Here is a 127,640-nt window from a genome sequence, read left to right as displayed (position 1 = left end):
GCTGGGTGGGCACTCTACTTGCATGTGCTGTCACTGTTGGGAGCACGTATGTAGGCAAAGACTCCAGCTCAACTGTGTCTGTTGGATCTCCTGCCCCACTTGCCTCCTGGCGCGAGGCAAAAGCGGAGCCCCCACCACTGTCCTGTCTGTCAAAGTCCAGAGCTGGGGTGCCTTCTAAGTCCAACTCCATGCTCGGCCCCTCACCAGCTCCAACATCCCACTCTTAAGTCCTCTGCTTCATCCTCCTCGGTCCACCCCCCTTCATCAGGGCTCACGACAGCAATAATCAGGACATTAGAGCAATTATACGTTGTTCCCCAGATTTATGCATATATGGCAGTATTAAACTAATCTGTCCCATCAACACAAGGATTACCACTAACACAATGGGACTTCCCTCCTCCCCCTGTGTGCCCCATACTCTCCTCAAATCTGCTCCAGAGGGTTGGGGGGAACCCCTAGAACAGATTTACGGGGGAATGGGATCAGGAGGGAAGGAAGTTTCCAAGCAGAAATCCTTGTGCTGATGGAACTACATACATAGCGCTATGTTGAGAACAACCTATAATGGTGAAAATGTGTGTTTCATTCTTTAAACTGCAAATGAAATCAGAAACATCCAACAGTAACTCTGTCTTGCTAACAGCATTAACGTATTCAATTAATCTCTTGTTGTACTGCATTAATAATAATGATGCACCAAGTTTAAATGAATAAAGGTTTGGAGTGCTGAATCAGAGCCTATCACAGCATAAGACAATGAATTGTTATTCTGAACTATCTGAGAATAGTGTGCTAATTATGTACACCCTCCTTGAGGACAAATATTGATATTGACTTTCAGAAAGCTGATCTTAGTGAAATCCCTAGTTTAACAACAGTAAACTAGGGTCAATGTGAAGAAAAGCACCTAGGAGGACCACAGTGAGCCTAGCTTCTGTGCTGGTCTAGAATTCCGACAATCATTTGGTATGGCTGTCAAAAGGCCTAACCTAGAAGCTGCTGAATGTTTGCCATCGCTATTCCATGCACTACAAGACTAGGGAGGGGGCTTATGTAGTTTACACAACAGTACCTCAAATGTACATCTCTTTTCTCTGTATAGAAAACATGGGCCTCTTGGGACTTGATTCGGCTGGCTCACTGGTATACATTGGAAAAAGACACTGCATTTAAATGGAATTATCCCATTTCAAACTGGGCTACAAGTTTCATGTTCTGACCATTCTGGATAGAAGTGCCGGTGTCTTTTGCTGGAGTGGTTTTCAAATTGTGTGTTTAGGTAGCCCTGTGCTTCCTCATAAGCTTCCCAGGGAATTCCCTGGAAGATAGCTTATCTGACACTAGAGATCTTTTCCTACAATATACAGCTTTGGGAGTATGTTGGGTCTATTCCAGGCATGCTCTTGGTTCATGTAGACAAACACCTGTTCTTTTATTGTGGGGTTTTGATGTGCAACCTTTGCTTCATGCAAAAAACAAAAACAGAATCTTAGTTCTCATGGTTTAAATTTGGCACTTGTCCCTCAGACCATAACGTTTGAGCTCCAGTATCGACATGTTGGTGGAAAATATGTTGTTCATCACCTTTTAGTTCTATTCCACAATTGTGACTTTTAGAGGAAGGACTACTCCACTACTGGGCTGTTAATGTAACTTTGCATTCATTTTGGGAAGGGCGTCTGAGACCAAGACTGAAGATAATTCAATTGGGGATTAAACAGAGAACAAGAACGGCAAATGCTTTGTTGCTTTGATACACCCTCCTAGCTCCTGGTAAACAATACGATTAATGTAACAGAAATATGTCTTGGGAGATACTTGAATTAAAGCTTAAATGCTGTTTTTGCATTTTGAAGCAATCATGTTAGATGTCAACTCACCAAATTCTATATTCGTTACACCTTGTTCTTTCTAAAAACCATAACTCCAACAGGATCTATTTTGTGTTTTTCTCATTGGTTTTGCACAAATCTCTGTTCAATTCAAACTTGTTTTTAAAGATGATCTGTGATGATGAGAGACAAGGAATGCCCATGTCAGAGAGCCAGTGCAGCTGAGAGGGTGAACTGAAAAAGGCCCATTTCAAATCTTGCCTTAGGCAAGCTCAGCTGCTATTCTCTCAGCCTCAGCTGGCCAGCTACAATACTTGCCTTACAGGGTTGTTGTAAGGATTACTGAAATTATGTTCATGAAGCACTTTCTAGAACTCTAGCTTACACATAGATGCTGTGTATTATTATTATTATTATTATTATTATTATTATTTCTAGTGTGTTAGGAAGAAAAACGCACATGGAGCATGTGGCAAAATGTTTGGGTACACGATAAACCACTTTTGTGTTTGCAGGTCAAACAGTTAAATTGTCATGGGTGTTTCAAATACGGCAGGGCAGGGTGCAATGTAGTCAGATCCATAGATCTTCACCTCTCCAGCCTTACTTCTTTTTCTCTTTGACCGTTATATATCCATCTGCTCTGACTTTCAATCTGGATGGTAAGCTTCCCCCCCCCCTTTTTTTTCTTTTAATGTTAATTCTGTACCGTATAGTGCCAACTAGCTGCACAGCTTTTTTCATGCGACAGTTATAGTGATTTGAAGATGAGCCAAATGGAATGCTTTCTGAAATACTGCAATTGGATTTGTGTGTTTTTTCCAAGTTTTTAGAAAAGGAATTGCATGTAATGATCCAGCAATAATACTGTACACTATATCATCCACCCACAAATCTATTTTTATGTTTTGTGACAATTTGATAAACTTTTCAAAACGATAAAAAATAAAATGCTCACTAAGTGGACTACAGTACACACCCTTTTCCTTTCACATATCCTCTGAATTGCCCCCTTTTGCCATCTCATACTTCCTTCAGCTAGAAACAGTAAGAGTGTCTGAAATGAAGCTTGCTCCAGACTGCAGCTTTGATAACCTTCTCTTTGAAATAATGTTCAGATGTAATTCTTCAGAGCAAATCCTTCTGAGCTTAGTCAGGGCAAAATCCCTATTACTTTTAGAACGATATAGCAGCATGGAAACAGCATTTCAGCAAAATTTAGATTATAGAAACAACAATACTTTTGTTGCTATATGAGCAAGGAATCCTGTCTGTCCCCTGCAGACAACATGCTTTGCTCAGGCACTCCTTCTCAGACAGACATTCATGCTAGAGAACCTTGATGAGGGTGCCTCCAGACTGTCACTATTTTGCTTGAGGGATTCAAACACATACCAGAACTTTAGGTTTGTGCAATTAAAGTGGATTAAAATGGATTAAATTAAATTGATAAAAGTGGATTAAAGTGCTCTGTCACCTTAGCATAACAAATCCACCTTAAACAACAACTGACTTTTTCGCAGTTTGGAAAGTGAGAGGAAAATGCATTGGAAAGTGTGGGATAAATGAATGATTTATGGGGAGACATGGAAACACCCCACAAGCAAATCAGAATGAATGCAGGATGAATGCCATTGTCATATAACTGCCTTGTAAACAAATGGAACAGACATAGTCTAAACCCTGTGTAACCTTTGTGCAAGCAAATCAGGGCAAATACTGCATAAACAGGTGATCTGGAGGAGCCCTCAAACTGTTGAGTCTGCATGGGAGTCCTGAAGCAGGAGATGGACAAGATCCAAGTGCAAGAGAGGCAGCAGTTTCAGGGACAGCCAAGTTAGGAACCCCTTGAAGTGATCATCCAGGTGAGTGATGCATACAGTCCGGAGCTAAGAAGGAGAACTGGTTTGTGCAGTGGCCCTTTCGACAAGGAAACAGCCTTGTAAGACCTGTACAGTGAGTGGGACACAACTCCCACTCTTGTGACCAACATCTTATAAGCTTTCCTGATCTTGCAGGAATTGACTGTCCGAAAATAACAGAAATGATATTCAGATGATCCTGGTGAGTATGAATGGAGATAGTCACTATTCTAAATCCAGTGTACTTCTGACGTATGAACATCGCTTCTTGCCTGTTCTCCATCTAAGCTATGATCTGCATGGAGATAGTAACCCCAGTGACACTTGACAGTTTAGAGGCTCGCTCTCTTCTGTGCATGGATTGGGTTTAGGCAATAAAAGGATGAAGAATGAAAGTAAGCTCTTTCTTGTATTCATAGGACAGGATAAAAGTTCCCCCCTCCTCAGGACCCCATTATCTTTTGGATTGCCTCTCCTGATATAAACCTACCTGGAGCCTTAGATCTTCCTCTGAGGCCCTTCTCCAGGTCCCCCCTTTGAGGGAACCTTGGAGGGCCTTTTCAGTCGTGGCTCCCCATCTGTGGAATAGGCTCCCCAGTGAGGTCCACCTGGTGCTGTCACTGACATCTTTTCGGCGCCAGGTAAAGACGTAGCTTTTCTCCCAAGCATTTGCTAGATTGAGATGATGTTTTGTTTTTAATATGCTGCCAAACCTTCCTGTGGCTGTATGGGGGTGGTATTGCTATTGATTTGTTGTTGTTTGTGTTGTTATTACATAAAAATTACTCTGATGTTGAACAAGAGGTGTAGTGAATTCCTGTTGCCTCTCTGATAGCCAGTGTTTATACACCCATATAACAATTATGGTGATGTAGTGATGTTTCTGGACCTCTGATATAATGGAGTGGCATAGGCACCATACAGACTGAGGGCATAACATTAACCTGTCCCCAGGTTTCAGCCACTTACCTTCGCTGTAGAAGATGTTGGAAGCCTTTCTGCTCTTTCACAGAAAAACACACTCCTGGTTACGTCTCCCTTCCCACTTTCTTTATGTTAGCAAGACCTACATGGACCAATTCTCACAGCTCCTTTCCAAATCCAAGCACCCTCACAAAGTAGCACAGCTTCACCATCGCCTTCACAGATGTTGCAGGGAAATGGCATTTAATTGCATTAAAAGAGACTCTGAAAGTCCTGTCATAAATAATAAATCTTGTTTATTTGAACGAGTATTAAGCAATAAATCAATTAACAGCCTGATTAAAGTTTATAATGGCCCATTGCGATGTTGAGCAAATCTTACCCCAGCTTGATCCCTGTCACCTCACTAATTGGTCCACTTTATATCTCCTACTCCCAGGAGGTAACCAGGGTGCTTGATGAAGTTGCAGAGGTTTAAAGTGGCAGCCTAGCCTAAGAATGGAGGAGAAATTCAGTTCTGTTTGTATGTAAAAGAGAACCTACCTAATTTGCACTTCCCATAACAATATGCAAACCAAAATGCAGGCATCCTTTGAAATTTGCATTTCTTCAAATGTTGCAGTGCAGTTCTCGAGCCAAGTAATGCTGGAGTGAAGTATACTAGGGTAAAGTGTGCATAATATGCCTATATAAATAACATATAAAAATCCATTATATTTGGGGAAATTGCATACAAAAACGTGTATATTAGGAAACATTCACACTAAAATGTGGATTAACTTTCATGAGCAGTTTTTTAAAAACATAATTGGAAGTTAATGCAGAAATACAGAGAACCAAAAATTGGAAAAATGAGAAACAGAGAAATTTAAATTGACAGATTCTAGTAGTGTAATTACCACTGAAAGTCCATTATAAGACAACAGTTTCCTCAGATTCTGCCCCCCCCACCTCCGAATGAAGTTTTGTAAAGAACAACAGCATTCCAAAAAGGGGTGTGTATATGAGTTAAAAATCCTGGGGTCTCAGATTTTTCTCCCTGTTACTCCTATTATATTAATAGAATTGATCTCCTAAAGGCAGGTGTGCAGAACCTGTGGCTCTCCAGTTGTTGTTGTTGGACTATCATCCCTGACCATTGGCCATACTAGCTGGGGCTGATGGGAGCTAAAGTCCTGCAACATCTGGAGGGCCTGGGAACCTCTGGTTCCCCAACCCTGGCCTAGGATGTCTGGCACATGGTGAGAATTTAGCACTGTCTGATACATCAGCTACTGAACTCTTCAGCACGGTAATGCCAGAATTATTACAGTAAAGCTGTGCTTGTGATCATCTTGAAGTATGCAAACAAGTCAAATGACAAGCCCAAGACTCCCACGTCGTCTCTCACCACACCCCATTTTTGTCATCTCCATGAGCAGGCATGTTAAAGACATTTGTACCTGGCTTAGCATGTGGAATCACATGTATCATTCATGGCCAAGCAACAGCTTGTTGCAAAGTCTGATCATTGCACGTAAGAGGTACTGGAATGGACAACCTACAGCTCTGTTATTTCTAGCTTACGTTTTGCTTGTCACCTTGAATTATCTCTCAGAAAGTTGGCCAGCAAATCTACAGTAAAAGGTACCCAACTTTTCTTTTTAAAGTAATGATGCCTGATTAAGCCCTGCCATTTTTTGTTTAACTTGCTTCTTCAGGCATTCAGAAAATCACACTTTTAAGAGGATAAAGGATGAAAGCTAAAAGGCCAGTTGATACCCTATATGTCATTAGATGATTTCTGTATACATTTGATAGATTGCAATGTACAAAGGACCAAATTACAGTGCAGCATCAAACCTTGTGACCATGCAGCTTTGATTATCCCCATCTAGGCTCGTCAAACCAATAGGCCCCGTTAAATCAGTGCACTGAATCAAGGCCAGTTAGTTGCACTTCGGTCCCATTATAGCCATTGTGCCTAACTTTCCACAACTGATTTCAATGAGGCCTAAGTACAACCGAGTTGGCCTGGATCCAGCCAATTAAGAAACACAATACTCAAATTCAGTTGGAGTATGAGGAAATAATTATTTAAGGGTTGATGATGACAATGAAACAAATTCTTCTTCTTGGACAACAATATATTTGGTTTTATACATTGAGCGATGGTTTCTAAAGACAACTAAATGGGCCCATTTTTAGATATGCTTTGAAAAACAAAAGAGTGGCTGAGCTGTGTACAGGAAATGCTCCTAAAACACAGCTTGTGTGGTTTGGTGTTATATTTTCATCTGGAATATTTCCCAATAGCAAACAGTTGAGCCTTGATGAAAAACCTCTCTTGGTGAAGTATCTTTCCCCTACTTTAAAATGGTATCCCTGCATTCCTCATAAATAAGCATCTCAGAGGACAATTGACTAGAAGATATCAGATGTCTCCACTTTCGTTATCCTTTAATTTCAGCCTGAAATTAGTTTAGTTTAGTTATTTATTTACTTACATACATATTTGATACATTTCGTCACAGGAGCTCAAGGCATTGTTCATGGCTCTCCCCCTCCTTTAAAAAGAAAAAGAAAAAAAGATATATCATTTTTATTACATTTTTCAGTAAGTAACAAGAACACAATTTAAATCCAAAACCTAAAGCCATAATACAAAGGAAGAAAAACAGAAAAGAAAAAAATATTAATTCTTCAAAATTTTCATAAGGGATGGACGAATCAGCACAATTAAACAGAACTAAAACCAGGGCCAGGTCAAGATTTCCAAATATCCTGAGATACTTATTTATTTATTATTTTATTTATACCCCGCCCTTCCTCCCAGCAGGAGTCCAGGGCGGCAAAAAGAAACACTAAAAACACTTTAAAACATCATAAAAAGACCTTAAAATACATTAAAACAAAACAACTTTAAAAACATTAAAAAAATACTTTAAAAAGACCTTAACCTTAAAAAGGGTTAAAGATATTAAAAGATATTAAAAGCAATTCTAACGCAGACTGGGATAGGTCTCAACTTAAAAGGCTTGTTGGAAGAGGAAAGTCTTCAAAAGGTGCCGAAAAGATAGCAGAGATGGCGCCTGCCTAATATTTAAGGGGAGGGAATTCCACAGGGTAGGTGCCGTCACACTAAAGGCCCTATGTTGTGCGGAACGGACCTCCTGAGAAGATGGAATCTGCAGGAGGCCCTCATCTGCAGAGTGCAGTGATTGGCTGGGTACATAAGGGGTAAGACAGTCTTTCAGGTATCCTGGTCCTGAGCTGTATAGGGCTAGAACCTTAAACTTGGCCCGGTAGCAAATGGGCAGCCAGTGCAGTTCTTTCAGCAGAGGGGTGACATATTGGCGATACCCTGCCCCAGTGAGCAGTCTCGCCACTGTATTTTGCACTAGCTGCAGCTTCCAGACCAACCTCAAGGGCAGCCCCACATATAGTGCATTACAGTAATCCAGCCTAGAGGTTACCAGTGCGTGAACAAAAGTGGTCAGGCTATCCCGGTCCAGAAACAGCCACAGCTGTCTTATCAGCCGAAGCTGGTAAAAGGCACTCCTAGCCACAGAGGTCACCTGGGCCTCTAGCGACAAAGATGGATCCAGGAGCATCCCCAGACTACGGGCCTGCTCTTTCAGAGGGAGTATGACCCCATCCAAAGCAGGCAACTGACCAATTATCTGAACTCGGGAACCACCAACCCACAGTGCCTCTGTCTTGCTAGGATTCAGATTCAGTTTACTGGCCCTCATCCGGCCCACCACCGAGTCCAGGCAGTGGTCAAGGGCTTGCACGGCATCTCCTGATTCAGATGTTGCAGAGAAATAGAGCTGGATATCATGTCCTGAAGCAGGAGATGGACAAGATCCAGGTGCAAGAGAGGGAGCAGTTTCAGGGACAGCCAAGTTAGGAACCCCTTGAAATGATTTGGGACACAAACTTTGAGGTGAGGAAACTGGTCTGTGGATCAAGGTTCCCTATACAATTTAGAACCCTGGATAAGCATGCTCCCCCCCCCAGTTCAGATTCCCCAACATGCCAAGGGGGGTGGGCGGAGAAACTGCACAATTCTATGTGTATATGGGTACCCCTACAGCTCCTTCCACTGCATTTGCCCCCTTCACACAAGAAATTCCTGAAGAGGTCAATAGACAAAGATCAGAGGAGAGCAATGAAGAATATAAGGCATATCCCTCCTTAGATTTCCGATTTTAAAAAATGGTGAACAGAGCTGCTGTCAGGCCCAGAAGTGGAGTGGTTATGCCATTCTAAGGAGTGCTGGGCGCTAAAAAGGGTGATGTCAGAATGTAGGGAGGAACAAAGTCAGTTCTGATGGCTTAGTCAGCTGGAGGAGACAAACAACTTGTCACACACATTAGGTGTGTTTAGTTTCACCTGGACTACTCATCCAATTTCTAAAACAAGTTCACAGTAGAAATTCATCTACAGCTGAGTTTCCATTTATTGTCACGCCTAGGAGAAACATAAGAGAGTGGGCCAACTTGTGTCATTTTGCAGCAACATGTCACTATTATTAATGCGTACCATCACAATCCCTAATGTGTTTGTTATTCCTAATCAGTCAAAACAGTTATTTCCCCATAATAGTAAGGAAACAGGAGATTTATAGGGCAAAATGACTGACATGCTTAAATCTGTAGCACCTGATACATGTTGGGGCAAATTCTGCTGCATCGAGTACTTACCTATGTCTCCCCAGACGTTGCTGAGCTACAAGTCCATAATTCCTTGCCAATGGCCATGGTGGCCAGGATTGATGGGAGCTGAAATCCAAGCACATCTGAAGGGCCATTTAACATCTCTGTGTTAAATGAATGAGAATAAATGAGTAGGCTCACTTTACTGTCTGAGCAATGCCAGTCCCACCCTAAAAAATGACTGTGATCAGCAAAGGACATTAAGAATAAAATGTTACTCAGGCAAACACTTTCTCAAAGTCACCACAAGACTACAAAAACAACACCCAACTAGGTTTTTTTTCCATACCTAAGGCAAGCGAGAATGCATAAGTTATAAACAGACAGTCACTAATTATATTATTCCCCCAGAGGTTCATTTGGGTGAAATACTAAGCCTGTGAATGAACTAATGAGCAAGCTTCTGTAGAAGAAATCCCCCTTCTTGTGACAGAGGCATGCAGAGAGCACTTATTTTTATGGAAAAATCAAATGGGAATGGATCTGTCAGCCAATGCACGCAGCAGGTGCCCAATCCATATATCTAATCTACACCATGAAACATAAACTGAGAAACAAAATGATATAGAAAAGGATCTCCAGCCGGTTCAGTTCGAGGACGTGGACAAGGTGCTTGGACAGGTACGTGCAACCACTTTGGTACTAGATCCTTGCCCCTCTTGGCTAATAAAAACTGGCAAGGAGGGAACAGTTGGCTGGGCCAGGGAAGTGATAAATGCCTCCTTGCGAGAGGGAGTGGTCCCTGGCTGTCTGAAGGAGGCAGCAGTGAGACCACTCCTGAAAAAACCTTCCCTGGACCAGAGGATTTCAGCAGCTACAAACCAGTGGCAAATGTTCCATATCTCGGCAAGATCTTGGAACGAGTGGTTGCTGACCAGCTCCAGGCGCTATTGGATGAAACCGATTATCTAGATCCATTTCAATCGGGTTTCAGGCCCGGTTTTGGCACTGAGACGGCCTTGGTCGCCCTGTTTGATGATCTATGTCGGGAGAGAGACAGAGGGAGTGTAACTCTGTTGATTCTCCTTGATCTCTCAGCGGCTTTTGATACCATCGATCATGGTATCCTTCTGGAGAGGCTTGCGGAGTTGGGAGTTGGAGGCACTGCGTGGCAGTGGTTCTGCTCCTACTTGGCAGGCCGTCTCCAGAAGATAGTGCTTGGGGAACATTGCTCGACACCGTGGGTACTCCAATGTGGGGTCCCGCAGGGTTCGGTTTTGTCTCCCATGCTTTTTAACATCTATATGAAGCCGTTGGGTGCGGTCATCAGGAGTTTTGGAGTGCACTGCCATCAGTACGCTGATGACACGCAGCTCTACTTCTCCATCAGTAGATGGTCAGGTGAGGCGGTCAATGTGCTGAACCATTGCCTGGCCGCGACAATGGACTGGATGAGAACTAACAAACTGAGACTCAATCCTGATAAGACTGAGATGCTGCTGGTGGATGGTTTCTCTGATCGGATGGTGGATACATATCCTGTCCTGGATGGGGTTACACTCCCCCTAAAGGAACAGGTGCTTAGTCTGGGAGTCGTTCTAGACTCTTCCCTGTCACTTGAGGCTCATGTAGCCTCGGTGGCATGGAATGCGTGCTACCAACTTCGATTGGTAGCCCAGCTACGTCCCTACCTGAGTAAGGAGGATCTTACATCAGTAGTACATGCTCTGGTAACCTCACGTTTGGATTACTGTAATGCGCTCTATGTAGGGCTACCTCTGAAGACGGTTCGGAAGCTACAGCTGGTGCAAAATGCGGCGGCCAGACTGCTAACAAGAACGAAGCGGTCTGACCATATAACACCTGTTTTGGCCCACTTGCACTGGCTTCCAATACGCTTCCGGGCCAAATTCAAAGTGTTGGTATTAACCTATAAAGCCTTATACGGCGCGGGACCTCAATATCTGTTGGAACGCCTCTCCCACTATGAACCGGCTCGTACACTACGGTCTGCTACGAAGGCCCTCCTCCGGGTCCCGACTCATAGAGAGGCCCGGAGGGCAGTGACAAGATCAAGGGCCTTCTCAGTGGTGGCCCCCGAACTATGGAATAGTCTCCCCGAGGAGGTTCGCCTGGTGCCGACACTATCATCCTTTCGGCGCCAGGTTAAAACCTTTCTCTACTCCGAGGCATTTTAATTTTTTGCTAATGATGTAATGTTTGTAATTTGATTTTAGCCTTTGCTGTTTTTAGATTGTGAAATTTGATTTTAGACTGATGTTTTTGTATTATATTGTATTTTATTGTATCTATGTTCACCGCCCAGAGAGCTATTGCTAGTCGGGCGGTATATAAGTTTTAAAAATAAATAAAAATAAATAAATAAATGTTCATTTTGCTTAATTCTCATTTCACCAGCAAACTTCCCAGCTAACAGGATGAGGTGAGGTAAGCAAGCTTCTGTAACCCCTCACTTGATCAAAACTATTGTGGCTCAGAATTATGCTAGTTTACCCTCCGGCTTATTCCAGCCCATGCATCCCAAGGGAGACTTGCCAGAATCAACCCCATCCCTCCTCCACAAGACCAATTTGTCCTCAGTGGGCAGGACAAATCCCAGGGTGGTTCATGAACTCTGAAGCCAAACACCCCACAAAGACCAGTTTCTGAAGATCCCTTTGCCACACAGTTGTTTTAATTCTAATTTAATTCTACTCCTAGCATGACTATGTGCCCTACAGAGAGCAGTACTCTGTTTGAAGTCCTCCATTTAAAGAACTGCCTAATCCAAGTTGGGTTTAAAGATAACGAAGCATTAGAAGGGTCATTAGGGCCACTGAAAGCTTCCATCAACAGTCAGCAGACTGGGCAAGGATCTGGTCACAATCTTCCACACTACCATGAGATGTATTTATGTCTGTTTCAATTACAGTAATTATTTCTAGATTTACCTCTATACCTATAAATTAGCACATACAAATTTTATGCAAATCGGTATGCTTTTTGTGTGTTTATGTGTCAATGAAGAAGTGGCCTCTCTGTCTATCCTTTAGCCTGCACTGGCCTTGCCAGCTATGGCCTGGTTAAAATGTAAGCAACAATAATTTACAATAAAATTCAGCAAACTGAAGACCTGCATGCAGTATAAATAAGCAAAAGAAGCCGTCACAATCATTGCCACAGCCAATACGGTCAAAGTGTGTATCTGGAGGGGAAGCGACCAGTGACAGCTCATACTACGTGACAAGCAAAGCTTTGCACCTCAAGCACAGCAAACTTACCCCTCATCACTGGGCAATTCAAAACAGCCACAAGGGCACAGTCATCATCTCATCTCTCATTAGTGAGACTGCGTGCAACACGGGCCCCACAACCCTATCAACTGTGTTGTGGGGCAGAAGTACATCCTACAAGAGGCAGTCATGGCCACCAGCCTGGATGCCTTTAAAAGAAGATTAAACAAATTCATGGAGAAAAAGCTGTCAGTGGCTACTAGCCATGATAGCTATTCTCTGCCTCCATACTCAAAGGCAGCACGCTTCTGGATACCAGTTGCTGGAAACCACCGGAGGGGAGAGTGCTCTTGCACTCAGGTCCTGCTTGCAGGCTTCCCATGGGCATCTGGTTGGCCACTGTGAAAACAGGATGCAGGAATAGATGGGCCACTGGCCTGATCAAGAAGGCTCTAATGTTCAAGATTTATGTCGTGTTTTACACATTAAATAGGTGTTCTTTGTATCATTGAGCCCTAGTTCTTCTTCCAGACCTATGCTACCTTTTGGGTGCTTCTTACGCAGCAGCACTCAGCACTTCTGCAGAGGTGAATGAGCAAAGAATCTTGCGCAGGGTCATGTGTATGCAGTCTGATGCTGTGTGCAAGGGGCTGTGGACTGAGATAGTGATCCTGTGCTGGAACTGGAACAGAGTTGGATATCTCTGACCTACTTCTAAAGCCACACACAGAGAAACGTCATAAGAACAGAACATCAGTGCTTTCCAAACTTCACAAATCACATCAAGGTGACTAGGCAGTCAGCTGCACAAACAAACCCAATGTGAATCAGCAAGGATCCTATGAAAAGGGACTGCCTGTATCCCACCCAGGTCTTGGCCAGCTGAGGAGGAAGGTACCACCTACCTCAAGATCCTATCACTCCCTGGAACTTTGCACCCTTCCTTATTTGCCCCATGCCCACCACAAGAGGGCCTGCCACTCAGCGTAAGGACCATTACATTAAACATATAGTTTCCTACACTGAGATTATCTCTGTGTACGAAGGTTTTGGTGTGTGATTATGAAGTGGCTGCTTTCATTGAAGGAAGAGGAACTATGCTGGATAACTAAATACCATACACTCCATCTGTCTCTATTTTCAGTCCCAGCTTTTTTTTCCAAATCTCCTTCCGTTTGTGCTGATCTGTTCCCCAGAGGATCATTTTAACATGAATACATGACTTAACGTAATAATTCAACCAAGATGGCATGAGACTTTTGGAAAGCTTACTATATAAGGACATATATTAGCACATGCTTGAATGATAAACTAATAAAAAATAGAATGCAAGATCATTTCTGCGTGCCCTCTTACAAGAGCAGCATCAGATGTCAGTGACTGGGAAATTCAAACAGAAAACTCTTGTTTCAGCCACAGCAAGGCTGGAAGAACACATGCCATTTTGTCTTATCTCTAAGTGCAATGTAGTTTAGCTTTTAGGTTGCCTCTTTCTCCCTCTGATATATAAAAACAGTTTTTTCAACATAGACATTGATTTCCTCAAACCTTTGTGATATCTTATAGGTTCTTTGCCTCCTTTCCCCTGTCCCCCTCATCTAGAGAAACACCTGCCCCTCTCACCAATTCAAATCCCGTTCTCTGTGACACTGTAATTAAATACATTTGTCCTGACTTTTTTTAAAAAATGTATTTGCTATGTGCTCCTTACATCCCCAAATGGTGCAAAATTCCAGGGGCAGTGCCATCTGGACTTGCCTTCTTTTAGGAGGAGGGATCACTGGAGATTTAATGGCATTTCAAAATAGTTGAATGTTTTACAAATGTACAAGCACAGCACGAATGGGAAACCTTTGGACTGCATCTTCCTTCAGCCCCAGCCAGGATGGCCAATAGTCAGGAATAATGGCAGTTGTAGTCCAACAATATCTGGAGGGCCACAGGTTCCCCATCACTGAAGCACAGCATAGGTGGAGGAGAAAAGCAAAAGCACCCTTAGCACGCAGCTTTCCCCAAATCAGATCCCCCGAAAGAGGTACCTGCACCCAAAGGTGCCTTCAGAAGTCACAGGTAGGTCTTAGCTCATTGCATTTTACTGTTTTCCAAACTACAGTTGTCCCCTCCATAGCCCACAGACTTTAACCCCTTAGCTGGAGGTGGTGGTGAGGATGAGCCACCTCCTGGCCTTTAGATTTTCCTTCCTGTCGGATAATCAAGGGAAAACTTTCTTACTGGCTGCTATATAAAGGACTAACTAAAGCGTTTGGAAACTAATTGTGGGAAGCAATTGGAATTTGTTTTTACAGATTTTTCCGGGTTGATTTTTCTGTCCAGAACCCCTGAAAAGACCTCATACTGAGCTGCACATATTGGGAATATCAGAAATTAGGCCTGAGTTACAGCCTAGATGGCCAGCCAGCCAGGTAACTATAGTGTACATAGCAAAAGTCCCATTCCTCTAGGGCTGTTTTCATCCTTTGCCAGCAAGTACTCAAGAAAAAAAAGAAAAAATAGCTACTATGATTGTGAGTATAGTGAGTGCTTTAAAAAGTAAAGGGCAACTTAGGTAACCATTTTTTCAGATCACTTGAAGTTATATCTTTATTTCACCCTTTAGCAAAAATCACCCAATCCTGCTCTACTCATTATAATAACTGCAGAATAAAAGAATTCTTACTACTTACTGCAGGCAAACAAACATGCTCCTTTATTGCTGTCTGGGTAGAGAACACAAATGAAACTGAATAGCAGAGCAAAGGAAAGTCGAAGGCATGTAGGGCTTATCCACATGGGATAGAGGCTGTTTTTACCTCTTGTTTTCTGTTTGCACTGTCCATCGTAAGGGCTCAATGCCTGCTGCAAATATGTTTTTTTCTAGTCACAGGTGAGAGGAAGCATCAGTCATGCAGTTTCCTAAAGACCATGCCCTCTCATTTAACATTTCCACTCCCTCTGGTTACCTGGCAACCAAGCATGCTCAGTTTGTTCTACCAGTAAGTTTTATTTTAAAAAAACAACCCAGAAGTGCAATTATTTGTACAATACAGCTAAAATACAAATCTTTGTTTGAGCAGTGTTATGTGTTTGTGCACAGGTTAGGTGCGAAAATAAAATAAAGGCACCATTTGCAGCAACATAAAAAAGGCTTGCAGAACGGGAGAAAGCAGTGGAAGTTTCTCTTCAGCCCACAGGAAATGAAATGAAAGAAGGGAGGAAAAGGGAGTGGACATGGAGAAGGGGTGATTGACACACCCACCTAAAAGCATCAGAGCAAAGCATTTGCAAGCCATAGAGATACAGAATGAAGACATTTTTTCCTTCCCTTATCAGACAATTGGGTAAGTATGAATTTACAGAGGGAAAACTGTGTGATAGCTTCTGTTGCTGGTAACATGTGAACCATGCAAATTGAAAGGGGATGCAAATAGCACCAAACATACAGTAAAATACTCTGTAGATGAGCCCATAGTCTAACTCTAGCCCATAATACAAAGTTCTAATATTTAAGGGTCATGTTACTATACAAAACTATTCAGGATCACTTAAGTAATTATAAGGTGATTGTAATCATGAAAATTCCACCTTTAATCAGGGAAGGTCCTAAATGATCAGACTTTGGGGGGCTCTTCCAGATGAGGCTTTTGTTGTGCACTCACCCTGCCTTATTCACTGATATTATTCAATGGGTCCTATTCTTAAATTGCTCCAGTTCTTAAAACAAACTGTCATTCTTTAGATGGAGGTTTTTGATATGACTGTCATATCATAAATTAAAAAGAAGAAAATTTCCCCAAAACTCCTGTGGGGGAGCACAGCTCTGGGGGGTGCCCCTTTTGGTCATTCCCTGCCGCCAGCTACAGGGCTGCTTCAGAGACAGACAGCTGCATGTGTAGCATCATTTCAAGTGTGGCCCTATGACAGTCCAGAAGGAGGGCTACAAAGGGGTGCCACTGATGGAGGTCATGGGGCAACCTCCTTCCCTTCCCTTGCTTCAGACCATCTCAGGAGCACAAGCACCTAGACCTTCGTTTATTACGAAGTATAAAAAGGATCCAGGAAACATGTTCTTCCAATTTACTACTCTTTTCCACTGCAATTTAATCTTACACATATCCAAGACTATTTTTTTTTTACCCATAATGTGAATCTGCCCCCCTCCATCCCATTCAACTTGTACAGGATACAGCAGAAAATGTGTTGAAGAAGCACCAAAAATCTTGCATTTTCATCTATGAATTTTTGGATCTATGAGACTGCTCTAGAACTTAAACACAGCATAGAAGGAATGCATCATGCAAGAGAGCAACACCCAGTGATTAGCCATATCCTTTGGTAACAAGGATGGTGTGCATTTCTAACATTTCTTTATTATCAGATTAGCATGCAGCTCATCACATGTAGCTCACCAATTTAATACAAGGCCTTTGGATGATAAATGCACATTTCTTTCTGTAAATGATCATAGCAACATGTAATTTGTATGATAAAGACCAGCTTTTCCTTTGGGGTGTTTTCATGCATTTATGCCTGAGTATCCTGTGTGACCCATCAGCGTGACCCATCAGCTCCTATGGACCTGGGTACAATTGGATGGGATTTCTTGTTTGTCAGATCTGGGGCATCAACAACTCAGATGTTTCCCACTTAGAGAAGGAATAACTTTCACTTCACAGTTTTATGAGAAAATGTGAAAGTGTCTGTGGCCAAGACAAAGTGGCACAGTGACCCATGAGCACCATGGCAGCACCCTCAGGCTGCCTGCCAAGCCCCCATGGTCCTCTCATTTTTATTTTATTTTACTTGAATTGAGGGTTTGGAGTTGGGGGGCTTCTGTGTTCTTTGGGGGTGGGGTTGCCTGCTTTTTCATCTGTATTTTTTGTTGAGGGTGAAGATTTTTGCCTGTTGTTCAGAGCATCATCAGTTTTTCTTCTGTGAAATGGGTATTTTATGGTGCTCACAATAATTTCTTAGATTTATATCCCCAGGCCTAAAAAGGTTGGGGACCCTCAAAAGCAAATCTCCAACTGCTTTCTCTGAAGTACGGGCAAGAACTAGCAAGAAGTAGGACAGCAAATGATAAACATTTGATGGAGAAATAGAATTTAAAAAATAGTTTTTTGGATGATTGTGAGGATTTAGAGCCTACTTATTTAATGGATCCATACCAATAATTATGAAAGGCTTTTAAAATCCTATGAGATCAGTGTTATGATATTTTTATTTATTTATTTATTTATTTGTTAGATTTTTATACCGCCCCACTAGCATAGCTCTCTGGGCGGTGTACAACAAAGAATACAAATATATACAATAAAATTCCATAATATGATACAACAGAAACATTTAAAAGAATAAGAAATCTAAAATCAGTTACAGCAGACTTAAAACAAATTTAAAGTTAGATTAAAATGCCATAGAAAAGAGGAAGGTTTTAACTTGGCGCCGAAAAGATAGCAATGTCAGCGCCAAGCGCACCTCATCAGGAAGACTATTCCACAGTTTGGGGGCCACCACTGAGAAGGCCCTAGTTCTTGTTACCACCCTCCGAGCCTCTCTGTGAGTCAGAACTCGGAGGAGGGCCTTCGATGTAGAACGCAGTGTATGGGCAGATTTGTATCAGGAGAGGCAATCCAGCAGGTATTGTGGTCCCGTGCCGTATAAGGCTTTATAGGTTAAAACCAACACTTTGAATCTGGCCCAGAAGCGTATTGGTAGCCAGTGCAAGTGAGGCAGAACAGGTGTTATGTGTTCAGACCGCTTGGTCCTCGTTATCAATCTGGCCGCCGTGTTTTGCATTAGCTGTAGCTTCCGAACTGTCTTCAAAGGCAGCCCTACGTAGAGCGCATTGCAGTAATCCAAACACAAGGTTACCAGAGCATGTACAACTGTTGTGAGGTCCTCCCTGCTCAGATAGGGGCATAGCTGGGCTACCGACCGAAGTTGGTAGAATGCATTTCGTGCCACCGAGGCTACTTGAGCCTCGAGTGACAGGGAAGGATCTAAAAAAACTCCCAGACTACGAGCCCGCTCCTTTAGGGGGAGTGTAACCCCGTCCAGGACAGGGTGTATATCCACCATCTGATCAGAGAAACCACCCACCAACAGCATCTCAGTCTTGTCTGGATTGAGCCTCAGCTTGTTAGCTCTCATCCAGTCCATTATCGCGGCTAGGCAACGGTTCAGCACATTGACAGCCTCACCTGAAGAAGATGAAAAGGAGAAGTAGAGCTGCGTGTCATCAGCGTACTGATGACAACGCACCCCAAAACTCCTGATGACCGCACCCAACGGCTTCATGTAGATGTTGAAAAGCATGGGGGACAGAACTGACCCCTGTGGGACTCCACATTGAAGAACCCACAGTGTCGAGCAATGTTCCTCAAGCACTACCTTCTGGAGACAACCCGCCAAGTAGGAACGGAACCACTGCCAAGCAGTACCTCCAACTCCCAACTCCACGAGCCTCTCCAGAAGAATACCATGATCGATGGTATCAAAAGCCGCTGAGAGATCAAGGAGAATCAACAGAGTTACACTTCCTCCGTCACTCTCCCAACATAGGTCATCATACAGGGCGACCAAGGCTGTCTTGGTGCCGAAACCGGGCCTAAAACCTGATTGAAATGGATCTAGATAATCGGTTTCATCCAATAGCGCCTGGAGCTGGCCAGCAACCACTCGTTCCAAGATCTTGCCCAGGAATGGAATATTCGCTACTGGTCTGTAGCTGTTGAAATTTTCTGGGTCCAAGGAAGGTCTCACTCACTTTCAGAAGTGGTCTCACTGCCGCCTCTTTCAGACAGCCAGGGACCACTCCCTCCCGTAAAGAGGCAAATACATTTGGGAAAGTAGCATTGGTATGCCAGTCTCATGCGGGTTTTACAGTGGCAGACATCCAAGAGATCTGGGGCCTGTTTCCAGTGAAATGCCTAGTATTTTTGCCTGATCATAGTCTGACAAGGGACACAGCCTGAAGATTCTTAGAACAACATTCCCCAATGCTTTTTTTTAATGACACTAGGAAGTACAATCTAGATAATGTTAACACGATCGCTCCTGCACGCCCTCTCCTGTGTAGAGCTCATACAGCTCCATGGTATACTCCGGAGCTGAGAGCGATGAAGCAAGATAGGAGGAGGCTTGAGCGGAAATGGAGACGAACTCCCAACGGATACAATTATGCGCTGGTTAGTGCTTCGACTAAGCTCTATGTAGGAGCAGTGAAGGCAGCTAAAAAACATCATTTTGCTGCCACTATTAAATCATCTCTTTGCCGCCCAGCGGAGCTCTTTCGAGTTGTCCGGGGGCTTCTCCATTCAAATCCTCCGGACAGGGTGGAATCATCGGAGGCCCGCTGTAATCAGTTTGCCGATCACTTCCAGAATAAGATCTCATGTATCCGCCGGGACCTAGACTCTCAAGTTATAGCAGTAGATCCTAGTGAGGTGTCCGGAGCACAGTCTTGTCCTGTTTTGTTGGATGAGCTTCAGTTGGTTCAACTCGAGGACGTGGACAAGGTGCTTGGACAGGTACGTGCAACCACTTCGGTACTGGATCCTTGCCCCTCCTGGCTGATAAAAACTAGCAGGAATGGAACAGGTAGCTGGGCCAAGGAAGTGATAAATGCCTCTTTACGAGAGGGAGTGGTCCCGGGCTGTCTGAAAGAGGCAGTGGTGAGACCACTCCTGAAAAAGCCTTCCTTGGACCCAGACAATTTTAACAGCTACAGGCCAGTGGCGAATGTTCCATTCCTGGGCAAGGTCTTGGAACGGGTGGTTGCTGGCCAGCTCCAGGCGCTATTGGATGAAACTGATTATCTAGATCCATTTCAATCGGGTTTTAGGCCCGGTTTTGGCACTGAGACAGCCTTGGTCGCCCTGTACGATGACCTATGTCGGGAAAGAGACAGAGGGAGTGTAACTCTGTTGATTCTCCTTGATCTCTCAGCGGCTTTTGATACCATCGACCATGGTATCCTTCTGGAGAGGCTCGCGGAGTTGGGAGTTGGAGGTACTGCTTGGCAGTGGTTCCGCTCCTACTTGGCGGGTCGTCTCCAGAAGGTAGTGCTTGGGGAACATTGCTCGACACCGCGGGCTCTCCAATATGGGGTCCCGCAGGGGTCAGTTTTGTCCCCCCTGCTTTTTAATATCTACATGAAGCCGTTGGGAGAGGTCATCAGGAGTTTTGGAGTGCGTTGTCATCAGTATGCTGATGACACGCAGCTCTACTTCTCCTTTTCATCTTCTTCAGGTGAGGCTGTCGATTTGCTGAACCGTTGCCTGGCCTCGACAATGGACTGGATGAGAGTTAACAAACTGAAGCTCAATCCAGACAAGACTGAGATGCTGTTGGTGGACGGGTTCTCTGATCAGATGGTGGATATATACCCTGTCCTGGACGGGGTTACACTCCCCCTAAAGGACCGGGTTCGTAGTCTGGGAGTCTTTTTAGACTCTTCCCTCTCACTTGAGGCTCAAGTAGCCTCGGTGGTTAGGAATGCGTTTTACCAACTTCGGTTGGTAGCCCAGCTACGTCCCTATTTGAGTAAAGAGGACCTTACATCAGTGGTACATGCTCTGGTAACCTCACGTTTGGATTACTGTAATGCGCTTTACGTAGGGCTACCTTTGAAGACAGTTCGGAAGCTACAACTAGTGCAAAATGCGGCGGCCAGATTGCTGACAAGGACCAAGCGGTCCGAGCATATAACACCTGTTCTGGCCAGCTTGCACTGGTTGCCAATATGTTTCCGGGCTAGATTCAAAGTGTTGGTATTAACCTATAAAGCCTTATACGGTGCGGGACCACGATACCTTGCGGAACGCCTCTTCCGATATGAACCGGCCCGTGCACTACGTTCTGCTACGAAGGCCCTCCTCCGGGTTCCAACTCACAGGGAGGCCCGGAGGGTGATGACAAGATCTAGGGCCTTCTCAGTGGTGGCCCCTGAACTATGGAACAGTCTCCCTGAGGAAGTACGCCTGGCGCCGACTCTGCTTTCCTTCCGGCGCCAGGTCAAAACCTTCCTATTCTCTGAAGCATTTTAAGTTACATTGATCTAATTTTAATAATGTTTATTGTATTGTTGATTGTATTTTAATATTATTCTGTTATTCATTGTATTTTTATACTATTTTATGTTCACCGCCCAGAGAGCTATCGCTAGTCGGGCGGTATATAAATTTAATAAATAATAATAATAATTTGTTAGAGGAAGGAAAGGACTTGGGACAGCTCTGACCTCATCAATATTAATATACTCAAGTGCTGACATCAAAGTTAGAGTATCTAGGACTCAGGGGCAGACTGGGCACTGAAGATATGTTTTCACATCCTTCAAGCTCAGCAAACGAATGGCTAAAGCTCACAACAGTAGCATCACAATGTATTTCTGAAATCTGAACAAGCGTCAAGTCTGTTCATATACAGTAGGGCCCCGCTTTACAGCGCTTCACTTTACAGCGTTCCGCTAATGCAGCGGTTGTCAATTGCACAAAGGCCCCGCTCCTACGGCGCTTGTTCCGCTTTTATGGCATTTTTTGGCCGTCGGGTGCCATTTTGGTCAATGTTAGTCAATGCGTTCCGCTTTACAGCGGTTTTTGCTTTACAGCGGGGGTCCAGAATGTAACCCACTGTATGAGTGGGGCCCTACTGTATCTGGAGATCTCATTTGCCATGTCGGTAGTTTCAGGTCAGCTGTGTTTCCATGAGATTTTGTGTATTGATCACTGTGATGTTCCTGCTTGTAGGGTAAATATGGTAAGTGCTGTTTATATAGAAGACATATGGTAAGTGGAGTGAAAGAGGAGGGGGGAGTACATGAGCAGTAGAACGCTGGATGATTGGCTGAGCGTTTGAATGGCTGGGAGTATAAATGGAAGGATGACAGTTGAATCTGGGTGGATGTTGGGAGTGTGGAGAAAGAGGGAGTTGGAGTTCTGATTAACAATAAGTCAAGTACAAAACAGGAATAGATGAAACCATACGCTTGTGAAACATTCTAAAACTAATCTTGTTATTTCTGATATTTAATAAATACTTATTTGGTTTACCAAAGGCCTGATCCTTGGCTGGGGGATATACATACCAGAAGGGAGGGCAAGGCAATTACCAAGGCTGAACAGAAACAGTATCTAATGGTGGCAGCGGTGAAGGGAGGAATAATAACAATTCAAGTATCCAGAGCAACCCAGAGTTGTATGCGTTATCTATAAAGATACAAAGGGGTTGGGAACAGCATAAGCATGCAGTCACAAAAGTAACCAGCTAGAGAGAGACTCAGGCAAAGTCTCTGGGAGTATTGGTTATAGGACGTGACTGGTGGTGCTGCCTAGCAGGGGGATCTAGTGAGATCTGTGCTAGAGCGGAGTGAGAAACCATATAAAGGACGGTCCGGACTGGTGGTATCCCTGGTGGTGCCTAGTGAAAGGCAGTAGCCACAAACAGGTGGGAACCTGACAGGAAGAACCAGGGAAGGACGTCACAATCACTTCCTCAGCTAAGTCACTCACAAAGACATCTGCAAATCTGTTTACAGTGCCACACAAGAAACATCACTGTAAACTCCTTCCACAACATGGATTTCCATATTGCCATGAACCTTCAGAATGTCTGCCTTTTTGCCTGAGCAGTACCACACACCCTAGAATTCTCCATTGCCATTAAAAGAAAAAGCAAGATGTGTCAGCTAAATGCAACCATCAGTTATGGGTTAGGCCCTGGGGGAAGCTGAATGGTACTCCCTCCTTCCACGCATTCAGCAGATACTTGATCCCCTTTCATATGTACATCCAACACATGGAGTGGCAGTGAGATTGTGTCTCTTAGTCTCATTGTCACGCATCCTGCTGGACCTATCTGCAACATGCGCATGTCCAGCACATGGACACAGAGGAGTCTGGGTATGCATTGCACCTGTATGTACACAGTATCTCCATGTGACTGGGAATCCTATGTAACTGGGGTCCCTGATTGCACAAAGAGCTTATGGTTTCAGCCCAGTCTATCTGGAAGAGTGCCTCCAGCATCATCAACGTTGCCGCCCAACAAGATCAGCCTCAAAAGACCTCCTCTCCGTCCCACCAGTTAAAACAGCTAGACTGGTGAGAACAAGGGAGAGGGCTTTTTCAATCGTGGCACCCACTCTGTGGAACTCCCTCCCAAATGACATCCGCCATGCCCCCTCCATGATGAGCTTCCGACGGACCTTGAAAACCTGGCTCTTCAGGCAGGCTTTTGGGGCAGGTTAGGTTTTAGTGTTATTGTTGGAATTTTAAGGTTTTAATGTGAATTACATGTTTTTATGTTGTACGTCGCCCAGAGTGGCTGGTAAACCAGCCAGATGGGTGACTAATAAATTTAATAAATAAATAAATAAAATAAAATACGTGTGTATGGGTATAGGCTCCTGTTTGAAACAGCCCAAATGTGTGGACATTGGAAGTTGTGTCAGCGGGCCATGTGATTGGGGGCCCTGCTTTCTCTGCGTCTTGTGTAGAGGGGGACATGCCCACGATCCTGCATTTCCACCATGTACTATTTCTGAGAATTTAGTCTGAGAGTAGATATTTTAGTGAAGCAGTAAAGCCACACGTATAGGATCATTTCCCCTCTCTCCAAGAAGTTATAGACTCTTTAAAAAATATTTTATATAATAGTTAAAAGAAAACAATGAATTACATGCAAAATTAACACATAACGTAAATAACAAAGAGGAACTTGCCCACAAAAAAAATCACCCCCAAAACAAACAACACAGATCTAATTGTTAGGATTTAATGTCCAGCAAAGGTTTGATGCAGAAATGATAAGTCAGCACTACAAATGGAAGCCTGGCAAGAAAATGGTTATCAACCCTCTTCCAAAAGTGATCTCATATGGTGAGTGCCAACAGGAGTGGACCCAAAATGGAGAAAGAAGAGGTGCATAGCATGCTTAGGAGAACCCTGAGGTTCATATAAACACAGAATGTTGAGTGTCAGAAAGGAAAATTGGAAAACGGGTGAAATGTCTTGCTTGGAGGGAACAAACTCTGAACAGGAACACTCCTATTCGAAGGGAAGAGAGTGCAACATTTGTTGTGGGTCCCACTTCTTTATTCTGGATCTGAAAATCTACAAAAAGTGCAGCAATGCAGTAGACTAAAGGGAGCAACCCTAACTGAGGCCAATGGCATGGAGCATCACATTGATTCCTTGTCTTCTTCACAGCCCTGAGGGCTCCCACTGGCTGGAAGGTGAAGGGTGGCAATATATTTATTGCTCTGCAACCCCTCAGACTGGCGCAGCAGATATTGGGTTCCTCACCAGGAAATGGGATAGCTGTGGATCCAGAGGATCATTGCCAGTCTTGCTCCACCTTATGTCAGCTGCTACCACCAGAGCTAAGCAGAGTGGGACAAGACACCTCTGCCACAACTTAACACCCAGCAAGCAGCAGTGTGGATGGGAGTTAAGATTGCTCTGCCCATCTTCCTGTCCTGTCCAGAGCAGAAAGAATGAGGCTGGAGTGTGTGTGCAAGTAAATCTCGTTTTATTAGAGTAATGGATACATCAAAGGCATTGCGCTTCATGGAAACTATACACTAACTCACTAAGTCGCTAACTATACTCTAGACATGCTCTACGATGTGTAAAGGAAGTTGACTCAACGAACCCCCCCCTGGGAGCGGCAAGCTTATATAGGAAATATTTTTGAACGTAATCTCTGACTCCTTCGTAATTCCTGTCTTTGCCCTGTCCGTTTCTCACGGCGGCGGGAACGAGGAGATGGGGCGCGCGCCTCCAACTGCTCATCCGAAGACACCTGCTCCCGAGCAACAGGCTTGAGGTCAGGAGGCGGTGCCACACTGGAATCCTCCTGGGAACTGCTTGGAAAAGGAGGGACTGGCACTGACTCCGAAGCTTCCTCCCACAAGTTCTCTGCGTCAACTGGGGGCGGCGCGGGCAGCTCCTCAGAAAGGGCATTACTCATGGGAACTGGCTGGAGAGAAGGCTGCCCCCCTCCCGTACGCTCCTGCTCAGACACAACAATCCCCAACTCTGCTTCTTCTGACTGCAAAGGAGCCTGAAACTCATGCCTCCCCATTTCCTGTCCCTTCTGAGTTGGCTGCAGTGCAACACTTCCTATATCTTTGTTTTTCCCTGTTCTGAAGCAAAACACTGTACATATAACGTTAAGACTATCATAAATGGAAAGTTCAAAATTGGCTCGAAAATCAGAGTAGCTGATGAAACAGCTCCTTTCCTGGGTTGGCCCTCTTGTGGCCAGAATCTGAAGTTACAGCTCAGCAGATTTCACTGTGCCTTTGTTCCTGTGTACAAATACGCCATACATTTAAAGCACCCCCACCCGCAGCAAAGAAACCTTGGAACTGTCATTCATTAAAGATGCTGAGAACTGTAGCTCTGTGAGGAGTATGCAACAGTTCCCAGAATTCTTTGGGGTAAAAAATGTGCCTCAAATATATAGCATCTATGCAGTGTGGGTGGATAGAGTTTGCTATTTGGGAAGCAAAAGATTGTGAGTATATAAGCACTTTAGTATGTGTGTGTGTGACTTTGTGTATATATCTAAAATCAGTCATTGAAAAGCACTGAAATTGAGAAGTTAAGGCACCCATGTAAGCAACAGGCACATAATGGGCAGAGCCTCACATACTGTGCTGACTCACACCTGGGCTCCAGGCATCCCCACTTTCCCTTGGTCTTTCATCCTCTTCCACTTAAGGACGAGGACAACACTGAAGCTCAGGAGGACACAGTGGCTCTTACATTGGCCACCTCATGGCCCTCTGACCCTTGCTTTCTCTATATCATGGCTGGGCAAACCTTTTTCATGGCTGCAAAAAAGGCAAATGCTATTTTAGGCTGCATTAACAAAAGTAAAGTTTCCAAATCACATAGAGATTAGTTCCCCTGTATTTGCCACTGGTTAGGCCTCATCTTCAGTACTGCATCCAGTTTTGAACACCACACTTTAAGAAGGATGCAGACAAACTGGAACAGGTTCAGAGGAGGGCAACAAGAATGATCAGGGGACTGGAAACAAAGCCCTATGAGGAGAGACTGAAAGAACTGGGCATGTGTAGCCTGAAGAAGAGAAGACTGAGGGGAGATATGATAGCACTCTTCAAGTACTTGAAAGGTTGTCACACAGAGGAGGGCCGGGATCTCTTCTCGATCGTCCCAGAGTGCAGGACACAGAATAATGGGCTCAAGTTGCAGGAAGCCAGATTTCGACTGGACAGCAGGAAAAACTTCATAACTGTTGGAGCCATAAGACAACGGAACCAATTACCTAGAGAGGTAGTGGGTTCTCCAACACTGGAAACATTCAAGAGGCAGCTGGACAGCCATCTGTTGGGAATGCTTTGATTTGGATTCCTGCATTGAGCAGGGGGTTGGACTTGATGGCCTTATAGGCCCCTTCCAACAATATGATTCTATGATTCTGAATTTTGGATTGGGTAAGTGAAGTTGCCTATCATTGAACTGCAGTCCTGTGCATGCTTCACTGTCTGAGTAAGCCCCATTGAATCTATTGGGACTTGCTTCTGAATAAACATGCATAGGATTGCACTATAAATATCTTCACAGGATGTGTAAATAATAAATATCTTTGACATTCATGCTTATATAAATATTTCTTCATATTGTGTCTTGATATGTGTCTATTTCACACTATGATTGTAATTTACAAATTATGATTTCCTCTACATTTTAAGTGTGCTCTTCTTCCTTGGTGTGGCCATGGTCCCCCTCTGTTGTTTTCACCCTGAGGGGCAGATTAGGCTGAGAGCTGGTGCGTAGCCCATGGTCACCCAGTAAACTTTCCACAGCTTATTTCCATTTTAAAATTTAATTAAAATGATTTATACACAGGCAAAAGTTATGAAGTAATGCAGATCCACATAATACATTTAAAGCACATCCAACTCGCATTTAAAGCACATAACTTCCCCCAAAGAATCCTGGGAAGTGTTGTTTCCCCCTCGCAGTTATAGTTCCCAGCACCCTTAACAAACTACAGTTCCCATGATTCTGTGGTGGGATTCATGTTCTTCAAATGTATGTTGAATGGGCTTTAAATGCATAGTGTGGATCTGCCCTAGTATGCTGTACATTCATCAGTGAATTGAAAAGAATAATTTTAAAATATACTTTTTAAAACAGGGCTGCAGCTCAGTGGTAGGGCACTGCATCCAAAATTTAATATCTGGAAGAGACTATTGCCTGGAAGTCTGGAGAGCCAATGCTAGTCCGTGTCATCAGTACTGAGCTAGATGGTATCAAATGGTCCGATTCGGTATACGGCAGATTCCATTGTGCTTAAAAGAGGAAAGAGACCCAAGGGCCACAGTGACTCCAAAAATTATTTATGTATTTTATTTACAACATTTATATACTGCTTTATTTTAAAAAATCTCAGTTTACAGAAGGAATTAAAACAATAAAATTACTGGCAAAAACAGTTAAAGGCAGGAATTTTAAAACATTCAAAATAATAAAACCAACCATGAGTTAAAAAAGGATAAAAAAACACAATAGCTTCTACATGCCTGGATGGGCTTGTCAAAACAAACATGTTTTTAGCAGGTGCAAAATGACTACACTGAAGCGCCTGCCTAATGTAATGTTATGGGTTTGGGGTTGAGATGGATAATTTCTCTGAGTCCCCTTCCAGCCTCTGATTTGGATACTTGAGCCTTGGAGTGAGAAACCTGCTCTGCTGGTCAGATGAGTTTCTTTTGTTAATCTAATAGAGTGGCCAGGTTGGTTAATGGGTCTATCAGGTGCCCATCAGCTGGTGAATGGGCCAGGGAGATCCTTTTGTCATTGAAACTCTTCAGGAGAGCCTCCCCCCCCTTCCTGGGGCCTAGGAGAGGCTTGTGTAGTCAGTTGTGTCTGAGAAAGGCTGGGAACTAGAGGCATGCAGAGAGACTGGTTCTTTGCACCATGGCTTTGGGGTGCCTCCTGTAACCCTGATGGAAAAGCTGGATATTGAACTGCTGATGCCTTGAACCCCTCCATCCTAAACTCAGGTTGGAATATATGTAAATAAATAAACCATATTTCATGAAGACACCACAGTCTCCGCTGACCTTCTTCCCAAGGAAGCCAAACCCTGGATGAGCACAGGGACTCCTGGAAATCTCACCGCTTGGAGATTGGGGTGACACACAACAGTAAATAGGCAGGGAGTTCCAAAGCATAGGTACTGCCACACTAAAGGATTGATTTCTTACAAGAGCAGAACAAGTACTATGTGGAACCTGTAACATGGAAAGCACACCTTGAATTTGGCCTGGTAGCAAATCAGAAATCAGTGCAGATTTCAGAGCAAAGGTATTATGTGCTGATAGGGTCTCACTCTTGTCAGCAGCGTGCCACAGCATTCTGCACTAACTGCAGCCCCTGAGTCAGGTTGTGCTGCTTGGGGATTTCTGTGACCTTGGCTGACTGGCTGACTGAAATTTTTTAGTTTTGGCTTTTGGTTAGGAACCCTGACTGGTTGTGAGATACTGAGTTTTCTGTCTTACTCATAGGAACCTTGTTGTGGTTGGTATGGTATTGCATTTAGGAAATCATTGTCCTTTCTTTTTCTATTTGCATTTCATTTACCTTTAACCTCACTCCCTTATATCCATAGAAGCAACAACAGTGATTCCATGTGTTCAGCTCAACCCCGTTAAACCCACTGATGATATACCTTGTTATTTGCATGATGGTTTGTTTCTTGCCCAATAGTGGTAAAAGAGAATTTATATATTGGGAAGTGTGGCTTCAATTGGTCTTGTTCCCAATCTACTGCCTATAAAGGTAGACCAAACCATGTGTTTTTTCTCTCTGTCAATTATTACTCACTGGAATTGGGTTGGCTGTCAAAGTGAGTTTATGGCAGCCCACAGAGTAGACAGGAAAAAGTAGAGAATCTTCTTGACTCTTACTCATTTCTCAAACCTCCCTCTGCAGTGAAGGGTCAAGTCTGTAAAGAAGTTTGGAGCAGCCACATTAAGAGGCAGGCAGGGCATTCGAGGCAGGGGGTTGCCAACCCTGCTTTGATATGGATATCATTGCAGAGGATTCCTAGTAAAGCCTTATCAACAGCACAATCCTAACAATATCTACCCAGAAGTAAGTCCAGTTCTATGGGGTTTAGTCCCTTAGTAAGTACGTTTAGAATTGCAGTCTTCAGGGGCATCCATCTTTACTCGTGAGTGCTCCCATCTAACATCTCCACAACACTAGGCTTTCTTCCTACAATGGCCTTCTGGTGACTGGCCTGGTCTGAGAGTACTTAAACCCTTCTTGCCAGAAGCAAGTAGGCTAGATTAAATGTTCCTTACCCAGGTTCTCTATGGGCGTGAGAAGAAATGATCCCGTCACTTAGCTGGACCTGGAAACCCTTATTTAGCTAAGATTTCTATCTTCATTTCCAATCAGATAATTTTTTTTCTTTGAGTAATATGCTTCAAGCAACTTTGATTGATGCTTAATGTATCATGCTTAATGACATCCCTAGGGCATGCCCCTATGACATCATTAGGGCACACCCCATGACATCACTAAGGCACACCCCTGAAATCTCATGGTTTAGGATGCTTCTGACCTGGCATCCCTAATATTCAGAGGCCTCAAAGAGAAAAAAGTGTATTACATTATAATATAAAGGGTAATGAAAAAATGGCAAACCATTATATTTGCATATACAGAGGCAAACATGCAATGAAAAACAACTAAATAAAATATACCTTGCAAAAGCTTCATTTGCATTATCAAACACCTTATGATTTCTTTAGCATATGTGTTACAGAGAACAGAACTTAGTTAATGGACATACAATTAATACTGGTATTCTAAACAAAACACATGCAAACTTGCAGTAATCCTGTATGCATTATTGTATACCTTTAAATGAAAATATCTTCTGATTTCTTTCTTATCAATGCATACATGAAATTGAAGACTTCTAATGTAAAGGAACAAAAGAACGTTACAAAGATTACCACTTAATAAATAGAAGGAGCAAAGGAACCCTGAGTATGAAGTCCCTTCTCTATAGCTATAATGAAGTAACTGTCAAGTTTTTATATTTTTTAACTGCCCTTCATAGCATCATAGAGTTGGAACGGGCTTGTAAGGCCATCGAGTCCAACCCCCTGCTAAACGCAGGAATCCAAGTTAAAGCATACTCAGCAGGTGGCTGTCCAACTGCTTCTTGAATGCCTCTGTTATCATACTGCTGTAACAGTTAGGAAGCTTCCTGATGTTCAGCGGAAATCAGGCTTCCTGTAACTTGAGCCCATTATTCCGTGTCCTGCACGCTGGGATGATTGAGAAGAGATCCCGGCCGTCCTCTGTGTGACAACCTTTCATGTACTTGAAGAGTGCTATCATATCTCCCCTCAGTCTTCTCTTCTCCAGGTTAAATATGCCCAGTTCCTTCAGTCTCTCCTCATAGGGCTTGGTTTCCAGTCCCCTGATCATCCTTATTGCCCTCCTCTGAACCTGTTCCAGTTTGTCTGCATCCTTCTTAAAGTGTGGTGTTCAAAACTGGATGCAGTACTGAAGATGAGGCCTAACCAGTGGCAAATACAGGGGAACTAATCTCTATGTGATTTGGAAACTTTACTTTTGTTAATGCAGCCTAAAATAGCATTTGCCTTTTTTGCAGCCATATTCCATTGTTAGCTCATATTCAGCTTGTGATCAACAACAATCCCAAGATCCTTCTCACATGTAGTATTGCTGAGCCAAGTATCCCCCATCTTATAACTGTGTATTTGGTTTCTTTTTCCTAGGTGTAGAACTTTGCACTTATCCCTGTTAAATTTCATTCTGTTGTTTTCAGCCCAATGGTACCCCTGTTTCTTTCTCTTTTTAGTGAAGAAGCATTTCAAATCAGTAATTCTGTTTTTCATAGTTTTCCATAACCACCAGGGGACAAAGTTTAATAAGGATAGATAGAACAATTATTCTCATATTAACTCCTGTGGTAGTGATAGGAATGTAAAAACTCTTAACCGATTTAATGTAAGAATACTTTTGTACATTTCAAAATAGTGCAAGTGTGTGTGTTTTTTAGCAAAATGTTTAGCTCATCATAACTCAAGTGTGTTTGCTACTTTAAGCCAAGAACTAGACTTAAGGTTTATTAAGTACAAAAACACAATAGGAACTCCAGTTCAAAGTTCCTCAAATGCAGGTCTGGATTGCATGTTCTCTGCTGCACACAAGAATCTCCACCCCATTAGCACTGTTGGCTTTAATAGCACCCATCATCTTTGCTTGTTGCTGGGATGCCTTGAATCAGTCTCCACTTTCCCAAAGAGATGATTAGAGTTGTGACTCTGATAGCACCAGTCTTCAGTTTGGCTGGGCACATGGGTTACAGGTGTATTGTGAATGTCATGAGCTCATTTCCTCCCTGTGGTGTGCACTCTTTAATGCCTACATGAGTCACTGTGCGTATTTCTAATACACATTTTGTTTGTTCTCGGCTAATAATGACAACTGTAATTTATTTATTTAAGAAATTATTTATATACTGCCATCAAAAATATCAGGGTGATGTACAATAATAGCAAACAATAAACACAAAGACCCATGCATTCAAAACAGTACAAAATATGTAGAGGTTGGTAGTGAGCTTGGGTTGTTCAATAACAGCCCAATGCATAGCTGATTTAAGTAGAAATATTTTGGCTGGGGTCTAAAGTTATCCATGCCCAAGGTGTCCTCTGAATATATGCTTCTTGAACCGAAGGCTCCCAGACTTTATAGCAAATCATTTTTGAAATTCTAAGAATGGAAGCCAGCCTACCTACCATAGAAGCAAGAATTTGGAAACTCAAGCTAAAACTATGGTTAAAACTGAAGGGAACTGTAGGCCTGGCCCCTTTAGTACTTCTTGACACCTTTCAATCCTCTTGGCACAATTCTTTGATTAGGAAAGTAGCATCCCTACGTTTCTCACCTCCTATAATTTCTAAACTGGGGTATGCTAAAGCATGGTCAGCCATCTCCCAACGCATAATGGATACAGAACTGCAAACCCATTTAACTGTACCATCTGATAAGTTCAAACTCATTACTGCCTACACACGCTTCGTACCAGCCCAATATCTCAGTAACCTTTCCATTGTTAGATACAGGAAAGCCTTTACTATGGCGAGATTCAACGTAATGCCGTCAGTTCTCCTTGAGGGCAGATTTCGTGGAGTCCCACACGCAGCTAGGCTGTGCCCGTGTGGGATCGGAGAAGTCGAGACTATAACGCATGTGCTCTTATATGGTACTTTTTATCAAAACATTTGTTCTTTTAGCATCACTCCTATCGTCCAAATGTTTCCTGGTCGTGATCCTCTATTTTATACGAAATGTTTGCTGCAAGATCACTACCCACAAATCACAGATATTGTTGCTAGATTCTGTGCCATGGCTATCACAACTCGTAGAACAATGATAACTCAAATGTCTACATGAGAGACCTGGCATTGGGATGTCTATTTTAGTTTGTCTTAATAATGGTTTTAAACGTTGTGTGATGATTTCATATTGGCCTTTGGCTGTAATAAAATTCATTTCACTTCATTTTTGAAATTGCCAGGACTTTCAAAAGCAGTTTGTGGTATGTCACAGAGGTAGGAATGTATTTAAAAAACACATTCCCCTCCCTGGCCACTTTTTGCCCCAATGGTGCCATTTGCAGCAAACAGCATGGGGGGGGCAATAGCAGCTGGCAGAGGTGTTGTGACGTAGTGGCTGCTACCTTTTGTTCCTGGTTAGACATGGGGTTGCACTACACCGTTACACCAAAGTTATGGATTTCTCCATTGTCTGCTATGGGAAGTTCTGACTTCTGTCCTGGGGAAAAATGAAAAGGAACAAAAAGATCCAGGAAGTTCTTTCTCCATGCAATGGAATTGTTACAGCTCAGGACCCCAGTACCTCAAGGACCTCTGCTTCCCACATAAACCAGCCAGGACTCTGTGGTCTTCATCAGAGGCCCTTCTCCATGTGCTTCATCTGAGGGAGGTGTGGAAGGCAGTCACACAAGAACAGGTCTTTTCAGTGGTGGTCCCCCATCTGTGGAAAGCTCTGCTCAGGGAAAGGAAGTTGGCACCATCATAGTCAGTTGCTACGTGCCAAGCTAAGGCTTTTTTATTCGCTTAGCCCTTTGGAAGTTAGGTTAGCTTTCACTGTGGTGCTCATCTTTTACTGGGGTGGGATAGGATTCATCCTTCTTACTGTGTCGTTGCAGGAGCATTTTACAAATTTTATATTGTAGATTGTTTTTACATTTTCTGGCTTTTAATTTATTTTTTTCTGTTTGTATTTTATCTTGTTGAGTCTCTTTGAGACTTCCTTTTTGTATAATGCAACTAACAAATGTAATAAAATCAATACATACTACCTTAGTCTTTTCCTATTTCTGTTATTTCTCCAACTCTGGCTGTAGCTGGGCAGGACATTCCAAGAATAAGTCTTGCTATTGCACACACACACACCCCCCCGGGAATAATAGTGAAAAAAGATAGGGGGAATGGTTCATTCATTTCCATTGAGACTGCCTGGAGTTGTTTTTATGCCCACCTATTGAACCTAGTAATGATTTGTAACTTTAATCAGCATTCATTTCAAATCATTACTAGGTTCAATAGATGGGCATAAAAACAACTCCAGGCAGTCTCAATGGAAAGCACAAAAGCAGGACTTCAGCTGAATGTCAAGAAGACTAAAGTAATGACAACAGAAGATTTATCTAACTTTAAAGCTGACAACGAGGACATTGAACTTGTCAAGGATTATCAGTACCTTGGCACAGTCATTAACCAAAATGGAGACAATAGTCAAGAAATTAGAAGAAGGCTAGGACTGGGGAGGGCAGCTATGAGAGAACTAGAAAAGGTCCTCAAATGCAAAGATGTATCACTGAACACTAAAGTCAGGATCTTTAAGACCATGGTATTCCCGATCTCTATGTATGGATGTGAAAGTTGGACAGTGAAAAAAGCGGATAAGAGAAAAATCAACTCATTTGAAATGTGGTGTTGGAGGAGAGCTTTGCGCATACCACGGACTGCGAAAAAGTCAAATAATTGGGTGTTAGAACAAATTAAACCAGAACTATCACTAGAAGCTAAAATGATGAAACTGTGGTTATCATACTTTGGACACAATGAGAAGACATGATTCACTAGAAAAGACAATAATGCTGGGAAAAACAGAAGGAAGTAGAAAAAGAGGAAGGCCAAACAAGAGATGGATTATTGGAGGTTGCTGATTCATAGGGTTGCCATAAGTCATGATTAACTTGAAGGTACATAACAACAACAATTGAACCTATGATAGTACATGCTTCAAAAATAAGTTCTAGATTAGATAGTTGCCAAATTCTGACAATGCAGTGAAAGTCCCAAAATTGCCCAATAGCTTGCCATATTGCCGCACAAACAGGTCTTTCAAGGGATCAAGCCATAACTAGGTTTTTCAAGGGATCATACATTGCAGTTTTGTACCCCAGTACATATTTGGTATTTGTGGAGGACATCAAGGAGAATCACCTACAGTAGATTAAATTTGTTGGGTATACTTAATGGTTACAAGATAATGAGCATCCCCAACACTTTACTCATTGCTGAAAGAGAGTTTTCCATTTCATACATTATGAATGGTGGCAAAGGATATTAGAAATTTTGTGTGTTCCAGCATTGCTTGATGAACAGTAGCCTGGATCAGATGTCAAGACTATGATTTGGGGATTGTGAGTGCCTTCCTCCCTTGTTTGCCTAACTGTAGTATGGTGCGAGTTCTGAATTGGTCAAACAATGGTTACTGTTAACCAGGAAACCTTCCAAACAACAGTTTGTAAACTCATTTCAAACCATGGGCTAATTAGCAGTAACTGTAGTTTACTGGATTTGGATGTCACGGTATCTGCAAGTGAGTGGAGGAGGGAGTGCCTGAGCCTGAAGGGTGCTTATCATGGCCAAACCATAATTTTTCCAGTGGAAGCATTGGACGTTTATAGTAACACTGAAAAGGCTCCCGTGAAATATTCTCTCTTTTGGAATCAAATGAAATGCTTTTTAAGACAAGGTTTTACTCATCCCAGATGCATAGTATGATTTAAGAAAAGATTGTATGCAGTAATCGACTGGGTATACAAGGGGTAAGACGGTCTTTCAGGTATCCTGGTCCCAAGCTGTATAGGGCTTTGTACACCAAAACTAGAACCTTGAACTTGGCCCGGTAGCAAATGGGCAGCCAGTGCAATTCTTTCAGCAGCGCGGTGACATGTTGGCGATACCCTGCCCCAGTGAGCAGTCTTGCCACCACATTTTGCACCAGCTGCAACTTCCAGACCAACCTCAAAGGCGGCCCAACAAAAAGCACAGCCTGGAGGTTACCAGTGCATGGACAACAGCGGTCAGGCTATCCTGGTCCAGAAACGGCCGCAGCTGTCTTACCAGCCGAAGCTGGTAAAAGGCACTCCTAGCCACAGAGGTCACCTGGGCCTCTAGCGACAAAGATGGATCCAGGAGCACCCCCAGACTATGGACCTGCTCTTTCAGAGGGAGTACGACCCCATCCAAAGCAGGCAACTGACCAAATATCCAAATTCGGAAACCACCAACCCACAGCGCTTCATCTTGCTATGATTCAGATTCAGTTTACTGGCCCTCATCCAACCCACCACTGAGTCCAGGTAGCAGCCAAGGGCTTGCATGGCCTCTCCCCATTCAGATGTTACAGAGAAATAGAGCTGGGTATCATCAGCATACTGCTGACACCTTGCCCCAAAGCTCCTGATGACTGCTCCCAAGGGCTTCAGATAGATGTTAAACAGCATGGGGGACAAGATGGTACCTTGCGGCACCCCACAGCACAACTGCCAGGGTGCCAAAAGACGATCACCCAATGCTATTCTCTGAAAATGACCTTGGAGATAGGATCGGAACCACTGTGAAAGAGTGCCTCCAATACCAATCTCACCAAGTCGGCCCAGAAAGATACCATGGCCAATAGTATCAAAAGCCGCTGAGAGATCAAGTAAGAATAACAGGGTCACACTCCCCCTGTCCTTCCCCCCATAAAGGTCATCCACCAGGGCAACCAAGGCCGATTCAGTCCCATAACCAGGCCTGAACCCAGACTGGGATAGGTCAGATAATCTGTTTCATCCAAGAGTACTTGCAATTGCTGTGCCATAACCCTCTCAATCACCCTCTCAAGAAGGTGATATTTGTGACTGGTCGGTAATTGTCACAGACCAATGGGTCCAGGGTGGGCTTCTTCAGGAGCCTTTGGATCACTGCCTATTTCAAGGCAGCTGGAACCACTCCCTCCCGCAATGATGCGTTGACCACACCTTGGATCCACTTGGTCAAATCCCCTTGGCAAGCTTTAATAAGCCAAGAAGGGCAAGGGTCAAGAGGACACGTTGCTGGCCACATCATCACAAGCACCTTGTCTACATCATCAGACCGCATCAGCTGAAACCATTCCCAAGAGGTTACAGCAGATGTTGCACTGGACACCTCATTGGGGACTACAGTAGATGTGGAAGGGGGATCAAGACTGCTATGGAGGGGAGCAACTTTACCCTCAAAGCGCCTTGCAAACAATTCACAGTGGGCCTCCGAAGGATCTAAAACTCCATTTCCTGGAGTTGATGTCAACAGACCCCTGACAATATGGAAAAGCTCCACTGGATGGCTACTTGAGGATGTGATGGAGGCACAGAACTGGGCCTTCTTTGTCACCCTCACTGCCACACAGTAGGCACAGTTATGGATTTTTACTCGTGCCCAATCAGCCTCACAGCACATCTTTCACCACTTGCTCTCTAGCCATCGTCCAGCCTGTTTCATTGCCCTTAACACACTGGTGTACCAAGGTGGTGCAAACTGGGCTCCACAATGCCAGATAGGGTGCTCGGGGGCAACCGTGTCAAGAACCCAATGTGCCTCGCTGTTCCACAGCATGACAAGGGCTTCAACAAGGTCACCTGCTCTATCTACTGGGAACTCCGCCAGGGCATTCGGGAATCCAGTGGATTCCATTAGTCTCTGGGGGTGGAGCATCTTAATCTGCCCACCACCCCTGCAGGGAAGGATCAGAGCCATAAGTCTAAACCTCATCAGGAAGTGGTCTGACCATGACAATGGGGTGACATCCACCCCCATCTCCAGACCACCCCTTCCTCCATCTGGAGCTAAAACCAAGTCGAGGGTGTGCCATGCCCTATGTGTCAGGCTGGTGACAACTTGAGATTGCCCCATGGTCATCATAGAAACCATGAAGTCCCAAGCCAGAATACTAGAGGCAGCCTCAGCGTGGACATTGAAATCACATAGGACTATCATTCTGGGCTCCTCCAATACCACAGACAAGATGGCCTCTGCTAGCTCAGTCAGAGAAGCTGCTGGGCAGCAAGGTGGATGGTACACCAACAGCAACCCTAGCTTCCTGTCTCCTTGGCCTGACACCAGGTACAGGCCCTCACAGCCAGCTCGAAGACAGAATGGTTTCCTGGTAACAAAGATGGAAGTTCTGTAGACCACAGCAACTCCCCCTCCCATCCCTGCAGCCTGTGCTGATGTTGCACCGAGTATCCAGGTGGGCAAGGCTGGGTCAGATCAACTCCTCCCAGCTCACCCACCCAGGTCTCGGTAATGCACACCAAATCGGCACCATCCACAATCAAATCATGGATAAGTGTGGTCTTGTTGTGTACTTATCACTCCAAAGTATTCCAGTTTTCCCCCCTATCCCACCTGGTCATTAACTGAACTTTTAGAATTGGTGCCAGAGCTTGCTTTTGTCCCCCTCCATACTCCTGCCTTTTTCCTTGTTTGAAATGTCTTGTTAGAGGAGCTATCCTACTGCTGATCATTGTAAGCCACTCTGAGAGCCTTTTCAGCTAAAGTGTGGAGTAGCAGTGACTATCTCTGCCACAGTAGTTGAAGGAGAAAGACGGGCCTGATAGATTTAAAGGATTTGTTGCACTCCATTTGAAAAACTCTTCACTAATAGGCAGTAACATTTTAGTTTTAAAACGCATGTAGCATCAAACCAAATTTATTTCCCCTCTCCTCCTGATCAATAATAATTCTGAAACAAAGGAAAAATACACCTCAGATAGGGAGTAACAAGTGAATTGTTCAGCTAATGACAAATAGCTTATGAGTTTTAATCCTTTTCCCAGTATTTTGACCAGTTACAATAGCAGTCCAGCTGGCAGGAAGCTATAAAAACCTGGCACACAAAGTAGAATATTTGTTGTATGAAGCAACATGCTGAAATGTACACAGGAGCAGTGAAACAGGGTGATTTTTAGCAAAGCAGCTAGATAACATGGGCTGCAGGCTTACTTAGATCTATTTGCAGAAAAAATTAGGCATGCCTTTTTTAAGCCAAATAGCTTTTCTTCTCATGAAGAACTACTTGGCTGGGTTAGAATGTAGCACAGAAATGAAACAACAACAATCCTGCAAAGAAGAATGATCAACAACAGCCAAAGAAACACTGATGTTTTAGATGTACCATTTCTCTTCTGTATGCCTTTGGTGGCATGTGATGGTTGTGTAAGTGGAAGGCAGTTTGCATAACCAATCTTTCCCATCCATTTCTCCTTCCTGCAGAGGGTCCTCGTGAACAGCTTGGAATTGCAGTACAATGGGGAAATCATCTAAAATTGGGTGTGGGGTTCAAGGGACTGGAGGGAAAGGGAAATATTTATTTTTATTACATGTATATCCTGCCTTTCCTCCAAGGAACTTAAGGTGGTCTTCCCCTTCCTATTGCATCCTCACAACAACCCCCTGAGGCAGGATAGGCTAAGAGGCAGTGACTGTCCCAAGGTGACCCATGGCTGAGTAGGGATTTGAACCCTGGTCTCCCAGGTCCTAGTCCAACACTCTAACCACTATACTACACTGGCTTGGTTGCTTTCCACTTGGGCAGCCATTAGGTATCACCTGTTATAAGGACTGGACTTATGGGTGGGCTTGAGATATTTATTTTAGTAATATTTATGGAGACCCCTGCCATAGATATTCCCAGACTGCATAAGGAATAAGAATTTTCAGATTATCTGCCTATTTTACTGTGCTCCAGTTCATGTCTCAGTCTTCTTTACTTTTGATCCATTCCATCAGGCTCCTCTGTCAACTGTCATCAAGCAGCAGCCATTCCATCATGCTAGAGGGCGAAAAGGGACTGCAGGGCCATTCTATTAGCTAAGCTGAGACAAATCAGCATCTTTTGGCTCCTCCTGTCCTTGAACTGTTTCTATTCAAGATAACCATTTGTAGAACTATGTAACTAAGAACTAATGCCTAAGTTTGCTTTTCTCCTCCTCCCCCCCAATCCCTTTTCCTTTTGTATGATAGTCGTTTAGATTGTAAGACTGAGAGCAGAAGCCATCTTATTACTTATATTTATAAGCTGTTCTGGTAGTCGTTTTGGATTTCTGTCCACTGAAAAAAATGTGCAGTTGTGGAACCATTGACTCACAAATAATAAAAGAGCACATAACCTGAGGAACACATTGCCACTCCTAGTTAACAAGTATATATGCACACACTTAGAAAATGTTTTTATTGTTCTTCTTATTTCATTTACTGTTTTATCTCTAGACATTGCTTAAATTACTTTAAAAATCTAAATGGAAATTTAAGGATAAACAAATCTTATACAGTTTCAACAATTCTGAAATGCTTTTTTCAGATTGGGAAGAAATTGTATCATTTATCACCAGGTGTAAAACATGTGTCTGCTAATTATCTACACATCTTGGCACAATAAGGTCTTATAAGACTAGCACATACAGTAGAAGGTTCTGGAATCCTTTCTACAGAAATTTCATATTTGTCAACTATGACAGGAGTTAGTTTTAGTGTAACTTCAGCAGGTACCCATGTTGCAACAACTTTAAGACGTTTCCCACTGATTTGATTAGATGAAATTTGGAGGTAGTGTGGTATTAACCTTCAGAATTTTCATACCTCTCACAATAGATAAATTCCTTATTGTTCAAATTGTTCACTCTTCTATGGGTTGTAGAAAATACAATGTTCAAGAATCAATATCTGTTACATTAGTAGGTTTAATCTAGTCATACAGAATTTCCATAACAACGTAGCTTTTGTAAAGTTCACTTCAGTTTTATTTTGACATTTGCTACAGGCCAATACAGTACAAATATACAATACACAAAATGATAACCCATATTTTACAAATTTATACAATGGGCAAGTGTTGGATCAACAAAATTAGTCATCACTGAAATCAAATAGGAATGGTCAGATAGGCACTGTCATGAGGTTTCAGTAAAGCTGCACGAGATTTAGGCTAGTACATCTTAACAAAAAGTCATTCTTTTCAAGATCTGACCAATTTTCTTTACCCAACAGGAGCTGGGAGAGACTGCCTGACTTGTGCTGTGAGTGGGTCCTTTAAAAAGATCCAATAGCTTTTGTAAAGTGGTCATGCATCCCTTGATACTTTTCATATTGCTTAATGGAGGAGTTGGTGTGGAACTGGCTTCATGCATCATAATTTTTCAGCTTGTGTAGGCATCCCACGCCTCCCAATTTGGTGTGTCTGTGTGAAGGAGTTAGACAATCAAATTTCATATGTATCAGTTTTTCAAAGTGCCATTCTTACTTAGAGTAGACTCATTGAAATCCATTGTCTTAAGTTAGTTATGCTAATTGATGTCAATTACTCTACTCTAAATATGACTTACAGAGCAATCCAAATCATGGGAAGCCAGCAGAAAGCTCTAGGGCATCCACTCCCCATTTGGGAGCTGCCGGCCTGGCTGAATGCGGGCTTCATTGGGAGCTGCATGTGGGAGCCAGAAGGGCAGAGCCGGCCCCCACAATGAGAGGAATTTGTAAAGTTCGACTGTGTTTCATTCAGTTTCCCTTAATTCTCAAAGATGGAAGCAGTGTTAGAATTCTTTGTGGCTTCTCATAATTAAGTGTTCATTTATTCAGCCTCAGTCTTCAGTCCATTCATTTTGTGGGAGACATAATCGAAAAGCAAGCTTCAGAACTGTGCTTTAAGTGTGTCTCAAATAAGAATCGATGTGACAAACCAAATACAATAAGGAAGTTAAATCACTGATTTGAAGATTTAGGATCTGCACAAAATATATCACAGAGAAGGGATGTATCCTGTGTCCTTAGGGCAAGGGTGGGGACCTTTTGCTCTCCAGATGTTGCTGAACTACATCTTCCATCAGCCCCAGCAAGCATGACCTATGGCCAGGGATGATGGGCATCAGTGGCAGCTGGTGTCCACTAGACTTGGTGGGGCTTCTATGGGGCCGTGGCCAATGAGGTCATGGCCAGCTGCTGTTTACCTCCCATCTTCCTCCCTTGCAAACATACTGTGGACACTTCAGCACCTAACAAATGGCACCTAACTAAACTGTAAAGTGTCTTACTTTGGTTCCGAAGTGGGCCCTGATGTCACAGTAGCTTCTCAGATGGGAGAAAAGTTGTGTGGCTCCACCTGTTCTGGTTCTTTCCCTATCCTTTTGCAAAGAAAGACACTTCTTAAGTGGACACTTAAAAACTACAGTTTTAATAATACTTGCCACCTAACAGAGCATTAATCCTATCACTCCTTAATGTGCACACAGTGAACAGAAACCTAGATCTTTGCTCATTCAGTAATGCTCTCCCAATCCTGGTTAAAAAAACACACATACACACAGATGCCCACACACACAGTGAGTAAATTGCTAGAAACTCACATTTAGAAGGCACTACAAAAGGCTTTAGTTAGTCCTATGCTTTTTCTCATGAGTAAATCCCACAGAACACAGTGGAGGTTTGCTTACTTCTGAATAAGATGAAGAGGATTGTGTTAGTAACCAACAGTGCTTGGAAAGGTCATTTTTAAAAAGGAACAAAATAGTTCAAGTTCATCCAAATGCACTTTTATTTCATAATAATTTCTGCCTGCCACACGCAAGGGACAAGAGTGCTGCTGTCCCTCAGTGCCAACCCTAAACCATGCAAAAAAACTCAAGTGAACAGTAAAAAGAAGATTCACATTTGGGCAACTTGATAATATATTTTTAACTTAAAACTTATTTAAAATGAACATCTTAAAATGTATAAATGTAATAGTTAGAGTGTTGGACTAGGACCTAGAAGACCAGGGTTTAATTCTGCACCCACTTAAATGAACACAGTGCGGCTTACTTCCGATTAAAGTGAATAGGATTGTGTTAGTTACAGGTGAGAGCTAAATCATACCTCCTCCTAGGTAGAGTTAATCATTATATATGTGAGACTACGTACGCATAGAATGTGAGACTACATTATATTCAGGAATATTATGTTTTATTTAAGCTATGCCTGGCTTAATCCCTAGTATGCAGAAAGAGCCTCCCTGACCTGGACAGTATATTCAAGTATGATGGATAATAGTAATTGGCTAAAGATTTCCAGAGTTTTTTTTTAAAAAAACAAAACCAATCCTGTAAATTGTAAGCTCCTATTGCTCAGAGAAAAAGATATGGCAGGGGGGAAACACAAGACGCCAAAATGTTAGAAAAAGGAATGTTTCACACCATATGATCCGTTCTAAATACTGTCACAGGAACATCCACAAATTCCTTCAGGATTCCAGTGGTGCAGTGACTCAAACATACATACAAGGTATCTCTAAGTTTCTTGCTTTTATAAAAGCAGGGATTTGCTCAACTCAAAATTTCTTCTCCTTTTGATCAACCACATCTCCACAGGTTCCACCTCCTTACTCAAAGTGAAATTGGGGCTGGAAGTATGCAATAACCCTACACATGCCCTGCTAATTGGATTGCCAATGCCAAGATGTCTGTGTTTTCAACTACTGTCCCGCTCTCTTCCACACTGCCAAACACCCCATTATGAAAGACAGTCCTGGGCTCAGAAAGTAAATAAACATCTGATCCTCTTGAAAGTAGTGATTATACAGCCATGAGAGTGACTGTGTACTATAGTCAGCATGGATTTTTCGCATTCTGCAATGTTAAATTGAAAATACCACCCATGCCATTCTGATCCTTCCCATAAGCTCATTTCAAAACAAAGCTTTACAAAACTTACAGCCCTGAACTCAGAAACCCTTGCTTAACAACCTTGTAAATTTTCATGGTGATACACAAAACAGTCAGAGTGAATCAAGAGTTCAGAGTGTGAAAAGAGAGTGGGGAAAACCAGACCCCTTTTGGACTTTTTTCTGTCAGAGTTCTCATAATCTGTTGAAATTCATTAAAAATCAGCCATGTCCACAGAGTACCTGTAATCCTATCACTGACATTGTCCCATAGTATGACCTTCATGTTCTGCAGTTTAAAAGTTAAAAAAATGCCTTGCTGATTTTTAATTAATTTAAGAAATTTACATTGAACTCAATGATAATGTCAAGCATGCTCAGTAAGAACCAACTGTCAGTATTCTAAAAGCCAGACTCACAGCTGCTTAGCTTGCCTAATCAGGGGGCCACACCCACACCAGATCTTTATTCCACTTTAGACAGTCATGGCTTCCCCAAAGAATCATGGGAAGTGAAGTTTGTGAAGGGTGCTGAAAGGAGACTCCTATTCCCCTGACAGAGCTCCAGTGGCCTGAGTGGTTAAACAGTCAGCCACTCTGACTGAAGTTCTGTTAGGGGAATAGGGGCTCTTCTAGCAACTCTCAGCACCCTTCACTAACTACACTTCCCAGGATTCTTTGGGAGAAGCCATGACTGTCTGAAGTGAAATAAAGGTCTGGTGTGGATGTGGCCAGGAACAGCTTTGGTTTAAGTCTAGGTGGGAGGCTACATGTGCCTGCTGTAGAATAAAAAGGTGGGGGAAACCTTGAAAAAGAATGATACTGTTCACAATGTTTTCCTTTTGGAAAAGAAAGGGACTTCCCCGCTGCCCAGTACCCACCCATCCAATCTCATCCCCTCTCCCTCCCTCCCTCCCTCCCTCCCCTTCCCCTTCCTGCCCCCCTCCCCCCCTCCCTGCCCTTCCTCGCAGGTCAGTTTCACTTATCCTAAGCATGATTGCACAGGAGTAAATCCCACTGAACTCAAAAGCATGCAAATGATTAAACCTGCCCTCCCCTCCTCCTCCCTCCTATCCCCTCATTCTTGCCTCTTTCCTCCCCCTTCCTCCCCCCTTCCCCTCCCCATCTCCTTCCAATCCCCTCTACAGCTACTTCTGTGTAAGTGAGGGGGAATCACAATTTCCATTTTCTTACCATGGAGTGGTCAGGCCTCTGCAATGCTGATCTTAATTTCAGCTGGACAGATGTATTATTTATTTATTTTCTTACATTTACATAACTAGGGATGGGTGAATCTATCAATGTCGGGTGTTTTTTTTCAGTTTTCCATTTTGCCATTTTTTAATTATAATATTTTTATTAGATTTTTAACATTGTATAACTAACAATCAAAAGAACAAAACCTAACAGTACAAAAAGCCTTGGTATACAATAAAAATAGTTTAAATAATCAATACAGAATGTGAGTCAATTATTACAAGCCTTCAGTTTCAGTAGATTGGGGAGCATTGTTCTGAATATAACCCATCCACATCGTAATTTGCGTCAGTGAAGGGTGCACTATAGTTCCACCTCTATTCACAAGAGATAAGAAGGGTAACCAAATGGCATCAAACTTATCATGTTTTGCTGCACCTTTGAATACCCTGTGATGATAAGCCAATCTCTCTGAAAGGGCCATATCCCAAACCCTGTCCAACCATCCTATTAAAAAGGATCCTGTTTTCCAGTGCACTATCACTTCTAGGCAAGCTGCTGCAAACAAGTCTTGAACATAACTGCATTCCCACCACATATCGTACAGATCTCCCCTAATCCCGCACCTTTTCAACAGTTCACTGAAAGACCAGGATTTATTCTGTGTAGTCTTAAAGGAATCCAATGCCATCTGTGAATTGTTTTAAATGCATTTTCCTGTATTCAAGCAGACATTGTTTTGATCGGGGCTTTACACTACAACCATTTCTAATCATCGTCCCCCACTGAATTACCGATATCAGTTTCCCAAATTTGTTTAATAGCTAAAGAGTTCCCCAACAGTGATACAAGAAGAGCTCTCTATATAAAAGTAATCATCACCATACTGATCCATGTCTGATTTAATACACCAATTGTCAAACCAGGTAAGTGCTTTATCAAGTACCCCCTTTCTTAACTGCAAATCCACAAATGCTTTGATTTGATATAGTTGTGACTAAGAAGGTTGAACATTACCAAGCTTGTGAGTGAGTTCAATTTCTGATAATGGGCCCCATTCTTACACAAATCTAAAATCTTGTAAATGCCCTTGGACTCCCACTTACGGATTTGATTATATTTATCTCCATTCTTAAAATCAGGATGTTCCAGAACAGGGGTTAGTGAAGAGCCTAAGGTGCCACAACTTTCACCCAGTTACCCCAAGCTTTCATTGAGGCTCTTAAAAAGAGGTTCTGGATGGTACTGACAACAGATTTGTTCACCTTTGATACAGCATGGCTCTACTTCGCTTACCCTCATTAATAAACTGTCAATTTTATTTTGCCATTTTTGGAACCATGCTTCTGCAATTTCTCCCAGCAACACCTGAAACATAAATAGAAACCTAGGCAGGGTGGACATTTTAACTGCTGAACACCTCCCAAACCATGACAAAGACAAGCGTGTCCATGAATGTAGCTCTTTAGTGATCTCTGTAGCTATCCTGCCCAAGTTTCTCTTTCTCAGCTGGTTCGTTTTAAGTCAGAATAACACCTAAATATTTAAACCTTCCATGGCATAATTCCGGTTCCAATCAGTCAGACCAACATTTTTGTTCCTCCAAAGGGATATTGAGGCACATAATTTTTTATTTTTGCCAATTGATTTTGAGTCCTGAACCTTCTTAAAGTCCATACAAGTAGTTTGAGGCAGTGTTACATCATGACTTGGATAATTTAGTGAGAGTAAAATATCAGCAAACAAGCTGACTATATGTTTTTACCACCCATACTAACTCCCCTTCCCTCTGCTGTAGACCGAATTTTTTTTGCTGGCACTTCTATAATAACGGCTAAAAGCAAGGGCAACAGAGGGCACCCCTACTTCATGCCCCTCTGAATGTCAATAAAAAGTGAATCATAACCCTTGATCCTTATTTTTGCATGACAAGTAGGTAGATATGTTCTAATAAATCTTCAAAATTCTGTTCAAATCTCATTTGATGAGCAAGACCTTTGAGAAACCTCCATTCCACCCTATCAAAGGCTTTATAAGCATCTAATGAAAGTATTGTGAAGCGTAGTTTGCTTGTCTCTGCATGATATAGGGTTCAATACTCTCCTGATTGAATCAGTAATTTGCCTCTGAGCCACTTTGATCTGGGTCAGTTAACAAGCTTATGAACTTGTTTAACTTTTGCTAAATTATTGAAGTAAGGAGTTTAGCATCTACGTTCATAAGAGAAATAGGGGGATATGACCCCTTTGAGCAGGGTCTTTACCCAGCTTCAATAGAACCACTATTCGTGTCTCCTTCCAGAAGGTTGGAATATCCACCCCACAGAATATGGAATTAAATTATTTCAGGAGATGTGGCAGAAGCTGGTCTTTAAGAGATTTATAAAACTACCTTCCAAAGCCATGTAGCCCAGGAGATCTACTATTTTTCAGCTTTCTAATAGCACCCTCTCTTTCCTCAGCTGGTATGGGTTCATTTAAAACTGCTCTCTGTTCTGTGATAGGTACTGTATTCAAGTATGTTTCAATGGCCTCAGGGTCAGGATTATCTGAGGTATAGAGTTTTCAGAGAATGCAGCCAAAGCTTGTGATATATCTTTTGCTTTACACCACATTTTCCCAGATGCATCAAGCACATTTCGGATCAAATTTCTTGTCACCTCCTTTTTGACTGTATGGGTTAGTAACTTGGAACATTTGTTCCTGAATTCATAATATTTACTGTGAACGTAAGCCATAGCAGCATGAATTCTATCAACATCTAGCACGTATAATTCACATCTCTTACCAGAGAAGAATTTATAGGATTGCACACACTCCATTTGTTTATAGATCTGACTGAGGCATTCAATTTCTGACAATATAATTTCCCATTGTGCTCTATTTCGTCTATTAAGGATCCATTTTCCCAATCTTAAGTTCAGTTCACCACATTTTTGCAGCAATTTGCATTTTTTCATTAAAAAAAAAAGCCCTAATGAAAATTCATCAGCATTTTTATGCAATTTTTTCCTAATATATACATTTTATATGTGATTTCCCCTAGTGTATATATATATATATTTACAAAATAATTTCCCCTAATATAATGCATTTTTGTATATTTCTTTCACTAATATATGTATGTTAATGCACGCTTTATCCTACCATATGCCTTTTTGTACACATGACTTGGCTGAAGAACTGCATCACGACATCTGGAGAATGTGAATTTTAAGGATGGCTGTGTTTCACTTGGTGTATTGTTTTGGAAAGTGCAAATTTGATAGGTTTGAATGTGAATTGAATTGCATTTCTCTCCCATCCCAACACATAAGGAAGTGTACATGTTGTTCCCTACTGGTCACCCATCCAGGCACAAACCAGATCCAGATCTGTGGAAGCACAGTAATGGCCACATGAGCCTCCACGCCATGTGGAGGGACAGATAAACATTTACCATTTTTTTGCGTTTTATCATGGGATAGTTTCCTAAAATTCCCATGATCAGATGGAACTATCAGTTTATTAATCTAAACATTTAGTGGCAGAATTGGGGAAATAAATTAGACTGTCAGAACACTGTCTAATTTCTGTTTTTAAAGCTGTGACAATTTGAAAACCAATTATGAAATGATCCTGATTCATTTGGATATCTGCTAACAAAATCTAGAAGTATTTGTTATGCAACTGTTGGCACAAAACATCTAGTATTAGGAAACTGTGTATGTTACTGTATTTATTTATTTATTTTATTTATTTAATTTAATTTATATACCGCCCTAAGCCCGAAGGCTCTCTGGGCGGTGTACATAAAAGGTAAAAGCAGGCACAATATATAAATACAATAAATATAATAACTCAAAAAACAAAAACACACAAACAATACGAGAGCCAAACAACATCCAGAATAGAACATAGTAATAAAATACTGTAAAAATACACTTTAAAATGCCTGGGAGTATAAAAAGGTTTTCACCTGGCGCCAAAAAGATAGCAGCGTCGGCGCCAGGCGCACCTCATCAGAGAGACCATTCCACAGTTCGGGAGCCACAACCGAAAAGGCCCTATTTCTAGTCACCATCCTCCGAGCTTCTTGATGGGATGGTACTCGGAGGAGGGCCTTAGATGTTGAGCGCAGTGTCCGGGTAGTTTCATATTGGGAGAGGCGCTCCATCAGGTATTGCGGTCCCATGCCGTGTAAGGCTTTATAGGTCAAAACCAGCACTTTGAATTTAGCCCGGAAACAAACAGGAAGCCAGTGCAGACGGGCCAAAACAGGTGTTATATGAGCGGACCTTCCGGTCCGCGTCAACAATCTGGCCGCTGCATTCTGGACTAACTGTAGTTTCCGAACTATCTTCAAGGGCAGCCCAACGTAGAGCGCATTGCAGTAGTCCAATCTAGAAGTTACAGCAGCATCATTTAATTACAACACAATAGAAAGCTCTACAAACGTGATGATAAGATGTGGGAGTGATTCAGATAGTGACATAGGCAGCTGCCTTATGGCAGACAAACTATTTATCCACCGGACCCAGTATGGCCTTGCTTCCATCTGGCAGTGACTCTCCATGGTCTCAAGACAGAGGTCTTTCACGAAAGCTGCTACATGCGGTCCTTTTGAATGGGAGATGCTAGATCTGACACCTGGGACCTTCGGCATACACACTATGTCCTCTGCCACTGACCTATGGCTCTTCACAATGGTATGGCGAGGGAAGCATGCCTCAAAGAACCTCAGATGTGCACACACCATTTGTACATTCTCCATTTTCCTCCCTGACTTCCTAACTTGGGATGAATCATAGCTTGCCATTTTGGTTGACTAGGGAAATTGTGGTTTGTCCTTACTTTACACAGCAGTCTATGGTTTCTAATCCTGATGTATGCTGGTATGGTAGGGTGGCAATTATAGCACAGAACAGAAGGAGGGAGTGTACAGGGCCGGCACCAGGGGCTTGCCAGGTCGGGTCCTGGCCAAGGGCCCCTGCGGCCCTGAGGGGCCCCTCCTTAGGGTGGGAGGGTAGTGCTCCCATTCTGCAATCTGCGGCAGCGTCATCTCATGATGAATTGCAGAGAGGGAGCTCCCAGGCACCTCTCTGCCATACAGTAAATGCTAGTCATGCATGCCTCACCTACCTCTATCAGTCCTGTAAGGGACACAGCGCACACATGCCTGCCATCAACCCAAATGGAGGCAGAGGCTTCCCTAAGGGGCTGACACCCCCACCACCATCTTGGTTGATGGCAGCTAGGTGCTCACAATGCACACGTCATTTACAGGAGCAATAGAGGTAGGTGGGACATGCAAGGGGTTGTGCTCCAGCGCTGCCAACCCAGGGCAGGCTGGTGCCCAAGGGCCCAGTATGCCTGGCGCCTTCCTGGGGGTATATAAGGCTTGTATATGTAGCCCCAGTCATAGTTTGGGTTTTGCCTGCATCAGCCTCCTGATAAACTTCAACTCTGTGATGACTAGAAAACCAACCATTAACTGCCCTTAATTTCACAAATCTGCTTAAAAGTACATCAGTGAAAGCAATGGGAACAAAGTCCCCTACGATCCAATATTTATCCACTACACTCTGGGTAGGTAGCAGTTTCCCTAGTGATAGTAGAAGCCCTTTCTGCAGACTTGGGAGACAATATTAGCTTATAAAGTGCTACTCTGTATTTCTTGGAGATGAGGTTGTAAAGGATTGGGTTGATGCTAGCACCCAAGTAGAACAGCTGCAGTGCAAAAATATTAAAATATTGAGAGAAAAGCATCATCCAGGAATCATTTGAGTTGATGTATATGATCCTGCCGACGTGGAAGGGCAGCCAGCAAATTACAAAAGCCAGGACCAGCACAACTGCAAGAGGAAGGGGGGGGGGAAAGAGGAAAGAATTAATAATAATAATAATAATAATACAATTTTATTTGTTAGTTGCCTATCTGTCCGAATTAACGGACACTCTAGGCGACTTACAGCAAACATAATAATACAGTATACAATCACAAAAAGCACAATCATCAATTAATCTAAAATATCAGTTAATACATCATAAAACTAATCCACCCCGAGGATCCTGTAGGCCTGCCTGAATAGCCAGTTCTTTAAGGCTCGGCGAAAGCTCATCAGGGAGGAGGCATGTCGAAGATCAAAAGGGAGAGAATTCCAGAGAGTGGGGGCCACAACCGAGAATGCCCTCTCTCTGGTCCGCACCAGTCTAGCTGTTTTGACTGGTGGGACCGAGAGAAGGTCCTGTGTGGCTGATCTTGTCGGGCGGCATAATTGGTGATGCTGGAGGCGTTCCTTTAGATAAACTGGGCCGAAACCGTATAGAGTACAATTACTGGTTGTCTTGCTGCAGCTGACTCTAGTCATCATGGGGCTGTGCAGGAGTCCCGCTCTAGGTAGGTAAGCAGTCTTTTAAAATGCTTGGATTGCTCTTTGGCACACAGAATATAGCTGTGGAACAGGACTGGAATTGTCCAACAGGCAGGAAAGCACCATCTTCCTGATCAGAACAGGGCTAATTTGCTTGGGAGTTTACTTTTCAGTGGTGATAGTAAAGTGCCATCACCAGTGGTAAGTAACTTCCCAAGCAAATTACAAATTATGTATATAGTGTTGCAACCAGTGAAGTTGTCCCATTCATGCAAAGACTTCAACTTGTGCCATGGAACTTCACCTTCCTCTCCTCTCTCCGTATGCCCCCTTGAAATCAGCTCTGTAGGGTTGGGGGAAAATCCAGAATAGATTGTGGGTGTGGGTGTGAAGAGGGAGGAGAACTTCCCCTGAGGAAGTCCTTGCATGAATGTGATGACTAAATTGGATAAAACCCATAATCTGTAAATGGGCGGGCAGGAATCTTTGGAAGATGGGTGGTTTAGTCTCTTCACTATCATTTCTGGTTTTGGCTAGTGTCGTGAGATGAGATGGCTTTTTAGACAGGATGGCAATAGCTAAAGGGCTTGAAGATGATCCTGTAAACAACTAAGGACCATGTTTGACAGTCACAGTCACTGGGAGTTGTTGATTGTTTGCAGTTATCTGGCAAGTAGAAACTGTGGAGGGTGAGGGTCAAGTGCATGCTTTTGAGGAATGGATGCAGCTTGAGACTCTAGCAGTACCATCTGAGTGCTTGCCTGCTCCTGTTGTTCAACTTTTATACCTATAAACAGATACTGCAAAAACCACCAGTTTTCTCTTGTTTACAAGAGAATTGGCTCTGGAACTTGCTGCCACTGGAGACCAAGGGGAATTCTGGCAGCACCTTTCTGTGTTTCATGGGGTTTTAGTTGAATGCATAGTGTCGTGGGAATCTATCCATTGGTGCCTTGAGCAACAGGCTTCTCTTTAAGGCTGCAGGTGGGTGTTTATTTTCTAGCAACCAATGCAACACTTTAAGCCATGCAACATCTGTTTGCTCCCCACTCATTCACACACTCATCCAACATCTACACGATTGGCTAGCAAGATACCCTGAGAATGCCCTGGGTACAATTTTGCTCTGGGCATCCTTCTATATTTACTTTTGGTTCCATATAAAGAATCAGGATAGTTCTATTCTATGGTGATCTGTGGGGCTGGGGGAAATTCCTTGGAGATGACAAGGGATGGATTGGACATGAGGGATACTAAGGCAATGCCCCCCGATTATCTGATTTCCCCCCATGTACTCACCCAACGTACGCACAGTTTGCTGGTGGTTCCGGTATGATGCCCCACCAAGATGTGCCTTGTTGACTCTTAGAAGCTCCCTGACAATCAAACCATAGAGGATGTAGAGACACAGGAAGGGCAGCACAAAGTAGCTGGTGGTGACCCAGAGCATGGTACCCAGCAGCCCAGTCTGTTGGGCATGTACTGTGGGGCCACACTCGTGCCTGATGTCACCATCACTGGAGATGTTGCCAACCTGCCGAACTCCCACAAGGAATAAAAAGGGTGTAGCAGACAGCAGCGCCACGACCCAGAGTCCCACCAGTAGAGCTTTTACACGCCGTTGGGTCACCAGCACTTTAGCACGCAGTGGGAAACAAATGGCAATATAGCGCTCAGCTGTCAGCGCTGTCAGATGCAGGATGGAGCAGTAGGCACAGGCCTCACCTGACCAGTTCCACACATGGCACAACATTGTTCCGAGCACCCATGAGTGGGAGTGCCACAGACGGTACAGGTCAACTGGCAGCCCAAGTAAAAGCAGCAGCAGGTCAGAGACAGCCAAGCTGCCTAGGTATAGACTGGTGGTATTGCGTAGCTCTCGGGAACGGCCTGTCACAATCACAGTCAGAACATTGCCCGACACGCCAAGAACCAGTAGTGCCAAGCACACAACTGTCACGGGGATAAGAGTATGCATGGGCAGCAGAGGGCATAAGTACTTGTCGCAGGCCTCTGCATTCTGTTCTTGACGTCCAGCAGGACTGCTGATGTTGGTCGAACCCATCCTGCAGAAAGCACTCTGATCTGCCCCTGCACTGCTATTACAGAAGGTCCAGAGTAGATGTAAGCATGACAACATGTGTGCTTTCTCATAAGGCGTCAGTGCTAAGCCTCCAGTTTTTCTGTTGTTCTCTTGGTCTTGTTTCTTACTGATGCGTTTTCCAAGCTGTGCAAAATCTCTGGAGCTGCCTGTCTTTTCCTTGGGTAGGGAAATGAAGTGTCGACGCTCCAAAGCTAGACTGATAGATACGCATAGCCACTAAAACATAACTCCTCCCAGATAAGTAACAAATGTGAAATCATTGCTTTTACGCCTGTTCCTTATTCTTTCATATCTTAGCAACAGGTGGGGCTATTGTGAAGCAATTGGAAATCCCCCTCCCAAAGCTGCTGAGATGCAGAGGAGATAAAAACCATGTGCATTATAAGTACCTAAAACAAAAAAAATTGTAGCACTGTTAAGACTAACAGTTATTACAGCATAAGCCTTTATTAGCTAGAGTCCATTTCATCACATGTATGAGTTGTTACCCTTGGCTGGCTGGCTGATTGGTATCTATCTATCTATCTATCTATCTATCTATCTATCTATCTAGCTAGCTAGCTAGCTAGCTAGCTAGCTAGCTAGCTATCCAGCTATCTAACTATCTAGCTATCTATCTAAATCTCTCTCTCTCTCTCTATCTAATTGTAACATTTGAGGTTAGAGTAAACGGTGTTTGGGGATATCAGTCCTGTGATTTTATAGCTGTAAGATTTGAGTCTAGAGAAAAGAGGGATTGCTAAAATGATCAGACCAGTTTCTTTGTTAAATAAATGGCCCTAGCCAAGTTTGTTAACTAGCTGCATGTTATGTAAGTTTGGAAGGTCAGCTGAAGGGGGCATGTCTCTACCCCCACTTCCCTAGCTGCAGGTGATGTCATCAAGATGTGTATCCATGGAAGGGAACAGTCAGTGTTGGGATAGGGGCTGGAAAAACACAAATACCTGATTTGTGCCTTAGGAGAATTCAAAGCTATGGGAGTTGACGGAGTTCAACCCCTGGGTGGATAGGAACCTGATCAACAAGATTCCTGTTGTTGTTTTTTAATTAAATGACCTAGAAGAAGATTTGTCCCAAATAAGCCTTGAAAATTTGCTGCAGAACCCAGTTTTAGCAGAAGTATGAGACATGTGGAGCAGATTGTTGGAGCATCTTGGCCATAAGGGACACCGGTTAGATGCCAGATGGGGACATATCTCAAGATATCTTGCTGTCTATGGCTCCAGAAGATAATTGTTAGTTACACCTTTTCCCCATATGAGCCATGATCGCAGTGGCATCCTTAGAGTGATGAGAAAAACTGAAGGGAAGCTGATATTGATCCTATGTTAGTTGATTAAAAAGCTGGTGTGAGGAGCGGAGTGTTTTTGTGTATGACTGTTATTATTAAGTTACTTTTGTTTGTGTATTTCAGTATTGATTTCCCCCAGCAAAGAAAAAAGATAAGAATAGATCACTCCTGAAACTTGTCTGCAAATGGACTTCTCTCAGGAGCAGAGTGATCCCTCAAATTTCTGTGAGATTTCACAGACTGCCATTTCTTAACACTTAGGGGCAAAGGAAGCTTTTCATTGTGGTGGCCACTACGCTTATCACACATTTTAGACATGCTTGCCAAAAGGCTTAAAGGCAGTTGGAGGTCACCTCAGGCAGACAAGTTCTGACTGTCTGCTGAAGAGTAGGAATGGAGGAGAAATTAGATTCGGTTTTGCTTTAAGCTGCACTTTCCGCAACAATATGAGAACCAAAAATCAGTCATCCTTCAAAATTTGCACTTCACTGAATTTTGCAATGCATTTCTCCAATCAAGCAATAGTTACAAAAATACATATATTAGGGGATAGTGTGTATGGTGAAAATAAGATACAAAAACACATTATATTAAGAGAAATTGCTTGCATGAATGTGTACGTTACTCAAAAACGGATTCAAAAATGTGTTTATTAGGAGAAATTCACATTCACTAAAATGCTGGAGGATTTTCATGAGGATTTTAAAAAAAATCACAAATTAGTGCAGAAATGTGGAGAGCTGAATTTCAGATTGGAAAAATGAGGAACTGAGAGAACCAAAATTGGCAGATCCTTCCATGCCTGCTGAAGAGGGATGGGATGGCTCAAAGTGTTCTTACAAAACCTACTACTCTATGTAGAGCTGCTTAAATTACTGGTTGAGAAACTTGGCTATTTCCTGGAAGGCCGCTGGATTTAGAACCTATTATTGGTAGAACAAATTGGGATTGTTAGGAAAAGTTCTTTTCTCCACTTTTCAAAAATTTAAAGATCACTTAATCAATATAGGACCGTGTAGGTTTCTTGCTCAAGTGTTCTAACCAATCAAGAGCATCAGCTAACAATTGTTCTCTGAATTTCATAACTATTTAAGATCACGCAAACAGTTTAATAAGGTTGCACACACTTGCCTGGGAATAAGTCTAACTGAACTCAGTGGGACTTACTTCTGAGTAGACTAAACCTGAAAACTAACCTCTTGTACTACAAACCAGGATATAAGTTATTCCCAGGAACAAGAACAATAATAACAGATTATTTTATTACTTTATTTTAGAAAATAAAAACAGATTAAACAACATCTATAAACCAAAAGTATAGCTACCAATGAAAAACTTGGGCAAATAGGATGGAATTAGCTTCGTGTTTTAAAGAGAATGCAAAGAGCATCAGTCTGGGGAGGGACTGACACAGTACGGGCACCACCTTAGAAGAGGCCCTTTGGGGACCCACCTAGTTTCTGAAGGGGGGGACCCAGGAAAGAGACTCTGCAGAGTACCTTAACTGACAGGCTGGTTCACATGGAATAAGATGGTCCTTCAGATTCTCTGGTCCCAGATCATTTAGAGCTTTCTGGGTCAGAAACCACAATTTGAGGTTTTAGAGTTGGTTTAACCTTGCTTCTGGGAGATGTCAAAAGCAGGCTAAAGTAACAATAAGGGTAGCTTCTCATGGCTACAAGCATGGAAACTACTGGTTATGCACTTTCAGGTAGTCACTGGAGGTGCGTGATGCACCTGCAAGCTGGTATCACCTCACCCACACCCTATCATTGTGGTGGGAAATGAGGACGTTTACTCAAGAGGCTGCTGGGAGAATAAAGGAAAAATAACTATGAAACAAATGTGAACAATGACAGGAAAAAAATTAGGATCAAAGAATGTTTTGCCAGAACAATCGTGCAGCTTTGCCTGAGGTGTGGGAATGACTTTTCAGGTTAGAGGCTGATTCATCCATTAATTTCCGTGGCTTACTTGTGTAGTTAACCTCTCAGATGGCAGTCTTCCCCATTGGAGAGTGACACAATGAGAGGGCTACATGTTTCATACAACAGATCAATATTTTTCAAAGTTAATTTCAGAAGAGGCCCTCAAAAACAGAGCAACTAAGCAGGGCTTCCAGTACACAGGGAGAAGAGCTTTTGGGCCTTGCAGAATTCCCTGACCCTCACCATGATGATTCTCTGCCAGTCCACCTTTAATCTCAATTTTTCAAGCCGTTTCCTTTCAACACGTGTCACACAGAGAAGGTATTCTAGGACCACTAAAGCATTTGTCTTATTTGCAAGAAATATTTCCAAATATTTTAAAGTTACCGGATATGATCATCTCATGAACTTGGTTTCCTAGACAGATTTGTATTGATTAGCTGACGTGAAATATCTCAAATACTTGGCATAGTCATTGATGTAGTTTTAATGTGATTTGTGTCTTAATAATATTACAGTTCAATAATGGAAAAATAATATTCAAAGCAGCCTGTTGGAAGGAAACTATAATCAGATAATACATACAATGTGTTTCATTGTATACAGTGATACATTAGTTATTTTAATTTGATAAAGCCTGCTTGATTCTCCTTCACCAGAAAGGAGTTGGATGCATCTCACGAAGTCCTTTCCCAGAATTCCCTAATTGCTCCGAGCCTAAAGGGCAGAAGTGTCTTTGTATAATGGGCTAGAGTTAGATTCCACCTCTTGAACTTTCCTTTGCTCTGCTTTTCATTTTCATTTTCAGTTGTGCTATCTACCCAGCCAGCAGTATTTTCCAGTTGCTTAGTTTGTCCTTTACATCACAGCCAGTTAAAAGTTTTCCCTTGATTGTCCAACTGGAAGGAATATCTAAAGGCCAGGAACCAAGACTAGAAGGAGAAACTCTTAAGGAGGAGTTAACAAACACACCCTATAGTATTTTCCTTTCTGCCCTTCCCTAAACTTGTTGTATGGACAATTTTTTCCCCAGGTGGAATCCAAACTGAGATCCCTATGGCAAACAGCAACAAAAAGATTCTGAGCATGAGCATTTTCACATTTTTAATTTTTACTCATCATTGTTTTTGCTTATTTACTGCCTTGGGCCAGTCCCTAATTCTCAGCCTAACCTACCTCACATGGCTGTTGTAAAGATACAGAAGGCAAAATTAAAATGGCTACAAAAGGAAATTAAGGCTGCAATCCATACATGTCTACTCAGAAGTAGGCTCTATTGGGTTCAATGGGATCTACTCCCAGGTAAGTGTGTACTCCAATACATACTTGCCTGGCAGTAAGTCCCATTAAACCCTATGGAACTTACTTCTGAGTAGACATGTATTGGACTGCAGGTTAATCCTTGTATTTTTGTTGTTGTTATGTGACTTCAAGTCGATTACAATTTATGGTGACCCTATGAATCAGCGACCTCCAATAGCATCTGTCGTGAACCACTCTGTTCAGATCTTGTAAGTTTAGGTGTGTGGCTTCCTTTATGGAATCAATCCATCTCTTGTTTGGCCTTCCTCCCTTCTGTTTTTTCCATCATTATTGTCTTTTCTAGTGAATCATGTCTTCTCATTATGTGTACAAAGTATGATAACCTCAGTTTAATCATTTTAGCTTCTAGTGATAGTTCTGGTTTAATTTGTTCTAACACTCAATTATGTGTCTTTTTCGCAGTCCATGGTATGCGTAAAGTTCTCCTCCAACATCACATTTCAAATGAGTTGATTTTTCTCTTATCTGCTTGTTTCACTGTCCAACTTCCACATCCATACATAGAGATCGGAAATACCATGGTCTGAATGATCCTAACTTTAGTGTTCAGTGATACATCTTTGCATTTGAGGACCTTTTCTAGTTCTCTCATAGCTGCCCTCCCCAGTCCTAGCCTGCTTCTGATTTCTTGACTATTGTCCCATTTTGGTTAATGACTGTGCTGAGGTATTGATAAATTCAATGTCCTCGTTGTCAACTTTAAAGTTACATAAATCTTCTGTTGTCATTACTTTAGTCTTCTTGACGTTCAGCTGTAGTCCTGCCTTTGTGCTTTCCTCTTTAACTTTCATCAGCATTCGTTTCAAATCATTACTGGTTTCTGCCAAGAGTACGGTATCGTCTGCATATCTTAAATTATTGATGTTTCTCCCTCCAATCTTCAAACCTCCTTCATCTTGGTCCAATCCTGCTTTCCGTACGATATGTTCTGTGTACAGATTAAACAAATAGGGTGATAAAATACACACCTGTCCCACACCCTTTCCGATTGGGAACCAATCAGTTTCTCCATATTCTGTCCTTACTGTAGCCTCTTATCCAGAGCATAGGTTGCGCATCAGAACAATCAGACACTGTGGCACCCCCACTTCTTTTAAAGCATTCCATAGTTTTTCATGATCTACACAATCAAAGGCTTCATTGTAATCTATAAAGCACAGGGTGATTTCCTTCTGAAATTCCTTGCTCCACTCCATCGTCCAATGTATGTTTGTGATATGATCTCTGGTGCCTCTTCCCTTTCTGAATCCAGCTTGGACGCAGAATCTGGCATTTCTTGCTCTATAAACCCTGATGTGTAATAAGGAGTGATGAGAAAAACTGAAGGGAAGCTGATATTGATTCTATGTTAGTTGATTAAAAAGCTGGTGTGAGGAGCGGAGTGTTTTTGTGTATGACTGTTATTATTAAGTTACTTTTGTTTGTGCATTTCAGTATTGATTTCCCCCAGCAAAGAAAAAAGATAAGAATAGATCACTCCTGAAACTTGTCTGCAAATGGACTTCTCTCAGGAGCAGAGTGATCCCTCAAATTTCTGTGAGATTTCACAGACTGCCATTTCTTAACACTTAGGGGCAAAGGAAGCTTTTCATTGTGGTGGCCACTACGCTTATCACACATTTTAGACATGCTTGCCAAAAGGCTTAAAGGCAGTTGGAGGTCACCTCAGGCAGACAAGTTCTGACTGTCTGCTGAAGAGTAGGGATGGAGGAGAAATTAGATTCAGTTTTGCTTTAAGCTGCACTTTCCGCAACAATATGAGAACCAAAAATCAGTCATCCTTCAAAATTTGCACTTCACTGAATTTTGCAATGCATTTCTTGAACCAAGCAATAGTTACAAAAATACATATATTAGGGGATGGTGTGTATGGTGAAAATAAGATACAAAAACACATTATATTAAGATAAATTGCTTGCATGAATGTGTACGTTACTCAAAAACGGATTCAAAAATGTGTTTATTAGGAGAAATTCACATTCACTAAAATGCTGGAGGATTTTCATGAGGATTTTAAAAAAAATCACAAATTAGTGCAGAAATGTGGAGAGCTGAATTTCAGATTGGAAAAATGAGGAACTGAGAGAACCAAAATTGGCAGATCCTTCCATGCCTGCTGAAGAGGGATGGGATGGCTCAAAGTGTTCTTACAAAACCTACTACTCTATGTAGAGCTGCTTAAATTACTGGTTGAGAAACTTGGCTATTTCCTGGAAGGCCGCTGGATTTAGAACCTATTATTGGTAGAACAAATTGGGATTGTTAGGAAAAGTTCTTTTCTCCACTTTTCAAAAATTTAAAGATCACTTAATCAATATAGGACCGTGTAGGTTTCTTGCTCAAGTGTTCTAACCAATCAAGAGCATCAGCTAACAATTGTTCTCTGAATTTCATAACTATTTAAGATCACGCAAACAGTTTAATAAGGTTGCACACACTTGCCTGGGAATAAGTCTAACTGAACTCAGTGGGACTTACTTCTGAGTAGACTAAACCTGAAAACTAACCTCTTGTACTACAAACCAGGATATAAGTTATTCCCAGGAACAAGAACAATAATAACAGATTATTTTATTACTTTATTTTAGAAAATAAAAACAGATTAAACAACATCTATAAACCAAAAGTATAGCTACCAATGAAAAACTTGGGCAAATAGGATGGAATTAGCTTCGTGTTTTAAAGAGAATGCAAAGAGCATCAGTCTGGGGAGGGACTGACACAGTACGGGCACCACCTTAGAAGAGGCCCTTTGGGGACCCACCTAGTTTCTGAAGGGGGGGACCCAGGAAAGAGACTCTGCAGAGTACCTTAACTGACAGGCTGGTTCACATGGAATAAGATGGTCCTTCAGATTCTCTGGTCCCAGATCATTTAGAGCTTTCTGGGTCAGAAACCACAATTTGAGGTTTTAGAGTTGGTTTAACCTTGCTTCTGGGAGATGTCAAAAGCAGGCTAAAGTAACAATAAGGGTAGCTTCTCATGGCTACAAGCATGGAAACTACTGGTTATGCACTTTCAGGTAGTCACTGGAGGTGCGTGATGCACCTGCAAGCTGGTATCACCTCACCCACACCCTATCATTGTGGTGGGAAATGAGGACGTTTACTCAAGAGGCTGCTGGGAGAATAAAGGAAAAATAACTATGAAACAAATGTGAACAATGACAGGAAAAAAATTAGGATCAAAGAATGTTTTGCCAGAACAATCGTGCAGCTTTGCCTGAGGTGTGGGAATGACTTTTCAGGTTAGAGGCTGATTCATCCATTAATTTCCGTGGCTTACTTGTGTAGTTAACCTCTCAGATGGCAGTCTTCCCCATTGGAGAGTGACACAATGAGAGGGCTACATGTTTCATACAACAGATCAATATTTTTCAAAGTTAATTTCAGAAGAGGCCCTCAAAAACAGAGCAACTAAGCAGGGCTTCCAGTACACAGGGAGAAGAGCTTTTGGGCCTTGCAGAATTCCCTGACCCTCACCATGATGATTCTCTGCCAGAACTGAAATTCTCAATTTTCAAGCCATTTCCTTTCAACATGTGTCAGACACAAAAGGTATTCTACGACCACTAAAGCAAGAAATTTTTCTAAATATTTTAAAGTTACTGGATGATATGATCATCTCATGAACTTGGTTTCCTAGACAGATTTGTATTGATTAGCTGAAGTGAAATATCTCAAATACTTGGCATAGTTATTGATGAAGTTTTAATGTGATTTGCGTCTTAATAATATTCAGTTAAATAATGGGAAAATAATACTCAAAGCGGCCTGTTAGAAGGAAACTGTAAATCAGAGAATACATATTAACAAAATAATACATGTGATTCTTTGTATGCAGTGAGACCATATTAGTTATAATGTTGTTAAAGTTTGCTTGATTCTACTTCACCAGAAAGGAGTCAGATGCATCTGACAAAGTCCTTTCCCAGAATTCCCTATTTGCTCCGAGTTTAGAGCACAGAAGGGTCTTTTCCTGCTCCAGGGCTTTCTGAGGCCTCCTCCACCCATACATTTAAAGCACTATTATACCATTTTAGCAGACATGGCTTCCCAAAGAATCCTGAGAGCTTGATGTATTCCAAACACCCCTAATTGTTGTCGTCTTAATAACCTTCAGCACCTCCAAGCCTCCAATTTCAATCATAAGCCCTAGATAGAGAAATTCATTCACACCCACACATCCACTACATGTCATCTTGACACATACCACTCTGTCATCAGTGGACTTCAGCAACTAGCTTGTTCCATAGTGTATACAAGCAATGTAACAGACACTGTGCTTTGTTTTACAAACAAGATGGGGAAAGTTATAAACATTCCTGGTTTTACCTCAAACACTGCATATCTGTCAGTTTCAATACTAAGAGCATTGCTTATATATGTGTTAATGATACAATTATAAATGTGAGTACAGTGATCAAATATCAATCCATTCTCAGCAAACTTGCACAGGATCCTATTTCTTACCTCCCAGATTAAAAAGCAGAGATATTCACCAATAGGCAAAAAAACCCTTGCAGTTTAAGAACATACCTATAGCCAACAGATATTTCTATCAAACTTTAAAAAGCAGGGAAATTGGGCAGCTATATGCTAAGCTTGATTGTCATATGTTCACCATATGCTCAGAGGCACATTACCAAATTCTTCCAAGTTACACAGGAATTGGATTGGACTGTGAAAGACCAAATTATATTTGCATTCTGACAAATTTGTAGGGCAGTACAATAGCACAGTGAGGAGGACAGCCTGGCTAGGAGTCCAGAGTCTGTGAGTTCAAATCCCCGCTCATGTCTCCTGGGTGTAAAAGGCTAACTAAAGATCACCCCAAAGTGAGTGGCTCAGGGGTTACGTGCCCTGTCACCTGTGCAGCCGTGGGCAAGCTGCATAGTCCCAAGGAGCCCAGTTGCCCCCCAGCTGGCAGTTGCGGACAACAAAGGGGCTGGCTTCTGCAGCTGTGGCAAGCTGAGCAGGCCCTAGCCAGCTGGGGAGGACTAGCCTCAGAGGGAGGCAATAAACCCCCTCTGAATACCACTTCCCATGAAAACCCTATTCATAGGGTAGCCATAAGTCGGGTTTGACTTGAAGGCAGTCGATTTCCATTTTCACAATATCTCAGAGAGGTCAGGTTTCCTGCTCCCCTGGTGCATTCTATAGCTATATAGCTGCCCAATTTCTCTGCTTTTTAAAGTTTGATAGAAATATGTTGGCTAGGTACATTCTTAAACTGCAAGGGTGTTTTTTTTTTTACTATTTGTGAATAGTAGACAAGAGAAACTGCCACTGATACAGGGTGTAAGCAAGGAGCAAAGCATGCTATATGTTCATTTGGCTTTTGCTTTTTTTTTTTTTTTAGTGTGGGGTGTCCAATGGGGAATTTGTGCACTTGGAAAATCTGCTTTACAAAAATCCTGTGTCATTCATAGCATGAGAAGCAAGTAGCAGCAAATTCTGATTGCCATCTGTTACTTGTGGTGCCTTTTTCTTAAGCTGTAAGTGTGGGTGATTTTATTTTTTGTGGCTTTCTGCCCTGTTCTCACCTTTCTTAGCAATTTGTGTATTTCAGGCTGTGAGCTGGACTAGACTGGCCATTGGCCTGATCTGGCAGGCTCTTGCGTCCTTTTGTTCACTGCTCAGCTAATCCCAACCCCAAACTATCCATCTCTAGCAGAAGAACAACGTGGACATGTCTTCTTGGGGATGTGGATTCCAGTCCAACCCTTTCCCCAATGAAAAGAGAGAGAGAGCAAAGCTGCTTTCTACCCAGTTACACCAGTGGTCCATCTCGCTCATTACTGAATGTCAGGGGCTCTCCAAAGCATCAGTCAGAGATCTTTCCAAAGCACAGCTATGTGAGTGATCCTTTTAACTGGAGAATGTCAAGGATCAATTCTGAGACGCTCTGCATGTAAACCATGCAGTCTGCTCCTGAAGTATGCCCCTCAAAAAACTTTTCAGAGGTACCACTACCACCTCTCTGTACATTCACACTTTGGATGAGTGCGGAGTTAAATATATTGTATCCCTGTCTCAGCAGCAAATTGGACTCTCCTTTCTCACAAAAGAACTCCAGCCCTCAGCTGCCACTTAGTGGCTGTGCGCAGTAACAACTGCTAGATGATTAGGCTTATTTGTGCTCTTGTGGATTAACCTACTAAAATGTAATTTTTATGGGCTTTACCTGAGCCTCAAGTTGTCGTCTTGTGGCTTTCTGCAATAAAACTAGCCACATAAGGACATGTTTGAATCATCATCAACCCTTGTTTGTTGGACGCCTCATTTTTCTGCACATCAATGCCATTACCCTGTGTCTTTCAGCCAAAACAGAGATTATATTACATTATATCATATCATATCATATCATATCATATGTCATATCATATCCCTTCCTTAGAAATAGCCCAGGGTGATATACATCAAACATATGAAAAAGTAACATGACCCTCAAATTTTTACTTTTCTAACGATTATAGAAAAAGCTTTACCTGTTGACATTCTGTCATTTTTATTAGCATAAAAAGGTAAAGGTAAAGGTGTCCCCGCACTTTTAGTGCGAGTCGTTTCCGACTCTTAGGGTGACGTCTTGCGACGTTTACTGGCAGACCTTATATATGGGGTGGGATTGCCAGTTCCGTCCCCGGCCTTTCTTTACCCCCCCCAGCGTATGCACAAAAATCATTGACCGCAGTGTGTGTGTGTTCTTTGAGGCTGCAAAAACAAGGCGATTTCTTTTTGAAATCTTACAAACCAGTGAGGTGCATAGCGTGGTGATTTGATGGGCGAAATGCGTTGCATAATTTAAACAGGCATACCCGGGAAACTTTAAAGACGATTGAACTGTGTGCGCTCCAAAGTCAAGGAACAAGAGTATAAATAAAATAAAACCTAATACAATATTATTAAAAGAGGGAAACCCACATCGTGAATTTTACAACATTCTCCTTAAAACCCCGACACGGCGAAACCTTTGAGGTGTATTTATTATTTCGGATTTTCCAGGCTCCTGCGGCAGCCTCTTTTTGACCGGCAACCAAGTAGCGACTGAAGGGTCTTCTTAAGATTTAGCATTACAGCAGCAAGCGCAGGCGGTGGACGCGGAAGCTCCTTACGTAGAACGTAACTGAAGCTGACTCGTCATGAGTACTATTGAGTCTTCCCCACGGAGCCTAGGGCAAGTTTGCCCTTGTCCAACATGGCTGCCTCTGCGTCGCTTGAGCTTCCTTCCCCTACAGCACTGAGGCAAAGCTATAGACTTCTCTCCCTGATGCAAGATGGCAACTCTGCTCCATTATGAATCGAGTTTCCAAATGCCCACACGAAATATGGCCGGTAAGACCTCATTTACATTGAGCGTGCATATAGAGATAGAAAACTATAGGGGGTATGACACTCAGTCTGAATTCCAGAGCTTGGAAAAGTTACTTTTTGAACTACAACTCCCATCAGCCCAATCCAGTGGCCATGCTGGCTGGGGCTGATGGGAGTTGTAGTTTTAAAAAAGTAACTTTTCCAAGCTCTGCTGAATTCCTAATAAAAATTGAAAGCCACCATTGGCCATAGGGGGAGTGGTGTCCTCCTATCCCTTGACATCTGTACGGTGAAATCATTGGCTTGGAGGATATACCGGAGCAGCAAATTCGCGTTTAGACCGACAGCGTCAATAAAGACTGCGAACGCTCGGGACTATCTCTACGGGTTTGTACACATCGGCAAAGGCCTAAGCTCTGCCGGCAGTGACGTAAGATAGGATGTGGCGGTTCTTCCGCGGTGGCAGCAGCAGGCGACAGGCGAAGGCATAGGAACGTTTAGTTGCGTTGCATGCCGGGAGACAATGGTCTAAGTGGGCGGCCGGGGAGGGGAGTTGGGCTGGACCAAGGCGCTTCCTGCGGAGCAGAGGGGGGGGTGGAGTTCGAGATGGATTCGCCCTGATAGCGGTTGCCGTGGGAGGCCCCGAGTAACCCTCCCAACCCCGTCCGGTCTGTCCTGGCCATGCCCGGCCCAGCTGAAAGGTAAGAACCGCTGCTGTCGCTTCTTCCGCTGCTGTCGTTCTCGGGTCACGCTGGGGCGGAAGGTTCTCGGGTTTCGGAGCCGAAAGGTAAGGCTGACCCTCCCAGCAGGCTCCGGTCTCAGCCACCCCCGTTCTCGTAGGGATGGGCGAGGAGGGGAGGCTTCCTCTTCCTCCCATCGTTGATTCATCAGGCGGACCTCCGTGCATGGAAACGGGGACCCTCCATCCTCAGCACAGCCCCGTAAAATGCCTCTCTTCCCCCCCCCCGTATCCAATAAGGGGTCGGTCGCCATAGAAACCAGAGTTTTGGGGACGAAGGGGAACTTTTCTTTTCACACCATGAGGATGGGAAGAGGAGACCGTGTCATTTTGCCATATGCCCTTTTAACGCGCCTTTGGGAAATGTAGGAGAAGATATTTAGGCACTTCCTCTTTCCGTCGGTGATTTCATGAGAAGAGATACACTCTCCCCGCCCCCTTTGCAAAGTTAGGAGGAAACAACCAGGGAAAGGATGGAGGAAGAACGAGTGTCGTCACGAAGAGGTACCGTGGCCTGTCTGGGCAGCCAAAGGTGTTGGGTTTCCTTTGGGGTTACTGCCAAATTGTCTCTGTTCTTCCAAGCCAGTAGCTGATGGATCTGTGTGGCCTGTAAGTACTATGGCTTACTCACTTGTTTTCTTTCTCTGCCCGTTTTATTCTTGATTATTTAATAACGACAATGGATCAAGCAATGGGGAGCTTACTGTGGATGGCATTGTGCAGTATAGATTTCTCACTCTGGGCATCATGACACAAACTGGGTTGTTGGAAAACATTCAAGGGCCGTCAGTCTCACTTACACCATTGCTCATGTCTTTTATTTTATTTTTTACACTTGGGGGTGATGATCTTTAATTGAGAATCGCAGAAGATCCCAAGATGAGATCTATTACTATAAATATGATAGGAAGCAAACACTTGTTCTTTCCTTATTAACTCTGTAGAATGTGTGAGGGAATAGTTGCTGTACTTTGAGCAGCAAGAAAGATCAGTTAACATTCCTTGACAGCTATTTGAGTCAGTGTATCAGAATAATTATTTCTGAGAAGTAGGTACGTCTTCAGAGTCTAGTTCTGTAGTTACATATAGTGTTAAATAGTGGCTCTCTAACAAAAGCTCACATAAAAGAATCTTGATTTTTACATTCCACGAGGATATATAAATATCTAAGTCTTGAGATTCCTAGTTCAGGCATCTTTCATTGTTTATTAGTCCCATTGTGATTTGAAAAAGTGTGTTCAGTTTGGTGCTCCAAAAGTCTTCATACTGGCTTCTGTGATAATGAACCCCGACGGGCTTAATAGAATATAAAAATATAATTCACATGCTCTAGCTTTTAAGGTAGCATTGTTTTAGATTTAATGACTTTCATTTAAATCTTGCTGCAGTACGTTCCAGTGTTTCCTAATTTTTTATTTTAAGTTGCTTCTTAGCAGTAAAAGATGGCATTTTAATCCTTCTGGCTCCTGTAAACAAATGAAAATAACATAGCTGTCAGATTTGCTGTAAAGTCCACTAAGTTTTGTTGAAGACAGCAATGCATCATCAGATTTTTTAAAAGCTAGATCTAAGTTCTCCCTTTCTTCCCACCCTAAACTACAGTCTTTTTTATAGACATAACTATTTTTATGAATGACACACACACCACACATACACCACACACACACACAAACGACTTGGCTACTGTGGCAGGAACAATTCAGATGCAAACTTGCCCTAAGGGAGCAGACTTTATTTATTCTGCATTCTTTGTTCTCAAACTTCCTTTACTTTTAACCACAGATGGATTCTGAATAATATAATAAATACCAATATTGTGTCATTCTAGTTGCTAAATTATGACTCTCCTTCTTTTGTTTTTGCTTTTTTTGAATATGACAAAAATTAATCTCTAATTGAGAGGCAGGTAAAAGTGAAATGGATACCTCTAGTTCCTCAATAGAAGAGTCCCAGCATGAATAATGTGTAAGCATGTTTTAATATTTAAAATAGGTAAAGAGACTCCAGTACACTTGGTGTGGCATTGGGCCATGAGGCTGACAATGCTTTTGTGACTCTGTCCTAAGTGTCTTGTTTTCCTCAGGGTTGCCTATTACTGTTTATTTACATAAACAGGTACTTTATTGTATGTTTAAGTTGTACTGTTCATTATCTTAATACTGTAGGGTTTTTGTTTAAAAGAGGAAATAGAAGCTTTTGAACACCTGCAACTTCTCTTTTTAGGATTAATTTTACACAAATTTATTTAAAGATTTTTATGCTGCTTTTAAGGGCCAAGGTCCTTTGGGGTCAGTTTAGAATCCAAATACTAACAAAATATAGCAAAATAACCTTATCAACATAAGCATTGAAACCACATTATTAAAAACAAAATAGCATAAAAAATCAATGAGAATCAAGATAAATAATCCCCATAACTGTTATACATGATATGAGATTGCGCTGACAGTTTGTTCTTAAAATGACTTTTCCTGGTGAATTGACGTTTTAAATTTCTTGGGTTTAAGTAAATATTAAGCATTTGTAAAATGGACTGCCTTCAAGTTGATTCCGACTTATGGTGACCCTATGAATAGGGTTTTCATGGTAAGCGGTATTCATAGGAGGTTTACCATTGCCTTCCTCTGAGGCTGAGAGGCAGTGACTGGCCCAAGGTCACCCAGGGAGCTTTGTGGCTGTGTGGGGATTCGAACCCTGGTCTCCCAGGTCGTAGTCCAACACCTTAACCACTACACCACACTGGTTCTCTAAGCATTTGTAATTTAACTTATATTCAGCCTTTCCTCTTGTTGGGAAAATGAGTTGTTCAGAAAGTAAGTCAACAGGAGAAGGGACCATTTGGCCCTTTGTATTATGGCTTGGCCTTCCATCCACATAGTGGATGAATGACAGCTACACTGGACTATGTTGGTTCTTTATTCAAAAGCAGTGAACACTGTATTAGATGACTTGAGACTGCTGTCAGCTCCCAATGTCAAATGGCTGTTGGAATGGGAATGTTAAGAGAATGGAGAAAGCCTACCAAACTCCACATTGTAGGGCAGAGACAGGCTGGATTTTGTTCTTCCATTCCAGTATTCTGATATTTGAGGCCTGCCAGATAAAAGGCGCCCTCCTGAATCTGACCAAAGATCCATCTAGTCCAGCATCTTAGTTTCATAGTGCCCAGCCAGATGCCTATGGGAAGCCTGCAAGCAGGACCTAACAGTTCCCTTTCCACTTGTGATTCCCAGCAACTGGTATTCAATGGCATATTGCCTGTGACAGTGGAGGTACATCATAGCTGTCTGTCTAGTAACCATTGATGGCTTTATTCTCCATGAACTTGTCTGATCCTCTTTTAAAGCCATCCAAGTTGGTGACCGTCACTACACCTTGGTGGAGCAAGTTCCATAGTTTTGCTAGGTGTTGTGAAGAAGTAATTTCTTTTGTTTGTCGAGAGTGCGTGCGTGTGTGTGTGTGTGAGAGAGAGAGAGGGAGATGACGTGGGGAGATCTCTAACAGTAAGCTTTTATGACTGACCATTGTTAAAATAGTGGGAGATATCTAGCTACACAGTTTTTGCTTGTACACAGAACTTCCTCTCCTTTACCTGCGTACTCCATAAATAAGTTTTGGGGGTTCTCCCAACCTTTGGGAGCAGATTTCAGGCATGTGGGGAGAAGGGAGGAAGGGGAAGTTCCATTGCGCAGTCGAAAGTGTTTTGTTCGTTTATTTTTGTATAGGTAGTCTTACTAAACGTAAAGGTTACACTGATTTCTGTCTGTTGTAAATAAAATGTGTTTCACACAGAAAGATAGTTTTGTCTTTGGCTGTGCTTTTTTTCTCCTGTTTTGCAAAGACTACAGTTATAGCCTTTGATGTTTTTTATATCACAGGATACCTTTGCCTATTAGGATCATTTGCTCACATCCTTTGGTAGAGAGAAGTCTTCTACAACAGCTACTCAGGCCAAAGCCTGTTGTAGGAGCCAAGTTAGCTAATTGCCAGTTTGACATGGGCTCTGCATAGCTAGAGTTTGTGTGGCTGAAATCCAACTAGATGTTCCACTTTAAACTGGAACGTTAGTGAACTGAAGCAGGTAACTGCTAAAGAAACGTAATACCCTATGTTCATCTTTCCATTACAAGTGAATGGAAGACAGTGGTCATGATTTCAACACTTGCAACACTTTATACAGGGACAGTTTAGAACTTTAGATAGAATCCAGTGATACATTATGGATGTGGTCAGCTTATTTCTTTGTTTCTTTGTATGTGTATCCTTGTTGTAAATCTAAAATTTAATATATTGAGAAGTAAATGTTCAGTTGTGATGTCTATCAAAGGAAAACTTTGCTTTAGCCTATTAACATGAAGGATGTTTACATGAACTATTGATACGTTTTAAGTATTTAAGATATTTTGAGGTGGCTAGCTTTGTGCTGATTAAGCATAGATTTTTGTTTGTTTATGCCTTTAAGCCCCTCAGAGAAGGGATCTGGATCCAGTGGGGGTGTCTGCTAACACTGTTCTGAAGGGTCCCCAAATTCTCCATTATAGATTTTCAGGGAGCTGTAGGGAGAAAATTGTCTTCCCTCTTTCCATTTACAGTAGCTGAGTGTACCCCATTCTGTGAGTGAAATTCTACTCATGAATCTCGGGATCCAGCTTTTTATAATTAGACTTCCAAAAAGCTTTTGAAGTTCCTCACCAAAGATTCATAGTTATCCTTTACAGTCCTGGACTATAGGATAGGTCCTTTCATGAAGGAATATCTGTTTAAAGAACTGGAGAATAGGGGTAAAAGGACAGGTCTCACAGTATAAGCAGCAGTCTTCCACAAGAGTCTCTAACAGGACCAGTGTTATTTACCTGTTTTGATTACTTGGAATCAAGGTTATTCAGTGCCGTAGCCACATTTGCAAGTGGAACCAAATTATTCAGAATGGTGAAAAACAAAACAGACTGTAATGAGCACCAAAGCAATCTTTCAAGACTGGGTAAACAAGCAACAAAAAGGCAAATGACTTTCTGTGTAAGGAACTGTAGAGTTTCATTCGTAGCAAATAATAATATGCACATATTTACCAATAGGGTTTAATCTGGAAGTGACTACTCAGGAAAGAGGTTTTGGGGTTGGTGCTACAGCATCTGATTGTCCTGATGCGCAACCTATACTCTGGACAAGAGGCTACTGTAAGGACAGAATATGGAGAAATCGATTGGTTCCCAATTGGAAAGGGTGTGAGATGGGTATATTTTATCACCCTATTTGTTTAATTTATATGCAGAACATATCAAACAGAAAGCGGAATTGGACCAAGATGAAGATGTGAAAATTGGAGGGAGAAATATAAATAATTTAAGATATGCAGACGATACCATACTACTAGCAGACACCAGTAATGATTTGAAACGAATGCTGATGAAAGTTAAAGAGTAAACCACAAAAGCAGGACTACAGCTGAACGTCAAAAAGACTAAAGTAATGAGAACAGAAGAGTTATGCAACTTTAAAGTTGACAACGAGGACATTGAACTTGTCAAGGATTATTAATACCTCGGCACAGTCATTAACCAAAATGGAGACAATAGTCAAGAAATCAGAAGGCTAGGACTGGGGAGGGCAAACTAGAAAAGGTGCTCAAATGCAAAGTTGTGTTACTGAACACTAAAGTGAGGATCATTCAGACCATGGTATTCCCGATCTCTACGTATGGATGTGAAAGTAGGACAGTAAAAAAAGTGGATAAGAGAAAAATCAACTCATTTGAAATGTGATGTTGGAGGAGAGCTTTATGGATACCGTGGGCTGCAGAAAAGACAAATAATTGGGTGTTGGAACAAATTAAACCAGAACTATCACTAGAAGCTAAAATGATGAAACTGAGGTTATCATGCTTTGGACACATCATGAGGAGACATGATTCACTAGAAAAGACAATAATGCTGGGGAAAACAGAAGGGAGTAGAAAAAGAGGAAGGCCAAAGAAGAGATGGATTGATTCCATCAAGGAAGCCACAGACCTCAACATACAAGATCTGAGCAAGGTGGTTCATGACAGATGCTGTTAGAGGTCACTGATTCATAGGGTCGCCATAAGTCGTAATCGACTTCAAGGCACATAACAACAAAGGGTTTGGGGCTTTTTAGGTTAGAAAAAAGATGACTAAGGCTGCAGTCAACCCTACTTACCTGGAGAATTCAGTAGGATGTACTTCTGAATAAATGTGGTTAGGATTGTGCTGTAAGTGACAATACAGTAAAAGTCTGTAAAAGTGCATGGTGTGATAACTAGATATTAAGACATTTTTCTCCCTCTCCCATAATAGTAGCACTTGGGATTATCCAATGAAATTGATTGGCAATTGATTGTACCAAAGAAAATGCTATTTCACACAACCCACATTTTTTAGGATTGCAAGTTGTAGCAACTGTCTCTGTCTTAGACAGCTTTAAAAAGGGCTCAGACAAAATAGTGGTGTTTAGCTTTTTAATGCTAATTGTGAAATGGTGGTATACTTCTAAATATCTGTTGCGTGGGGGCAACAAAAGGTTCTTTTGTTATTATCAGGCCCTGTTTGTGGGTTTCCTGGAAGAATGCGTGAAACAGGCTATGAACCTTTTGTCTCCTCCAGCAGCGCTCTTCCTATTCTCATGACCAGTATGGTGATATGTTTCCATGTAATTTAAACCTTAGAAACTAGGTTACTGGGCTTGGAAGCCAAAATGATCTGGGTGCTCTGTTACTGATCTTAAGGTGGGGGGTCATCAGCTTGTTGTCTGCAGGTGCCATAGCATCCACACAGTGGTGCCCTTGGCAGCCCAGAATCTGAGCTTACTTTTTTTTAAAAAAGAAAGTCTCTAGCCCTCCTAGAAAGAGTTATGGAGCAAAAGATGCAGGCATCCTTTTAAGTGATTTCTGTGAAATGAGCCAGCCTGGCTGCTCCCACCTGTCAGTGTTTTTAGCCAATGAGTGAAGTAAGAGCTGTAATTGATAAGTGAGTTGTTTGGAGACCAGGCAATAGGAATCCCTGGGGTCCCAAAGAGCTGCTATTTTGCCCTCACTTTTAGTGCACTTTCCCTGCTTCTCCCTTTTTTCCCTAGTCCTTGGAATCTCCATAGTTTGCCCTTTTTCCCTAGCTACCAAGTAGCTTCTTTGCTGTACTGGGTTCACCTGAGATTGGGTAGTCCTAGAAATTATTTTTTGCAAATACTACTAGACAATAAATGTGAGTGAGTTTTAAAGAATTCCTCTCCCCGGTAAAAGTAAATGTGAGAAGAGGCTTAGGCATGTCTTCTCCTTTGCAGGAGCTAAAGGCTGTATAGTGGTATACATGTCTACTCAGAAGTAAGTTTCTCTGTGTTAAATGGGGCTTATTTCCAGGTAAGTGGGTGCAGGATGGCAGCCTAGGCTTTGGTTTAAGGTTGGCATTGAGGAAAAACAGCTGTATGGAATGCAGAAATTCAACAGGTTAAGCCTTTTCTAGTATGGAAACACAATTATGGGGAAAGCTTTCATCATGGCTACTCTTTAATTTTGTGTTATGCCACACACCCCATGACAGCCATTTTGTGGCTGGTGCCGCAAGCACTCTCTCAAAATTTGAAATGTGCCATCTGGTCCAAAAAGGTTGGCAATCCCTCCCTTAAGGTGTCCGTTCTTTAACAAAGGACCTTCAAAGGGGTACTCCAGCATGAAACCATTACATTGCATGTTATCAAGAAGTTCAGTTCTGTTCATTTGAGAGTAAATAGCATTTTCTGTCTCACTATAGGGATAAATTTACTCAATAACACAATCATCTTGGCATTGTTACTAATTACAGCTGTTATAAAGGGTCACTGTGTTGATTCTACAGACACATTTAAACTCTTAATTGAATTGCCAGAGACTGTATTTACTGGACTTCATGACCATTTAACTCTACTTTTTACATTTCTGCCCCCTACACCTATGTACAGCCTGCCAACTTAGGACAGCCCTTCATGCTTCTGAGGTGGATTCTACTGCTAATACCATATAATTTATTAGTATTGTAACACCTTACGTACTATATTGGATAATAATTGGGATCCAACACCAGCAAGGAATGTTCCTAATGAATTTTTAGAAAGCTCTCCTGCAGATTTATGTACCCCAAAATGCTGTTCCTGAAGTTCAGAGGACCCTCCCAAGTGGCATTCAGTGCCTTGAGGAGATGTAGCTTGAGGGGAAATCTCTCTCCTTTTCCATGTGTACACATGGAAGTACTTTATCCACATGCACAAGCTTCTCCTGGACAAAAAAAGGGGGGAAAGCTGCAAAGAATTTTAACTTGAGATTTCAGTGCTCAGTATCTGGGGCACCAATCATATCAATCTTTGTTGTACCAACAAATGAATGCTTTCAATGGGACATGCTGACTGCTATAGTAGGGAAAAAAAAGTCAAAAGCCATATTGTTGTTTTCTTAGATGTGTACGGTGCTGGAAATGCTGAGAAATGGCTCACGAAGGCTGTTCATGCCATCTGAAAGTACTTACTCATAGCAAAACATTGTTTGACTTCGAAAATTGCGGTGGCTTAAGCTCAACAGACATCTACCATGTAGTATAAAAAGCATGACTGACAAGCTAGATATTTGTCACTGATATCATGCAGCACTCTAAATTGTGTGTGCCTGTTTCCGCCCCTATTTTTTAAAAAATGAAGTGGCATTTTCATTTACTGGGTGGTGATAAATACTATTCAGTGCCCTGAAGTCAGAACTATCTAGGAAGTATTTGGATGGTGCAACTTGTATCCTGTTTGAAATGCCTGTTAAAGCTTAGTATGCTTGCTGACATAATTTGTACCCATCTCATCATAAACTTTGGCACAAGGAAGTTTAAACATAATTTATTTATTTATTTTATTTATTTTCATTTCTAGACCGCCCATAGCTAATAGCTCTCTGGGCGGTGTACAAAACGAGATTAAAATACAATATAGAATAAAATCAGTAACAAAGAGGAACACATTAAACTAAAACATTAAACATTAAACATTAAAATGCCTGGGAGTATAGCCAGGTCTTAACCTGGCGCCTAAAAGAAAGCACCGTAGGCGCCAGGCGTATTTCCTCCGGTAAGCTGTTCTACAATTCGGGGGCCACCACAGAAAAGGCCCTAGATCTAGTAAGAGTCCTCCGGGCATCCTGGTGAGTTGGTACCCAGAGGAGGGCCTTAGATACTGAACGAAGTGAACGGGTAGGTTCATAGCGGGAGAGGCGTTCCACAAGGTATTGCGGTCCCACACCATGTAAGGCTTTATAGGTCAAAACCAGCACCTTGAATATGGCTTGGAAACAAATAGGTAGCCAGTGCAAGCGAGCCAGGACAGGTGTTATATGCGCGGACCGATTGGTCCTCGTCAACAGCCTGGCTGCCGCATTTTGCACTAGCTGAAGTTTCCGAACAGTCTTCAAGGGCAGCCTTACGTAGAGCGCATTACAGTAATCCAATCTAGAAGTTACCAGAGCGTGGACAACAGAGGCGAGATCATCACTGTCCAGATAGGGGCGTAGTTGGGCTACTGAGCGAAGGTGGTAAAACGCATTCCGTGCCGCCGAGGCCACTTGAGCCTCGAGCGACAAGGAAGGGTCAAAAAGGACCCCCAAACTACGAACCTGTTCCTTCAAGGGGAGTGTAACCCCATCTAGAACAGGATAAACATCCACCATCTGGGCAGGGAAAGAGCTCACCAACAGTGTCTCAGTCTTGTCTGGATTGAGTTTCAGTTTATTAGCTCTCATCCAGTCCATTATCGCGGTCAGGCAACGGTTCAGCACATCAACAGCCTCACCTGAAGAAGGTGAAAAGGAGAAGTAGAGCTGCGTGTCATCAGCGTACTGATGGCAACGCACTCCAAAACTCCTGATGACCGCACCCAGTTTGTAGCTTCAAGTGTGTGTGTGTGTGTGTGCGTGTGAGTGTTTATTGGTCATGTCCACCACTGGGATGCAGCCCTTGGAATGGTGGCTGACTGTCAATGTGGCCCTTGAATAAAACATGATTAGCACTCCTAGCTTAGAACAATAAATACAGAAATATCAAAATGGCCCTTACATGCACCCCTTATGATGCGGCAACTAGGTTAACTCCCTTCTTCTCCCCCCCAATCAGCTTAAGCAGTCCCATCAGTGTGCAACAGAGAGCAGGTGCATTTTGGAAAGTTGTACACAGATCATATCATTGTAAATGACTCATGCAAGTGAATCAAGCCACATATTGAGAGGTACATAAAATTATGCAAAATGAAGGTAAATTAGAGATGAATAATCTTGTTTCCTCCCAAAAGTTCCCATCTCAAACTCTTCTCAGTCTTCCTCCTGCACATTTCATCTCACTTATTAAAAATGGGAGTAACATATTGCTGACATCAATTTTTTACCAAACTATCTTATTCCATTTCAGAGCTTGAATCCAAAGTAGTTTATCAGTAATCAGTTGTCAGGTTCACAAACAAAAGTATTTGAAACATGATTTCTAATGCTTGTCTGACTTCTCAATACTTGGCTTGGTTTGACTTGCCTGTGCAATAAAAAAGCTGGGTTTTATAACCTTACTCATTTATATATATATATTTTACCTGATTGTTTTCTGAAATTGATAGACTGCCTAACAAGTTATAACACTCAAGATTAAACCACAGTTTGAATTTTGAGATCATGTTTTTACTTTTTATTCTTTTGAAACTTTGAGAGTTAAAGAGAACTAAATATGAAGTCCATTATATTGTGGTTTCACTTCACTATAGCTTTGAAGCCACTGGGGCTTCAGTTCAGAGCAGCTACTGTGCAGGAAAGAGCTGCAAAAAGTCAAGTTATATTGTATTTTATTGTATCTATGTTCACCGCCCTGAGAGCTATTGCTAGTCGGGTGGTATATAAGTTTTAAAAATAAATAAATAAATAAAATAAGTGTATGCTTGTCTGTAATTGAGGTCTATTTGTGTGAATAAATTTGATAAGTAGTATTGAAATTTGATCTTGATTGATTACATTTCCACTAGTGAAGTAATGCAAGATAATATATGGTGTAAAGCCCGTCTTCAGACTAGTGAGTGAAACTTTGCAAATTATAACTTGCAAAATATAAAGAGTTTTTAAGTGGGTGTGTGTATAGTTGCTGATAATTTTAATATACCTATGCTGAAAGAATTAATGGGTAATATCCAATAGTGTCAGCCTGCTTGAGGATCAGACCTGCTCACAGTAAAGGACTTGGGTTCCTCAGTTTTCCCCTACAGCTCCCTACACCCCCTCAATTTCTCTGGAGGGTTGACTGTCAGGACTCCTTCTGTGGTCACCACCCTGTCATGGTCCCACCTCAGGGTCCTGGTCTCTTAACGGTTCTCCCACCGGCCTAGCACAGATCTCTTAAGATCCCACTGCTAGGCACCACCACCTGACACTCTCTGTAAGCAATATTGCTTTGCTTACAGGCCTCAACCGCCCTGTATCTTTGTGCCTATAAAGATTACAGCCCTGGATAGTTTTGGATACCTGCTGATGTTACACTATCGCTTCACCGCTGCCACCATTGATACTGTTTCCCAACCTTGGTATATGCCCTGCCCACCCTCCTGGTCTGTGAAACCCAGTCAAGGATCAGGCGTTTTGGTAAACCAAGAATTATTTCTTTATTTACACAGGGAATAACAAGATTACTTAAAGGTTCAGTCAACATACGTGTTACTCTTTACATTTCTTAGTCATAATTAACCTGCCTCACTATCCACCTAAATCCAATCCACCCCTCCAAAACCCCCTCTCAGCACAACTGTCATCCTCTCATTTATACCTTCAGGCACTCAAGCGCTCAGCCAATCATCATACATGGAAAGGGTGCGGGGTGCGGGGGGGGATTGAAAGGGGAAGGAGAAGAAGGGAAAACTTGTTGCATCTGTTTGTGTGACATTGGATATTGCCTATTATTTATATGCAAACATATTAGGAGATGAGTATAGCAAAATATCTTTTTTTCTAAAGTATTTATGAAATATAGCATGTGTGTGTCTGGTATAGGAAGGTAAAGCAAATTAATCTTTAAATCAAGAAGGACTATGTATTATTGCTTGTGGAAAGCAACTTAGTTCATATCAAGGACCACTGGGAATTTACAGTTAACCTGTTCTGGATGGGTTTTAACAGTGAAATTTCTTTGCACTAGTTCTTTTGTTATGTTGGGTGAGAAGAAATGGGAGTTGTCCGGACGCGAGAGAGAGCGAGAGCGAGAGCGAGAGAGTGTGAGAGAGTGTGTGAGAGTGTGTGAGAGTGTGTGAGAGAGTGTGAGAGAGTGTGAGAGAGTGTGAGAGAGAGAGTGAGAAGGGTTGTCCCTGGTATTTGTGCGCCAATGTTAATGTGAAATAGCTAAATAAATAAATATGCCCAAGCAAGCAATTTAGAGGTTGACCAGTCAAGGACAAATTCCATTACCTTTCATTAAGAAGTAAAATGTGGAGCTGCCAGAAACCTAGATTAGTTCAACCTTTAAACCATAGCAACACCTGCTTCTCCCATTTTAACTCCCTGCCCTTCTTAACAGTGGAACAATTTTATATTTTTTTCCAGGTATGGGGGCTGTATGATCATTGTCATACAGGCATGTTAATCGCTAGCTGCATACCTACATGCTAATACTGGAGCAGCCCCCATTGCTTGCAGCTGAGGATGTTTGGTCCTTTTCCCCAGTGGTAGTTGCTAAGTGGTTGCAGCCTTTTAGTTTTTAGCTTACCATTTGACAAGCTGCCGCTGCCTGTGGCAGACAACTTTTGCTACATAAAGTGGAACATGAAGCACATGTGTGTTATCTACTGAAACGTCATCTCACAATGTGAGCTTGCAGGGAGGAAGCTTACACTTGTACAATGAGGTGCTGAACATGCAGTTCCCAATCCTTTATAAGTAGAAATATATAAATATAGTAGGTAAATAAAAGTTTGCATCCTGCCCTATTGAGTCAAGTGAGCTGAATAAGCAGACTAAATAAATATTAGCAGTATATTCAAAATCAAGAAGTCTATTATAGTATTAGATGAGGGTAGGGAAGAGGGAGAATAATCTCACTGGTGATCATGTTTGTTTTATTTTATGTATTTATTTAAAATATTTCTATCCTGCCCTTCTACCCTATAATAGTGCACTCAGGGCAGCTTACAAAAATAAAATCAAACACGTACATAATAAAATTGTAAACAGTAAAATCACAAAAACATTAAAATAAATTGAAATACATAAAATACAATTAAAATACATAAAATACAATATACTGTATATATATACACACATATATACATATATATAGGGGTGGTACCAAAGGGACTACAAAGGTAAAATTTAACATAGAAGGCATAAAATCAGTGTCGGGCTGTACCTTCAGTCCTTCCCAAAGGCTCTCCGGAACAAGATCGTTGTCAGAAGTCTCCGGAAAACCAACAGGGAGGGAGCAGAGCGGACTTCTTAGGGTAGGGTATTCCAAAGCTTGGGGGCCACAGCTGAAAAAGCTCTCTCCCTCATGCCTGTCAGTCTAACATCTTTCACTCCAGGCACGCAGAGGAGACCAGAAGCAGATGATCTTAAATCCCGGGTAGGTACATATGGGTGTTACCGGTCCCTCAGGTACATTGGACCAAGGCCGTTTAGGGCTTTAAAGGTCAGAACCAGCACTTTGAATTGGGCCTGAAAACAAATTGGGAGCCAGTGGAGTCGATAAAGCACATGGGTGATATGCTCCCTGCGCCGTGCTCCAATTAACATTCTGGCTGCTGCATTTTGAACCAACTGCAATTTCCAAACCATTTTCAAAGGCAGCCCCACATAGAGTGAGTTACAGTAATCAACCCTCGATGTCACCAATGCATGTGTCACTGTGGCCAAGTCAACTACCTCCAGGAATGGACGCAGCTGGTAGACCAATTTGAGTTGGCCAAAAGCACTCCTGGCTACCGCAGCCACCTGGTATTCAAGCAGCAGGGCAGGATCCAGGAGGACTCCCAAACTGCAGACCTGCCCCTTCAAGGGGAGTGCAACCCCAACCAGAACGGGTTGCAACCCCGCCCTGCTGCAGTTTTTCCCTTGACCAGCAGTACTTCCGTCTTGTCTGGATTAAGTTTCAGTTTGTTAGCCCACTTCCAGCCTCCAGGCACCAGTTTACGATGAGCATTCCCTCCCTGCAATCAGGTGGTAGGGAGAGATGGAGCTGAGTGTCATCAGCATATTGATGACATTGTACTCCAAATCTCCTGATGACCTCTCCCAGCTGTTTCATATAAATGTTAAAGAGCATGGGAGACAGAATGGAACCTTGCAGTACCCCATAGGTCAATGGCCAGGTGGTCGAGTAGTAGGCGCACCACTTTCTGGGTCCTGTCCGTCAGGTAGGACCGGAGCAACCGTAAAACAGTGCCTCCCAATCCCATCCCTGCTAGACAGCCAGAAGGATACCATGGTCGATCATATTGAAGGCCGCCGAGAGGTCCAGCAGCACCAACAGGTCCCTCTGTCTGATGCCCGGCGTACGTCATCAAGCAGGCGACCAAGGCAGTCTCTGTCCCATGACCAGGCCTGAAGCCTGATTGAAAAGGGGCTAGATAGTCCGATTCATCCAGGAAAACTTGGAGCTGAGCAGCCACTACCCTGTCTATCACCTTGCCCAGAAAGGGAAGATTAGAGACTGGGCGGAAGTTGTTAAGATCTGCAGGGTCTAATGAAGGCTTTTTTAACAAAGGTCTTGTCACTGCCCCCTTCAACAAAGTTGGCATAGAACCTTCCCTTAGGGAGGTGTGAATTAAATATACCAACCAGTCAGCCAGTCCACCTCTGGCAGATATGATTCTTGGCTTTTGAAGGCCTGTGAGTAAACATAAGCAAGAAAACTTTTCCTTCAGAGTAAGACACTTTTGTTGAAAGAAACTAATGCTTATTACATAACATGTAAGCAAAACATTTTAACAAGTAGAAAAAGATGTGGGATTTACTTAAAGTTGTGTGTTTGCTTTACATCTGTTACAGACACATATTTTGCTGACTAAACTTAGTATGTGAAATATTGTGCTAGTCGGATTATTCTTCTTGGATGAGGATGTTAGTTATAAGCTTTGATTTCTTCAAGCTTTTATAATGTTAATACATTTGGGACTAGAGATCCAAGTTAATAATTTTTAATAGCATAACCCAGTGAATTTCAAGAGCGCTCTAGACTTGCAAAGCATTTGAGAACACTAAATTATAACTTACCTGAGCCTTGCATTGTGACCTGCAGAACTGGGTAGGGAAGTTTGAATTTTAAAGAGCTTTTCTTTGTCCTGTGTATGTATTTTATTTCTCAGGGAATTGGCTCTAGTAGTGAAAGTATATAAAATGCTTTGAAATGAAATGTAGCATGTACTCACTAGGAATCTTATGTGCAGACACGGTTTTCATGTTGGGTGTATTTTCATAATTGTTCTTGCCTGAAACATTTTCCTTGGTGCTTGAAATAAAAATTATATTCTATTGGGCTGAATCCAGAACAGTTCCTTCTATAAAGAGGCATCTTCTGTTCATGCAAGGTACTCTGATTCAGTGGAGGCTCCTACAGGAAGACGGAGGGAAATTTTCACTTACTTTTTTTCTCTCCTGTTGCCCAAGTATCGCCTCCCATTCTATGAAGGAAGGTCACCAACCCTGTGAAGGAACTTCTCAGGGGGAGGGGGGAAATAGTGAAAATCTCTACTTCCTGTGAGAGTGTTCAATGAGTGGGACTTTGCTCATGGTTTGTCACACCTAATATTTTAGCCCAATCCATCCTCATAAGAAAATCTGTAAACAAAACCAAAGTATAAAATGCCCTGTAAAAGATAAAATATTTCAGACTAATTGGCTCAGTCTTTTGGGTCTCTAGGCAAAGCAGCTGAATAATGTGAGAGAACCTACCCAGTGAGAAACTCCTGCCTTCTGTTGCTGTAACTGGAGGAAGGTGGGGAGAACTCTTGCCCTCTACATGTCCTCATAGTCTGAATGACATACAGCAATGATATATTGCTGTTAGACTAATCTTAATCAGTATGATGGGCGTGGGGAGTGAATTCATGTTGTCTATGTAGGGTCCAAACCTTCTTGATTTGATAGTCAAAGCTACCAGCCCAGATATTTTGGGGCTGTATGATGCCAGTGTACACTTTAGGTGGGGTATCCATTGTGGTGCCATCCAGAAATTTATTGTTAACTTGCAAATGGAGCCAGTGACAAGAAGTTGAGAAAGAATGTTGGGGGACAGGTATATGTATTATATAAAAAGTAAAATGACTTCTGTCTTTAACAGATTAGGGCAAAATGATATGGCAGTATTGTTTAGTTTCTTACAAAATTCTCCTTTTTGACACCATGTAGTCCAATTATTTCTGGACCTGCTGTGTCTGTTCCAGTAGTAGCAAAAATGAGCTGTGCCTCTCTTGCATGCATGTTGACTTTTTCCAAACTACAGGGGAACAGCGCCCACCATTATGTAGCCAAACAGCAGCAGGCAAAGCAGGCGCCAGCAGACTTGGAAGAACCTTAACGTTGACAGTAGTGCAAATAATCTTTAGGAAAAACCCCTAATGGTGAGAAAACCTCCCCCAAACAGCTCATACGAACTCAGTGGCAAGGCCAAATTGTCAGCATTAAGGAAGTTAGGAAGCAAAACATGCAGTCAGATGAGCCAACCTTGCTTTTCCCACCTTTTCAGTGTTTTAGTCAATGAGTGAAGTCAGAGCTATGATTGACAAGTCAATTGTTTCAACACCAGGACACAGAAATCTCAGGGTCTAGTTTGTGTTTCCTAGTCCAGTGGTTCCCAACCTGGGGTCACAAAGTCATTCCAGTGGGGTTGCAAAGAGCCAAAAGAAGAAATATTTATTAATTTTAAAAAATAATTAATGGCTGGTTCATGCAGCTGCTTCTGCCTCCCCTTCCTTCCTTCCAGCTGGCACAGTCAGTTCCTGCCACGCAGATTGCTGAGCAGCACAGCACTTCAGTGAGTGTATCAAGACAGGGCCAGCTGGGTTTATTTACCCCCCCCTTTTGTCAGCGGCAGTGAGGAAAGATCAATCAAGTTGATTGGCTCTGGCTGTAGCGATAGAGGGACCCCAGGAGGGGGTCACCTGACAAAAAAGTAACAGAACGGAGTCCCGGAACATCCCCCCATGAATACACACTTGGGCACTCATTAAAAATTCAGTGTATAGTTAACTTACGGTACCATGTATATATGTCTACTCAGGAGTAAGTCTCTTCATATGAATGGGGCTTACTCCCAGGTAAATCAAACTGCAGTAGTTAGACCAGACTAAGATTTTGTTGAAGCTTTGAAGCTGTACTACTTTTGGATGGGGAGCATGTGGCTTTATACAAAAAAGATGCATTATTCAGGTTAAAGGGAATAAAAAATTATATCTATAATACAAGGACTTAGGCTGCAATCCAGTACACACTTACCTGAGAGTAAGTCCCATTAAACCCAATGGAACTTACTTCTGAGTAGGCACGTATTGGAGTGCAGCCTTAAGCTGCAATCCTAACCAGGTCTACTCAGAAGTAAATCCTGGAGAATTCGGTGGAGCAACAGCCATATGAGGTAGGTTAGGCTGAGAATTAGTGGCTGACCCAAGGCAGCAAGTGAGCAAAAAAGGATGGGTGAACTAAGTTTTAAAAATGTGAAATTGCACATGCTTGGTGTATTTTTGTTTCTATTTATCAAAGCTTTGAGTGTGTTTTTATACAGTTGTATATGTTCATTTTAAATATATTTTTAAATATGTTAAAATACGTTAAGTTGCCCAAATTTTGTTTTTACTTTTAATTTCTATGCATAGTTTAGGGTTGGCATTGGGGGAGATCAGGTCTCTTGTGTCTTTTATAGCTGTTTGCCAGGTAGAAATTAAGCAGAAATTAAATTAAACCTATTCTAGTATGAAAATACAATTATAGGAAAAGCTTCACCTGTTGACATTCTGTCTGTTAGACTTACTGTTGTTGTTGTCGTCGTCATCATATGGAGCTTCCTGAACAGAGTGCTGAAGAGGAGGCATTGTTGTATGAAGGTAGAACACTTAAAACCAGTGTCCAAATGTCCTGGTATCAGCCAGGATCTGTTCACCACTCTAAGTAGTTTACCTTTATCTCCTTCCTTTCATTTCCTTCAAAATTTGGTAAAAGTTGTTTATATTGCTGTAACCTGTCCTGGGATCTCCTGGTGAAGCTCAGGTAATAAATATCATCATCTTTGGTTTTTGTGATGAATAAAAAGTGACATTGTTTAATGCTTCCTTATGTATTTTTTCAATTAACAGAGACTAAAATTGCAACAATTAGCATGTGGGGGTCATGAAAATTTTTGAGGATAGAAAGGGGGTCCTGTACTCATAAAGCTTGGGAACCACTGTCCTAGTTTATCTCTGTAGTTTGCCAAGACTCAGCAGCAGCCGTCAGTCAGGTCAGAGAATACTATGTACATTTGTAATTAATATAGTACAGCCTTATTTTTGGTTATCTCCCTCCCCCCCCCCCCAAAAAAATCAATCTAATAAATGAGGAGAACGTTTGGAGGTTTGGGGATAGGAAGCGATTTATAGTGTTCTCTGTGTACAAGTTAAGAGTTTGGCTAAATTTAATCTGAACAGGGTTAGACTTAGACTTTGCATAATGAGGTTTGTGTGTGACTTCTGTGGAAAAGTGACAAAAGTGTGTGGGAAAGAGATGGCTGATTTTTAAAATATTTCAGGTTTTATTATGACTTGTCTTATTACTGATCTTTTCAAGCCGCTCTGGAAACCTTTTTTGGCTGAAGTGTGGGGTAAAAAATGCTTTGCTTTTTTCTGTCAGTAATATAGTTTGCAAAATAAAAACAATGAGGTGTGTTCACAGGTTAGTAAAAAAATAGACTCAAACCAGAAACCCCATTGTGGGGAATTGCACCAGGGCCCACAACCATCTTAATCTGGTCTTGCTCAGCGGCATGGAATGTTGAGGGAGGAAGTGGCAAAAAAAACCCATCCTGCAACAGAATGGGGGGGGTGTTGACAGCTGGGTGGGAGAAGGAATGGAGTGGAATGAGAGGAAATGGAAGAAGAGAAGATTAAAAGGGTACAGAAATCACCGTCTCATTGTGTAGATGGGAGATGGAAGTGATAATTGCAGCTGCTACTTCAAATTCCAAAGCAAATGCAGTGTGCTGTCTGTATTGCAGGTTAGAAAGAGCTATGGCTATGAGAGAATGGCGCATGACAACCCTGCAGCTCTGTTTCATTACAACAATCCTGCATTTTTGTTCAGCTGCATCTTTGCATCTTGAACTGGATCTGATAATGAATAACACAGTTGAATTACTTTAGCTTTAATTTTATCCCCACATTGCAGGTTAGGATGAGAGAGTACTATGCAACAACCTGCCATATAAATGAGTGTTATACCCTATTACAGGTTAGAGGACTGTGCTGAGAGAGAATAGCTTACAGCAGCCTAGCAAGTGTAGTCCACTGTAATACTGCAGTTCAAATGTGAGACTGTCAAAAATACCTCATATCTCTCAGGTTGTCACAAAGGTCAATCTACTTAATTTGTCCCTTTAAACTTCCTCCAAGGTTAAATTAACCACTCAGTTGCGTGCAGAAGCCTCATGTACCATTGACTTGCATGCAGGCCGGTTGCACTTTTAAACATTTTTTTAAAAACTGCACGTGATATAAGACCCAAGTCTGTCTTTGATACTAACTTTTCCCCCCCAACCCCCTCAGTCACAGATTCAGGTAATATACAACAGGGATGTACTGTAACATTTTGACCTACTTGTAGCATCATAAGTCTTTGAATATCACAAATAAAGCAATTGAATGGAAGCAGTAGCAAGTGGCTTATTTGTGAATTATTAAACCATGTCCCATGTAGTTAGGGCAAATATGATTCCAAGGGAATTTGTGGTTTGTCAGCAGGAATCTTGGATATCAGACATTGGAGGGGGCACGTGTTTTTAACAGCATCTTCCAATTGACACTTAAGGTGTGCATTTACAGTTTCGTGTTTTACTGCATACAGTAAAATACAGTAAATTGTTTTAAGATTTCTGTTATGTTATAGTTTACAGCAGTGTAATGGGCAGCATTTTAAGCTTAGCATGTTGAAATATTTTTTCCTTTTTAATTCTAGGTGCAAATTAACCTTCATAAAGGACTGAACAATGGAATCAGATATCATCCGAATGTACTCTTCATCACCACCGCCACTAGATAATGGAGCTGAGGAGGAGGAAGAGGAAGATGAGTTTGGTGATTTTGGTGGGTTTTCTGGTGCTGGAAGTACTGTAGGCTTTGACTTTGCATCAGATTACTCCAGTTCAAAGGAAGAACGTAAATCTTCATATAACTCTGATTACTCAGGCAATGTGGATGGCATTATAGCTTTTACTACTGTTGCATATGCTAATAATGAAGAAAGTGTTAAAGAACTTCCTCCTGATAGTAGCAAAGAAAAATGTGAGTACAGAAATTCAAGTTTATCACTTGATGGTATTCATCCAGCAGAAGTAAAGAGAACTGCGAAATTAGAGTCGTCATACTCTGAAATTATTAGGACTGATATGAAAGTTCTAAGTCAGGACGAGCAAGTAGAAACCTGTAATGGTGAGAAACGGCCATGCCCAGACGTTCTGACAAATGGGTTTGCAGCACTGGACACGGCAAGTTCTCAAGGAGTGGAAGATGTGGACAGTACTGGTGACTCAAAGGGATTAAAAATGATAAGCACTCACAGTTCTGAATTAAGTTTAGATTCTTTTCCAACAGCAGCAGCAGAGGATTTTGCAGACTTTGCCACGTTCTCAAATAAACAAACAACCCTGGCAGAAGAAATAGGAAATAAAATATGCACAAATTCTGGTGAAAGAGAAGTGGTGCATGTACAGGAAAGCAATATTATAAATGGACAGGGGGGCTCCATGAAGGAAACAACTTTAGATAGCACCTGTGAATATGAAGGGGAAACTTGCACTGAAGGTGAACAGATTTATATTTCAAAAATTAATTTAATGATCAGTGAAGACTTCAAAGCTGAGGAGGGTTGTACAGCACTCGAACATAATGACTTTGTTTCTTCCATGCAAACAAATTTGAATTCAGTAGGCACAACTAAAAACATGGAAGGAAAAAGGGAGTGTGATGCTGGAAGCAGTAAAGAAAATACATTTTTACGGACCAATAATACTACAAATATATTAAATCTTAATGTAGGTGGAGTTCAAAGTCTTCAATGTCTTCCTACAGAAGAGAACATGTATGCTTCTGAAGTGATTAAGAATAGTGAAAGTGGCACTGGACATGCATCATGCAGTGGTTTAAATGAAGATGATTTCGGTGAATTTGGCAGTGTCAGCAATGGATCTCTTGATATTACTCAAGCTTCTGCAAGCCAAGAACACTTTCAAATCCCTTCTGAAAGCATCGGTAAACAAAGTAATGGATGTAGTGACCTCAGAGATAGAAGTGGTGTTCATCAGAGAGTTTTTTCTCAACCAGATGAGATTTCAAACACGGATGAATGTCGAAAAGCTGATACTGGTTCTAACATGACAGTACAGCGTCTTGCAGAATTGGAAAATGGAGATGACAGTGAGTTTGGAGACTTTGGTTCTGTGGCAAAAAAGTTTCCGGACTCTGATGAGTTTTCAGACTTCAGTTCTGCTGGTGGTAACCAAGCTACAGAGTGGAATGCTTTTGAGGCTGAGCAGAAAGAGAGCTGCTTGTGGGCTGCTTTTGGAGATGAACAAGTGGTGGAATGTCATCATGGAAAAGATGAATGGCCATCGCATAGGACAGGCACAACTTTTGGTGTTGAAGATTCAGTGACTCATACACCCGACAATGTTTCTGTAACATCTTTGCAGGACTTGCCAGCTTCAGCTCGGGTAACTACTATAATTTGCTTCTGATGTTTATGGTATGTTTTTATCGTTATGAGAAATCTACAAGCTTCACTGGTGTACCTAACAGTATTTATTTATTTTATTTTATTTATTAAATTTGTTAGTTGCTTTTCTTCACGAAAGTGAACGCAAACTGACTTGCAATCCATAAAAAAGTTAAAACCAGTGTAAAAGCTTAAACAAAACAAAAAAGTTAAACACATAAACTTAACAGCAGTGGAAGAACCCAGCCACTAAAGAAGCTATAACATCAAGAGCCCTCCAAAAGCATTCCAAAATTGGGACCTAGATGCCTGGGAGAAATGTTTTTGCCTGGTGCCTAAAAATAAATAATGAAGGCGCTAGGCTTGCCTCCCCGGGGAGAGCATTCCATAAGTATGAGGCCACCACTGACTAGGCCTGATCTCGTGTTGCCACCCTTCACACCTCCCTCAGTACTCTTGCAACCCAATACTGTGCATTTTTACTGGGGAGTTAGTCCTTCTGGCAAGATTCCACTTGCACTTCAGGCTGTTTGAAAGTGCCTCTGCATGCACATGTATAGGGGTGGGTTGGATATTGCCTGTTTTCCTTTCCAGCCGCAGTCCCTCACAGAGCAACAAATGCCCCTCTGGCTGAAGACCTTTGTGCTGCATTAAGTGTAACTTTGGTGAACCCTTCAACCTCAGAAGCAGCTTTTTAGGCCGGGGGGGGGCATTAAGGCCAGCAGTAGGAGAGGCACTGGGGAAAAACATAGTATGTTTACATTGCGCAGCATTTGGGATCATGCCCAGAGGTGTAGTCATCCAGGGTCTCAGGGGGTCTTAGACCCCTTACTTTTTTGGGAGCCAGGTCGCAGCAGGGTCCCTATATCTCCAGCATCCTACGGGCCAATCAGCATGAATGGGGAGTGTGGTAGCCCCGGAGATGAGCCTTCCAACTTGCTTCACTTGTTGTTTCCTGCTGTTTGGCACCAATCAGAGTAAAAGGAGTTGCTATTAGTTCCTACATCAAAAAGCCAAGTTGCAGAGAGTGAGAATTCTGTAACTGTAGAAGAAAAGACAATGAATTCTAATGATAGCATCCCAACTACATCATCTGGTAGTTTGGTAGCAGCAGGAGATAAACATATAGACAGTGAATTCATAATTCAAGCAATATGTCTGATAGTGAGAAAGGACAGTCAAATGGTGACAGCGATAGAGAAGCAGAAAGCAGCAGTCAAGCCTGGCCAGATTATTCTGTAATCTTAGAAGGGGGTGGGGCTGTGCCTATCATAAAGGGACGCTGCACTTCTGAATTTTCAACTACACTACTGACCATGCCTATTCTGTTGAATTGGGTTTACTCCCAGATAATTGCACATATGATTGTACCACTGATGTAATTTGCCAGGAATACTTGTTTTAGGTATACTTAGGAACACTGCAGATGAGATGAAATACAACTTCTCTGAAAAAAACCAAGATAAATCTTTGTGGTCTTAATGTTTCTATTAAACTGTCCTCCATAAAGACATGGAATTTTGGGATGCAAAGATAATTTAAGCCTAGATTGGGTTTCTGTGCTGTATGTTGGAACGTATATAGAATGCTTCTTCCAGTGCTAACTGCTCTGTGACCCGACCATCCTCCATTTCATTCAGCGGAAGAAAATTTGATTTAATCCACAGTGTTCTTTTTTACCATGTTTAGAAAAGAGTGCTCTTTCCTTTTAAAAACTGGTCAATGTCTAAAACGAGTAGATAAGGGTTATACAGCTTAAAGTTTATTAATCATGCTTGCAGCCAATAAAGCTAACAGGCTATAGAACTTAGATTTTTCAATGAATCTGAAGAAGAAATTGGACTACAGTAAACTTCAGATTTTAAATACAGGAGGTATTTGATATGCACCACAAAAAGCACAGTGACTTGAAAAAAGAAAAGGCAAAAATGTAGTGCTTTTCAGTAAGCTCTTGCGAGCATTTCTTCTCACAGTGCAGCCCCACAGTATATTGGGGTGTGTGTGTGTGTGGATGTTGTGTTGCAATTTAAGAGACAAGTGAATAAGCGAAGTACTTGCCGTAATGTACAAAATTAAAAACTCTCAGCCATAAAAATGTATTGTAAAGAACCTGTGCAAAGTCTTTCACAAAAGCTTGCACTAAACAAAAATGTCTTGAGATTTAGGGTTACGTTCCTCTTAGAAATGGCCCTACCATAAGTAGCAGAGATTTTCTGTTAGTAGAAAATCCACATTAAAATGACTTGAATTTCAATTTCATGTGTTCCATTAGTGTAGTGATACAGATATCATTGTACATAATTTCTGGAGCTGGAAGTCTTATTTCAGGAATGGAGGATGGTTTCAAACCAGTTCTCTCCCTCTCTCCCCCTCTCTCCCTCTCCCCCCCTCTCTCTTCCTCTCCCTCTCTCCCTCTCCCTCTCCCGGCACACATACTCACTCTCTCTACCCATGGCAGTGACTAAAGTTACTGAGGTCTTTTGGCCAGCCAGTGGAGCACATCTGTTGCTATATGCAGGATGAAGCAAAATCTGCTGGTGATGGTAGAAAGTTTCACCCAGCTGAATATGACCCTAAATGTTGGAAGGGAGCCAACATGTGTGGTATAATTACAACCAGATTTGTGAATTGGCTCATGTGGCTAAATCGCATTTCCCCACAGGTGGGATACCTCTTCATATCACCAGTTTGTGAAATTCCACTTTCCAAAGGCATCAGAATTATTTTTAATTTTTTGAGAATAATGTGGGACTCAGTGGTAAAAATTCAGTAAGCCTTCTATTTGGCCACCCTCACAAATAAATGAAATGACAGTAGATGGAGGAAGTCTGAAATGTTCGCCATTAGATGTTAAAATCTCTCTCTCTGAGGAATTCATTTTATGTTTCCTTATTAAAATATCTATATGCTACTTCTCAAAATATTCAGAGGAGTTTATGTAAGAAAAATACACTTAAAAACCAAGAATAAAACTAACAACAGCAGCAGTGCAAAACAGCTACAGAAAAAACGATTGTGAACCAAAAACCTGACAGAAGGGGTATGTCTTTCCCCCTTCCTGAAATACCACCAGAGGAACACATTCAGATAGCTTTCTTCACTTCTCCAGGGAGGAAGTGCTTTGTAAGGCAGTCACCATGAAAACCAGATTCTTAGCGATCTGTATCCACACTGCCCCAAACATAATACAACGAGTAAGGCCTACAACTAGACTTAGGAGAGAGCGTCCTTGAAACATGAGGATGTTTCCAGGCTGTGCAAGACAGTTAATGGTTAAATATCACCCTGAATTTTGCCCAGAAGTACATTTGCAACCAGTGCACCTGGTAAAAGACAGATTGAAGATGTACCTCTCTCTCAGTACCTGCTGGGAGGTGTGCCCCACTGTTCTGCACCTGGTAAAGCCCTCGCTGGATCGTCACCTTGTAGTGGTGAGTGGGCTTGTGTGTTCCAGTGAACCCTGTGAGCGACGCCGTCGGGAGTCATGTGCTCCCAGCAGGGTCACCATGGCGGTAAGGTCAAGGGAGAGGAACCAGACAAAGAACGATCCAAGAATGTCCTCAACAGCAGAACAGGCGGAGGGTAACAATGTGTATGTTACAACGGCTGTGAGGGTGGATGAAGGTCGCAGCAGATAAAAGACTTCCAATCGTCGTAGTATCCCATGCCATTGGATCAAAGTCTTTTTCTGTCAAGATTGTGTGTTGATCGTTGTGCGCCGATCTCCCCACATAAAACAAATTCACGCACAGGCGTCTTCCAACCAAATTATCTTGGAAGACAATCTTACTCGGCCACGAGTGATCGCCAACCAAAGCTTCAAGGCTTCCTTCAAGGACAGCCCCACATAGGACACATTGCTGTAATCAGCCTGGAAGTTTCAGAAGCATGGATTAGTGTGGCAAGACTTGATGTGGGTGACCTTGGGCCAGTCACTGTGTCTCATTCTAACCTATCTCACAGGATAAAATGTGAGGATAAAATTGGCAAGCGAGAACCATGTTTGTATGCCACCTTGAACTCCCTGGAGGAAAGGTGGGATATAAATGTAATGACAGATAAATAAATAAAACTGTATAGGAAAAGGCTTCCTCATTCGTGACAGAGCAAAGAAGGCACTTCCAACAACAACTCTGACCTTCTGAACCTGGTGCTGCTCCTGTTTGAGGAGTCACCTAGAGTGTATACCTGATAGGCTCACTAAGACTCCATCAGTCACTGGCAGGGTGATCTCCCTTCAGACCTGCACACATCTTGTCTGGGTTCATTTGCAATCTTTTCTTCCTCTATCTAATTGACCACAACCTGCTGACATTGGCTCAGGACAGATACGGCAGCAGCTAGACCCTTCACTTCCATCTCATCCTTCCTCTCAAAGGAACCCAGAGTGGCAAACAACACAATAGCAAAACAGTACAACTGAAAGAAAAATTAAAAACAGCTTTAAAAAACCCTGTAAAAACATCTGGTTTCTTTAAACCATCTCTCTAGAAGTCAGATGGACTCTGCTAATTTCTCAATTAAGTCCATGGTTGAGACACAGTATTTGAGTGTTCATGGAAAAAAACTCTTTGCCCCCCCCCCAAAAAAAGAAAGAGGAGGGTAGAGGAACACAGTTTACCTGTTTAAGCCTCTCCCCAATAGCCTGGGGTGGAAGGAATCAGGGTTGATAGTATGCATGCCATAAAATTAAAAAGTCCCTCCCCAGCCCTATATAGGAATATTTCAGAATCATCATCATCATCATCATTTTATTTGTATGCCGCCTTTCCACATAAAATTGTGCTCAAGGCGGCTTACAACAAGGTGAACAAAAGTACATGTCAAAAACAATTGCAAAAACAATTTCCTAATAACAAAAAATAATAAAACAGTGACATCACAAATATAATAACCAAAAACAACTTTTCAACATGATGAACATAATAAAACAATTATTTAAAAACAAAAAGTAACCATTAACACCCCAAACCCCTAAAGAAAACCATTTACTGTATCTCCTACAAAACTTCATTTTTCAGAGGGGAGGCTTGTTTTGTATCAGCACATGTCTACTCAGAAGTACTTCTCACTGAGTTCGCTGGGGCTTACTCCCAATAAATTGGTGATAGGATTGCAGTAATCCTATCCCCTTATTTGAGAGTAAGCCCCATTAAACTCAATGAGACTTATTGTTGAGTAGACAGCATATAGGATTGCACTGTAACTCCTCTATTTGGCCAACAGTTACAGCATTTTCTTTGAAGGCGCACTTCATGTTGCAATCACATTTGAAATATACAATGCACAATATGTACTACTGAAGATTTGCTGCTTTCCATAAGAGATGGTCAGGATTTTCTCCCTTTTCGTTTCTCTTCATTACAACGTCTTAGGTTGGGTTTCTGATTTCTCTTCTATTAGGTCTTTAAATCCCAACTTTTCCAGCGGTTCTTTGGACATAAGTTGCCTCTCCATTCTGCATTCTAAATATTCTTTTATGAAGGGAAAGAGAGAGGAACACCATCTCATTTCCTCATTCTCCAGATCTGTGTCACATTCTCCCCTCGCTATATGTTTTATTTATTTAAAATACCTTTACAATGCCCTTCAAATAAGTCCCGAGGCAATTTTCAACAGTAAAATACAGCTACGGAAAACAATACATTAAAACAAGGTAAATGAACATACCACAATAAATAAACAGACTAAAATAAAGCTACAGTAGCCAGACAATCTCTCAAGGGTTGGTATCAGTAACCCGCAAAAGTCTGGGTGAATGTCTTTTCAGGATGTGCCAACAACTCACAGTGTTGGCATGTCCCTTTATCCCACAGACTCGGTGCCACAACAGAAGAAACCCTCCGACTTGTTGCCCAGCTGAAGGGCCTTATCCCAAGATCTTAATAGTTGGGCAGGTCTGCAGAGGAGAAGGCATTCCTTCCATTAACAAAGCGGCAGATTGTTCAGGCTTTATAAGAACAAGAATAATAAGGGGGTGCATGTCATAAATGGATCACTTCTAAAATTAGAAACAATGAACTGATGCACTAAAAAGTTAAATGAGACCGAGTATGGGTATTTCAGGAAATAAAAACTTAATAAAACTAGTTTTCTAAGAACCCCTGCGTATAGCAGCCATACTTGATGTAAAGCAGTCTTAATAAAGTACGTGTATGTCAAACCTACCTAGCCTCTCTTTGATTAACTGCTGTTCTAAGAATTATCTTTTTATTGCTTCTTTTATATTGTATTTAATTGTATTACCATTTGAATTCGATGGAATTGAAATGTTAATACAGTAAAACACAACATGAATAAAAGAAGCAATCAAATATAATTTAAAAGCATGCAGCGCCTAGCACAGCCCATTGCAATGGCTACAACAGGCAGAAAAAGTGGTCCGCCGAGACGCTCAGGAATATTTGCATGGTCGGGGTGGTGGTGAAAGCACCCTTTTTCAACCGTGGATCCCCAGATTTTGTTGGACTACAGTTCCCATAATCCCTGGCTAAACTGTCTGGGGATGATGGGAGTTACAATCAACCTTGGGACTCAAGGTTGAAGTACTCTGTGCAAGTTACTTATTTTTAGAAAAAAGATAGATACCTTATTTATTGATATATTTTATATACACTTTTTAAAATGGAGATTTATGTTGGGGCCATAATGATCAGGATTGAGTGATACTATGCTGATATAAATGTTTGATTCTGTGTAATATTTATCTTCATTTTTGGAATCTGTTCCCTGGTCAAAAACGGCTCATAACGAAAAATGTAATGTAGGGTCCTCAGTCTTTAGGTGAGATGAAGAGGTCTAAAGATAGGAATGGGATCTTCATAGGCTGTGAAGTTTGCTCACAGGAAAATCTATCTCTTCCTCTCAGAATTGTATGATATATATATTTTTGTTCCTAGCATCAAATACTGAGAATTTCACATAAAGAGGCTGTGAGCACACTAGTTGCCTGTAGCACAGCATTTCCATTGGCCACACATAGAGGGGAAATGGGTTGATCTGCCGATCAGTTGAAAAATCTCTGAACCTTTTTTTTAAAGCACTCAAGATTATTCCACCAGGTTTTATAAAAAGGGGCAGGGTTTGACTAGCATCGTGTGCCCCCGTTTTCAGAAAAAAAGAGGTGGAGCACTGGAACTGGCAGAACAGTAATTGTGTATCTACCCTGAGAAGCAGCACAGAATTTTTCTGTGCTTCCACTTCCTGATTAGCCACAATGACATTGGCTAAAAACACACTTTCTGTCCTAACAACATTCTTGTTGTTAGCATTGGTTTGTGAAAAAAGACACAGAGTTAATCCCAGCCATGTGGCAAGTTCTCATTTAATCTCCCAATTCACCAAGTCTTTTGCAAAGGGTCTTGACTCATTTTTTTCTCCAGTTCTGCTGAATGTAAGGCTGCTACTTGTATAATCATGTGCTAACTGAACTCCATGGCAGATTCATAACCCATCAAAAGTTTTTAAGCCTCAGTTAAACACCTTATTTTTTACCCACTGTTTAACTGAATCCTGTGGATCTCTTTGCAGCTTTTGATACCGTTGATCGTGGTGTCCTCTTAGACTGGCTTTGTGGAATGGGAATTGGGGGCAGTTATGTTATGGGTTTCCGCAGGGCACTATTTTATCCCTAACGTTATTTAATATCTGGGAGTGGTCATTAGGAGTTTTAGGGTAAGGTGCCATCTGTATGCTCATGGCACTCAGCTCTGTTTCTCTGTCCTCTGAATCGGGAGAGGCTGTGCAGGCCCTGGACTGGTGCCTGGACGGAGTGGTGGGATGGATGAGGGAAAATAAGCTGAGGCACTACAGGTGTGTGGTCTGTATCTGAGAAATTAGTCAATTGCCTGTCCTGGATGGGGTTGCACTCCCCTCGAAAGAGTAGCTACCCAGTCTGGTGGTGCTTCTCTGGATCCAGCTTTGTCACTGGAGGCTCAGGTAGTCTCAGTGTCTAAGAGTGCCTTTTACCAGATGTGCCTGGTATGATAGGTATGACCATTCCTGAACTGGGGGAGCTTGACCCACAGTAGTTCATGTATTGGTGACTTCAAGGTTAGATTACTACAAACCATTCTATATGGAGTTTCCCTTGCACTTGATACGGAAGCTGCAGTTAGTGCTGCAACATGATTGCTGTCAGGAGTGAGGCCCTGTCAGCATATAACAGCCCTGCTCAGAGATCTGTAGTGGCTGCCAATTGGTTAGTGGGCCAAGTTCAAGGTGTTACTTATTAGTATATAAAGCTATTAACAACTTGGGACCAGTTTACTTGTGGGATCGCCTTACCCATATGTACCCAATCGACTGCTTTGGTCTGTAGAACTGGCCCTGTTTCAAGAGCCACATAGTACTTTTTATACTTTTAAGAAATTGATGCTTTCATATGGGATCTGCACTTTGGAACTCCCTGGCAATTGATATCAAGCAGGCACCTTGGCTGTATTCTTTCTGGTACCTGCTTAAAATGTTTTTGTGTAGGTAGATCTATCCAAACGCATAGATGTTGATCAGTTTTAATCTCTTTTTAGTTTTAGTGCTTATTTTAATTGTTTTTAAATGTTTTTAATGATAATTTTAATATTACTTGTAAACTGCTTAGAGGTTCTGTTACAATCAAGCAGTATGTAAATTCTGTTAAATATACAAAAATAGCTTTATGCCATTTAGCACTAACCAGCAGAGTAATTTCACAGATTGTGCAGCATGTATACACATGATGCAGAATGCATAGATAACACAGGAGTTTGCAGGGTGGAGTGAGGGGGGTAATGGAGGTTTCTTATTAGGTTTATTTATTTATTGTTACTACATTTATAACTCACTTTTCCTCATTCCCCCTCCCAATTTTATTCTCACAACAACCCTGTGAGATAGATTAGGCTGAGAGACAGTGACTGGCCCAAGGCCACTCAGTGAGCTTCATGGCCAAGCGGACATTTGAACCCTGGTCCCACAGTTCCCAGTCCAACACTCTAACCACTAGACCACACTGGCTGTCCAATGCACATCTCAAAATTTTGTCAAAATGTTGCCTAGAAAAGGCGTTGAGCCATGCTGTATGCTTCTCTACAGAAGGATCTATACATACATACCTACTAAACAGTTGTGCGTGATAGTCCTCTTTATCAATGCTGATTACCAGTTTTGGGGCTCATGTAGTCTGAATTTAGTTCTCTCCCTTCAAAGCAGTTGATCAACTGCTGTCAAATCTGACAGTCCCAACTTCACGTGGATATCTCATGCTGGATCAGGACAGTGAGATTCCAGAAGTGCTGCTGAGACTCATGATGTTTGCAAGCATTGTAAAATGCTCTTTAAGTAATATTTTATATACTAGTATTTGGAAAGAACTATGAGAGTTAAGAGAACTGATGAGAATCAGAGTGGCCTTGAGGCTGGCTCTGGACTTAGGTTGTTTCAGAACATCCATGCGGTGCCACATAGACTATGCCAACTGCTTTAGCCTAGGCATACGTGGTCACTCTCTATCAGCAGTTTCTGGAACGCACCCTGAACAGTTAATTTGTGATTCCTTTCTATTACTGTACAGTGTGATAGTCCGTTGAAATCTGGCCTTTGCACAGTGTACATACGAAGTTTGCTAGCTTGAACTGTTTGCCCCTTTGACACAAAAAACAGATGGGATTCCTCTGAACAAAATAAAATCTTCATGTAAAATCTCTTAATTCTTAAGGGGTAACTGTGTGGCAGCCCTTCTAAAACTACTAAGATTGTTCTGTTTGGAAACTTAATGCATTTTCACTTCCAACCTCTCTCCACAGGTGTAATATGGCTATATGAGCATAGGGAGTAGATATGTCCCTTCCTCTTCTTCACATGGCTGATGTCATAAAGCCAACAACTCTCCTATCATCACTTTAATGAATAAAAATAGGAAAGGGGCCAAGCACCAAGGCTGTTGAGCTTACATGGTTTCCTAAGCTGGTTTCAGTGCTAGTTGATTAAGTGGACATTAAGAGGCTATGGAAGTGATACAGGGATCCACAAAACATGACTGACCTTGGTAGCCAAGCCAAAATTTGTGGTTGGCAGGATTTTGTCTGTCTCGTCCTTGACTTTGCATTGCATGTCTGTGCAAGATGAGGGTCAATCCCCTCCCCAGGTCCAAATTGGGAGCTGGAGAAAAGGCAAGGAATGTTTCAAGCATGACAGTTCAGCGCAGGGGTGATCTCATCCAACTCTCTGGCTCCAGTTGTAAAGGGAGTGATTGTGGCCACCTCAGCAGGAGTACTGTCAGCACCAAAATGGAATCCTCATTCTTCCTTTCCAGCTTGGAATTACAGATGAGGATACAAATCTTTTATGTAGTTGAGCTGCACCTCCAAGTGGAGCAAAATCACAGGGGCAATTGCTACTTCCTCCCCAGCTCCAAACTGGGAAGAGAAGCTGAGGTTTGTTTTGTTGCCCTCACTAAAGAACAATGAAACATGCCATGGTGAGTAGAATTAAGGTCCACTGGTTGGTTATTACTAAAGCTGTACAGTATTCTGTTGCTTCATTTAACATTTGTTTTTTTACAAATATTACTCTATGCTTAGAATTAATACCTAAAAGCTTGTAATTTCTTATTCCCTGACTCTGAAAAACACTAATTTGCATAATCTTCAACAATTTGGTTTTGTCTGTCCTGATGCAGACAATGCTGCTAAATCGTCTAGAACGAATATTTGAGGCCTGTTTTCCTTCTGTACCTTCCTCTGAGATGGAAGAAGAGATTGCTCCTTTAAGTCTCTTGTTGGAAACCGGTCATAAGGCTGGGAGGACAGAGGAGACCTTGTCAGAAAGGTATGGACCTTTTTAATGTGACAAATGCATACAGAGAAGCGTGCATAGTTTTCAGTAATGTTTTTTGAGGTTGTATAGCAGTAATCTTTCAATGGCTGCAAACAACGGATTTTTAATTGCGGCTTGCATTTTTTCCTTAAGAAATCATAGTTCAGTGTGGTTTGTCATTTAGTGACTGCTTGTGCTGCCACAGATTAATCTACTTGGTGTTTTTTTGTGTACTTTAAGTGATGTACAAATGAGGTAGTTAATTAGGATGTGGCTCATTTACACTTACTGCAAATTAATTATTAATACGCTGAATTCCAAGTAGACACCATTCTGTTTGCTACAGACTTCTTTTTCTAATTATGAGTTGGAAAACTAATTCTTCTGAGAACCTTGTACCACTGTTAGCTCCCTAGAGGTTTGGCATTTGGGCATGTGTTTTCATTGGAATGTTATTAGATGCCAATCATTTAAAGGTGCAGAATAAAGTGGTAAAAGCTGCTGAGTCCCAGCATTCATTTCCTTTATTACCGTTTCTCTTGCTGTGCAGGGAGCTGCTGGATGTGTGGACAGAGCTTCAAGATATCCACGATGCATATGGATTGAAATACCAGTGGGGCGGCTCCCACAGCAACAAAAAGCTCCTCTGCTGTTTGGGAATTGACACAAGAAACATTGTGAGTTATCAATAAAACCACCTAGCAATGGTTTCAATTCCATTGGCATGCAAAATAGTGCACAGTTTTATTCCTAACAATGCCATTGTTTATATTAAAACGAATTCTATCAGTTTTCCAATAACAATTTTTCTTGGGTGACATACAATGACAAGCAATTTAAAATTGCAAGGTCCACATCAATAATTTTTATATGGCAGCAGTCATGCTAAAACAATAATTTTTAAATTGGAGAATAAATAAAAAAATTATGTGAAGCATCAATTAATTCAAAGCGTTGTATCTATCAGTGTCCATGAGGGACAACAGGACTTCTCCCCTTGTCTCCTCCCCCTCATGCTCCTTGCATCTGCCCTGGAAGGTTAGAGGACTTTTCAGAGCAGATGGGGGGGCTGCAGGGGGCAGAAGAGGAAGGAAAGTCCCGTGGCGTGAGTGGAACACTGATCACATGATGTTGGATTCAACCCCAAAATTGTAAGCAAGTGCATAAAAATGGCCAGTCTTTGACCCAAAAATGAGTCTTGAGGCTAACTGGACACTTTGCAAATAAAATATTTCAGTCTAATCAGTTGGAAATGTCTTTTGTCGTAGCTCTTTACAGGTAACAGGAAGCAGCCTGTTATAGTCCCCATGTATGCAGCAGGATTGGTAAGTTACAATAGTTCTATGCAGTTGTCTAAACAAAACCTAAAAATTATATAAACTTTAATTTCATTTCAGAAATCATTATAAATTTGTCATCTGTTGTTCTATTGCATTTTGATGGAATACAATATGTAATTTACCAATTGTAACTCAAGATCTTAGCAAACTAGATGGACCTTTATTTTGTTTAATGCTATTGAAAGGCACTAATATCACACACTTTGACTGTGGCTGGATAGGAACTGGGTAATAAATTCTGCAGTGTTCATGGACCTGGGAATTTGAAGCCAAACTGTGATCCAGGATACTTGTCATAGCTAAACCATGTATGGCTGTTGGGGCTGTGCCTCAGATGTGTGCATTCCCTTTCCCTCCTTTCCATGTTTTGATTCCCTCCCACATTTCCTGGTTCATAATAAATACAACTTGTCTGATTTGGGTAAATTACAGATACCATAAGCTGCAGTGGTTTGTGGTATCCATCAGCCAGGAGAATAGGACAACTTAAATGAAAAGGGGTGGAGGAAACGAAAGCGATGGCTGCAATGCTTTGGCCACAACATCTGAACCAGAACCGTATTTAGCTGTTGAGATAAACGTACGCTGCCTTCAGCCAGGTCATTTTGATAGCTCACTCTCGCAGCTCAGTTAATACGGAACAACAATTACAAATTTAGGGGCAAGTCTGTATAGGTTTCTATTCATGCTTTCTCCTTAAATCAGTATACATCTCTCCAGTGTCACTTAAGTAACAGTTAAAATAAGGCACATTGAAATGAAGGGGTAAACAAAGTGTTGGCTTAATGTGCTTATGCTGTGGGATGTAAATGTCTTCTCTTGGTTAGAAAATCAAATAGTTCTATACTACAGTAATAAAACACTGAAGTATTTTGTCCAAAAAACAGATTAAGACTGGCATTTTTTGTCATTTCTTTAACATTAATTATGAATGTAAACTTTAGATAATAATGCTTACATTATCTTCCTGGTAAAGGAATAAAACACAAGTTTTTTTAAAAGCTGAATAATCAGCCAAGAGAATCTGCAAAAGTGAATACAATATTCTTGGAAAAAATGTTTCTTGGGGGTTTGATTGTTGTTGTTCCTAAAGAGTGGTATTTGAGCATATCCTGTGATATCTTAATTTCTAGGGTATGTTGGAGCCTACTAAGGAACCCCTGAAACCAATATCTGCTGCAGAGAAAATAGCTTCAATAGGACAGACTCCCCCTGTATCACCAGAGATGAATATATGTACATCTGATCAGTTTCAGGTAAAAACAAATGGGGGGGGGAAACATATTTTTGTGCCATTGATGCCAACATTAAAGGGCTCTGGGCATATGCCTGACAAATACATTGGTCTGCATGTGCTTAGAGCTCATTTAATTTGGGGGAGGGGTTGTTGCATCTCTTGCCATCTTCTCTATATAATATGTCATCTTCCTGGCCCCACCCCACCTCGAGATTTTGCCTTCATTCCTGAAAGGAGTCTTGTAGCTGAGTCTGTGGCTGGTTGCCAACATGGAAAAGGCACACACCTTGAAAAGGCTGTGGTGATCTCTTCTGCCCCAACAGTTAGATGCTCTCTAGTAATCTAGACCATGAAATATACCTGAATAACAGCGTCCAATAAATTGGAATGGTTATTTAACAACTCATCATTTTGCTACACCTACACTGCTTCTTACAACGTTGCCTTTTTTAGTCTTAAAAGCTTCTGGATTCAACTACATGCAAAGATTTTATTTCTTTCCCTATTTCTTTTTTAATCCTCTTCTTTTTTGCCTTTGAAAGAAGTGCCAGAGTTCAGTCATAAAATAGCCATTTTTATGCTTGAATGTTTTTCCCCTTCAGTATTTAGACATGGATTATATTTTCTAGACTTATGAAATTTCAGAGTGGTAGGAAGACAACAAATAATTGGAGGAAGCAATATGTCATCTGCTTGTGTTGAGGATTTGAAAAAAAAGTGTAATGGACAAGGTTTATTGTGTAGGTTTACAATTCCTGTTTTGTTTTTTAAAAAAAGTATATCCATACAGTAGAAAGTTCAGAATGAGTAGAGGCACAATCTAACTGCTATTTATGCCAGGGGGAACTGGATATGGCGGCTCTCCGGATGAACTAGCTTGATCCTGGATCAGCCAGGCTGCACCAGCAGAAGCCCCTCATCCCAGCTCAGTCACAGAGGAACTGGGACCCCACCCGGGAAGCACAGCCCAGCGGAATGGGAGCTGGTGGAAGGCCCGTAAAAGGGGTGTTCCAGGGGCATGTCAGAGGAGGGGCTGGGGGGAGGACTTAGGCCACATCCAACATGTTCAGAGCATTCCTGAGGACCCGATCCAGGCAAAACTTAGGCCAAGAAAAAGGTTGGTCTAAGAAAATAATTGCAATGGAAGTCAGTGGAGAAGGCTTACTCCCCGATAGGGATATTTGTGAGAGCTGTCTTTTACTTTCTGGTCCCTGTGTGAAGCTCCTGGTTAAGTTAGTGTTCAGCTGGCCCTGAGGCAATTGGATGCCGCAGACTTTCCCACCGGGTCTCCTTCTACTGGCTGCCCCTGAGTTGGATTGCTCTGCCTGGCAATTAGACTAGATTCTTTCTATAGGAGTATGCAAGCTACTGAATTACATAGAATATGCCTCATGTGGTTGGTCTATTAAGATATTGCTATTCTAAATTTCATTTCCGTGTGGAACAAACATGACAGTAATTTCTGCCATGAAACTCTGGCATTTTTTTTAAAAAAAACTAGTGATACCTAGAGCTAGACAATATATTAGGTCTGCATGCCAAATCACTTGACTCAGTCTCACCTGATGCAAAGCAATGTCTGCTGTCTTGAAATTCCACTTGATGAATGATGGTAGACCATTTCTATGCCATTATTGGATATGCTTAGGAATATCTAGTGCTGACATGGAAATTTTCCTAGTTGTCACCAAATGTTTCTGCACAAGTCTCTAACAGATTGGGTGAATTGGGTGCTAGGTTATATGCTTCTCGGCAGAGGGAAATCTAGAAAACCTTCATCCATAGTAGTAGTTTGGGGAATCACTTCAGGATTGCTAGATGTGTGTTTCAGTGGATAGACACTTGATAAATTAGAGTTTTAGTATTTTGTAATGGCAGATTACAGAACCAGATTACATATTAACATACAAATCTTAGAATATATTTTATCATATTCGTAAAATGGTCGATGAATTCTACCCATTCCTCGGTTGTGAATTTGTCCATTGCACTTGAGTTATTTAGATTGTTTCCTTGCATCTTTTTTGGTCATAATGATTGCAGTTTAGAGAATAATCTCTTGGCACACTTTGATCCTGTCTTGCTTTGATGCCTATTCAAAAGAGGGGGATGCTGTAGTTCACTGTAAATATATAAAAGTAGAGATAGCAAAAAGTGGAGGAGCACCAGAAAATGAAGAACAGAAGAAGAGAGGTGAGCCTAAAGATGGTTATAAATAGAAAGATTATTTTTTGTAGATAAAATAACAAATACTGCAAATAAAACTGTGAAAAGTCACTTTACTAGGATTCAAAGATACCACTTCAGAAAGAAATCCCAATAACAGTTCATGTAATTTTTTTTTAATTAAGTGTAAACCAACTCATTCATTATCAACTTGTGGCTCTCCATTTGTCTTGTGTGTTAAAATCGAGAAGAGAGCTCAGACTAAAAATATCTGTTCAACCAACTTTTTTTGTCACCTACATCTTTGCCAAAGCATCCACGCTTAAGTCCCTGTAGCCCAACACAGTATATCAACAGAGTTAGGTGCACATGTGCCTGTTATCTAGGTTTTGCCCTTTGAAGTGCAACCAAATACTACTTTTAGTTATTAATTACTTTATAATTTTAAAACTAAATTATTTAAAGAGTATCCCACTGAACTAGTTTTATCCATCTGAAGTTGCATACAATTGTTTAATTGCATTGTAAGTTACTTTACCTTAAATGTTTTCAAAGCTGAAAAATTGATAAGATGGTGTTGTAGTTGAGGCTGATTCTGTTTCTGCCATCCTGATCTTAAGCATTTCTGCTAGTATTGTCTGCCTGTAGAGCCAGAGTGATAGCTCTGCAATGCTGGCACAATATAATGGCTTGTATCACTGCATTTTGGCAATAGTTCCAACACCCCATATAAATTTCCAGGCCTGGCAGCTCTAGAAACAATCTATAAACCATAATTATTCTAAGGTTACCTGAGATGCTATTTTTAGGACTTCACTGTGAACATTCTGGCTCCAATGTCCTTTGGCTTTTCAATTGTTGCCTTTTTGCTTGCATGCAAAAGAACTTTACACGAGACATGTTGTGATGCTATGACCTGACTGTAAAATTTGGTTTCTGACTTTTCAACTCTAGGAATCTCTACCACCTGTCCAGTTTGACTGGAGTAGCAGTGGCCTTACTAACCCTTTAGATGGTACGTCTCTCCGTAAAGCCTCTAGCACAAGAGCTAGAGTTAAGAAACCTACAAAGTTCAGACAAACGTCTCTCTGCTGATATTTTAAATATATATATAATATATATACTATATATATATATATATATTTCTTAACTTTGGAAATTCAGGCTTTCTTTCTGTTTAGTTGTGTGCTATTTAAAGCAATCTGTAGCGTTTAAGAGCAAGGTAAGACACCATAGAGTAGTTAAGTGATTTCTATTTGACATAGTTCACAGCTCTCACCTCAACCAACACTTGCCTGTTTAGACTTTTGTAAAGTTCTAAAAGGCAACGTCCAGTGTATAGTGGTGGTTGCTTTCAAGCAGTTTTTAACAAAACCTGTATGCAAAAGATACTCTTTTTAAAAAAAATAGTTTTAAAATGTACAGATACTGTATATGCTAAAATCCTAGTCCACTTTAATTTTTGTTTACTTGCATTGTGTAATTTATTACTCGAGTAAGTCTTCTTAATGGAAAGCCAGTTGTATTGTCATGATTTTCTCAGGTTAAGTGCCAACACCACAAATAAAGCTTCAAAATCCAAAAGCCTCTAAATTTAAACTAGAGCTAGCAGATGGTGAAACAGTTGAACCTGCCATAATTACTGGCCATACCAGTGACCTAAAAACACTGCTACTCAATGTTTAAGGATGTGGCCACTTTGCGGTCCATATCAATGCTGAAGGAAAGCCTGAATGGACTCTCTTGCTGTTGTCTGGTGTCTTATTACTTCAGTCATCATGCGTTCTTTTAACAGTTTCTTTAAAATGTACTTCTCTGATTCTTCTGTTTCAATATTAAAGGGGAACAATACAGTTTGCCAATGAGGAACTGGATGTAATGAGAACCATTATTACCAATATTCATATTTATTATGTTGCTTAAGCTGGCAAATACAGTTTGTCAGTATCTTAAATTATGTAAGCAAACATACATGGCTTTGAATAAGAAGAATAGTTCTGAATTTTTTAAATGTTTCCCTTTAATTGGGCACATCTCTTTGGGATTTCTGGTTCTGTCCATTTTTCTAAACAATGTTGACTACCTTTTAGTTATTAGTGTTAAATATCTTGCTGCATTTGTACATGAGAATGTACACTGACTTGTTATCATCTTTAGAAACTACAAAACTAATCTTGTAAGCACTATTATGTTAATTTTTTAAAAAAACTATGTAATAAGTACTAATTATAACTGGCATGTTCAAGTGTGTGTCTTACCCCCTTTTTACACATAAATCCCTCCCTTGGCTTACCTTCTATATGGCTGCCTACCAACACGGTCACTGAATTTCAAGCTAGTGGAGGTTCCACTCTTCTGAACCTTGATTTCTTTGGGCCCGTGGATGACAGTAGCTCTAGCACCACCACCACCATCCCAGGTCAGCAGCGTGCTACACTGCAAATTTAATCTCTTAACATTCTTACTAAAAGCATGAGCTGCATTGTGTGACTTTCCTATAAACAAGAAGAATATCTATGCTTTAATTTTCTCTTAAGATGCCTGCCTTTGATAGAAGAGGAAACTATCATTTGCCTCCAGTCTATATACTTAATACTACTTGGTATCTGCTATAGAAGATTAATTAAAGAAAGCTTTTTTTAATTAAGGATGTCAAATGCTTAAAACAGTTTTAATTATAGACAAAAATATTGACATATTTCACTTTAAAATGCAGTTAAGACTAGTATTCCTGTGTATATGTTGCTCAATGAGAACATCTTCAGATCCATATACTAGCTTGGGAGTAAGTCTCATTGGTTTCAGTACTACTTAAAATCTCTTGAAGATAACTGGTAGTTGGCGGCAATTTCTTCTTGTGTAATGAAGTTTGTAAACAAGAGCTGAGCCTATGGCCATACTACCCTGAACACGCCCAATCTCATCTGATCTCAGAAGCTAAGCAGGGTCAGGCCTGGTTAGTACTTGGATGGGACACTGCCTGGGACTACTAGGTGTCGTAGGCTTAGAGGAAGGCAGTGATAAACCACCTCTGAATTCCTCTTACCATGAAAACTCTATGAATATATAAAAAAAAATTCATAGGGTTGCCATAAGTCATAATTGACTTGATGGCATATAACAACAAACAAGCGCTGACACATAGCTATTTTATAGTTGAGCTTTGCAGTTGTCATTTATGACAAGATATATGTATTGTAATTCTTCACAACATTTTATGCCTTAAAATATTTTAATTGAGTTGAAAATAGCTGCACGTTTAGAAGAAAATGATTAAACATAGCACATATTTTCATGGTACAGTTTGCTTCAGTTTAATTCTCTTGGAAGATAAAGGTGCTCCTCAGTTTACCTTGAATTATTAATCTGTAGGAAAATCAAATTGTAAAGAGATGTAGTTACTGAAGGAGTTTGGTCTATTAAATGCTGCAGCTGCAGGATTATTAAATGGGAGGGGGAACCTGTGGTCGACCAGGTCTTGTTGGACTCCCAGTTCCCTTCACTTGCAGCCTTCATGGCCCATGATCAGGGATGATGGGAGTCATAGTCCAATAACATCTAGAGGGCCACAAGTTAGCCACCTGTTAGAATAAAAGATGTGAACACATTCCCATATCCTGGTGCAGCCCTCTGCCTGGAGTTCATGCTCCTTGATAAAGTGGGCCTATGGGTGTTCATGCACACCCAGTGGGAGGTGGGAGAGGAGAACAGGACTCCATTATGATCTGTAGAGATCCTTTTATGTGTGGAAAGATCATGCCCCTCATTTTTTGGCTTCCTGCTGTATTGTCATGATTAAATTAAGGCAGAATTTCACTTTTAGTGTTTAGGCTTTAGAACTACATGATAAGTTGATCATATGTGAGTGTTTGCTGGAAATCAAAAGTACAGAAGCTTCTTGAGTTTTGTATAGTAGTTTTATATAAAACAACACACTAGTTTTAAATCTGTTAATGCATTCTGCAGTGTTGATTGTTATTAGTGGGCATGTTTTTGGCATCTAGTAAAATACAGTTTGACTCTGCTTCTGGTACATTCATTTGAAGCGTTTATTAAGAAAGAACATCAGCATTTTATATTGGGTTTTCATTAGAATTTTGTCATCAAATTTACAGATGTCCCCATTGCCTGTAGGTTTTCTGGCTTGTTTCTTGGAAAGTCATTTGCTTCTAGCCTGCAGCTCTGCGTGTGGGTTATGTATGTAATTGTGTGTGTGTGTGTGTGTTTACCTGAGCTAGGAGCTTGATCTAAACTTGGTTGCCTAAATTCCCTTAATCTCATTAAGGTTTTTAAATATTAAAATATCTTTCTTTTGTAAACTGCCTTTTAATCGTTTTGGTGAAAGGCCGCATATAATTTATATATATATATATATATGTATATATGTGTGTGTATATATATGTATATGTGTATATATATATATATATATATATATATATATATATTCTTTATGGGAATTACCAGACATTTTCAGATGATGTTTAAATTAGTACCCGTGACAGTAAATCTCTTCGTATTGAATGTTTTTAAGCACTTTAGTGTAAAATTTAGTGAAATAATAGCAGTGGTAGAACATGTCTAGCAGTAAATCATATGCTAAGGCAATAAATTTTATCTGATAGGATGTGGTGACAAATGGTTTGAAAATATTAAGTGCTATAATATGCTACAACCCTTTTTACATAATAGAGGTATTGTGATTTTTAAAATCTGAAATACATACATCTTTATACGTTGGCATACCTTAATGGGATTTCAGAAGCTTTATTTCTTATAATGTTATCATTTCTGTATGTGACGTCAGAAGGCCTGTGCCTGTTGCATTTAAGGGTTCTGTAAACATCTGACAGTATTTTAAAAATATTGTATTCTGATTTCATTTTGATACATGAACTTGGGATTGTTTTAGTTGAATAGATAGCAAACTTGAAATGAATATGGGACACAAGTGCTGCTTTATCTTTGTCATCTTTTAACCTTCATATGACTAATTTCTGATGACAGTTTTGCTCTGGTATATCTCGGAGTCCTCATCAAAATGATAAAAAAATGGATGTCATCCCCCTTTTTGCCATTTTGAACTCCTAGGTGTGTCAGTTAGAATATTTTAAAAAATCCTGAATTCATTGCTTTGACAGATTATGATATATTGCCAAAAAATTGCTTTTATTTTTGAGATTTTTTGTTGAATCTTGAAATCCATTCTTTCCATAATTGTGTCCAAATGGAAGGTGAGAAACCAGTCAGAAAGTTGATAAATTGCTTATACTTGAGTGAAGAGAGAGACATATGGCATGAGGATTCAGACTCCCTATTTGTATGTTCTACAGAGGCAGTGGAATGGAAATAGAAGTTAAAGGATCAATGTGCAGCAGTGAAATCATGCTCTAAATAACAATGCAAACCCTTTTGGATTTTAATATCAGAAGAAAAAGATTGTTCCAATTATACTGTTTGTTCCTGGCTGTCATCTTGTATGCCAGTTTTATCTACAACTGTTACATTTCTCAGTAGTGCATGATGAAAATTAACAATTTAAATCTAAATCACTTACCTAAGTGTATCTAAATCACTTACTAGAAGTTTAAATAGCTCAGATGTTTACAGAAGATGGAAATATAGTATCCTAAATTGAAACTGAACATGTGACACTTGTTTCCATCTATCACTGATTATAATTTTATGCTATAAGGTGTGGATCCAGAACTGTATGAGTTGACAACTTCCAAGCTGGAAACCTCCAACACCACCAGTAAAGTGACTGATGCATTCGCAAAGCTAATGTCCACAGTAGAGAAGGCAACCACATCAGCAAGGTAAATCACTGTGATTAGTGACCCTAATTCTTGGAAGTTAAAGCTTGTTCAGTGACTACAGCTAAATATCACATAATGCATGATGATAACTTCACTTAGATCTCCTTAGATGGCATCTTCAGTTGCTCTCCTAGTATATATTTTTCACAGTTCTAAATAATAATAATAATAATTTAATTTTTAGGCCACCTATCTGGCCGAAGCCACTCTAGTTCTAGTTTGCTTTTAATGGCACAGCACTATGCAGCCCTATAGTGGCTCATCTACAATGCTGAAAGCTCATTTGTAAGCCACAAAGCTGACATTTTCCATATTATAAACTTCCTTGAAAACATTGTGGGGTTTAAGTAACAGTAGGAACATAGTTTTTATGCTGTTTTAGCTGAGGGTCCAAATGTCATTATCTTCACTATGAAATACCTTCACACTTTCAGATACAAACATGCTTACTCTTTTACATATTCTCTCCAGCTACTGTTTAATTCCCTTTCCCAGCTATTTTCCACTCCATGAAACCAAGTAGCCACCACTCATTGAGTAAGAATTTTTCAATTCACTTGGAATCTGATTTGTTCCTATGTAGGGATGGGGGAAGGGATACCATTGCCAACTATCTAGTGGGGCCCATAGATCTGCAGTCTGCAAGTAGGATAATGGGCTGTGCTCAGGTTGTGCTACATGCACACCACAAATCACATCTGGTTTGTGTGTTAGGCGTATTTATTTATTTAATATATCCTGCCTTTCCTTTTAAAAAAGCAAGTATGTGCTCTGGAGTAAAAGTACAATACAGACATTTCAGTTTGTGAATATGCTGCTACTGTTTTATGACATGCACATTTTTTAGCGTCATCTACTGATACAAGGTGTAGAATAACTTAGTGCGGCTTCACATTGTGCTTGGATATTCAAGTAACTTCTTGTGGTGACTTGCATGTATGAATACACATTGTTTTGATCAAACAACACAGATGTGAGGTGAGGTGAAACATTGTTTTTCAGTTGAGACAGCTCACACGTTCAAAAGTAGCACTTGCTATGAGCTAAACTGTAAGCTTATCTACACTGTAGCTTATCCCCTCTCGGGTGGTTCACTTTGCTTTACACAGCTGGATATTTCCCTACACCCATTTTTAATACATGTGTACTATTTCTGTGTTCGTACACATTGGCTCATGCCGGTTGTCTTGGAGGTGACTGGTCGTGTTTCCTTGTCTGTCACAAGAGTTGTTGTGTTCCTAGTATTTTGTGGGGAGTTCTCCTGGCCCCTTGCACAATACTAAGTATAGTGCAGGTATGCAGAAGACAAGGAAGAGAAGTGGCCAGGCATATGGGGAGAGGGGAACGACAAGGACACAACTGGCTTTCTCCAATGAGTGCCCAGTTGACAGATTGGCTGTCCACATGCAGCTTTTGTAATGGAGAAGTCTGATGCCAGTGCCATTTACAGTCAACCACCACACAACTAAACCAGTTCCAATTTTTTTCCCATACAAGAGTACAATTCATGCTAATTAAAGAAGTCCCAAATGCATGCTAATATACAGTGAACAGCTGTTGCAGGCAATACACGAGGCTATTACAGGAGTTAATGTTACATGTGTAGACGTCTCTTGCAAGAAACTCACTCTTACATTTTCAGAACTGTTTCTCCACTATGTGAGTATTAACACAACTGGAACTTGTTTTATGTATTATGTTCAGCAGTTTGCCACTGGGGGGAGTGCTAAGCCTCAGTGATCCTTTGCTTGGGTCAATTTCAGCTTGGCTTGTCATCCAGTTCTTGCCCAAGAACAGTGAAAATGCAGTGTCCCCTCTTTTGACTCCTTTTCTATTGTTTTATTTTTACTTACTTGCACTGTAGCCTTCAAGATAGAAAACTAAAGGCTTCAGTCTTTCATGTCGGAACATTCCTTTCCTTCACTGCCGCTGTACAGACAGTGTAGATGTTACTCAAAACACTGCTTAACCTCACAATATTTTTGGCAAATACATAGGGAGTTGAAGACCTCTTTATTTGTGCTGACTCTTCATAGATTTGCACTGAGTTGCCTGACCTGACTCTTACTGATCTGGTAGGCAGTTTGGCTTTTCACTAAGCATTCTAATTTGCTGTATTCAGCTCAGTGTTGTTGAAATGTCACATTGCAAATTACAGCAATTCTGGACAAAGCTAGCCAGTTTGAGGAGCAGGAGCAATGGCAAGAAAAGTGGTTTTGTTTAAGTGCATAAGTAGTTCATGCTATTTCTAACTCTTAAAATTGGGAATGACCAGCATTTGAATTTTCTAGAAGAGTAAAGATAAAGAAATGTGTGCTGAGATGAGATGGACAAGGAGAAAGAGGGGAAATGTCTTTGAAGTACTGATGGAGAAATTTTTTATTTTCTCCTGTGGAATCTTTGCTGGGGGTCCTTTACATAATCAGTAACACAGGCTTAAAGCAAAAAAGTAGGCCTTTATTTCTACAAGCATATGCAGGGTCAGACCCCTCCCAGAAAGTCTGGAGAGGACTTCAGTGAGGTATGGTGTGCACAGATCTTTTGTACCTTAAAATTACAGCATGTGACAGTAATTAACCAATCCCCTATGTTCTTCCCCATGTAACATGACAGCTCTTCCCCTCTTGCAATAATTCCAACCAACCAGATAACTTTATTACAATGAATTCATGTATATTTATAATTTTACAGATACCTCCCATCTTTGTCTTTGCTGTCTTCCTTGATTGATGTCAATCTGTCCCCTTGACTGATGTTACCACTATTCTACTGTCATAGTTACTGATGATTTTGTGCGATACATTCCATTCTATCATGGCTCCCGATCAGTCAAGCTGGTCAAGAACATCTCTAGAACATTACAACATGTTCTTTGATAATACCATGATGTAAGGCCAAGTTCAGTTCACTTAAAGTGACTGGAAATTCTGTGTGAAATTCCACTTGTAACTACCTTGCTATAGAGAAATATTAATTTTAAATCACCATATTATAGCTGAAAATCACACAACATAAAGAATGATTAGGGAACACAGTAAAGGAAAAGGGGTAGCCACTCTCCACCAAACACAGAGGAATGAAGGAGGTGGCCCACACACTTACTACATTTATGGAATAAAATTATACATATCATGCTATTATAAAAATCAGTATCAAGCTAAAATTTTATCTCCCGTCTATTTTGATTCTGTTATGAAGACTTCGCTTAACTGAGGCCATTGCTGTATAGCAGCCTTTCCCAACCAGTGTGCCTCCAGATGTTGTTGGACCACAACTCCCATCTTCCTGACCATTGGCAATGCTGGCTGAGGCTGATGGGAGTTGTGGTCCAACAACATCTGGAGGCACACTGGTTGGGAAAGGCTGCTCTATAGTATACAAGATCAGAAACCTCGTTTTCCAAGATCAAATAATAAAAAGTATATTAATCAAGAGATTGTGCGCATTTGCTAAAACAATACCAAATTAATGATCTGCGGTCATGCATTAGCCAATTTTGGCACAGAAAAGAGCTCAGGAATTTGCAGCAAGGTGAGCTTGACCTTTTCCTGTTTTCTCTACACACAGCCCTGCTTTTAATGCCTGTTGTGTGTGAATATGGGGAAATAAATCCATTTTCACCACTTTCAAGGGCCCAAATTGCTTGGGGCCAGGATGCTTGGGGGATCCTCCATCAGTACCAAAGGGAGGAGGTGGACAGTGAGAGGTCATGTCAAGATAAAGAAACAATTAAAATGAATGCTACATTTCCAAAATACAAGTACTGTTTGTAGTAACATGAGTGTGATGTAGCATCTTGGAAGTGTGTTTTCTGTGTAAATTGTCTAACCTGCTCCTAGGCGTGAGTTGCATGTACTATAGATGCTGCATATGTTGGCAGTTGAAGGAGATTGTGGGGTTGAACCTTGTTAGGCTCTGTGCTTTGCTTAGGACAGCTGTCGGAGGAAACCTAAGGGTGGACAGAAATCTTTTATGGACTGTCCTGCTTAGCTTGTCTATGTGGGTGGGGTTACTTTGGAACAGCTGGGACCGCATACAAGTTTCCACCATTGGGCACATCTCAGTTGCTAAATAAATATTCACTTTGAATTAATGTTTATCCTCTAAACCACAAAAGTTGTAGGGATAGAGAGAGAAACTATTCAGAAGGCTGTCTATTCAAGCATTGAAGGAGGGAGTTGTACCTAATGCAGAAAGAGTTGCCATGGTTGAAGTTCCCATCACTACATGCATAGGAATTGAGATGAAATAAGCCTTTATGCTACTAGTCGTAAATATATTGTGCTTTTCACTTTAGAGGAAAAGTCGTGGTGGCTTTTTTTATTTCAAGTATAAATGTTAGAAGTAATTTTAATAGCAAAATACTAAACTTGTATTCAAATGACTTCTTCAGAAGGCACGTCTGCACTGGACAGGGTGCCAGTTTTCTCTTGGAACTCGCCCCCGCATTGCAAATTAAGCCCCTCAACCCTTAGGAGCAGCTTCTTGGGAGGCACAAGACGCTACAATGGGAAGAAGGGCAGGAAGGTCCTGTTTCATTTATGGTGTTTTGGATTTGAACTAATGCATCCTAATTCATATACATGAAATTAAAATCTCTGAACCATTTATGTCCGTTAAAGATGGCATCAAAGCACTAGCTCCCCAAAATTAGGTTTGTGTAAATCCAGCCACATCTAGATGCAACAAAAAGAGCCCCTTCGGGTCCTTACTTCACCTTTGATCCAGGCTAAGTTAAAACTATTATTGGTAATTTGGAGCTATCTCAGTAAGTCTCCTTTTTGGTCTCTCTTTAAGGATAACTAACTGGAATCCTAGGGGCTCATTTCAGCCCCGTCGCCACCACTATAACCTCCAATCTTCCCCCTTTTTACCATGAGCAAAAATATCTGATCAAAATCAAATCTCCCAAGTCCCAGCATTATGCTGCTTTTTCAGAACAGAAAGTGAAGTGTCCTGTATGCCCATGCATTTCAGAGGCTTCTGCTAATAGGCTTTCTAAATTAACTAAACCCATTCCCTTAATATGCAGCTCAGCCACTTCCTTCTACATTATTAAGGTACACGAAAAGGGCTCTCAGCACCTCAGCATGAACAGCAGTGGAGGTTTGAGCCAAACTCCTTCTTGCACACATTGTTTTACATTCATGTGAGAATGTAGGAACTTCCTGTTTGACATCTTCATGAAAGGATAGGATTTGGGTTTTTTAAAAAGACTTTAGAAATGCATAACTGGAAATATAGTGAACATTGTGACGTAATCTTTTTCAAGTTTTTGTGATGTTCTGTTTGACACAAGATAGAGATTTTTCATCTAGTAGGCGATGCAGGAATTGCCATAAATGCCCTGGCCTTTTATTCAGTGGGTTTTAGTGCTGGGCACATGACATCAACAAGATTAGAAATGTTGAATGTACAACTGGATTGACTATCTGACAATACAATTCAGAATAAAAGCTTTGAGGGCAGTGGAAAGCAATAACAACTTTTTTGGAAGAGGTCAGTTCTTTGCTAATGTACCCTTCTGAGCATGAATGAGGAAGGGACCTAAGACAGATACTCAAAAAAATATTTGGGAGATCAGATCACATTTACCTCATGTTGGTCTTAAATTTCTGCTAGGAAATAATAACTTCAAAATGGTTATCTAGAGGTAAGGCTCCCTATCATTGTGTATTGCTGTTAAATATTTAACCAGCTTGTCTCTTTTTGCAAATTCAGTGCAGTCTTTTGGCATAGAGTCACTTTGGTCATGATACACAGTAACTTCAATACTCATTTTTAGATTGCAGTGATTGAAATAGGGCTTTGGAATTAACAGATTAATCTCTAACTAGTAAGATATATACAGTATAAATGGTCTTTAATTCAATTAATTAGGGCAGTATTCAACTAAATAATTGCACTAGAGCAAGAATTAGCTGTGGCACCAAGGGACTTTGCCCTCTCCTCCCATGTGCTATCCCCACATTTGCTTTGGAGGGTTAGGGGAACCCCCAGAACAGACTGGGGGGGAATAGGAGGATAACATTCCATTGCGCAAGAATAAATCCTTGCATTGATAGAACAGTTTGCTTAGCACTGTGTTAAATATGACCCTTAGACTGAATTCCTGGAATGTCTGGCTATATACAGGTGGTTTCACTTTCTCTTCTGAAAATGCAGTGTAATACTGGCATTTATGAAGTTTCACTTTGGAACAGTATTTTGTTCATTGATGTCAGTATACTGTACTGAAAGTTGCATTTGTACTAATTTACTCATCTTCCAAAAGGCTGGACTTAGAGAGGCCAGCTCTGCATCAGTTTGAGAGGATATTGTTAGGGAAATGGAGTTCACATGCATAGTATTTACATTCACCTTATCCTGTGGAACAGTGAATTCTGGACAGCTAATCTGAGCAGTTGTCCAGTACCACACTAACAGTTCAGTATGCCATACACATTAAAAAGATGATGGAGGAACATTAGCTACAAGTAGTGAAGCTGTTGACTACTGACATCTTCCTTAAAACATCCTCCCTGCACCACACATGCACAAAACTACCTAGAAGGAATGGTGGCCTCTCCCTCACTGGAAGTCTTCAAGCAGAGGCTAGGCAGGTATCTAGTGGGGATGACCTACCTCTGGATTTCCTGCATTAGGGTGCGGGTTATTTAGGATTATAAAATTATGCATGATGTGGAGAAAGTGGATAGTTTTTTCTGCCTCTCATAATATTAGAATTCACTAATAGGCAAAAAAAAACCTTGAGGTTTAAGAACTTACCTATAGCCCACAGATATTTCTATTGAACTTTAAAAAGCAGGGAAATTGGGCAGCTATAGTGAATGCACCAGGGGATCAGGAGACCTGACCTCCTCTCTGAGATATTGGACTGCCCTACAAATTTGTCAAAATGCAAACACAGTTTGGGTTGGTCTTTCACAGTCCAATCCACTTGCTGTGCAGCTTGGAAGAATGTGGTGCCTCTGAGCATATGGTGAGTAGTGGCAACACCTTCCATCTCCGAAGACCGAGAATGTCATTTTTTTATGTTTGTTGGTGTTCTTACTTTGCTTCTTTCTTGTGTTACTACTGATTCTACAGAACATCTAACGCAGAAAATAGACTGTTGGTCTCACCTGAAAAGTGGTTTTCCCAGGTATCATGCCATCATGCATCTGAAAGCAAGAATGTGCTGAAGTCAGACCTGGGCTGCTCTAGCCCCTCCCACTCCAGTTCATTCATGATGAGACCAAAGTGAGATATCTGACCATTAATAACAAACAGGCAAAACAGCAAGGAAAATAAGGACGACTACCCAAACGAAGGAGCAGCAACGTATACAACAATGTCTTGACTCATTCACACAGTATGACTTTATTGAAATTGTAACATTACTACTAAAATATAATGCAATACACCCAGGCAGCCTCCACCAGGGAGGCCTGTGACGGCATGATACCTGGGGAAACCATCTTTCAGGTCCATTTTCCCCAGGTAGCATGCTATCACGTGGGATGTACCAAAGCAGCACTAGTAGGGAGGGACTAAACACAAAAAACAACCTTTTGCAGAACACCTTCCGAAAGAAGCGTCAGCAAGGGGCATAGTGGTCTATTTTGTAGAGCCTGTTGAATGAGTCTGGAATAGACCATCAACTTTCTTAATATTGTTGCTTCCTTCCTGCTAAAACAAGATCAAGACAGTACATGTCTTGTTTCTGTTCTTTGGGCTGACTGCAGGTGTTGCCACCACTCACTCACTGAGTTCAATGGGATTTACTCCTGTGCAATCATGCTTAGGATAGGTAAAGGAGAAAGCAAGCAGAGTACAACACAGGGGCAAGAGGGAGGGGGTAGAAGGGAGGAAGAGGGGAGGGCAGGTTTGATCACTTGCATGCTTTTTGGGTTCAGTGGGATTTACTCCTGTGCAATCATGCTTAGGATAGCTGAAACTGACCTGGGGGAGGGGAGGAGGAGGGCGGGGAAGGGATTGGATGGATGGGCACTAGGCAGAGGGGAAGCCCCTTGCCTTTCCAAAAGGAAACAATATCATTGTTTTTCAGCATTTCCTCCACCTTTTTATTCTACAGCAGGCACATGTAGCCTCCCACCCAAATTTAAACCAAAGCTGTCCCTGCCCACATCCACACCAGGCCTTATCTCACTTTAGACAGTCATGGCTTCCCCCAAAGAATCCTGGGAAGTGTAGTTAGTGAAGGGTGGTAGAGAGTTGCTGGAATACACCCTGTTCCCCTCACAGAACATCAATCAGAGTGGCTGACTGTTAAACCACTCTGGCCATTGGAGTTCTGTCAGGGGAATAGGACCCTTCACAAACTACACTTCTCAGGATTCTTTGGGGGAAGTCATGACTGTCTAAAGTGAAATAAAAGTCTAGCATGAGTGTGGCTCCCTGATTGGCCAAGCAGCTGTGAATCTGGCTTCTAGAATACTGACAGTTGGTTCTTACTGAGCATAGCCAGGCTTATCATTGACTGTAATGCTAAATTTCTTAAATTAATTAAAAATCAGCTAGGCATTTTTTAACTTTTAAACTTCAGAAGGTGAAGTTCAGAGTATGGGGCAAGGTCAGTAATAGGATTAAAGGTACTCTGTGAACATGGATGATTTTTAATTAAGTTCAACAAATTATGAGAACTCTGACAAAAAAAAAGTCCAAAAGGGGCCTGGTTTTTTTCTCTCTCTCTTTTTACACTTTGAACTCTCTAGTCTTTCTGACTGTTTTGTGTATCGCCATGAAAATTGAGAGGGTTGTTAAGCAAACGTTTCTGAGTTCAGGACTATAAGTTCTATAAGGGTTTTTTAAAAATGAGCTTATGGGAAGCATCAGAATGGCATGGGGGTATTTTCGATTTAGCATTGCGGAATTCAAAAAATCCAAGCTGGCTATAATATACAGCCACTCTCATGGCTGTATAATTTGGGGTCATCTGATGAAATTGATTAGCAACAGACTTAGAAGAAGACAAGAGAATGTACTTTTTCACACCACCCATAATTACGTTATGGAATTCACTGGCACAGAATGTGGTGATTGCCATTAGCTTAGGAGGCTTTAACAGGGGACCAGGCAAATGCATGGAGGTCATGATGGGTATGCAGAACCCAGGTTCATAGAATAGTTTGCTACGGAAGACCGATTGTTGGGAGAGGGCTGCTGCCTTCAGTCTCTGCTCATAACCATCCAGATGCCAGTGGGAAGCAAGATACTGGGCTGCATGGCCTTACGTTAATGAAGCTTAAATGAAATTGAATGTTACATAAGCACTCCCAGTAGAATGTAAAGTTGGATTGACACATGGTTGGTCAGGGAAGCAAGAACTGGGTTTGTGTGTATCCCCACTATTTATGTGCTCATTCATGTGCTACCTCTATATACACAGTCCATCTGACACCAAAGGGATTGATATTATTATATGTGAAAGTTTGTTCATAGAGGGGTACAAGCCTGAGATTGGTTTTACACCCCACAGCATATAGAGTCTACACGCTGAAGAAATGTGTGTACTACCTCTCAGAGTTGAGAAAGAAGGATAGCTAGCACCTGGTGGCTTTTATCAGCATGCAGGACAAGATTTTAAAATCCTGGGCAGATTCAAAGTTTTGGAGCCATAATCACAAGTTTATGATGGCAGTACTATGCAGGTAGGATAAATTCGTATTCTTATGCGCTATACATTTAGGTGTCTTGGAGTGAACATTGATGGCAAACTGCAAAAATGCAAAATTTGTTAGTCTTAACGGAATGCTTACATATACTACAAAACAAAGATGAGCTCTGAAGAGGTCACAGTAACAATCAGGAGGGGAAAAGGTGCATGATTTATAGTAAACAAAATTGCATGATAATTATATAATGGATGCTTTGGCTTGGAACAGAAATCATCATAAGCTGCCTCAGTGAAGAAGTCCCTATATTTTATCTATAGTGCTTTATATAATAGGAAATGAAAGGATCACTGGTAGCAAGCAGGATACATTCGTTGACTTAACACACACACGCCTGATTCCTCCCTAAATCATGGTGTGTGTATGTGTAGCGCAACTACTGGCTCAGCAGAATAGAATAGAATAGAATAGAATAGAATAGATATTTATTGCGGTCAAGGACCCAAAGTGAACACATAAAAAAGAAAATGCAGCAGAAATAGCATGGTAAAATTCAGAATTAGAAACATTAAAGAGAAGCACGAATTATTTGGGCAGCATGTATAAATTTGGCAACTTGGATAGTGATGTCTTTATTCGAACCGAACAGCAGTATCATTTCATTAGAGGGGAGATTTTTAAATTTCTGATTCATCAGAATGGGATTTGAGAAATTTAGATCGAATATGTGTATAAAGCGCACAGTCCAACATGGAATGACCTAGGGTTTCAGTCACTTCTGAACCGCAGGGGCAGGTGCGATGTTCATATGGGATATGGCTCAGCAGATAAGCTTGAACAAATATTTATTGATTGTATTTCTACTCGACAGTTGTGTATATGTGGAATGAGCATGCTGTATCATGTAAGCTGGTGGCTGTTAACAGTCGGATATATCCCATAAAAAAAAAAGCTTTTTTTGAAAAAGGCACCCAAATACATGTGAGTGTGTTTATACTCTTATCTGCCATGTGAAAAAGAGTCCTAGTGTTACTTAATTGGCTTGCACTCTGGAAGTTCTCATGAATCTGGTAAAAGAAGGAGGTAAGTTCAAGTATCCTTTGCACAGTGATGCAAGCTTAACTGTGTAATACTACATTAAGGCACACTGTCACTGCAGAGTGTATCATACAGTTGTTCACTGTAATCCTCAGAATGTACGTGTTACGGGTAAACCAAGCTAGCAGAAATGCAGATCTCACCTGGCATTATGTTGGAATGTGCTCCTGCAAGTATGCAGCCTCGCATTGCACGGTGAAACTGTTTATGTTGAAACAATTAGAAAACGGATATTTCTTCAGTATTCCAACTATACATAAGAGGTTCTCGCTTGGCGAAAGTGCAGACTAGGTTGGTTCATCAAGCGTATCTGTCTGGCCCTGTACAAATAGCTGACTTTGACCTGAGAGATTAGCAGAGCAAAACAAACAATTATTTGTGTATCTTGGAGTCAACCCTTCTCCAGTCGCCTGTGTTACCTTTTCTTCCATTCCTGTATCATGTCTATTTAAGAATCACTTTGTATGCTGTCCTGCAAGGAGTTTGCACTTCTAAAAGGCTAGGCTAAACATAAGGATCTACTGAAAGAGTGATAGCTGGTATCTCTCTAGCCTTGAGCAGTCTGAACTTAAGGACTCTTGGGATCAGAGTGGAGTGCAAAAGAGGAAACATTCAAAATAGGAGAGGGTTCAAGAGACAACAGTTTCTGGTCACAGCAAACATTCCCCATCTGTTTAATCTTTATTAATTCCATTTCAAAAGGTTGCGGATGTTTTCTATGAAAAGTAAGGGTTCTCCACTACCGAGCTTGGCAGTGGTTGAAATTTACTTATTTTCTTACATCTATACCCTACCTTTCTTCCCAAGGAGCTTAAGGTAGGCTACAAACATGGTTCTTCCCCTCCCAATTTTATTCTCACAATACCCCTGTGAGGTAGGTTAGGCTAAGAGACAGTGACTGACCGAAAGTCATTCAATGAGCTTCATGGCAGAGTGGTGATTTGAACTCTGGTCTCCCAGGTGCCAGTCTGACTGGCTTTCCAGTACAAGGTGTATTGTCCTCTTAAGTTACTGGATCTGCTCTGGTACATATTCTGTATCCTCTACAGAAAACATATTGGCTAAAATTATTACTTTTATCTGTCCTTATACAGGTATCCTTTTCAGCATGACTTTTATTAACAGGGAATTTTAAGTTTAAAGAGTTCAAAAGATTTCAAATTCATTAAAGTTAGCATTTGACTTAAATTTGAAAAATCTGTTTGCTGAAACTTGCTTTGTCACCAAGTTCGTGAGGTCACAAACACACGTGCAGAAATGGAAATTGCATCCAAAATCTGAAATCTATCCAGTGATGGAAATTTGTGGTCTAATATCAGTTATCAGAATCATTCAATGAGTTTTCAGTTGTGGATACAGCATCTTAAGGGTTTTAAGTACATATATTGTTATTAGGTAGTAGGATTTGATCCTCTTGTAGATGTTTTACTTGGGTTCAGAATGAAGCATTGCATTTGCTTGAAGCTTGACACAAATATATACCGCTATTCATAAAAAAACATTTAAAATCAATAATCATTAACTATTGCAGCAAGCTATATTCTCAGTTGCTTGTATAAGCCTGGTGACATAAAAATGGTTTCAGCAAGTGTTTAAAAGTCAGACCAGAAGGTGCCACATGAGGAGAGAAGCAGTTTTTTTCATTGCAGTGGTGGTAATAAGCCCCATACTAAGTAGCCATGGCACAGATTTCCTTCAGAGAGATTGCCTTATCTGAAGACCTTTCTCTAGCAATACTGAGTAACTTTTCTTTTAACTTTTTTTAATAGAAAGCCCAAAAAGGAAGAACAACTCAGTGAAGAGGCTGCCAAGGTGATTTCTAGCCTTCCTGACTTATCTTTCATGCATGCCAAGGTGTTGATGTTCCCAGCCACATTAACACCTTCAACAAGTTGCCAAGGCAAGGTAGACTAAAGCGAAGTGAATTGGACAATTTCCATTGATTATTCCCCTAGTCCCCTTTTCTGGGTCCTATGAAATGATCTTGCTTTAATTAAAAGTAATTCAAGTTCAGATGATTTGTTGGTAAGCAGCACTAGAAAGGTATACATAGCTATGTATATTTATTTACATACTGGAGTCCTAAATTTATATTAGAAAAATTGTAAATAACTGGGAAGGATTGAACCTTTTTTGAAGATTTATCCTTTTTGTTGTGCTGGGGTGTAAACATTTTGTCTTTGTGGAATACACTGGTAATGTCCTTCTTACAAAACTTTATAAACATTTTTTAAAAATTGAAATTTCCAATTTTTGCTCTTCATGAAATTCCCGTTGGTTCCCCCTATGCCCTCAGAATGAATCGCTTACCCTTGATGAAAATCCTTTTACTGAAAGCCTTAAAGCTTAGGGTCTTTCAGTAGTCTTTTAAGCAGGCTGAATGTTCCCCTCCTTCTCATCTGTGGCTTTTTTCTTTTTTTGCGGGGGTTGGAGCTCTTCTAACAGTATTGATTTATCATCATTGCCTTTCGAGAGGTCCACTGTCGATTCTTTTTAGTTAAGTGATAGATCACTGCCTAACCACCTGATTCTTGGGATTTAAGTGTCAATCAATTTGGTTTGGGATGGAAGGACCAAAACTATCTAAATGTCTTAAATGAAATATACCTGTTACATATTTTGTTTGTACCACTGTTCATATGTTTTGATTTTGCACAGTGTAAATTTGACATAATCATAGATTGCTATGGTTTAGGCTGTATGTACAGTAAAACTATGGGTTGTAAATGTTTGGGAAATTCCTATGGAAAAAAAGAGAATGCTATGTAGAACAACCTCTAACAAGGTTTATGTGCATGCCTGAGGTCTTTTTGAAATTTCAGTGTATAAATTTCCTCTTAGCTTACACAAAATAAAAAAAATAAAGTTATATAGTCTGTTAATGTGTGTGGTGCCATTGTTTTTCCCTTACCTTTTTCAGTACTGCTGAAGGCAGCACTGAATATTCCTTTCTCCAGCTCAAAGAGAAAAAGTCTATTTGCAGCATCTTAATAATGCACCGCAACAAAACACACACTGTTAGGGTTTTTTAAGGGCCGGTGCATTTACTGCTTTTTGTGGGGGGGGTTGCTTTTTGGGGGGGTACAGTTAATCTGGGAATGTGTTCCTTCATTTGCACCAAAATTTGCTATGGAGAACCAAAGTAATTTTGGCCATGACTGGAGTTTACACTGGAGGCTCACAGGAATCTCTTAGTTGGTAGGGTCTGGAATCTCCTCTTAGTTGGTAGAGCAAACCCAGGATGCTTCTCTTGGCTTCCACAGGCCCCAGGAATAAGCACAGCCACTGGAAGAGCTGGTACAAAAATCAAGAGCTGTGGAAGCTCTACTCAAGCTTTGTTTCGACATTCTTCTTCTAGTTAGTGTATAGATTTTATTATTATTATTATTAATTAATTAATTCGTATCCCGTCCTTCCTCCCAGCAGGAGCCCTATATTGAAAAATATAGGACTGACACCATGCAATGGCTTTGAAAACTGAAGAGGCAACATAATGATAAAAACCCTGTTCAGCCATTCAAAAGAATTGTGAGGGCTCAAACTGTGAAGGGGTACGGGTGCCACCCATGCTCTCAAACTCCCCGTAAGGGCTGGCCCCCCCTACAGATTTTTCCATGAGTTGAACATGAAGGTCTGCAGGGAGATTCTAATCTTTTTCAGCTGAATGCTGTTAGAATCCTCCTTGCAATCAGGAATTCTGCACAATTGGGGCTCCCAATCAAATAATTATAACCACATTCAGCTGAACATGATTAGAATGTCCTTGCATATTTTCATCTTCAACTCACAAAAGGTTTGTAGAAGAGGAGGTGGGGGCAACACACGGGGACACAAAGTGGGATGGCACCTGCACCCCCACACCGCTTGCACTGCCACACCTTCTATAAACGGGGCTAAAGTAACTTACTAATTTATTGTGTGGATGCAGCTGTGTAACTATCTTAATTGTTTTGTTTTAATATGCTGCCAAACCTTCCTGTGGTTGCATTGGGGGTGCTATTGTTTTGTTAAGTTTTTATAATGTGTTTTATTTATTTTTGTTTTAACATTGCTTAATTCTTTTGGGGACCTTCAGGTATCAAGTGACTAATAAATCTAATAAATAATAATAACTGTAAAACTCATTCCATGTCATATGTATTGAAAAAGAAGCATGACTGCTATGTGAGCTGATAAAAGTAAAAGTGTTTGAAGAAGCCTTCCACTAATACCTGAAATATACTATGATTTCAATAGATAATTGGTATTCCACTCTTTCTTTGCTCAGTCTAGACTGAGTGTGACCAGGAAGAGAAAAAGCTGACCCTCCCTCCGCCTGCAGGGTTTCCAGGTAGTACAACCACAGAGATCATGGCCTGTACAAGAGAAGCAGGAGCAGTATCAGCTGTGAGGGGAGGCTGCTGAGGTTAAAAGGGAATAAATTGATATATATCTCATGGCTCTCAGCAGAATGAAGACTTTGGTCCGCAGTTCTGACATTTAAGAATTATAACCCACCTCAGTGGATTGAATTCTTTGAAAAATTGGCTTGGTTGCAGATTTCCCTAGGCAGAAGCAGGAAGGCAGTTTTCACCAATTCCCCCTGTAACCCCTTATTCCCTCCTGGAGTGTTGGGGAACCTTCCAGAATGGGGAGGAGGTGAGCACAAGAGGAAGGGGAAATTAGCAAAATCTGCCTTTTATCTCCTTTCCTTCAGTGAGAGCCTCCTCTGGATCTGAGCCTGTTTTCTGAATGGAAGGATCCCATAAGTGCTTGGAACAGCAAGTTTGGATCAAACCGTTTGGGTGTTAACCACTTAAGTCATGATCTAAGCAGAACCATTGAAATTAATGGACAAGTTACTTACGTTCATTGATTTCATTAACTCAACTAATTGGTTATTGCCTTTTGTTTTTACATATAACTTTTTCAAAGAGGGTATAGTGCTAGCATTGTTTATCCAAACGACATTGGATCTTGACTGCATTGACCCAGATGAAAGGACCACATATGGATAACTTCCATATGTCAAGATGAACCATTAATATATTGTCTACATTTCAACCTCTTAAAAGATAGAGAAACTGACTAAAAAACAGCTTTAACCCTACAGCATTGTTTTATGATATTGAGTTTCCAAAATATTGGTCGGAAAGAATACACTAACCTTCAACATAAAAGTGAACTAAACTTGCAACCAAATTCCCCATAGTTCAAACAGAGAGAATTTGGGTTTTGATTTTTTTATTTGCAGAATATTTCCGGAGATGAGTAATCTGTTTGAAGGAAGCTTTCGCTAACCATTTGAAACTTTATCTTTAATGTAGAATTAGTAATACAGACATTCTGCAATAGCTACATAGATATATCTTAAGATACAAGGAAAAATAATTGAACAATTCATCTATTAAATAATACAGTTATTAATCCAGGATCATGATAATTCCCATAGTTTAACCTTTTTAAACATTGTAAATTACAGATTTTAAATACCTTAAGCTTTTTAAGATTGTGTTCAAATATGCCCAAAAAACTTTTCCAGTTCTGTATAAAACTATTATACCTAACTTCTCTTCTTCTTGTGTAACAACTTAGTTTTGTCATAATGGCTTACTTTATATACCTTTTATTTCTATTCAATAATAGAATGGAATATTATTTAGCATTTTGCATTGTCCTGTAGCAGTATTCATATAAGATATTAACTCTCTTAAATACACAGGCACTGTCTTCTGTATGCGTTAGGAGAAATAACATCTAATTCTCTTTTATTTGCATTATTCTTTCCATTGCATCTCTTACTTGTGTCCAAAATTGCTTTGCCTTTTCATAGTCTCACCAAATATGAAAATAGCTGTCTACATGAGCCACATTTCCTAATACGTTCTGACCAGCAGGGCAGTGTTATACAAAGGCATCATGCAGAAAACCCCTGCAATGCTGAACTTAAAGCCATCTGCTTTAATACTTTGTAGAATATATTTTTTGAAGTTGATAGTTAATTGGTAATATTGTGTGCTTCAACTCAGAGCTAGCCTCAAACATTCGTACAACTATTTTTTTCTTTCTACTTCTAATATCGGGGGCTGCTTGGTAAAGATAAATGTTTTTGTTTCCATGCCCCCCTAAAATATCATGTCCCCCCCAAAAAAAAGTCACCCTAATGGTGTAGCTGCAGAAAAGAGCTATATAGCTATTGTCCCAGGATGGTAGTGGAGAGTTAACTCAAGATTCAAGGCTAGCAGGATAAGCTATTGAAGGGAGACTGGGGTGCCCGCTGCAAGCTGAGAGCTTCTGTCTTTGCACAATTGCCTTTGGTGGCAGCTGCCCATTTGTCTTAAACAGGGCTAGTGGGCCTAGCAGAAACAGGAAGGCAAGGAGAGAGAGGATATCTAATAACTAATGTTCTAATGAAGCTTCTAGGTAGCTATATTTTTGCCTGTGCTTTATGAATATCTCATCTATATTCACCCTTTCTGTAATTACCAGTATTTGCAGTTCCCTGCAGTATCACATTTCTCCTGGCTTGCACACTCCTCTTTGTTATAAGTCTCTTCATTTTTGTAGTTAACTTTTCCCACTCCAGCCCTGATAGGATAGAAGTCACAATTATAAATGTCAATTTGTTGTAGGTCTTCTGTCTTGTACAGAGAGGTTTATTCTTACACAGATTCTCTCTCTTCCTCTGTCTACTATTGTTATTAAATTTATATCCCACCTTTCCTCCCAGAAGAAGCCCATGGCGGCAAACAAACAAAAAAGCACTCTAAAACATCTTAAAGACAAAATACTCTAAAACATAAAACAAAACAACTTTGAAAACATATTAAAACAAAATGTCTTAAACATCTTTTTTTAAAAAAAAAAGATTTAAAAACATCTTAAAAAGCAATTCCAACACAGACAGAGTCTGGGATAAAAATTTTAAACTTAAAAGGCTTGTTGAAAGAGGAAGGTCTTCAGTAGGTGCCAAAAAGATAAAAGCCTGTCTAATATTTATGGGGAGGGAATTCCAAAGGTCCGCTTCCCATGTTGTGCAGAACAGACCTCCTGTAAGATGGTATCTGCAGAAGGCCCTCATCTGCAGAGCACAGTGATCAACTGAGTATATAAGGGGTAAGATGATATTTCAGGTATCTTGGTCCCAAGCTGCATAGGGCTTTGTACCCTAAACCAGAACCTTGAACTTTGCCCAATAGCTAATGGGCAGCCATAAAATGGGACCTATAAAATATACACAAAGAGAGTCTTCTGAGAAGTGGTGTCTATCTGCCTAGGACAGGGATAAGCATTGGCAACCCAAGAACTCAGTCTAGCCCTATTTCAGAAACAGCAATTGCCCTACAGCTCAGATGCTGCCTTCCATTCAAATAGATTCAAGGCCTCTTAGCCATTTCCTCTGTACTCTGGACAGAAACTGAGGCCTATCTTTATCATGCACGCAAGTGCTGATGTCACTGTGCATTAGCAAGTGCTAATGTAACATCAAGCTACATGTGATGTTCCCCATATCTATTCTTCTGTGGGGGAGAAAAGCAGCTTTGGGAGAGAATTTTGAGTGAATGGAATGGTAGGAAGGAAAAGAATTAAGCAGTTCCTCTCCCTGTCACTCCTGCTCCTCCTTCAATCCTAGCCTCCAAGGCCACTTTGAAGGGGTGGGAGAAAATGACTGGGAAGAAATGAATCATCGTTCAAACCTCAGGTATGCCTTTCTCCCCTTCATCACATCTCAGCTGCACACTTGCATTTTCCTTTGTCTCTGGCTCACTTATAGAAGAGAGAAAGCATAATGGGAGGTCTCTACTAAAGCCTCTGTCTGTTAAGGAGCCTTTTACCTCTATCTCTGTGAGTCAATGGGCAGAGC

General features: G+C 41.3%; 2 protein-coding genes and 1 pseudogene across 5 annotated transcripts; 2 read left to right on the top strand and 1 right to left on the bottom strand.

The window, feature by feature from the left end:
• Positions 1-50,306: 50,306 nt before the first annotated feature.
• Positions 50,307-53,174, bottom strand: MLNR (motilin receptor). The gene is made up of 2 exons (XM_061626035.1): positions 52,409-53,174; positions 50,307-50,590 (listed from the first exon to the last, which is right to left on the bottom strand). Exons 1-2 carry the CDS (start codon positions 53,172-53,174, stop codon positions 50,307-50,309), a joined length of 1,050 nt encoding a protein of 349 aa, XP_061482019.1.
• Positions 53,175-65,471: 12,297 nt separating this feature from the next.
• AFTPH (aftiphilin) lies at positions 65,472-122,679 on the top strand. Of its 4 annotated transcripts, none has more exons than XM_061622251.1 (10): positions 65,472-65,769; positions 85,975-87,727; positions 98,387-98,535; positions 99,074-99,200; positions 99,792-99,848; positions 100,997-101,119; positions 104,221-104,281; positions 105,602-105,685; positions 108,959-109,082; positions 121,567-122,679. In XM_061622251.1, exons 2-10 carry the CDS (start codon positions 86,006-86,008, stop codon positions 121,709-121,711), a joined length of 2,592 nt encoding a protein of 863 aa, XP_061478235.1. In that variant the 5' UTR covers positions 65,472-65,769; positions 85,975-86,005; the 3' UTR covers positions 121,712-122,679. The 4 variants fall into 4 exon arrangements, with proteins under 4 accessions (XP_061478235.1, XP_061478238.1, XP_061478237.1 ...); XM_061622253.1 differs by lacking the exon at positions 65,472-65,769 and adding an exon at positions 65,795-65,855; XM_061622252.1 differs by lacking the exon at positions 65,472-65,769 and adding an exon at positions 65,901-66,416.
• On the top strand, positions 106,153-106,271 carry LOC133384621 (5S ribosomal RNA; annotated as a pseudogene).
• Positions 122,680-127,640: the final 4,961 nt, after the last annotated feature.

This window comes from Rhineura floridana, chromosome 4, assembly GCF_030035675.1.
Source record: "Rhineura floridana isolate rRhiFlo1 chromosome 4, rRhiFlo1.hap2, whole genome shotgun sequence".
In the NCBI taxonomy this organism is placed as follows: Eukaryota; Metazoa; Chordata; class Lepidosauria; order Squamata; family Rhineuridae; genus Rhineura; species Rhineura floridana.
Note: the sequence above shows the minus strand (reverse complement) of the source record. Positions and strands in the feature narration are given on the sequence as shown.

Coding starts and splice junctions, on each gene's coding strand:
- MLNR (XM_061626035.1), bottom strand. CDS start 53,174: ATGGGTTCGACCAACATCAGCAGTCCTGCTGGACGTCAAGAACAGAAT. Junction 50,591..52,408: donor GCAAACTGTGCGTACGTTGG/GTGAGTACATGG, acceptor TTCCTCTTGCAG/TTGTGCTGGTCCTGGCTTTT.
- AFTPH (XM_061622251.1), top strand. CDS start 86,006: ATGGAATCAGATATCATCCGAATGTACTCTTCATCACCACCGCCACTA. Junction 99,849..100,996: donor CCATGTATGCAGCAGGATTG/GTAAGTTACAAT, acceptor CTTAATTTCTAG/GGTATGTTGGAGCCTACTAA. Junction 104,282..105,601: donor CCTTACTAACCCTTTAGATG/GTACGTCTCTCC, acceptor CTGAATTTCAAG/CTAGTGGAGGTTCCACTCTT.